This window comes from Aulostomus chinensis, chromosome 11 (genome assembly GCF_037954235.1).
Source record: "Aulostomus chinensis isolate RoL2024-O1b breed Wild chromosome 11, RoL_Achi_v1.0, whole genome shotgun sequence".
NCBI classification, from domain to species: Eukaryota; Metazoa; Chordata; class Actinopteri; order Syngnathiformes; family Aulostomidae; genus Aulostomus; species Aulostomus chinensis.
Genome location: NC_141330.1, coordinates 15,243,263 through 15,362,500, shown reverse-complemented (window position 1 = coordinate 15,362,500; position 119,238 = coordinate 15,243,263). Strand labels below are relative to the sequence as shown.

General features: G+C 42.1%; 6 protein-coding genes, 1 long non-coding RNA gene and 1 other non-coding gene across 14 annotated transcripts in view; 3 read left to right on the top strand and 5 right to left on the bottom strand.

Moving 5' to 3' along the window:
* LOC147253587 (uncharacterized) overlaps positions 1 to 2,453 on the top strand; it is a 20,787-nt gene extending 18,334 nt beyond the window's left edge. Inside the window, exons 2-3 of the long non-coding RNA XR_015118563.1 lie at positions 1,900 to 1,994; positions 2,170 to 2,453. This is a non-coding gene — a long non-coding RNA (uncharacterized LOC147253587). The remainder of the gene's footprint in view (positions 1 to 1,899; positions 1,995 to 2,169) is intronic.
* sntb1 (syntrophin, basic 1) overlaps positions 1 to 22,223 on the bottom strand; it is a 44,519-nt gene extending 22,296 nt beyond the window's left edge. Inside the window, exons 1-2 of the mRNA XM_086218842.1 lie at positions 21,533 to 22,223; positions 7,800 to 8,037 (exon numbers count right to left, since the gene is read on the bottom strand). Of these exons, the coding sequence (XP_086074968.1) occupies positions 7,800 to 8,037; positions 21,533 to 22,049 (755 nt within the window). The 5' untranslated portion in view covers positions 22,050 to 22,223. The remainder of the gene's footprint in view (positions 1 to 7,799; positions 8,038 to 21,532) is intronic.
* A 4,647-nt stretch (positions 22,224 to 26,870) lies between these two features.
* On the top strand, positions 26,871 to 31,239 carry LOC147253585 (E3 ubiquitin-protein ligase TRIM21-like). 6 transcript variants are annotated; one of them, XR_015118562.1, is made up of 3 exons: positions 26,871 to 26,978; positions 27,238 to 27,353; positions 31,096 to 31,239. XR_015118562.1 is itself a non-coding variant. In XM_086218836.1 (3 exons), exon 3 carries the CDS (start codon positions 27,925 to 27,927, stop codon positions 29,761 to 29,763), a length of 1,839 nt encoding a protein of 612 aa, XP_086074962.1. In that variant the 5' UTR covers positions 26,871 to 26,978; positions 27,238 to 27,353; positions 27,923 to 27,924; the 3' UTR covers positions 29,764 to 30,284. The 6 variants fall into 6 exon arrangements, 5 of the variants coding, with proteins under 5 accessions (XP_086074962.1, XP_086074964.1, XP_086074963.1 ...); XM_086218836.1 differs by lacking the exon at positions 31,096 to 31,239 and adding an exon at positions 27,923 to 30,284; XM_086218838.1 differs by lacking the exon at positions 31,096 to 31,239 and adding an exon at positions 27,923 to 30,284 and having other exon boundaries at positions 26,881 to 26,978; positions 27,313 to 27,353.
* Positions 31,240 to 32,678: 1,439 nt separating this feature from the next.
* On the bottom strand, positions 32,679 to 36,163 carry LOC147253584 (CCN family member 3-like). The gene is made up of 5 exons (XM_086218841.1): positions 35,894 to 36,163; positions 35,319 to 35,547; positions 34,862 to 35,116; positions 34,232 to 34,452; positions 32,679 to 34,101 (listed from the first exon to the last, which is right to left on the bottom strand). Exons 1-5 carry the CDS (start codon positions 35,948 to 35,950, stop codon positions 33,808 to 33,810), a joined length of 1,056 nt encoding a protein of 351 aa, XP_086074967.1. The 5' UTR covers positions 35,951 to 36,163; the 3' UTR covers positions 32,679 to 33,807.
* Positions 36,164 to 48,195: 12,032 nt separating this feature from the next.
* LOC147253583 (secretagogin-like) lies at positions 48,196 to 58,588 on the bottom strand. Its single transcript, XM_086217300.1, has 11 exons — positions 58,411 to 58,588; positions 57,996 to 58,066; positions 55,543 to 55,635; positions 53,045 to 53,134; positions 52,670 to 52,726; positions 52,206 to 52,283; positions 51,723 to 51,778; positions 51,338 to 51,383; positions 51,180 to 51,239; positions 49,625 to 49,693; positions 48,196 to 48,944 (listed from the first exon to the last, which is right to left on the bottom strand). Exons 1-11 carry the CDS (start codon positions 58,478 to 58,480, stop codon positions 48,816 to 48,818), a joined length of 819 nt encoding a protein of 272 aa, XP_086073426.1. The 5' UTR covers positions 58,481 to 58,588; the 3' UTR covers positions 48,196 to 48,815.
* A 1,518-nt stretch (positions 58,589 to 60,106) lies between these two features.
* On the bottom strand, positions 60,107 to 92,144 carry deptor (DEP domain containing MTOR-interacting protein). Of its 2 annotated transcripts, none has more exons than XM_086218835.1 (10): positions 91,693 to 91,831; positions 91,516 to 91,605; positions 85,153 to 85,331; positions 83,971 to 84,094; positions 76,580 to 76,758; positions 72,585 to 72,767; positions 71,076 to 71,213; positions 69,223 to 69,293; positions 67,898 to 68,002; positions 60,107 to 63,706 (listed from the first exon to the last, which is right to left on the bottom strand). In XM_086218835.1, exons 2-10 carry the CDS (start codon positions 91,599 to 91,601, stop codon positions 63,584 to 63,586), a joined length of 1,188 nt encoding a protein of 395 aa, XP_086074961.1. In that variant the 5' UTR covers positions 91,602 to 91,605; positions 91,693 to 91,831; the 3' UTR covers positions 60,107 to 63,583. The 2 variants fall into 2 exon arrangements, with proteins under 2 accessions (XP_086074961.1, XP_086074960.1); XM_086218834.1 differs by having other exon boundaries at positions 60,108 to 63,706; positions 91,814 to 92,144.
* Positions 92,145 to 93,379: 1,235 nt separating this feature from the next.
* On the top strand, positions 93,380 to 93,452 carry trnar-acg (transfer RNA arginine (anticodon ACG)). Its single transcript has one exon. It is a non-coding gene; the product is annotated as a tRNA-Arg (tRNA).
* Positions 93,453 to 93,920: 468 nt separating this feature from the next.
* Positions 93,921 to 115,609, bottom strand: limd1a (LIM domains containing 1a). The gene is made up of 8 exons (XM_086218833.1): positions 113,754 to 115,609; positions 105,743 to 105,844; positions 100,779 to 100,846; positions 98,770 to 98,832; positions 97,850 to 97,980; positions 96,938 to 96,989; positions 95,961 to 96,029; positions 93,921 to 95,392 (listed from the first exon to the last, which is right to left on the bottom strand). The coding sequence occupies exons 1-8, from the start codon at positions 114,955 to 114,957 to the stop codon at positions 95,252 to 95,254; spliced, it is 1,830 nt and encodes a 609-aa protein (XP_086074959.1). The 5' UTR covers positions 114,958 to 115,609; the 3' UTR covers positions 93,921 to 95,251.
* Positions 115,610 to 119,238: the final 3,629 nt, after the last annotated feature.

Sequence of the window (119,238 nt, the reverse complement as noted above, 5' to 3'; positions counted from 1 at the left end):
CATGTTTGACTCAATTGAAAATAGGCGCTCGGTAAGAACAATGAAACCAAGCGCATAGAAATCTGGTTGTATTCAAGTCCATTCAGAACATGAGAAAGCGCTGGCCGTGCATTCTCCGAGGGCCATCTGACACAATGCTGTCTCCTGCTAAATTTCCATAACTAATCTCTTCACATCATATGGGAGTATTTCTGGCCTCGATAGAAATGCATCTGTGGGAGGCTTCTTGATCTCTCTGAACAGCTCTTTGATTGTGTGCGTACTGAATGTGAATTTTTTTAGAAAGGTACATGTCATGGGCTGTAGAGTGAGGCGATGTGCTGTTGCATTAATTTGTAGCATCGGTGCAGTCGGAGTTCATCTCCTGTGACAAAGGTGCTCTAAACAGTAGAAACTGAAGGAAAGTTAGTTTACCTCCGATACCCTTTTGGGAGGAAGTTTAAATATCGAAAGTGAAGATATACATTCTAATTATCTGCAATGAAAATGCTGTTAAGGATGTTTTGACTCCGATGTTTAGAGGGCATCTCTCCTTAAATAATTTAAGAAGCAGGCCAACCACAGAATATTGATTGATTATATGAATTTAAATACGGTGTCGTGCGCAGTCGACGCTGACCTGATCGCAGAGAAACAGCCAAATTTGCAAAACTAAAGGTGAATATTGAATCAAATCAATCGAACTTTAACTGTGAAACACCAGAACTAAAACTGTACCATGAGTTTATTGTGCGGTAAATTTAGATTTGCTAAAAAAAACAACAACAACAACCATAGATTATATCTGAAAGCAAACATTATTTAGTTTGGATCCTTTAAATACAAACTTCTTCTAAATATCTTTTTCATGTAAACCTAAGTCTCTAACAAGGAAGAGCACCAGGGTCTGTGATGACACATTGACAGTGCAATGATGGGATGATTTGTCACGTGGCTGTCTGTTGTTACTGTGGCATACGTGTTTGGAACCACAAGCAGCGCACGACACTTAAATAAATACAGTTAATTCATGTCAGGGCTGGTCTACTGCTGAGACTTCTTCATGTTTGAAGAAGGCTTTTGTTCCAGGAGGCTGGAGCGGTGAAAAAGGAGGCTATAAACAGATAACCAGAGTTCCAGGACAGATTATTTTACGTCTGAAACCGACGCAAGTTCCAATCAGTATCTGAGGCAATATGGGTTTACTGGGAGCACAGGTTCAGTTTCAGCCTCCCAGCATGAATGGGACTGGTGTGTTTACCACCAACTGTGTGAAACAGCAGCACTCTTCTATTCAGCTGCTCTTGGTGGTGGTGGTGGTGTGTGTGTGTGTGTGGGGGGGGGGGGGGGGGAACTACCTCAAACTCAGGAAGGTTTCAACTTTCAGCTTTTCCTTTATTCACAGACTCTAGGGACCTAAAAAAAAGGCTAAATAAATGTGATGAATTGGCTCTTCTCTCAAACCCTCAGAGGTGAGAGAGACCATCTAGATTCAGCTGCAGGTGTTATAGTGGCTTAAAAATAGAACGGCTGGTAGAAGGTGAGATGATAAAGGACAGGCCATAGCACAGACCACTCTTATTGGTTATCTTGAAGGATTTTTTTTTTCTTATTCTAGTTTGATTTAAAAGTACTAGAACTCTAGGCAATGGAAATATACATGTTATGTGTTGGAATCAAGATAGTTCCTCACAGGCTCACACTACATAACGCTGATTGAGTCTGTTCCTACGTATAGAGATGGCATTTATTGATATAATTCATAAGAAATATGAGCCCAGTATTGTTTAAATTCTTGTGCCTTCAATTGAGCAAAATCAAATCAGAGGCTTATTTTGAATCATTGGCAAATATTCCTTCTGGTGGCATTACAAAGCTCTCAAACATGGTTAGAACTCATCATATTGTTGCTTGTTTCAGGCCCACCCTGCTTCTGCCTAAATCCAGATGATGACTCAACATGGAATAACTGCCGCTGCAGTGACAAGTTCCAGCTGCTTAAGACTCCAGTTACTGTAAGTTCCCAGTCAAAGCCTTCTGTCGCTGCATTATCTATTAATTCATGTTCTGGGATTTTAGCAGGTCAAAACATTCAAGTGTCTAATAGAGTTTTTAGTAAGATATCACCACATTCCCCAAATTCCTGGGATTGTAACTCCGTGACACTATGTTCTTCTTTCCTTTGAGCAGACATTCATCGGATTGTGAAGAGGTCACTACACACTGAGAAGCAAAAGCAACGCTAACCATCCACAGCTGTATGACCATCGGATTTCCATCTCAAGTTTTATGAGGTTCTGTGGTGTTGGATTGTCTTTATAACGCTGACCCGATTTCATTCATAGGCGCACTGGCAGAGACAATATCTGTTATATCGGGGAATGTTGTTTTAGGAAAGGATGCATCATTCCAGGAGACTCAATTACAACATGTCCTGCACTCAGTGCTCCTGCTGAGGCCTGCAACTCTGCAACAGGCCCTCCTGCTAGGATTTGTGGGGGGGGGGGGGGGGGGGGGGGGGGGGGGGGGGAGTCTGTCTGATTGAGCAGCTCCTTGAAAAGTTGCAAATTCGCCTTCATAGATTTTGTGATTCTTTCACTTCGTATCGAGCTTTTCTTTTGTTTGAATAGAGACTGAACAGAAAAGAAGTGATGAGAGTAAAAGCTGCAGGTGACAAATGGATCCAATTATTTCAGCCTAACAAAGGTAGGACAGTACACACGCTGAATAATACACGTCCTTGTTGCTAAATGTTGATTTTAGTTTTAGCACCAGATTCTGCGACCTGTCCAGGGTGAACCCTGCCTCTCGCCCATAGCCGCTGGGATAGGCTCCAGCCCCCCCCCCCCCCCCCTACCCTTAATAGGAACAAGCGGAAGAAAATGGATGGATGGATGGACCAGATTCTGGAGTGAATTTCAAGACTGTTTCTTGTGTCATTTTGTTTTCTTGCAACACCATCAGCCTTGTAATGGAGCGCGCCCTTTGCCTGTCTATGTCATGATAAATGTACTAAATGTGCAGATGTATAATTAAATCAGTTCATAATAAATGGATGTGACTGCCCTCTAACCACAACTTACAGCTTCTGCAACTACAAAACTACCTTCATTCCAAGTGCTTTAATTCCCTAAATTGTGCGAGGGTACAATAACTAACAGTGACTTCACCATAAAATCATTTGTATTTGTTTCGTGTTATTTGTTATTTAGGCTTTACATAGAAGTCATTGCATGGTCCAATCAACCTGCTTGCAGTCCCAAGCCAAATTTTGGTGGCAACCTGGCAACCTGCCCCAAATGATTCTATTTCATATTTTAGCCTTGATGCTCAAACACAGAGAAAAGGTGAAGAAGGGCATTGTTCCCAAACCACCACTTAACTGTCACCTGCAGTATGAAAAAATAAATAAATAAATGTAGAAATAGGCAGAGCGGGAAGTTAACCTACTATATAAAAAGATTTGCACCCTCACCGTTTTAAAGTGCTCCCTGAGTCACTTCACCCTGGCGCCAGGCCCGTTTCAGGCTTATACAGTACACAGTTTAAACAACAGGAATCCCTTAGAGGAGCGCAGGACAAAAAAACAGACAAACAACAAAACTGTCACGAAACATAAAATCCCTTGAACAGCTCTACAAATATAAGTAGGAGAGAGTAAGATTAGTTTTGCCCTTAACTTCGGCAGATTACACAGGAACTTTTATATCACACTCAGAACAGGAACATTACACTTCATAATCTACAGTGAATGCCAGCAGCCATGTCAGTTGATTCAGAGAAGCAGACCACATTTCTGCTTGCATTTCCTCATTTAAACATTGACTAAATATTTACCGGTGAGTCAAGTCGTGCTGGGGGCGAGCAGCAGGAAGGGCTCCACATAAAAACATGCTGGCAAGTTTGGCGAAGGACTTAATGTTTGTCTATTATTCTGCCCTCCAGCCTTATCAGAACACCAAACACAGAGCTCTCTGTGCAAAGCTCACTTTGGGATATTGACCTCAGGTTCCTGTATAACTGCCCAACCAATAAAGTCACAGTTATGGCCGACAAAGTGAATGTTCAACCCTTTTGTGCTCTTAAACAGCTTAGTGCTTCAACTGAGATTGGTGTAAGAGCAATTAAAGTTTTTCTTCCACTGTCTCTGGACTTTAACGTTCTAATTAAAGTCCAAAACCTGTTTAAAACACTTTTTTTTTTAAATAACTTGTTAAAGTTTGGAAGTTACATAACTGGTATTCACTGTCCAGACCAAATGCTACTTTATCAAAGATTAACTACGTCCATGCCACCCACTATTGTAAAAACATCTAGTTCACGATGAGCACTTTTTCTCCCAATTATCCTTTTTATTTGGATTTTAAAAAACTCTTCCCCCCAGTTACTGTCTGTTCTATAAATATCAGGGGTAAAAAAAATTGATGAGGAATCTTTTAGGTGCTAGATAGGCTAGTTTGGTCACACAGACATTATCAGGAAGCTACTGGATATAACGAAAGGACGTTTTCACTCATTCATCTGCTCTGGCAGGACGAGATGTTGCTGAGTCCACTGATATCAGGTCTGTAGGCTAAGAGTGGTGCGAGGTGTTGGAGTGAGCTGGTTAGCTAGTAAGCTAGCTTATTGCAAAGATACAAGCAGTGGGAAACATTTTGTCTAATTTATGAAAAGTTAAAAAATAATACGTACATACTATACACCTCTAAAGAAGGCTACTATTTTTACAATATTTTTTTAAGCCGTAGAAAAAAAAAGACAGGACGAAAACAAGACAAAATTTCGAGGAATGGCGCAAACTCAAGCTAAGTTCTGCCTACAGACCACAAACCTTGACAACTTCGATAAAAGGGTCATAATTAGCTAGTTTAGTAGGTGTTGCTTGACATTAATACTTTTACTAGCATGATTTGACATTGCTCTGTTTGATTAATGTCATGTCAAAGACGGTAACAGTGAGCCTTCTATGTAAAAGATTGTGTTATACAAGGCTGCAGAGGTCTTGGAAATACCAATAAGTCAGTTCTTTGTTCAATGAATACATACACACACACACACACACACACACACACACACACACACACACATATATATTTCAAAATTCTATTACAATTAATCTTAGGAAATAAATAGACAACAAGACAAAGTAATGAGGCATTTGGATTATATATAACTAATTTAGAGCTGCACAATGGTGCAGTGGTCAGCACTGTCACCTCACAACAAGAATGTTCCAGGTTCCAGCCCCCGCTCCAGCACAGCATTTTTCTGTGTGGAGTCTCCATGTTCTCCCTGTTCCTGTGTGGGTTCTCTCTGGTACTCCAGCTTCCTCCCACAGTCCAAAGACATCAAGAGGGGACGAGGCTGATTGATACTCTAAATTGACCGTAGGTGTGACTGTGAGTGTGAATGGTTGTCTGTCTCTATGTGTTGGTCCTGTGATGGACTGGTGACCGACGTTCCCTCTAACGTCTCATGTGTCTGGGCGCACACTGAGGATCACTGTGAGCAACATGAGTCGAGCAGGCTTAGCACACACCTGTTCAACACCTGGGAGCACAGCAAGGTACATGGCTTATTAAAAGAATCACATTACAGCAGCAATTTCTATTAGTTTACTTTTAATATTTTCGATGGTTTACCTCTCGACCGCTGGGCTACCAGCTCTGGCCCGTCGCCGTCTCTTATCTCCGCCGCACTGTTGTCGGCTAGCTAACCTGCACGATCCACGCCGCGTACGAGCGGGGCACATACGCAGGAACTGCCAATGCTGTGATTGGCTGCGTAGCCTAAGTGAACTGTATCGTATCATTGGCTGGACACCTGTCACTCACTGAGTCGACGCGCTGCAGAGATTTTCTTGTTCGCTGAGAATGTGCGAGCGCTGCGCAAGCGCGCAGTTTAGAGGGAACATTGCTGGTGACCTGTCCAGGGTGAACCCCGCCTCTCGCCTGAAGGCTGCTGGGATAGGCTCCAGCCCCCCCCCCCCCGTGACCCTTAACAGGTGAAGTGGAAGAAAATGGATGGATGGATGGATGGATGGTATTCCTGAACAGCTGATGTATCAGCACTGACTTGCAGGTTCAAATGTAGTCAGTACCTGAGACAAACTTAATGAGACAGATATCAGGGTGCCCAGATCACATTGAGAGATTGAAAATAAAAAAGGAAATTATGATCAACAATATTAATACAAAGAGAATTAAGCACGCATCCTCAGACTGTGATAAAATGTTGAAAACGAAAATTGCTTTCTGCCCCCATGCTGCTTGATTGGACCATTGTCATATTACCAACCAATTAACTCCATGACAGCCCTCACAGACAACCCCCCACTGTTTGAGAATTATCAAAGCGGGTCTTCAAATGTCTGTCTTTAAGAAGAACTGATAAGGGCCTAAAAATGTTGGAAGATGCATGATTGTGACCAACGAGACTAGATTTTTCTATTCTACCCCTGTCATTCGTTGGAGTCAGAGATCGAGACCTTTGGACGGTTCATTTTGGTCTTTTAGCAGTTTTGAAGTTGAATTCGGGAGCATTGGGCATAGAAGTTAAACATGAAAGTTAGTTCAGGAACAGGAAAGCTGCACTGCCATGATTCTTAAGCCTGGTTTATGCTTCTGCGTCGCGTCGACGCTGTACCTACGCTGTCGATGCAGACTCCTACGCGGACCCTACGCCGTAGCCGGATGTGCACCTCCAAAAAATCCTGACAACACATCGCGTTGACGTGTTGTGACATGAACGTCAAGAATTGTGATTGGTCCGCTCAGAGGAGGTCGCCGAATGCATGAAGAGGTGGAAGAACCTCAGTGACAAATATGTGCGTCTCTGGAAGACAATGGCCACAAGAAGTCATGTTTGTCATGCTCAAAGTTTACAGTTTGATTCATGAAAGCAAACAGTAGTTCAGAGAAAAGCACTGGACTTCCTGTTGTAAATAGTTTTATTTTGGAAACCGACAAGAGCCCCCCAAACCATACAAAGACACATCCACACCGCCTTGCGGCTTGGCAGTGAATTGCAGAGCAACGCGTTCGCTCGACACAGAACTTCGATTGCTCAATGACGGCGTAGGGTCGACGCTGTCGCCGCGACGCCGTCGCCGAAGCATAAACCAAGCTTTATACTACTGTAGTCACTTAAACATTCAGCATTGCTGCCCTCTTTTTCTTTCAAATCACAACCAACTATCCTGGTAATATTGTTATATCCAGCACCGGCTTGTGCCAGAGGCATTCAGTTTCAAAGAAATTGAACGCAAAACACACCGCCGCTGAAGGACGGGTGTCAAAATATCCGCACCTATTATTCTCCATGATACCTCCCCTCACCGGCAGCAGCTGCTTGAGGCTGCACCGTGGCCTGGTACTTGACACTTACCACCATTCCATTCACCAGCCTCGCCGTGTCTCTCCTTGCTGTAGCACTCTCCTGACATGTTCTATGGGTGCTATTGGCGTCAATCGAGCCGGTGACTTAAGCACCTAAGAGCCTGCTAGCTATTTCCAGGGTAATTTCACCACCATTTTGTTTCTGCACTTATCTTGGTCATTATGCGGTCCACAATACATGCTGTATCTGTTCATTTGTGCGCGCGCACACACACACACACACATATATATATGTATGTGTGTGTGTGTGTGTGTGTGTGTATAGATAGATAGATAGATCGATATAAGCCTTTATTTTAAGAAAAACAATGCTTCTTGGTGGAACTGTAATAAATATTTCAGAATTTCACAGGATTCAAGGACTACACGTCCACGTGACGATCAAATGATAGACAGCGAGTCGTCTGATGGCGTGACACCCACCTGTTGTCAGGGTCTGGTGTGGTCATGGCTCTGGTTACGTAACACATCTTGAGGGGTATACACCTCCTGTCGCCCTGCAGAGACAGGGAGGGCTGGGGTGGAGGGCTCGCGGGGTCCGAGGAGGAGGTGATGGGAGCGCTGCCGAGCCGGGGGGATTCCGGAGGGGGGGTCTCCCATCCGATCTCTGACACTGGGGAGCCCTTTTTGACGTATGGTGTGGCCTCTCGCATGTACTTGACTAGAAAAGAATATAAAAGAGATTTTCAGTGAAAGCTAAAGGTTCAGACACATGAAAGAAACTCAACCTGAGAATGAGACACTCTTTGTCAACCTTATTTAAACACATCAATGGGGAATCAATACGGATAAAAGCTTCCGGTTGTTTTAGGTAAACAGCGGCAACTTTCGCGAAGTTTTTCTGTGACAGTTTTGGGTCTAATATGTGAAACACACACAGATTACCAACTCGGTCATTTCCTGATGTTTTTTGGGTTACAACACTGGTTTTGTGCGTGTTAAGCGTCTTCTTAATAATGCATCAAAAACTACTACTAACCACCACGAATTATTAAAAAAAAAAAAAAGTTAACCGAAATAGATTCATTACATTAAAAAAAAGCTCAAAATGTACTACATCAAGTTGATCAATAACAATTTTTAACATACTATAATTACAATAAATGGCATTTTATCCGTCTCCTGATTTTAAAATTCCGGTTTTTCATTTCATGCCTTGATTGGTTGAACACAAGAAGTCGCTCTTTCACTCTAAAGTCCATTCTCAGCGTCAAGTTTCCACATCTTTCTTTGCTAAATATTAAAGCAGGACTGACCTTTAACATTTGTGTTATATGTTCTGCTTATAGAGCCGCTTCTTAAAATCAGGCTTTCAATGAGCACGGAGCAAACAAATTTCAACTTCAAGCGATGAATGTGAAAACAGGCTTCCAGTGTCAAACTGTGAACAAACATCTTCCTTCACAGTGAGGCTCAAACATTCTGTCTCTTTGTGACTGCAGAGGGAATCGTTTTACCATTAAACACTGAGCACAATTTGAATCCAAAGCATGTCGTTTCACTTGGGGCAGGGATTTAATATCAGACTAACATTGTGTAGGTCAGAAGGATGTGAAGATACCATAGATGCTGTGATATGCAGTAGAATTAGAAATGTTTTTTTTCCTGCAGTGGTCTGTTCCCAACAAGCATGGCCCTTGACAACTGGAGAATAAGAGCTTTCCAGCTCAGGAAATGCCTCTGATACGAGGTAAACAGGCAAGCTTCTCCACGGATCTCACGTTATCTGGAAGCATCCTGGTCCTCTTTGCTGCTCTAGATCTGTTAACTACTACACAGGAAGTTGTTTCGTGCTTCCACTGGAAGTCCACTGTTATACAGCAATAAAGAATTCCTTTGCAGTGTATAACATTAGTTGGACAGAACTGGCCAAATGTTGAGAGTGTAGCAATATTTTAATATTTCCCCCCCACCAGTATAAACTGATGTGTAGTCTGTCCTACAGAGGCTGACTGTCGAGGTAGACGATTAAACAAAGATCTATGGCTTCCTTTTCTGCATGTATTCGTTCACAAAGGGTTAAAGCCGAGCCAGTTCCTACGACAACTTCTTCTATCTGTGCTATGGGCTATTTACACGACTTACTCACCACTCTCCTGTTTTACTAACTTTATATTATCCCCTTAAGTTACTGATGTCAGTATTTCTTTAAATTGTTCTTCCTTTTCAAAAAATTATATTCTCTTGTTGTTGATTGACAGCTTGTCTCTGAGCCACAGGCTGTGCTGATAACCCTCTGATAAACTCTCGAACCACCCAGTAATTCCTGATTGGACAAATGGACCATCTTTTAAAAACCAGTAAAACAGAATCTTTTCTAAAAATGGGGATCTGGTAGCAAAGCTAAACCGCACGTGTTGGCAGAAGAAAGAAAAAAAAAGACCACGTTTTTTTTTCAGTGGCAAGGCAGATTGGATGCTCGGTTTGCTTTGAATGCTTTGAGTCTTTGGCTTACCCCGAATGCTCAATAGGCATATCCCACTGTACACGCTGTATATAATTGGGATATGGCTGGTGGCCTTTATACTCCAGCGTGTGAACTATCTTCAGTGGAAGCATAGAAGAGCCCTCCATGACTGTTTAACAAGCCTAACTGCCAGCTCACACGCAACGGCGAGGAGGAGATGGGGGTGATGCGAGTCTGTCCTCAATGGCCCTCCAATGACGATGTGATGCAATTGCAAAGAAGAATAACCCACACAGTCACATCTGCTATCAGATTAAAGAGCTGAAAGAGGCTGATGGATTTGTCAAATCACAGCACAATACAAGGGAATTCTGCGGAGTGAAAAAGACCTAATCTGCTGCAGACAGATCAAGACAACCTTGTCTCGTACAAACAGAGTTGGTCTTGCTTGTTAAGGGCCGTACAATCCTGTGGTTTAAATTTAGGCAAGAAACGGCAACACTGTTCTAATAGCTGCACAAACACAAGGATGCAAGAAGCACACTTGTTCGGTTTCATTGCTTGTGTTCTCTTAAAAGAAAAAAAAAAAAAAAAAGGGCGTTAAGCTTTAAAAGTGGAGGTCCAGAAGGTAACAGCTGAGTGTCGCTGCAGCTTCCTGTCTAATGACTCGTCTCATCCAACTTCCAGCACTCGACGTGATTTAATGCGATATGAAATGAGATGAAGGCAATGAATCACGTTTACGGCTGCTCATTACACTTTCTTCCAAATCCATTAATATAGTGATTATTTTCTTAATTATACAGTTTGGTCTATAAAAAGTGAGAAACTGGTAAAAAAAAAAAAAAAAAAAAATTTTAAAAGGTCACTGTTTCCTAACCTCCTGTTTTACCCACGACCCAAAGACGTTTTTAGTTTGTGGTGAAGAAACCAGAAAATTTTTGAGAAGCTGGAGATCAAGAATGAGAATGGTGAGTTTTTGTTTTCGTCAAAAGTCGACCGAGTTCTCGCGTACCAAACGACTGGTGCTAGAGCTCATAGCTGCCGCTCTTACCACAATTCAACCATCACCACTGTTGATGCTGCAGGAAATGCGCTTCACCGATCTTCTCTTTTCAGTTTGTTCATTGAAACGATCACAAACAAGCAGTTGAAAGACACGTTTCTGTGTTGCTCTTCAAAAAGTTTAATCAATACTTCAGTTACGATACTCATATATAAATACTTCATTCAACTTCAAAATAAGACTATACTTTCAGTTTACTTTTTATCCACAGCAAAATTATAACCACACGTACTTTGCTTACACCCAACAGATGTGTTAAACATATATCCTGTTTATTAGTCGTATTTAAAAACAACTACAATTAAGTTTGGCTGTGTAATCAATATAGAGTGGATTGCAATGAATAGGAAGCAGCATGGCGGCGAGGTAGCGTGACCTTCCAGAAACCAAAGGGTCGCTGGTTCGATCCTCGCTTCCATGACCATGTTGAAGTATCCTTGAGCAAGATACTGAACCCCTAATTGCTCCTGATGGAGCTGCGATGGACCAGGGTGAACCCCGCCTCTCATTCAGTGTCAGCTGGGATAGGCTCCAGCCCCCCCCCCCCCCAACCCTGAACAGATAAAGGGTATAGAAAATGGATGGATGGAGAAAGTTTTTCAACTTCAAAGGATAAGACTGTTTAAAAAGGAGGGATTTAGGACTAAATTGCTGGAATGTTGCATTTCTGTAAGAGGAACCGGTTTGTGAAACCATCTGAAGAAAGAAACTAAAGATTCTAAATCAAACAAGACATTTAAAAAAACAGGATCATTAATGACATGAAATGAAATGAGTCAGGTTTGAATAGCATACTAAATGTTATTACAGTTTAAAAAAAAAAACAACATGAACAAAAGGGATGTAAGACGCTGTGTTTACTTTTATATTGTGCTCTTTGTGAAATGATTTCTTGGCATAAAGGGGAAGAGAAAATTAAGTTTTTCTGCTTTCTGCTGCCTTTTCATTCAAGATTTGGAAAAGTTTTGTGCTTACAGTATGTTCTTTGTTCTTTGACAGATGAATGAAATGAACTAAATCTGAAATAAATAAATATTCCTGCCCTTGGCTGCACGGTGCAGTGGTCAGCACTGTGGCCTCACAGCAAGAAGGTTCCAGGTTCGAGTCCCGGCTCCAGCACAGGATCTTTCTGTGTGAGTCTCCATGTTCTCTCTGTTCCTGTGTGGGTTCTCTCTGGTACTCCAGCTTCGTCCCACAGTCCAAAGACATCAAGAGAGGACGAGGCTGATTGATACTCTAAATTGACCGTAGGTGTGATTGTGAGTGTGAATGGTTGTCTGTCTCTATGTGTCGGTCCTGTGATGGACTGGTGACCTGTCCAGGGTGAACCCTGCCTCTCACCCGTAGACGCTGGGATAGGATCCAGCCCCCCCACGACCCTTAACAGGAATAAGCGGAAGACGATGAATGAATGAATGAATTCCTGCCCTCTACAGAAGGTTACGAAGCCTTACTGTACAATACAGAAATGCATGGTAAGGCATACACAGAGAGTCAGTGTGAATGCAGTTACTTCACTGCAACATTGTGCAATCAACTCTTACTATAAAACGTCTGCATTATAATTTTATTATTACCACAATAAAAGTGTGACATTTATTTCTCTTGAACTAGCAGTTCAGAGTAATTCACAGCTGTAGTACAAAATAAAAGATGTTAACTATTTGTGTACGAAGGGATTCTATACTTGTACTGTACTTAAATATAGTACATTGATATTAGTATGCTTCCTACATAAATTACAGTTAGGATACATGTACTTTAACTTCACGGTGTTAATTTTAAGACAGTTAATTGCTACATATATAAAAGACGTAATCATGAGCTGCATGTCTTTAGTGAACTTTAAAAAAACTTGATAAATGGCTCACTCTTGATGTTTTGCGTCATAAATGTACAGCTCACAAACAGAATCAAGCAATTTAGACAAACACAATTACTAGTAGTTGATTTTTTTTTAAAATTCTTTTCTAGTTAGTTGACATTTACAAAGTAATTCCACCAAAACGGAAATGTACACTCACTGCCCGCCGTCACAGTGCCCAGGAATAGAACTGTAAGTGTTTCCAGCGGAGGGGGAAAATAAATGGGGTGGAGTCCGTGTGATCATTACACTGTGTAAATGTGTGGGCATTCCCCAGGGTCCTGTTTCTATTCCATTGCAGGACCAACACAGCCAGCTCCGCATAATTGTCTAACATGCACGGCAAGAATTTGGAAGTTGAGAGGGTTCGTTCTACTTGAGCGTTAGTTTGCTGTTTAAGAAGTTTCCATTTTTCCAACTAGTGTTTGAGAGCAGCTTGCGAGCCTGCAGCTAAATCTTTTTCATTGTGACGAGTCTCAACTCATTTAGAAACAGCGTCTTCCTGTTACGGAGGTCCCAGTGCACGTATGAATGACTGTATCACCAAAGACCAGCTGTCCATCTCCCTATTAAACACCCATTCAGTCAAAACCCACTTCATTATTAAACTCTACTCAACCCCATTCAATTACACTCTTAACAAATGTGAAAGTTTGTTTCCTTCTGATGCGTGACTTCCACACACACACACACACGATGAACAACACACACACACACACACACACACACACACACTCCCACACTCATTATTCTATAACATCAGGTGTAATGACTTTATCTGTCTCATTCTGTCTCTCTTGCTTAATAACATCTAATGAGGTCTGAAGTCAATGAGCTTCTGTCCATACACTCCTAATGGTAATTTATTCGATGAGAGGATGTTCTGCTCTCATTAAACCAGTGAAACAGGAGTTAGAGGGTTTAATGCAAAGAGAACCCAAGACCTCGGATCGTAGAGTGAAGGCTTTCCTTGTAGGCTCTGAGCAGGTAGCTGATGACTACGGCTGCACAAAAGACCCTCACAAGTTTTTGGACCCATATCTCAAATATCACCTTAACAGAACAATGAGCGGTGTGTGAGGGAGGGAATGAGACTGAAAATATTTCAAAGTTGATGTAAGTAAATCTCAGCGGCAGTAGAGCTCCAGCGAGAACAGGGAGAGCGTTTCAATGACCTTCGGGAGAATATTGGACTCAGTTGACGTTTGCTTAAATTTCATGACATTTATGTTTGTCCAGATTAATGAAGACTTTAACGAAACTGATTACAAGATTCAAAAAGGAGTTCTGTGGCGAAATGGAACTGGGCTGGGAATGGGATTTATTATTCACGCAACTTGACTTACATGTCTTTGAATAAAGCCCAGAAAAGTGTTTTTGCATCGATATAGGTCATTTGATTGTAAAATCTAATCGCTTTATTACATTGCTATTTATTCTGCATTCGTGTTTTTCATAATTTGTTTCGATAGAATAGATCGTGTTCATGAGACTGCTAAGGACAGACGGACAAGTAACCTGAACACCAAATACCATAAAAGACATAGAAGTAAAACCTGCATGCAAGCATCCATTCATTTTCTGCTGCTTATCCAGGTGGTGGTGGGGGATTAACACCCCAGCTCCTCCTGTGAGACCCCTAGTTTCCCCAGACGAACCGAGGTACGTAATCCCTCCAGCGTGTTCTGGTTCTACCAAGGCCTCCTTACAGTTATACGTGCCTGGAATACCTCAAAGAGGGGGCCTCCTATTCAGAAACCTAAACCACCTCTAAACCTGAAAGAGCAGCGGTTCTACTCTGAGCTCCCTCTCAAAGTCTGAACCTTCTTTCTATCTCCAAGTCTCAGCCTAACCACCTTATGGAGGAAACTCATTTTGGCAGCTGGAATCTCATGAAGTCAGTTTCTGTCAGTCACTACAAAAAGCTTGTGGCCATGAGGGTTGCCATTACTGCTGGTAATCACATCTACAACTACTACCATGGAGGAGCTTCTGAACTGCCTCAGTCCTCCACCAGGGACTTAGGTGAGGCTTCCCCAAGTCAACCAACTCTGCCTCCATGGAGGGTAGGATGGCTGGGATAGTGGTTCCTCTAAGTCTACCCTTCGCCACCCAGGGATATCCCTACAAAGATCAGCAGTTGTCCTCCTCTGCTGTCCTCAGCCACAGCCAAGCCCTGCTTTCACTTCCGGACCAGCCTGCTGACAGAAGCTTTTCTATGAGGCCATTCAAAAGCCTGACTGACAAAAACTCCTCCACATTGGTGTTTGTGGCTTTGCGACTACCGAAGTCCCCGCTCCTCTGGACTCATGGTATCTATCTGCAATTTCGAGAAACTCTCAACTCACGCAGGCCTGAAAGAACCCTCATGTTTTGCTGCTTGACTGTGGGGGTCCACCAGCGGACTGATGTTGTTGCACATCATCAGTTAAAAGCCTTGCTGCATGATACATGATTATACATGTTGAGAACAAGGACATGCAAGTTCTCTGAGCTGCCTGCTTACTGAGTTGTTCCTGACAGTATACGAAGAAGCTGTTTACTTCTTCTGACAAATGTTCAAAAGGAATTGTGACACAACCCTACTTCTTATGAGTCTTTTTGGTTACCCTATTTTGACTACAGAAGTATTAAACCATTGCTGAATAACTCCCTTTTATTACATCCATTGCAAGAAAACAAAGCATATTGAAGAGAATAAACCATAAGGTCACCTGGGGGGGACAGGAGTTTTTGTCATCTTCAAACAAAGCTAAAAGGAAAAAACAGGTCTTGTGCTTTCATGTCTGCTGTAAAAACATTCACAGAGGACAAGAATGAATGATTCCCTCCATTATCTTCACCACAACAACAGCTACTGAACCACCACCATTGTTAATGTCACCATTATCATCTTCATCCTCTCGTCGTCAGAAAAAGTTAACAACAAAAACAGGCAGCCGATAGTCACATCCTCTCTCTCTCTCTCACACACACGCGGACACACGCACACACACACACACACTGTCTGTGTAGGCTAAACTGCTGATGACTGAACTCGATGACACACAAACACATGACAGCAGCACACACACGCATCCCCGTCCAGGTGCCAGGTGATGAAAGGTATGGATTGTTGGGAGCTCAAGTGGGGGTCTTATCAGACATTGACTCATTTCCTGCTGGCTAAAGCGTGCCAGATGTCATCATTGTGTTTAGCCCTTTTTATTCATCACGTTTCGGGCTCGTCTGATTTTTTTTTACAACTGTGAAATGATGAGTGTGTGTAATGAAATTCATTCATTTTCCCGGAGAGCATAATTGTTTTCTTCCTCTTCTCATTAACTTTTAAAAAAGGGGCTGCATTCCTCAATATGGGGCCTCGAGTTCGATGTTTAAAAAAAAAAAAAAAAATCAGTTGGACCAGTGAAGGGGCTGCAGCTAACGATTGTTTTCATTGTTGATTTTCCCAATTAAATGTTCAATTTCTGAAGAAACGGTTTGGTTCACAGATACCAACAGATAATCACGGTAATAAAGCCTGCCATGGTTTCTAGATTCTACAGGAATCTTTTGGGGTTTTGTTTCTCTCTTTTTGTTTTCAAACTGTAGTGCAAAGCCCAAAGATTCTTAACCATAGATGGGTGAATACATTTACGTTATATTTAGGGGCCTGCCATCGGAAAAAACATTGACATTTGACAAATGTAATAATGAATGAGAACATCTCTGGGTTTCAACAACATCGGTTAAAAAGTACCGACACTGTGAGGAGATTCGGCAGTTGAAATTTGTTTTCTTCCTAAATGGACACCTGAGTTTTAGATACTGGTCAATGCAGAGAACTGATCTATATTTAAAATAAGTTTCAACCAGGCCGGTTAGTTCAAGCACTTAATCTATAACCTAACGATGTAACCTGTGACTTCAATTTCAACGCAGGATTACTTATAAGTCATGGAATCCCTGCAAGTCTACAGCAACATTTATAATTCAGGAAAATCACGAGCACACTGATGTACACGTCAACTGGGTTTATACGACTTTAAACCCCGACGGTGAGAGCTCGACCTCTTCAGACGGACCGACTTACACCATGAGCAAACGTTACTTCACCACTCTGGTCTTTATTGATCAGGTTCCTGATGAATTAGCCCCTTTTTAAATCTTACTTGAACTCTCTTCTGATATGAAAACATACACCGCTAGCAAAAAAATACACCAGTCAGCCAAAACCAACCGCCTGATCAGGTGCAGATCCCCCAAAGCAGCTGGTGCGGCATCCACAAGGCGGTGGCAGCAGATCCGTTTTTTTCCAGCAATTTCTGACATCTGTTGGATCAAACCCCACAAGTCATCCTTCACTCCTACGAGCCCATCGATGAGCCGCTGCAGACCACAAGACCAGCTGTTTGTCCACAATTTGTCCATTGTTACAGTCCCTCAGATCCCCCTTACATTTGATCCTTCCATTTAAAGGACTGACTGTTCACTTACTGCCTCGTGTATCCTTCCTCTTGACAGGTGCCATTGTAACTCGATAATTAACGTTATTCACTTCAATGCGTGATTGATGTCGGTCTACATTACGTTTTCTTTTTATTCTCCTCCGCTTTCTCACCCTGTTGATCTCTGCCCCTCTCTTTCCTTCTGTATACCTGTCTTCCTCCATTATCTGTCTTTCTCTCTGCCCTGCTCTCCTGCTCTCTTTCTCCCCAACCGGTCAAAGCAGAAGGCCGTCCCCATTGAGCCTGGATCTGCTCGACCTTCCTGCCTGTTAAAGGAAGGTTGTCGTCGCCGCTGTTGCCTGATGTGCTCTCTGATGGAGAATTGTTGGGCGTAGGTTCATAGAAGGAGTGTGGTGCTGGACCTGCTCTACCTGTAAAGTGATAACTTTTGTTCTGATGTGGCGCTATACAAATAAAATTGACTTGACTTGACATTATCTGGATCCCATGAACAAGAAAATGGTTTAAATTACTGAGGATTTGCTTTGAGCTCCCTCTATGCATTTAGCTGTCCTTTATGCAAAAATGTTACTTGCTGGTCCACGTGATTCATCATTCATCTCCAAACCACGTCTACAGGCAACAACCAGAACACCTAAAAACAGCACACACGCAAACCCTAACAACCATACTCAAGGAGGGGTGAAACACTGGAACAGAGCCACGTTTTTTCTGCCTTCCTGTCTCTCGTCCAGGACTCTGAACTGCGTGGCCCTTTTTAAAAGTTAATTAAAAACAATCAAGTAACTCAGAAGACTTTGGGACAACTCAGGCATTCATGGCATTGTTCTCATTGACTCAGTCATAAAAATCAATGACAAAGCACGAAAAACAATCCCAATCTTGAGAGAAGTTCCAATCTTCGCTTACTTTCTCACCTCATTACGTTTATATCAACATGTCACAGGAAAGAAACATTCCAAATGACAGGACCCCAAAGCAGACAAACGGAATTTAGCCAATACCCACTTTGATTTAGTCATTTTTCACATCTACCGATACTCAGTACGAATAGGGCCTTTTCTAGTGAAGGTGATAAAACTGACCGTTGGCCAAGCAAACGAAGACCAGTCAATCACAGCACAGCAGAGGTCCATCAAGCGGTCACTGTGGTGCTCCTTTGACTTCCATTATCAAGCTGGATTTGTTGACTTTGGTAAGTTACGTTTAAACTTTTTGCCTGGGGAACTTGTAGCAGTGACACTCGTTCAAACCAAGACCAATTGTCAGCTGTGGATAGAGCTATGTGGGCATCCTCTAATCCAGCTAAAAGATCAACAGGCTCAGCTTTGTCTGCGCCAAAGTAAATCATTACTTTTCTGCAGGACTGGGCTGACACACTGCTGACATTTATACACATCAGTACTCTATCATAGTTACTGTATTTAGCCAATGCTAGCTGACTTACTACTGCATGTATGGTTTCATAGGCCTACTGCTTTTGCTTCTTCATGACTGTACTAGTGAACAGAGGCTTTCCCAGGTCAGTAGGAACAGCGTTGCTCCCTAAGGTCACTGTCCTCTGTCTCACTAGTCTCCGTGAGCCGTAGGCTTCAGCTTCTGTCTTTATTTAACACGATTTTGTTGCACAGTCAGTTTGACATCCTGAAGACCCTTCTGTCTGACATAGATTTTTTGTTTTGTTTTACTGAAACCTATTTCTCAACGGGGTGCTGTTAGTCAGTTAGTTAGTTAGTTACTTTAAGCTAAGCTTGTACTGATAGCTTGACGGACCCAGCAACGGTAACTAAGCGGGGTTGGTGTTGGCTAAGGCTCATATAGGCTGTGGGCCTGGTTAGCTCATCGAACAGTCTTTGTGTGCGAATGTTTAATCACAGTCGAACCAGCCCAACACTCAACCTTCAAAATGGTGTTTCCTGTGGTTGCTATGAGCAACACTGCAGCAGAACCTTGATTGATTGCCACAGGAAAAATTCACATCTCTGTAAAACCGCACGCTGAGCTGCAGAACAGAGTTCAGCAGAGTCAGTCTCTTGCTTAGGGACACCTGAGCAAAGTGGATGCTCTCTGGCATAAGGGCTTGAACTACCACTCTTTGGTTGGAGAGCAGTTGGAACTCCTTCCAGCCTGCATTAGATGGAAGATGGCAGTCGTCTATTTTAGCTGCACTTTCTCCATCTTTGAGTGCTGAGGAACACACAGATGCAGACGCTACACACAGGCATGCACACTCCTCTCCCATGTGACGTGTACATCCTCTCAACAGCTGAATCAGATGTTTCCTCCTGATCATCACGTAACAGCGTCTTTCAGCAGATGGCAACCAGGCAGAAATATAATATCACTGATTACATGATTGTACATGCTTCATTCTATGTTAATGTCCCCAGAGATCCACTGACAAGCACATTCCCCCCCAACTGATCCCGGGACAGTGCTATTTTCATTTACCCTGAAGATAACCGTGATCATTAGGACACGTTCTTGGTGTCCCTCGTTAGCTCTCCTTCTGCCCCCCCCCCCCATCTCTCCATTAAATTCCCATTTCAGCTCCACCCCCCTCCCGTCTCTCTCGGCTGCGCTCCCTCTTTCTTATCTCAGTAAGTTTTGCTTTTCCCTCTGTAGTTAAGTACCCCTGGGAAGGAACATCATCGTGTGTGTGTGTGTGTGTGTGTGTGTGTGTGTGTGTGTGTGTGTGTGTGTGTGTGTGTGTGTGTAAGAGAGATTGCGGGTGGGGGGGCACTTTGCTCAAGAGTCCTCACAGGAGCAGGAGTAAAAACTCAGAAGTGGGCACTTGTATGACATAGTTTCCGGTGTGTGTGTGTGTGTGTGTGTGTGTGTGTGTGTGTGTCAGCCATCAGGCCAATTTCCAATCACACTTCTGGCAGGACACAACTGCACACGTGAATAAAAGCACGTGAGCAACGACGTGAGACACGCCAGGGGACAAGTAGACCTGGATCTGCTCGAGTGGCCTTGAAAAAAAGGGGGAGAAAGGGAAACATTCTGAGTTTGATCTAGCATGTTACTCCCATGGAAACACTAATTGCATAATAAGAAAAACAATAATAATTTTTTAGAAATCTTCCCTGTTTCTCAAGCAGCCAGCCAGTCAGCTGCTTCCCAACTACAGCATAAACCAAGAATGTGCTGATGATAGATTCATTGCATAAACAGATTTGCAGTCTTTTCTTCTCATTCTCCAAATAAACATAAATGTTTATGTATAAGGATACAAATTGACTTCTATTTGTTGTCCTATATTTAAGACTCCCTGAATTGCTTTGTCATTTGATACAGATTTAAATGAACGTGAATTATACAGGCTGCTGCCATACAAATACCAGCCCCCCCCCCCAGCTTTTGCTATTCATCAGAACTTCCTTTATCATATGGAAAATAAAACAAATCCTTTAAAAGAGACTGTCATTCACACACGCACGCGCACACGGGGGCTTGCTGCTTTTCATTCAGTTCATCTAATCAGAGAGTGATTTATAAGCTACGTGGGACGCTAAGTGAATGCAATTAACTGACAGGTAAAAGAGCAGAGCTGCACGTCTTTTTATGCACTGGTCCAGGATTGAGAAACGCAACAACAGTTTAAGAAATGTGTGCTTAAAAATTGAATTCCCTGGAGGCAGGTTCACAAAATAAAGTCCAGAGGTCACATGAAGAGTCATCCATATTAGGCTGAGATTTCCTAAAACTTGGGAGAAGTCCTGCGCATGTCCTGTGTGGTCGGAGTTCAACTTCTAGCTCGCTACTGATGATGTACAATGCATGAAGCACTGATTTATGCTATAATAAAAGCTAGTTTAAATGAATGATCATCCCACATCACTCACACACACACACACACACACACACACACACACACACATCCAACCCAACACTTATCCTAAACTGAACCTAAACCCAACTCTAATCTTAACCCAAAAATCAAGTCTGAACCCCAAAACTGCCCTTTAAACAGGTTAGGGTTAAGATAAGGACTAGGGCTTGGGTTGGGCTTTCCACATGAATGGAAGTGAATATAATGTCCTAATAAGGATAGCTGCACAACTTGTGTGTGTGTGTGTGTGTGTTTTAAACCCACATTTTGGTTGGCGCTCACTTTCTGAGACCAATTAATCCCTCACCTTAACCTGGTACTAACCTCAATTAACTCCAGCCTTCACCAGAGACTCATATACAGGTGCTGCACTAGAGCCGGTCCCTATAAGGTAAGTGTTTATACCAGAAAAGGTCTCCAATAGGCTAAAATGATCAGGTACACAAACACACACACACAGAATTCAACATCAACCACTTGGGAGCACCTGACCCATCACCTCCTCTCCTCCTCCTCCCATCCCAGCCCCGCCCTACCTTCCAGGGTCACCTCTCTTCCGGCCCGTTTCAGCGCCTGCACTGCCTCGTCGTGGGTCGCGTCCCGCAGGTTCATACCGTTCACTGACAGGATGGCGTCCCCGACGTATAGAGCTTGGGTCTGATCTGCTGCAAGCCCCTTGAATATCTTGCTGATGAGTATGGGCATTTTATTCTCCTTGCCCCCCTTGATGCTGATCCCGAGCCCCCCGACCTCCTGCTTGGTCACCTTGACGCACCTCTTTTTGTTAGCGATCGCCTCCGGTACTCGCTCCGGTAGGTCCGTGAAGGCGGTGCGCACAGTTTGGGGGCCGTTGTTGGAGTTGTTGTTGTCCAGGTAGGATCCGTTGGTGACGCCGTTGGAGTTCAAGCTGCTCTCCTCGCAGCTCAACGTGAGCGCCTCCTCGTTCAAGTTGATGAAAACTTTGTGCCACCGCTCCCGCACCAAAACCTCCACACAGCCACTTTTCTGCACTCCGGAGGAGCCCGAAACTTCACTCGCTATTACCACCGCCATCTTTGGAGCATTTCATTAAAATGACATGTGATTTGGTGGCCAGCCAGTACACATCCACTTCCACGAGCTCCCCCCTCACACCGGGATGGACTTTGCCCCCGGCAGCAAAGTTTGTGTGCGGGACCTGTCAAGCGTCCCGTCCAACCAGCCGGAGCCTCCTAGCGCACGCTGCCCTCCGCTCCGCTCCGCCCGCCACTCAACCCCTCTGCTGGGTGGAGTTTGCCCCCCCCCCCCCCCCCCCCCGTCTACCAACCCTACCTCCAGATCCTGCCTCCACTGAAGGTGTTCATATCACACCTCCTGAGCGCTGGAGACTGGAGTGAAATAAATGGCAGAAAGAAATCAAATCTTCCAGGGAGTTGAAAACATTCAGAGCACTGACACAGAAGCCACGAGGGTTGAAGAGTCGCCCTCACAGCTCCTGTAAGTCACTCTGGATGTTTCCCCTCTTCTACGTTGAGGTGAATAGAACAATTTACACAGATATCGGCGAGGTTTGTGTGTTTTATAATGAAATTATTTTATACAATGTTGGGGGTGGGGGGAGATGTCCAGTCGCACTTGACCGCGTTCACGTCAAAACAGTGAGGTCGGTTACGCGCCTTCAGGAATGCGCCTTTGCCGGTTTTGCTTCAAAAGACACAAAGAAGGAGCTCTTGTCATAAAGAGAGCTCCAGCCGAGCCTGTCTCTCTATCATCGGAGTTATGCCACGTCCTCATGCCTCGTCAGCCCGTATGAGGGGCTGACAGGGATGCGGTGGGGGTGCGGACCCCCCGTGGAGCAGACACTTAACAAGAGGCGATGACATCAAACTAAAGACCACCAAGCGGCTGCTGCGACTTCAGCGAAGGCTCGAGTTCCTCCAGAATTAATGCTGCTCAACTCTATAGCGACCGACCAGCATTTTCCTCACTAAATAGTGAATTTGCATTTTCTTTGAGGCTGTTGGATGAGGGACGCTGTCAAGGCATCTTTTGGCGAAGTGAGACACCTACTGGTGATTATTGGAACTGAAGCTCTCCTGTCTGCTTGCCTAGGAATTAAGACGAATAGTTTAAAATGAAGGAACAACTTCATACACTTGATTGAGTGCAATCTCTAGAGTGAAAAAACATTATAAGATAGAAGTTTATATTACAGTAAGAACAATTTTCGTGTTTACAGAGCATTAGTGTTGAACTGTTTTATTCATCCTGATGATTTATTATGCTTATTTTGATTCCACATCCTACTTATTGGTTCTACATATTTTGCTTTGATCTTTAAATATGATCATCAAAATGGATATCTTTATTTTTTGTGAAGGACAGTTAGTTAATATATCCTTACTTTTTCTCTCAGAGCACATTAATATTATTGTAGTCGTTCCTATGATTCTAATGAAGGTGTTCGGGTAAATCAGTCTCACAGAACAGGAGCACTTGAATCAACATGCATGCATGTAAGTACTCTCGGGAAGAATGTTTGAATAATCGCTACTGAAAGTGTAAAGGTTGCAAATTTTGACTTTGAGAAAGCAGCTTAACAGGTTTGTTTTGAATCTATAAAGACTCTGCTTTATATTTATATGAATGTGGTACTTTGACTGTAGAATATCGATGAATAGTAGCTGTCAGCTTTGGATGACGCCGCACATTCGATTCTGTTGTATCAATGGGAAAATTCCTCCTAATCGTCACTGCTGGGGTTGAAATATCACCTGCAAGCTGGCTTGTGTGGCTCAGGGAGGATTTTCTGTGGCAGCTCCCTCAGAGTGACCCTTTTCATATCACACACTTCTGTGGCAGCAGTGGGGCTTAAAAAAAAGAAAAGAAAAGAAAAGTCGGATCAATGCACAGCCCAGGGTTCAACAAGCATATGATCTGCAACTTTTTTTTTGGTTTCATAAGGAAAAAGTTATATCAGATTGTGTGAATGGTGAAATTGCAGCATGCACATACACACACACGCGCACACACACACACACACACACACACAACTTGTCAACTCTTCCTCTGCAGGGAATTGACCATACATGACAGCGAATCTCAATAGCAACAATAATTATTTATTCTACATCTCTACCTTTTTTTGGGGGAATCCCCCCCCCCCACACACACACACATACATACAAAAAACCCCACAAAAAAAACTGCTGTAAAAACCAAACCATGCGCTCACTTAAATGCTGCATCCCTAGAAAGCAGGAGAGTGCAGCCGTGAGGGGCTCTCTCCCATCAGCTGCTCTCCCAAGATGAACGGAGTCACGTTGGGTGTTGCTAGTTTCACCTCCATGTGCTGTTTTCTGTTCTTGACAAGTCAAAATGGCCGCTGTGACGGTAATGACCCACAGGTCCATGTAGCTCACTGTGATTGATTCTGGCCCAGTATCAGCTGGGATTTGGCTCCAGTCCCATATAAACCTACAAAGGATCCGCAGTAAAAGCAACGAATGGATCGGGTGAAATATGAGCAGAAAAAAATGTAATGCAAATTTCATTGTATGTGCGGCCATTAATCAAACAGCACAATAACAAGCTTCCTCACTCAGCCGCCCTCTTAAACCACAATGGTTCATTACTACTGAACTGCGCCAAAGAGCTTTTTTTTTACTTTATTTTGAGACAAGAAATTCTAATAATATTTGGTTTAATGAGGCACGGGAGCTACAATTGATTTTTACTTTTATATGGAAATGAGCAGATTAAACGTACATTCTTTGTTGTGGTAATGACCTTCGAAACCAACAAACAAATGAGGAGAGAATGCAAATCTTATTAAAGGTATTTAAAGGGTGGTAATGAATCTTTTTTTTACTCCCTGTTCAGCCTGCTGCAGAGAACGGAGGATGACACTCAACCACACCTTCGCTCCTCGGTTTATGTACCAACCAGCCTCCTGTGGTCATTAAAGTAGCAGAATGTCACGTTCACTGGCTTTTTAGAAGAAACACTGCAACAGGGGATTCACTGACGTGGAAGGAAATATGAGAGTGGTTAACAGATGACCTCATTTCCTTTTGAGTAAACACTGCAAAACCGTCATATCTCTCTCTCTCTCTCACACACTCTTTTTTTTCCTTTCCCAGCCTTTATAACGTTCTTCTGCCTTTGTAGAAACCAAGAAAGACCGTAGGAGCGTGTCAGTTTTTTGTTTTCTTGTGATAACAGGACAGTATTTTTGATGTAACCAGCTACCCTGCTTTTTTTTTAAACAAGATAAATCAACAAAGCTCGTTATCTTGAGATAATGAGACAATAAACTTGATGACTCAACATATCAGGACAACTAACTCTTTACTACAAGATGATAACTGCCCATGATCACGTTGTGGAGGTATCATTGTTTCAAACTTTTCTTGGGCATACATACATTCCTGCTTTTCTCTCATCAGCCCTTCTTCCCATCCACTCCTCTCCACCTTCCCTCAACGCCCTTTTGTGGACTTTCCATCCTTTCTCCTCATCTTATTATTTCCTTGCTTCTGTTGCTCTCTGCTTTTAATTCCAACTGCATTTACAAGCAAAGAACATAAAGAGAAAAGGAGGATTATCATAAGAGTTTCGATCAGCAGCAACGTGAGTCGAAGCAACGAGAGAGTCTGTGGCTTCTCTCATTACATTTTAAAGAAAAAGACAAGATCGTCATAGTTGCAAGAATTATCTGCTGCTGATGGCGTGCAAAATAGGTCAAACAGGAGAGAGTCCTTTCTTTCAACACGTGAAGCAGCGGAGCTCAGAGGTCTGTGACACAGACGGACAGAACCACTCAGTCACGGCGATCCAGTCGGCCGGCGGGGACTTGAAAACACGACATTTGTTTCAGTGACGCTTCAACATAATCACGGATTCATAGATGCATTTATCATTGCAACACTGAATTATTTTACTTTTACGGAGAAATATCATGGTTGCATATCACGACTACATCAGGTTGTGACGGAGCGAGTCCAAGCGTGTATCTATAATTAGCTTCAGCATCTCCTTGTCAAGATCCCCACGGGTCAGTAAAGCTCACTAAGCAGAGTCCAGCTGGTTGTTGGGGAAAATATGTAGAATATTAAAACGATGGCTGTAAGCAGCACGGTGGTGCAGTGGTCAGCACTGTTGCCTCAAAGCAAGAAGGTTTCGGGTTCGAGTCCCAGGGTTCCAGCGGATATTCCACCCCCGCGACCCTCAACAGAAGGAAGCGTAAGACAATGGAGGGATGGATGGGGTTGACATCAGGGTTAAGAGTACAGCCTCAGGTTCTGGCAGAGAAGGTTATTATTAGTAACTGAGGCATTGACGTGATCCTGAACGAAACATTGGCGACCTCTGCAGGACAAAGCAGACTCAAAACGTGAATACTACGAACAACAACACAGAGGGAAGTGATGGTTATAATGTCGATAGAAAAATCAGTAATGGCTTCAGTAGTTAAAAAATGTTTCCAGTAAAAGAACAGTAATCCTAATAATGCCTCACATTCCATATAAAAGCAGAACACGCACTCATCAAGTAGAATGTTATATTTCTGTCTCTCCTTGCTTGAATAAAAAGGACACAACCCTGAAAATAATATCATCATGGAAGCTTTCCCATTTCAGGAAAGTGAAAATTAACCCTTTATCAGCCCAGCGTTTCCAAACTATCCAGGATTAATGAGGCACTGATCTCAGTGATGGCTCTGGTTTACAAAACAGACCAACTAAAAGTTACTCAAGCTTGGGTTTGCTCAAAAAACACATAGAATTTCAGTATCATTATCATCATTATTATTTGATCAGATTCATCCATTCACGGGTTAATATTGAGCAGAAAAAGAGGAACAGGGGTGGAACCATTGCATCATTTGCAGGGAAATGAAACTGATTGTTGCCATACTGCTGAACTCTTGGCAACTGTAAACAGAAGCTCTGTTTAAAGAGAGGAGAGAGGGACATCTACATCCAAGGCGTTGAAGCGAAGGTAAAACTTTGCTCTTACTGTGTAGAACAGTGTCATCGAACATTCATCCATATGACAAGTAAATAACATGTTCTCGTTCTTGTTCATAACTACAGATGCAGCAGCAACTGGTTGTTATTCATGACTTTGTTTACTTTTCACTAGTTAACCAGTATTTACTCATCACACTCCTGTGTGCTGCTCATGTTTAGGATCATAGTGACATCAGGAAGTATCTAATATAAAATCTGTTTTGTGTGGAATTATTTTTGTCGTGTAGAAATAGAGAAACGCCCTCCGGTAAAGGAACAACACAACTTTTGTGGAACTTCACTCATTTAACCTTCCTCTCCAGAGCCAGAGCCAGAAGATCGATACCCTTCATACATGATACAGGTACAACCAGCAGCGGTGGACTAGCCAACAACAGATGACTTTTACAATATGAAATGAGTTATATCAACGTCCTGAACGTCTTTTGGTTTAACAATCAAAACCTTTACAAACGATTTAACTATCAATGGTCAATGGTTTAACAAATGAATTCATATTTTAAACATGAGTCCAGCTTGACGTAAGCATTTACCATGTTGAGGATGTTGATTCATGCATATCAGCATCTGGTTGTAGCAGGATGAGACTCGTGTTTTTTAATGTCCCTGAACTTCAACCCATCCCCTCTGTACACAGACGTGACTCTTTTCACATGTTTGGTTTTGCACCTGGCCAAAGTTGCATTGACCGAGGCATTAAAAGTCACGATGAATCACGATGGGAGTTACATAAACAGTGTTCAGACTCTTTTTTTTCCCCCATCATTAAATGAACACATCTCCTAAAAAGTTGGCATGTTCCTAAAAGTATTGCATAATATTTCCATTTCAAAATAAGATCACTTAAATCATTTTTGAAATGATGAAAGATCTTAAACCTGTTGAGTACAGCCCTCCTCTTTACCTCTGTAGACATGAGTTCCCTGTCTGAGGATAACTTCCTGTGTGCCATCTGTCTGGATCTCATGAGCGAGCCTGTGTCTCTTCCATGTGGGCACAACTTCTGCAAGGCTTGCATCAACCAACACTGGAAGGACAAAGATCTCTGTCAATGTCCTCTGTGCAACGAGAAGTTCACCAGAGGGCTCAAACTTCATGTGAACACTGCATACAGGGACATTGTGGAGAACTTTAAGAAAAATCAAGTGAAAAATCTGTCACCGGTCAAAGAAGGAGAGGTGCCATGCGACCACTGCCTTGGCACCAAGTTGAAAGCCGTGAAAACCTGTTTGGTCTGTTTGAGCTGTTATTGTGAAATACACTTGGAGCCTCACCAGAGACATACTGCCTTGATGAGTCACAAACTGACTGATCCTGTGAAGAGGCTGTCGAACCAGATATGCAAGAAACATCGACGTCTTTTAAAGTATTTCTGCAGAGATGACCTGACATCCTTTTGTGAGCTGTGTAGACAACACCAGGCACATAATACGGCCCCCTTAGAGGAAGAGTATGAGGAGAAGAGGGCTCAGCTGGAGAGGAACAAGGTAGAAGTGGAGGAGATGATACAAGAGAGAAAAAAGAAGGCTCAGGAACTAGAAGAAGCAGCGCAAATCAAGAGGAGAGATAGTGACGAGGCCATAGCAAATACTGCTCAGACCTTTGCCAACTTAGTTGCCTCGGCTCAGAGGCCGCTGGTTAAGCTGCTTCAGACGATCGAAGCAAAGCAAACAGCAGCCGACAGAAAGACTGACATGTTGGTCAAAGAGCTGAAAGAGGAAATCACTGAGCTCCAGAGGAGAAGAACTAATCTGGACAACATGTCAAACATCAAAGATCACCTCAAGCTCATCAAGAACGTCGCATCCTTTTCCACCCCACGGACCAAGAACTGGTCTGACATCAGCAACCAAACCAGTCAGCACTGTGAGGAGGCAGTGAGGAGAGCTCTGGACCAGCTGGTGGATGCATTCATCAAAGACATGCAGCAGGCTGGTGGGGATTTCAGGGTGTGCTGCAGTAAAGTACTTGCTGATGAATCAGTGGAGGAATCTTTCGAGACAGTCACCGATCTCGAGAGCCTCCCAGATGGCATCAGGCTGGATATCATCCGGCGGCAGTACTCAGTGGACATGACCTTTGACCCCTGCACCTCCAACGACCTGCTCCTCTTTTCAGAGGATGCGAAAAAAGTGCGAACGTCTCACATTTGGTGGTTTGAAAACGTGCGACACAAATTCAACAGATACGCTTACGTCCTGGGGAACAAGGGCTTTTCTAGAGGGAGGTTCTACTACGAAGTTGAGGCCAGATTGAAGACCGGCTGGGATTTAGGGATTGTCAAAGCGTCGGTGCGAGGGATGAAGAAATTCACACCGAACTTCAGGAATGGAAATTGCTGGATCATCAGATTGAGGAATAACACTCAATTCAAGGCTCTGGATTACAACCCCGTCTCCCTCCCCCTGACAAGGAAACCTGAGCGAGTCGGAGTGTTCGTGGATTATGAGAAGAAATCGGTGTCGTTTTATGATGTGGATGCTGCCTCTCTAATCTACTCTTTTACTGGCTGCTCATTTAATCTAGAGGAAATCTTCCCATTCTTTAGCCCCGGTCCTGCTGATGATGGTTTAAACGACACCCCTCTGGTGCTGTCACCCGCCCCCCCAGCCAAGGAGCAGACACAAAAACCCCAAACCCAGAACACAAACGTACAGGAACAGCCTCCATTAAACTATACTATACTCACCATTATTCTCTTTGTGTTCAGCATTTTTATTTCCAAGGTGATGGGTGAGGACAGCTCAGGTTGAGAGGAGCTCCTTCCAATATAATTGCTTTTTGATGTCAAGCTACGTTTGTACATTTTATCTGTTAGTATCTGGGAATTTTTTTTGTACGCAAATACCCTTTAATGTCATGAAGTATAAAATGAATATGCTTACAAAAACTGAAATAGCAGTCATAGTGGTGGATGTACTTGCATGGAGAGACTAAACCAGTTCCTCCGTCCTGTTGCTATCTAATCTGCCAACAGGAAAATACATTACTTCATCAAAATTTGGTCTAAAGAAGCAGTTGCTTCCTATTCCACCTCATGCCTCTTTGCATGTTTGTTTACTTTGAAATCTTATGTTACAGCATTGTTTAATTTTTTTTGCAAATTGGTTGAAACAACATTAAAAAAATGTGTAATTCACAAACAGAAATCCTGAAAATATCAAGAAAATATTTAGTGAAATGACAGTTTTGGAAATGTAACTATGCATTCGAATGTTTCAGTAATTGGGATTGTTTTTGTTTGATGTAAATAAATAAAAGATATATTTTGAAAGTTGCAGCGTAATGTTTTTGTCTTCTTTATTTCAAACTCCATAAACAATCTGTACATTTAGCACATGAAAACGGCTCATAATGACCTGATATGTAGTGACGAATGGTATCGGATAAGGCCATTTTAAAGTTCACCACTAGAGGGAGCAGTCTACACACTCCTCATCAACACAGTTTTTCTCAGTCGCTTTGGTGCATTTCTCACATCACTATTAACATTTGCAAAACATTTAGTGCATTCCTCAGAGCAGTTAGTACAAACTGCAAAACCTGATGGTAACCTGCAAAAGTGAGTCAGCTTAAAATGAATCGTTAATTCCTCAAAAGCAAGTATTCATGTCTGTCATCAAAATAATAATAATTAAAAAAAGAGTCCTGACACTATTGCTTATGAGCAAGACAGTCAAATGGCTTTGCCATGTTTTCATCATGACAGTTTACTCTCTCTGTGTTTTCCAATGCAAAAAAGTCAGATCTTGGTGACACTGCCTGAAAACACTCAGGACAGCACCATTTGAAAACTACAGTCAAGTTACACATTACTGTATTTAGTGAGGTAACTGAGTACAAGACACATATGTATGTTTCACCTATTTACTGCATATGCTCTTTGCAATTCTACAGCACTGTGAAAAAAAAACCCACACACAGTCACTTAATTTAGAACAAACATAAGAAATACCATCACAAATGTAAACAATGTAACAGTACATGTTACTGTAAACTGAACATAAATTATTCCTGGACATCCACACGTTCCTGTCTGGTCACATATTTTCATCAACATCACACCGGATGTCTTCCCTTGCAAGGCATCGAGGAAAGCGTCTCCAAGAGTGGCCAATCCACCCTCTGCTGGACTCCACTGTGATGTCATCACATGCAGCATCCATGGCTGCTAGCAGGGCCATTTGGGCATGTGGACACCGGTCACAAACTTTCCACCAGGCAGGGAAAAAAATCTTCTACTGGATTGAGGAATGGGGAGTAGGGGGGGAGGGGGGGGATTCAACCACCATCCTGCCATTCACTGCAAACCACTCTCTGACCAGATGTGAGTGGTGAAAACTCACATCATCCCACACGACATCATCCTTGATCAGATGGCCTCCAGTAAGACCCCTCTCATTCTCAGGGACTATGGTTCTGTAAAGAGTGTCTAGAAAAGTAAGAAGTAAGAATAAAGACTTTTAAAGGCAGCAAGAAACTTTCTGGAACCTTCATTTTTAAATTCAGAAGTTTACCAAGAATGGGAGAAAATTAGACACGTCATCTATCCTGAAATCCAGTTGGACATTTCATACTTGTCCATCTGATAATTGTTGACATATTTATTTCTCTCCAACAACTATTAAGCTCACAGAGGTAAATAAGGAAAAGTCAAGATACAGTCAATGTTGCTGGTCGTTTTGCAACCATGACTGTTTCTTTGTGCCAAAAAACTGAAATGAAATAGGAATAATTCACTGGTATTTGTTGCTGTTTATCTGAGAACAACCTTCACCTCTTTTAGTTCTATTTCTTAAAGTTTTTACCTCTCAGATGACTCTATTCTCAGCACACAACGTTTAAAGTGAATCAGCACACCCACGCACGCACACACACACACACACACACAAACACACACACACACTCATGCACACAGAAACCACCACCGACCCAAACGACATTGACTCAAACGATACTGTTGAGCTGAGGCTTCCACTGGTGGAGCTGTTTATAGAAGCAGAGCCCTCCAGCAGGTGATATCAGGCATTTCCACTGTGACCTCAGAGGTCAGGGTCAGAGAGAGAGGTCAAAATGTTACCACCCACCATCAGTGGGCTTCCGATGGGTTTGCTGGGTTTGCGATATAAATATCGCTGACTGGGAGACCACTACCTCTGAGGCATGTTAGCTTATTCAGGGTTATAAAACAGTCTCGAATCTTTCATCTGGTTTCTTGTATCACAGCTAAGAGAAGAAGAGACACGTCAGCAGCACTGATGAGCACAGAGCAGTCGTATTGCTAGTAAGATAGCTCTTAACACACCTTTCACAGACCTAAAACCTACATAACACACCCATGAAAGTATAGTTTATAACATGAGGGTGTGATGTAGGTCAACTCATCAGACAGCACAAACCTACTGAACATTCCTCCAGGAGAACTGCTCCACCCCCCCACCCCCCCCCCCACCCTAAGTCTTACCTCCTGCACTTTTTGAGCAGCTTTTGTTTTTATTTGAAGACATCACTCTTGGACTTTATCAAATCAAGTCAGAGTAAAACTACAGGTCCTCATCTCCTGCATCAACCCTCCTGCGGCTTGACAGTATTTCTAGCTTCATCATCAGTGACTCCAAAAAGTGGACACTTCGGTACAAAAAATACATTTATTTTCAAATGTTGAGTATTGCAGTGTTATTCAGACAGACACAAGCACTGAAGAGCAGTTTAAGAAGTAAGAAAAGCAATATGGAATCCATGTCGCTACTGATTAAAACTGTGTATTAGATACACACTCAAAACAAAGACATACAGCAAGTATTTACAAAACTTTTGTCATTCTAAATTAGGGGATTTTCATATTCACTACATTAAACCTTGAAGACCATCCATATCATTTTGTTTATTTATTGATTTTAAAAACATTTCATGAAAAGTAGGACCAAGTCAAGTCATTTTGCAGAGAAGTTTAAGCTTTTTAGGTTTTGCTTGAAAGATTTTAGTGGATATTAACAATTGTAAATGATGTTGCCGGTCTTAAATTAAGGGATTACAGAAAAAACAGAATCATTTTATACATCTGCATTCATGGACACGATACTTTAAGCAATTGGGTTGGGTTTCAGGTAAATGTTAGAAATGACACAACGTCACAATGATGACCTCTACAGCCAAGGTTGAGATTTTTTTATGGACCGGGTCGTTGTAGACAGTCCAGTTATTTCAAAAATGTGTCCCACACTTGGAAAATACCCACTGCTCTAAAAGTAGAAAGTAGAAGCATAAGGTTTGACCCCCATTTTTCTCCTGCTGTCTGCGTATGACTTTTAAAAAGATGCAAAACTGTATTTTTTTTCACAGTTATAACACTGATATTATAACAGTCCTGCATGTCTGCTCTGCTGACTGAACATTCGTCGACCTCTTGAATAAAGTCTGCTTTGATCAGGTACACTTTAAATGATCTCCAGAGGAGGAGAGAATCAATATTTTGAAGGGTTTAAGTGCTTTGATTCAAATAAGTCATAAAAAAGACGGCGCTCATTTGCCCACAGAAGCTTACACGACTAGATCTCAACCAGGAGGGGGCGATAGGGAGTGATTCTCTACTATTTCAGTCCGAAACAAGGACTGTCATGACTACGACTACAAGCGTGACTCAGACGTACTGGACTGGATCGGTTATAGTGTGACATATTCTATTCATCTAAAAATTAGAGTTGATGCAACTCATTGTTTGGAGAATGCTTTCGTCCCACAACCCAAGACACAGTCTCCAGTTTGAATTTATAAGTCACTGTCCCCTATGACATCACCTATGACCTCATACCGCTATACCCCAGCTCTGACGGCTGCCACACAGTGTTGTCCCGTGGGCAGTGGCTGTGGCAAGCACAGGTCAGGATCACCATGACGGGCCTCCTGGTGGTTTTACCGTTGGCACACGTGAACTCCACCAGGGCGGTCTTGGTTCTGTGGGGAGTGCAGCAGCGGCCGTCTGTGCAGGAGCCACAGTAGCGAGGCTTATAGGCCTGGACGCTGGTGCAGTTCTTGTAGGAGAGGTGGATTGCTGTGTTGCTCCTCACCATCCTCTGGCACTTACTGCCCCTCTAGAGAGAGGAAGAGACAGTCAGTTCCTGGGTGAATTCATGGGGACACTTCTTGAGGAAAAACAAAAAATGACAGCATCATTTTATTAAGATAAAACAAATACAGAACCCCACACATCCCAAATCCTACCTTGGGCGTAAGTTGCGTCTGGTCCTGCTGATCGTCACAGGGCCTGATCATGCACAGTCTGCTCTGCTTCACCATCTCACAGCGTCGGTTCATATTGGTGACTCTGGTGGACACCCCCATCCCACAGGTTCGAGAACAGGCGCCCCACTCTGTGGTCTGCTCAATACAATTCAGGCTTGGGTCCCAGCCGTCAAAACTCACAGTTTCCTCCTGACGATAGGCTGCAAGAGCACACGGGAAGCACAGAGGAGAAGAAGTGACCATCTGCATCATCGTCACAGTTTCAAAAATGAAGTGCGTTGTTCATTGAAAACCTGATTAAAAAAACTGAGAGGTTCCTCATTTATTTCTCACTTCTCACCAATCCTCTGCAACCCGTTCAGTTTCATTAGCTTTTTCAGTTTTTTCCTGACATTCCTGACGCGCTTCCTGCCATGTGATCCATCACATCACTGTTTGACATTTCAGATTGAGGTGACAACATGGCCTGTTTCCTCTGCATCCCTTCCTGACAGGTCAGAGGAATGTACTTAACCTTTTAACTTTTTGTCTCACACTGCAGTGGCAGCGACGTCAGACAGGGACGGTTGATTGTGTGTATGTTTCCTAAATCTAATCCCCTCTACTCACCTGCCATGGCAAAGCCGCCCAGCGCTCTGGTTTCAGCCTGCGGCTCACACACCCACTTCTCGCAGCACTCTCCCGGTATCTGGACTCTCCGTGGCCGAGGGCAGTCTGGTCCAGGCAGCATGACGTCGACATTGCAGCGAGGAACACAGGCGATCTGTCCATCTCTGCAGATACACTGATATTTACAGCTGGGGAAGAAGGTCTGGCCGTTCTGGTAGACGGAACCATCCAAAATACAGACATCTCCCTCGTGAGCTGTAGGACAGAGGAGGGAACGGAGACGGAATGATTTGCTTTTTTGCTTAAAAAAGCACTCATTTATTGAAGTAGAATCCTTAAATTTATATCTCTTGGCAGTTTCAATCAGACAGGGAATTCCTGCTTGTGCAAAAAAAACAAAAAAAAGAACAGATGCACGCAAAGTCGTACAAAATATTTTCATCATAAAGCAACTCACCAGCACAGATGCCAGTCCTCTTGTGGACGTCGGCCGTGTAGTCACACTGCAGCCCTTTACGCGTGTCACAGGGGTTCATGTCAGAGCAGACCTGCCCTTTCTGACGAGCACACACCAAACAGCAGGCACAGTCGTCCAGGATCAGGGGCACCCCAGGGAGACACATCGGGGGCTCCTTAGGACACTGGCATCTCTGAGGACACATCTGGGACCAGACTACCGTAAACACCTGATTGGAAAAGAACATGAATATTGGCGCTATATGATTTTTTTTGGGGGGGGGGGGGGGCGGAATCACATGATTTAAAAGTATTCAACATTTTGACCGCAGATGTAAAAAAAATAAATAAATGAATAAAAATTTGAATAGCGGAATATCAAACTATGACTTGACCAAATAGGATTAGCATCAAATTTACAACACATTTATTGGAAAATTAATACAACTTTTAAAAGTGATTTAAACATTCATTTCCGTTCAGGAAAAGAGTTTAAACGATAACGTTTGAAACTCCCGTCGCATTTGAGAAATCAACAAAAAAATGTAAAAAAAATAGTGTTGTTTTAATGCCTACCTGTGCTGTAAAGCAGAGGACAAAAAGAGCTCTCTCACAAAGACCAGCTGTCCTCATTTTGTGTTGATCAGAATCAAAAAATATATGCAGTCTAGAAATTATGCAGTTGTCTTCTCTGGAGCTTCTCTCGGGTTGAATTTTCCCTCCTCTCTTGATGAGCGGTAGCAGAAGGTTGTACTCTCTTTGTCGTTCAGGCTGAGGACTCAGGAGGGGAGGATCTTATATAGCTGAGCTGTCCTGCTGTCTCCATGACGACAAACAAGAAGGAATGTTAGTGAGAACGCCCAGAGAGTTAGAGGAGGACACGTTTGTGACATGCTGTGAAAATGGTTATCACAGAGATCCGCTCGGCCTTTAATCATCACCAAAAAAATGTTTAGGGTGTTCATTTTACAACGGCTTCTTAGGTAAAATAACAATAATGAGAGTAATAAGAATTATGTGTCAGTTATGGATTCTCTTTCTTGAACACATCTACTTTTTGAGGGATTCCTTCTCTGAGTGCAGGATGTTCATGTTGTGACAAGGGGATTCCCTTAAGTCAAAGTGATAGTGGGGGCCGACCTTTTGACCTTTATCCTCGAACCCTTCGTGGGAGGTCACAGTGGAAAACCATGTTATCCCCAGGAGGGGCTTTACTGCTTCCTTAAATAGCTTCACAGTGGAAACTTTGGATCATCTTTAGCTTGTATCAGTGGGGGTCTGACACGGTGGTCGACACATCTGGTTGATGTGTTGCGCTTTGTTCCGTCCAGAGGTATGAGGATGGATTTGGCGATTGAGTCGATGCTGAGAGAAGCCTTTTCGAAATCTTTCATGTCTGGTGAAAAAGGTAGTGTCTGCTTTTCCATAAACACATATAAACCTCATTAAAGCTGCTCTCATTCTAATTTTTACAATAAATCCAAGGCCTAGGGATAAACTACTCATGTTACTATGGAGGTACTTGTACTTTTAAGAGTACAGGGCACTTTTAAAGTCATATTTTCGCATTACAGTTGCATAGAAAATAATCCATCCACTATGGCTGGTGGGTTCATGTTTGAATCGATGGGGGGAAGTGGGGTTCTGTTGGTGCGCTGGTCTGATTAACTAAATCCAGGTTCATCCTCGAGTCCTCGTCTGCTCCTGTAAGGAACTATTCATGACAAAACATGGTGAGAGTGAAAAAATGAGATTGCGCAAACAAGAACGAGATGAAAAGAGAAAACGAGATGGTGACAATCTGCTGCCCTGAATGTTTTGGCTCTAAGTGTTGTTTGTCCCAGCTACAGAAAAAACTAGCTGGTTATCAATTGGATGCCAGCAGCTTGCAATTAACAAGTAGTCAAGCAAAGTCTGTCTAAACTGCTGTTGATGCATAAACTCGCCTTTGGAAGTATTCCTTAGACCTGGAATGTACTGGTACTGCACTGCTGCTAATGACATTTAAACGTATATTTGTTGTCATACGCTGGAAAATAAAAATATCTTTTTTATTCCAGAGTAATGTTTTTAATACCTAGAATAGAAAGTGCCAACAACTAATGTAGGAAGATATTAGTTTTAGATAAGAGATTGATTCATGTCCAAGTTTGATAGCCAACTTAAACATTTTCCAACAGTCTCCTGTCATCAGTGAAAGATCTCACTTACAAACACTTCAAAGAATTCCCGGTCTGGACTTTCTATGAATCCACGGCCTATATAGGGAAGAGAGGGAGAGAAAGGAAGTGAGAATATGTTTTCTTGATGGGCTGCAATTCCAGGGAACGGTGGATGGCAGAGTCCAAACTTTGATTCAGTGCTGATCAAACAGTTTGCCAGTGGAAGTTGAAGAATGTCAAACTTCACAGCCTGGCTGTGTTTGCAGACTGCGGGCTCCTTTACCGCTCCTACTTTGGCCGCCTTTCCGTAAAATCTGAGACAAAGATATTTTCAACCAATTCGATGTGTTGGGTCCGTTGTAATGTCTCCAATAAATAGGCCAGATGCAAGTTGGACAATTTCAAATACACACACACACACACACACACACCAACTTGAGTTAGACTCTGGGCCTCGTTCATGAAAGTTCTTCAGGTTCTTACCCACCAACCCATCCCGCTTAGCACAAACATTTTTAAGCCCTCAATTTAGTCTCACAGACTACAAGCAAATCCTGATGATTTATATCTCATTATATCTGACATCTGTTGTAACATTAAACTAATATGTCACCCAAAAGCTGTGTTATGGACTTCAAGTACTGACCAAGACTTTACTCCCCCAATGAGTTACTTCTTTGTGACTGCAGAATGCAGGAAGAGCCAGCTTTGTATATGGAGCTTGAAGCTAATTGCAACCCTCCCAGCCAACTACTAACAGCAGCACACCTGTCCAGGAATTATGTGTACACATACGTGTACCTTCCAAATCAGTACTTGTTCACAGTACTGCTGAGTATGACCTTCTCCAGCTCAGTTCATAGCAGCGCTGAGCTAGAAGTGTTCGAGTTAGTTTGGTTTTGGCTCAACTCAAAGGGTTTGGGTTTTAGAGCTGGATAAATACTTGGATTAACCTGGACACTGCACGCCAAGGTTTGTAAACTGATGTTTTGCTGTTTTTAGTAATTGGTCACAACATTTGATATTAGCTTCAAGCAAAACAAATGTCAAGGGCTCAAATGCTCCTTTTATTAATCAGTTTATCTGCATTTATCTGTTTATAGCCATCCAGTCTGCTCAGGTGGCACAAAGCCACCACGTGTAAACCTAAACGTGGTCTCACTACTGGCTGTAGTCCAACATACTACCTCAGCATTCCTTATGGAATATCCTAATACACATCTTGGAAGATTAAACATTATTGAAATATTTGCAATGGGATGGGTTGGCACAATGTGGCAAAGTGTTATATCTCCCAGGAATGAAGCGGGACGTCTGTGTACGCACATTCATGGGATCTGTGAAATATTTGAAGTTAAAGTATGCATATGGAGCCTATAGAAGAAAGCACTCAGCCGGATGGAGATGGAATGTAAGATGGTGTGAAGAAGGCGTGCAGGTGGAGATGGAGCAGAGAAGGAAACCAGAAAAAATTACTTACTGTATACTTTAGTCTCTGTGCTCAGAGGTAGTCTATGGCAGCACCTGTTGAAGTTATTACGTCATGCATTATCATCACATTCATTTTCTTGTTTACTCCACAAAATGCTCTTCATCCTGAGGTGGGAGGAAATGTTTCACTACCACTTTAATTTGAGGTTTGACAGTCTTCTTCTCAGGAGAGAGTGATCACACAGTCCAAACAGTCCGTGTGTTGGCCTGGTAGCTGTCGGTGTTTGACTCTGCTGTAGGGCTGCGAGCCGTTGGCCAAGTGGTCAGGCCACACAGTGACTGCCGCCTGTAAGAAGTCCCATGATTCGCTCAGAGTTTACACGGACAGGCCAACATCATTAATGTTTTCGCAACAAAACGCACACCAACGCTGGTGGTCAACAGGCTGTGTGGGGCAGCGGGTAGGGGAACCATTTTGTTCTGTTTACGGCTTATTTATAGTTTGGGATCCAATATTAATTTAGAATAAGAATAACATGAGAGGTGAGGTCATGTCAGCGGCTAACAGAGCTAAGTAAATGGATACAGGCTGTGTGAGCAGCAGGGAACAGCTGTGTGTGGATGTGATCCTACAAGGGGAACAGTTGAGCACCCAAAAAACACATACAAAATCACAAAATGTACATCTAATGTTTACTTAGACCTGTGTTTGAGCTGTCCCAAAACAATACTTGAAATAACCACAAGTTTAATATCTAAAATCCTCATCTCAGGTGGGAGATGGCAGTACTCCTGACCCTGGCAGGTTCCAAAAAAAGGGTCCCACTCACAGTCTAACTTTCCTGCGCCATGTTAAATTTTTAATGGTTTCCTAAAAAGGTCTCTGTGCTTTGACTTTGAATTCACCCAGACTTTATCTGTTCATTAACACAAACATCCTCTCTCTGGATGCGCTGCAGGAACATATGAGAAATAAATGAAGGAACTGAAGCAAGCGCTCTTCCAAAGGCAACACAGATAAATAACTTGAATGATTTCTTGAGGCGTTCGTCAAAATAGTGTTTTATTTACATCATTAAATGTTGGCTTTGAGGCCTGACAGCCACTGTTTCTGGCTTCAGACACACACACACACATGCGCGCGCGCACACACACACACACACACACACACGCGTGAGCACACACACACAAACACACACAGACACACACACCGACAGGACTCTGGATCTCTGTTGATATGTCCTGCTGTTGCTAGACACAAAATAAAAATTTCCTCTCGTTTGGTACGAGTTTGTATTTGAGTTCATCTGAGGCTCTGAGCAGGTTCAGCGGAGTTTATAAATCCTGAATTATTTCTAGATGCTGTGTGTGCTCACATGCCACAATTAAATTCTCTGTTTTATTCTTAACTAGCTCAGCGTCCTCCCTCCGGCAGTGAATGTAAATGTCCATTTATCTCCTCCACAGATCCACATATGACACTGAGTTTTCTTTATGATGTAATTTGCTCGCCAAGCGGTAGTCAGCTGGTGGTTTTGAAAGCTTGGGAGGCCCCCACAAATCTCTCACTCAGGGTTTATTTTCTGTATGCCACTTTACATGAGCTGAGACACTGGGACAGCTGTGTCTTATGGTGGGTGGCAGAGGATGAACGCAAGATGGAGCTTCCAAAAAGATGGTGAACGGTTTTATGTCCCGTTGGAGACCGGAAGGCATCCCGTGAACAGAGAATGAGCTGATTTTTTGAGGTGTTTCTTGTGGTATTGATGTATTTGATAGAAACTTTAAAAAAAAAGGACATTAGCTTTTCTCTCATTTGATGCGGGGCAGCGTAGGTGTAGCATCAGCCCGTTTGTTGGTTAGATGTATGCTCTCAGTTAAAACAGACTTGAAGGTACAAACCATTGCCTGATTAATTGAGGCTGAAGGGTTTTCTAAACCTGTTGAATTTGGATTTTCATCAGATTCTGGAATGATTCCTCGGGAAGATCAGAACATAGCAATCTTAGAGAGTTCAAACTACAACAAGTGCACGAGGCTCTTCTGAGGAAGGGAAACGGTCCAGTTGTTGGGTTTTTGCTATCAGTTCTCGATCTGACACAGCAGATTGAAGCTAACAAGCTCTCCCCAGACAGTGACACTGACAGTTTCTTGGCAGCTGTCAAAAACTGCATGCAAGTACGACAAGGTTTGATCAACATGCTTAGTATTCTGTCAGACAGAACCGTATTTGGGACCGTCTTCCTGTGTTTACCTCCTTGCTCCAGTCCCAGACTCAATGAAGTACTGACCGCAGTAAATTTTGGACTTTATAAAAGAAACCAAACTAAGTGGTTAATGTAACAACTTTACCAGTGTTTACCAAGTTTGATCAATGGCCCACATCTGCTCTTGAATGATATCCATAACTCTGAGCCTGGCTGCCTAAAGTCAGCCACAGGTCCACCTCATACGGCTCACATCTGAACCAAATCAAGTCCATCTCATTATATTTGAGCCATGTCAGGGCCGCACAACACTCGCCGGTGCGCCACGTAGCTGCGAGAGCCAGCAAACTACAGGTCAGGCCAGGTTGGACTACTTCTGCCATGTGGGTCTTGTTTTTGGGCTGTTTGTCAGGAGGATTGACAACCGCTACAGATATTTGCATGAACGAAACATGGGCCAACAACTCAGTAAACGTGGGGCGGATCTGTTTCAATTAATGTGCCATTTTAGTCATTTTAGCTAGTTTAGGTTTACCTAATGACCCTGTTTTGATCCTGTATCAGTCTAATGCACGTGAGCTACCACACTCCAAGACTTAGCGCTCAGGTTTAAGGGCATCGTTACCAGCAACACCTGCAACACTAAATCACATTTTGTAGACTAACATCATGTCTTAGAGCAAGTAATGAGGGAATAGCAATAACAGTAACCTGTTGGAAATAGCTTAAACACTGAGAATGTCTACTTTTGTGCACTTTCCTAAAGTTCACAACATATTTGTCCAATTTAAGATGGTCAGACATTGTACTGCATTGAACAGTGGATGCATTTAGAACAAATCTGCTATGGGATGGGTTGCATCAGCGATGTCTTGCATTCAATCACCATCAAATGTTTTTAGTGAACGCGTTTGTTGATTTATCTGAAAGGGGGGCCGTCATTTGCGGTGTGTCATTCTGAATGGAAAATAAATAAAGGGAAGTATTATTCACATATTCATTAGCTGTTAGTAGCCACGGGCTCAATCTGCAGTCCTGACGCTCAGCAGCACCCAACTTTCTCTTATTGGACGCCCCGTTGAGCAATCAAAGGTCATCGCATTTGCAGCCGAGGACGAACTGTTCCTATGAAGTTTGTTTTCACGTCTGCTCCAAACGTGGACCGAACACATGGCTCCCACTTGGGGGAGGTCTCATATGAAAACAAACAAAAGTATTCAAATTTATGGCCGCATTTTTGCAGGTGTTATTTTTAGCATCGCATGGAGACGACCAAAAACAGAACGAACCCAGGGAGGGTTGTCTGGAACGATGAAAGACAAATATTTCATCCTGGAGGAAGGATCAGACCACAAACTTTTTAGTGTATATGTAGTATAACAATTAACACTCTTATTTTAACTGACACCCTGCAGAGTGTCCAACTGAAACCTATTTTTCTGCAAATCTTGCAAATAAGTAGCTTCAGATGAATCCTGATTTTTTTTTAATGCTTTTTACATGTCAACATTTGACATTTAGGTTCTTATTTGTCACATTCTGTTCCGGTTGAAAGAGATTTTAAACTTCACATCTGTTGCCGCGTTTCTCTGGTGGAAATGGATGTAAATTATGAGTGTTTGTCAAGTGCATGAGAAACTCTAGTTTGTACAGATGGTGACGCAAATTAACAGATCGTCGGGGGAAACAGCGCGGCGGTTCACATTGACACAGCGTTGTAATTACAGCTTTCTTTTCTCTGTTCTCACATTATAGCAGTATTTTAAAGTGCAGTGTGACGTACTTAGGCTTTAACTGTTACAGAAATAGTTACCCTGTTGGGGCTGGAATGTCATATCCTTGCTGTAACCCTCTGTGAGTTGTTGCTATTCAAATTGAGCAGCTTTACTGTTCAGGATTTCGCAAGCCACCAATCAGATATACCAGATATTCCAGATATAGTGTTAATTAATGTTTAAATGACTTTTTTGCTGCCATGATAAAACACCTGGAAAACTTCAGGTGATTCGACAGCCTGATGTCAGAGTCACTGTAACGTTTCATTTCAGCAAAGGTCTAGGTCATTCAGAACATTTAAAAAAAGATAATAGTGATAACTACAGTTTAAGAAAAGATTTGGAAGAAAGTCTGAGGTACAGTAAAAGACCCCTCCTCTATTGATGAGGTTTGATGAATTCTGTTCTCATCCTAAAACATATTTTCCCTTCCATTGACCTTCTGTTGTCAACATCACCACAGTGCTCAGGTGAAACCATGGAAACAAGTGACCTAGCAGATGCATACACCATGAATTATGTTTACAATTGGGCTTATAGGGTCCATTTAGCCTTGGCATTTTGAGAATGGCCATGTTAGGTTTCACCTAGGAGAAGGAGAGAAATGTAAGCTTCAAGAGGAGCAAAGACAGACTTGTAAGGGTTACAATTTACAGCATCTGTCGTATTTGTTGTTTGCTCAGGCGCCAACCTTTGGAGGCAGAAATAAAAGAGACAAAACATATGAAAAAAGATTTCAGGTCCGTCACCTGTGAAGCCACGGCCTTTATTTATTGAACCACTCATTTTTCACTAATAATCTGCAAGCACACTCAAGTATCATGACGTCCTTCGTAATGACCCTAAATGTGGGCTTTGACTGGTTGATAAAATGTTCAGAGAACATTGTTTACAATGTTTCGAGAATTAGAGTATGAAACTGTTGAATCATGAGACAGTGGTCGTGTATTGGCCATTGTTCCTGTTCCAGGACGAGCTTCTTCATATCAAACTGTTCTTTACACAGAGACATGCAGGTCTATCTACTGTTCATGAAACTGTATTAACAGATGCAACGTGCAAAAAATGATGAGAAGATAAATCAGTACTACGCTTCAAATACTGGCCATTTTAGAGAGGTAGTACCATCTTCTGGGGATGAAGGGACTCACTTCACTTTAAAATGGCGAGTGCAAGAAGTATTTCTAACTTTCTATTAAAGTATAAGTTCTTTTCAATGAGTTTTCTTTACATATGCAAAACAGAGAGGCATTTAATCTGCCTTTGTATTGTTGACTGTCCACTCAAACTGTCCACGCAAGTTGCTGCAATACTTCAGTTGGAACTCTAGAGGGCAGCATTCTGTAATATAACACTTAAAAGATGCTCTTCTGCCTCTCCCTTTCTCGCTCTCTCACTCTCTCAAACACACACACGCACAAGCGCGTGCACACACACACGTAGAGATGTTGCCTCGATAGTAAAGAAAACGCACTGCTAATATGACCTATATTTATCCAGCCGCCAGGTGTTTATTGTTGATGGACAAAGAAGTTTGAATATTAACATGAGTGAGGCTTTAGGTGTTAAACGGCATGATTTTCTTTGTCACTTCTGTCTGTGTTTCTGTTGTGCTAGCGGCTCCATCTTCAGCAGCTCACACAAGCTGCACGGCTCCAGGTAATGACCTGTGACAGTTGCCAAACGCCACTCAATAAATGCATAAATGCAATAAATGCATCCATCAGGGTCATTTTCTAAAGATCCAGCCACCCTTAACTGCTTGATAACCTGTTTAGGAGATCTGAGTCACGCTGTTTCAAACCTGAGGCAAACGTTGAGGAGGTCATACCGCACACGTTGCTGAGCCCTAAAAGAATTGGTTTGCACATGTTCTTTTATAAAGGAGTTTTTACATTTATGGAGGCTGCCATATGCGCTTGCCGGCTGAGGCTTTAGAAATGCTGAAGTTCTTTCATGGGAAAAATTTTCAAAGTTAAAGATCCCCTTGATAGGCTGATGAGAAGATTTGACAGCAGATATAATGAGATTGAAATGATATAGTCCAGATGGAATCACTGAGCTTAACTCTTTTCATAGTCCTTCACTGCACTGACAAGGGAGAAACGCAGAAAAAAAAACACTGGAGTTTGTTTGTGTGTCTTTAAGCCAATCGTAATCTTGCTAAGCCCAAATTGTATCAATGGGGAACCTCCAAAATAACACGGGTGTAAACTATTTTGTTTTCAGGACACTTGTTTATATTTTCTGATTTGTTGCGTGTAAATAAATGTCTTGTTTTATGATCCAAATCGCTGTCAAATCTTGATGTTTTCAGTGTGTCGGTTGCTACTGGTTTGCCGGCTCAGTGCGTCATGGAGTGAAGGGGACTTTGAAAAGAGTAGCGCGCAAACAGCCGAGAGGGGGAATGAAGTAAATCCCACAACATTAAAGAGTAGACTTCTGAGCCTTCCTCATTTACTTTTAACCTTAGTCTTCATCAGCAATGAGATTCTGAAAGTCTCTAGATTTGCTTTGGTTTGTTCTCTGTTGAAAGGGGGTTGAGCCCTCAAATGGACATGGGTCAATCTCCAATTTGGGTGAAGGTATTTGAAAATAATAAAACATTACATTAACAACTGCAAAACAAACTTGTTGAGCACTTTCATAGATTTGTTGAAAGTATTTGATACAGTTGACAAGCTCATTCATTAATTTTCTTCATCAAACTGGCGTTTTTGTTTCTTTGGTCTATGATTTTGGTGACAGAGCAGGTGTCATGGCACCAGGTGAGCAACAGCTTGTTGCAGGAGTGCTTGGTGTCTTATGTGCTTAACTTCTCAGTACAGTGCCTGAACCTCCCTCGCCGCCCATCGGCTGTGTCCCTTAAACCGACTAAACTGGCCAACGCACATTTGAAATGAACATAGGTTTACTTAGTACTGTTATTTCATATATTGAAAGGATCTTACATTTATGATTGTGGTCTTCGTGATGGAGTGGCGATAATATGGCTCGGGGGGTCCACTTGACAGCATGGACAACAAGTTAATTATCATTTATGTCACAAAAATTTTCAATGTATTTGCATTTTTCTAATCTTCGCCATCTTGCTGCTGTGACACCAGGAATTAAGAACGTGGGGATTAATAATTAAGGGCTATCATATCTTAGTTGTCCGATAGAACACAGCATATTCAGATCCCAAGACCATCTCCTCTTTTCTGACGGTATTAAAAGGTGTGCCCCAAGGGTCCGTGTTGGGATCCGTGTTTTTCTACAATAGCCTCTATGGTATTGTACCATTTTCATGGTCAGAATACTTTCACTGTTGTTTGCCATCTGCTTAACAGACCTTTGATCTTGACTGCATTTGATGTTGTTCAGTCCCGTCTGCAGATAAACCTAGTTTCATGTTGTTCTTAAGAACAAGCGCTGGCCTACAGCTGTCGCCAGCACGGAGGCATAAAAATAATTTGCCAGGAAGCATGGTCATTTGTCTAAAATATATCTTAATTCAACCAGGAAGTTATTTTTGTTGCTTTTTGGCTGAAGAATAAAACCAGACAGAGCTTCTGGTTTCGTCTTGTTAGTATCCTATCTATCTAACTTTTGATTTTTTTTGCTGGGAAGAAACCTGACAAATGAAACCACATCATTGGTCCTGCGTCCATTAGAGAAAGTAACATTTTGTTTTTACAGTTGCATCACTCTGAAATCCATACTGATGACCATCCGGTGGAAATGAAGCGATGCGAAAGACAAAGCTTTCAGCCTAAATGGGAAACTGTTTGTTCTGCAGCAGCTGAGAGCCAGCTGCTCTTCCCATACACACAATACACACAATCGTAAGCTTAACTGTACAGCACAGAACACAATAACAAACACACACACACACATATATACACAAGCCTGTTTACTGTATATGAAAACACTATGTAAAGTCTCTTGTTAATGTTTGTTATCGTGCCACTCTTGTTTGATGAGCACACAAACAGACAGACAGACACACACACACGCGCATGCAGACGCATGCAATCAGACAATATGACACCACAACAGCTTTTTGGAAACTCAAAGGCTGATTGAGTGGTCTGAGGCATGGTGAAGCTTTTTAGTCTGCACCATTACCTCTCTTTCAGGGGTTTCCATCTACTTAAGGGCTTTTGTTGACTTTTTGTGACTTAACAAAGATCAATCTGTCCAAGGTGTACACGATTGATTAAATACGATTGATTAAATTGGTCAAATATTTGGGCCTAAAACAAAACCTTCTACATTTATCAACCGGTTCGCTCAGAATATGATGTGAAGCTTACAAAATCAGGATGCGCTATTAGTATTAATCTGACCATTTTGACTCATTAGTGGCTGACAAGAATACGTCTGCATGGTTGTGTTTGGGGTTGGATGAGTCAGTGCACAGTACTGAGAGATTGTGTTGTATTCTGCCAAAAATCAAGAGGAACAAAAGCATTCCAAACGCTATTCACAACCATCATTAAACTGTTTTCTGTTTTCATGCACTTGCATAGTTACTGTCGCGATATGAATGACACAGTTTAAAAGGAAAGAAAAACATGGATAACATAGTTAAAGAAAAGCTCATGACAACGGTGCATCGATCATTCGTGAACATCCTCACAGGGGTTTGTACCGTGTACATGACGTGACTGAATCAGAGCTGCTACACAAGGCTGGCTGACAGGGAGGGTCAGCTGTGTGATGGACCGCCATTATTGAACCTTTCAAGGTGAAAAACGTGAAATGTGACGACCTGCTCGCTCCGAACGAACCTACAGGAGAGGTTAATGGTCTGGTTCAGCACGCGACACAAAGCCTGGAGGAGCTGAGCCTCCAACCTCTGATTCCCAGCCAGCAGCTGGTAGTTCCACTCATTTCACGTAGAACAACACCTTTCAAACAAGATTAAAGAAAAAATCCTTTAGCAAGAGAAAATTCTGAGGATTTGTGTACATCTTGACAAAAAGAGATGCCTTTAATGTATTTGCACAAAGATTAATACACCATAGGTGACAGCTCATTGTTTAACAGTGCTGTTTTCATTTTACTGCAATTCTCTGCCTCAGGAAAGAATTCAACACAATTTCAAATTCTGTTTTTGAGATCAAATTTGGAACATTTCTACGTCGAACATGAAATAAAAATTGTGCTTTTATTCACGAGAATTTGCTCCAGCTGGTTACGGTAGTGTTTGGACAAACAACACCCTAATCAAAGAACATTTTAAATACGTTTTTATTTATATTATTAAATGACATAACAAAATCATCCTTTTTTTTTTAGAATTCGTGAATAATTTGAACAATTTTGGCAATTCAAATAATTAAAAAGTCATAATTTAGTGATATATTAGAAATTTTTGAATGACTGATATTGGGTGTCTGTTTTTCTCATATACAGTATTACTTTTTACAGCAGGGACCAAATACACAAAAAACTGAAAAATCCACACCATTCATAATGATTCTTTTATTGTGTCAACAACATGACAATGACCACCAGGCTTTAGTTTTTGTTGTTTTGTTTTGTTTTTTTGAGGCAGAAAATCATGCAAATGGTCCAACATCATCAGCACCACTGTTACTACAGCTTCAAACAAAGCAATGATAACTTTATATTACAATTTAAAAAAAAATAACTTGGCAAATTTGACGGCGACATGTTCACTGAGGAACACATTACTTGGTATACTGTAAATCCAGACCTGTAATTCTAGCAAAACACCAAAAACATTCACATTTCATTCTTTTATTTTGGCTACATGCACAAGAAACACTTTCCCTTTCGAGATGTGCGTCATTGAAGTTTCCCTTAATTGTACAGTATCACATTCTAGCAACGCTTCATGACGACACATCTGTGGATCCAAAGATGTTTTACCAGGATCTCACTCTGACTGCGCCTGTCAGGTACACAACTACTAAGGTTTAGGCTTGACTCCCAGACACAGCGCGAGCTCATTTTTCTGGATCTTTCCATCCTTGTTGACGTCACAGTGGCGCAGCAGAACCACTCGCAGCTTGTCCAGCTCAGGACCCGTGAGACTGGGCTGGAGAGGAGGGCCGTGGAGGGAGAGCAGAAAAAATATTCCGCTTGATAAAAGTGCACATCCCCGTGAGGTCCTTTAGTGGTGCATTAACTTAATTGACTGGGGATTCCGTCATGATATTCACGGCTGTAATCAGACACACATGTACTTGTGTGGTATTTGGCTCTAAATCGCCAATAAAAAAAGATGTTTGGTTGCCTCTCAGGAGGCATAACTGATGGGTTTGAACGTATTCTGTTGGCAAAGCTTATATGAATGACCTTCATAAGCGTGACACATCTCCACACAGTAAATGACAAATTCAGTTTCCCATCATTTTAGTCATTTAATGTTAACACAGATAAAAATGGGGTGCCTATTTCTTAAAACCTCACATGCATGACCATCAACTGACAGCTGATGCTCTTATCCTTTTCTCATCTAATCTCAAACGTGACATCGCGGTGAACCCTTTTATTAACAGTGGAACTGTTGATTAATAGAATGAATCCAAAACGTAATCTGCTTTAAAATCAAGAACAACGTCGTATTGTGCTGCTGCTAACTGATCCTGTGGACTCTCTGAATGTAAAGACTCCCTTGGTAGGAGACTCTTATGTGGTATGTCACACTTTCGGCAGAAACAAAAAAATACACCAAACGAACTGTTGCTCATGCAGGACAGCGGCATGGTGTCTTACCCGGACCAGTTCCATCATGTCTTTGACAAATCCGTCCACCTCAGCACCTTCCAGCGCTCCTGTCTTGCTCTGCACCGGAAGGAAAGGAAAGGGGGGAAAAAAAACAAGGAAGTCTCACAATTAACATCCCACTCACACTATTCTAGCCTCTCATTTATTTTCCTTTCCTGGGTGCAGTCCTCAGAAGTACTGAAATATCTATCACAGGAAACGTCATTCGACAGGGTGCATACAGAGCGGTTTGAAGCAGTTCTGCTGGACTGAAAGCACTTTTAGTTCAAAGGTCAAATGAGAGTTTAGGATCGCACCAGAAGACTAAAATTCAGCTTTGGTCATGAAGTGACGTTCTGCAACTTTCTGCATGTTTTGTTCTTAGTTTTCATCGTCACTACCCTTAACTTCTCCTAAATCAGCAGGTGAGGAGCTGCCTTTAGCCTTAAGAGGATTTGTGAATCATATAGTGACACTCCGCTGTAGACGTAACAGTTGATCATCGAGGTCACGCTCCATCAGACGCTCACTCCCGATGAGACCCTGAGGTACTTGAACTCCATCATGTTGTAGCTTGTAAAGGTAAATTATCCAATAACATTATCGATACATACACAGTTGCAACTGAGGGCAGCTACATCTCTAGCAACGACTCCCATGCTGTGTTTATGTGTATTTGTTCCAGCTGCGACTGCTGATTCAAATAAGTCATAGCAACTCCTGGCCCGGAGTGATGGAACGGAAGGTAGAATTTATTTATCTTGTCACCTTATCCTGGCAGGCAAGTGGTCTTATACAGTGCTTTCACGGGGCATTTTCTCTGTTGAGCTCTGAGACTTAATTTTGTTGCATCCATCTTCCATCATTGTTTTTATCGTTTAATGTCTGTTGGTATGGATGTTCTCCTCTGATTTACTCCAAAACGAATCTATGTACACTCAGAGAGAAGTCATCTGAACCTGAAGCTTAAGCTGTCTGGCCGTAGGTTCCCTGCACTTGCGAATTTGACCAAACTGAAAAGGGAACTCATAGCTCAGTGAATAATGAAGAGTATGTTTCATTTTGTGTGTTACTCTTTTTCTAGCTATTTGAGAAAGTCTTGTTTTGTCTTGATGCAGTCAGGGGTCATAAATATGGTTGTGCCGAATAGAGAAAGCTTATCAGTGACTCCTGATTGGAATAATTGACTCCGATGATGTGCGGTGAATGAGTGGACCTGACAACATAATAGGCAATTTATTTCATTATGTGTAATTACAGAGCAGTAGCAAGTACTCTAATGCATGCCTCCTCACACTATGAAGATTTGGAGTTTTTCTTCCTTGGGAATGACAACCATCAATTGCTTGTGATATCTGGTTTAGCTGCTTGACTGGGAAAAATGACTCCAACTCTCCCTGGATGATAAGAGACTTTAGATTCTTCCGTCAAAGACCTCTGAAAGCATGATTAGTGGGTTTAGCCGTGTGACACCACCTAAACCAAGATATTAAGGGGAAGACTTGCTCCTAATTGCCCTCCTCCAACATAGAGATTCAGTGTTCCTTCTTATTACTCTACTTACCACATCATAATGGTCAAAGATCTTCTCAAAGTCTCTCTTCATCTCCTCTTTACTGCACGCCTGGGGAAGACCAGACATGACATGTTCTATGTCAAGAGGAGAACAATGAAAATTTAATTCATGTTTTATTTGTCCAAATCCTATCAAGAGCAACACACATCCATCTGGAACTGGAGCAGGAAATTCTCCTCCAACGCCAAGATCCTAAAAAAAGAGAGAACACCACGGAGTCACATCCTAATCTGGAAAAGTAGTTACAGGAAATTAGTTTTAAGAAGCAGAAATTGAATTTTATGTTTGAATTTCTGTGGCTCAGAAAGTAGGCTGCTGTGATGGAAGATATGGGTAATCTTTAATGGCTTAGTTCACCACAGATCAATTATTTTGAAAGCTAATGAATGTTAGCATTTGAAAATATCACTCAGCCTCATCTGAGAGCAGAAATGTAGGTCCATTAGATGGTGTAATAGTTTAAAGACAAATGTAAAATGTCATCCAAACACATTTATCTTTAGACTGGCTATGAAATTGTCTTAAAAGTACCTGGCCAAATCATTCAAATCCAAGCGGCCATCCTTGTTTTTGTCAAAGATTTTCATCTGAAAAAAAAAAGAGTATGAATATATTTAGGAACATGAATAACTGCAGGTCACATTTAAGGGTTTTATTCCCTTTACACCAGCAATGATTAAAGCCAGCTCATTCTGTTACGAAGCTTGAGTGAGTCATTCGCTTCCAAAATGAAAAATACGATCAAAAAAAGACAGCATATGAGGATGATAGTCCAGGGATTAGTCAAATTCATTCAAAAAAATGAAACTAGCCGATTTTTTGTGTTTGTAAATGTTGATTTTGTGTTCTTTTTTGTACCGGGAAATAAAAAATATAATTTTCAACTATGTAGTCATTCTGCTAGCCTGTTTACGATAGATTAGTTTGTCGTGTGTGTGTGTGTGTGTGTGTGTGTGTGTGTGTGTGTGTGTGTGTGTGTGTGTGTGTGTGTACGTGCATGCATGGCATTCCTACCATTGCATCAGTGTATTCCTCCAGCTTGTCAGTTGTCACTTCCTTGCTGTGCAGCTGGAACAGGTCTTTAAGAAAAGCCTTAAAAAATAATAACAGAATAACTGAAACCCCACACACACATATGCACATATACAGCTAATTAACTTAACAAAAAAATTCCAACGGTTCAAGTTATAACATGCGTTCATCCCATTAGAATGTACATCAAATACTTTTGTATCTAATCATTTCCTTTTCAAACAAAATAAAACTGCTGTTTTTAAGTTTTGACCAAATGCCCTCAAAACAGGAGAATCATCTGTCTAAAGGAGTGAGACGCAGAGACGGACAAACACCAGAGGGAATGACGGTGGAGGAGATGGTGTCTGAGGTTCCAGTCACTTTCTGCCACTGCTCAGCTGGGCCTCAGACAGAAGTGTTTTATAGCTTCTGTTGTGTGTTTAGTGCACTTTTTGCAGCCTTACCTTGAGCTCCTGAGCTGATATGTAGCCGCTGGAGTCAACATCATACTTTCTCCAAATCTGCAGAGGGCACACCAAGGATCAGTAGAGTTTGTTTTTATATAGTCACGATGAGAAGTGGAGCATCTCAGTAGATACATCAAAAACATGTCGCTACTGGTTAAAAAAAGAGAAGAAGAAGCATTACAAAGCACTACTGTTGTCTCGGTGCTGTTGAATAGTAGCCCAAAAGAAGCAGAACTCATTTAAACTGGTGATGACATGGAAAAAAAAAAGAAAAAAAAAGCTTCTACGCTTCAACAGCAAATAGGGGCTGCAGCCGTATCACATGTTTCAGAACAACTGACCCACCTTTGTTCAATCTATGAGAGAATTCACCTTCATGAAGTCAACACTGTTGTCCAGCGGAGCTTCTCTACGGAAAATCAACAGGAAGTTCTCATCTTCAGGGAGGATCATGTTGGCCAACTGGAGAACAAAGCAGAGGTTTGAGCAGAGTGACAAATCCACACCAGCCATACTGTACACACACACACACACCAATTTATTCTGGTCCCTGCAATGTCTGATTGTGATTAGAAATGTTTTCCAGTGAGGGCATACATCCATTGCAACCCTAGATAAGTAGATAAATGGGAGTGAAAGAGAAGAGATTTCCAAAAACATTCATATGCAGTCCACCTCCATCGGTTGGGCAAAGCCTATAATGTCTCCTCCTGGCTCCTTTCCAGTTCTAGTAGTCCTGCTGTCCTTTAATAATATTAACCTTCCATTAGTAGATTAAACTTGGCTCCATTCATCAATCTAATTAAAATAGCAGACAATAGTGCAGCCTGAAGCTGACATACAGCCCAGCTAGAACAAGCGCAGTGCACCAAGAGAGGTGCCAAATGAAGAAAGCCTGACACAGTTTGATAGACCAGGCTTGTGAGGTGGAGGAAGAACAGCTCTTCGTGCAGCTATCAGTGAGGATGCAGCGGTTTGCTTAATGGTCAGCTGACTTCCTTCCTAATGCATCTGCAGAGCACAAGCTGACAGTTTGTTGGGAACTGGTGTGTAAGTATCACGAGAGACATACTTGGTGATACTTCAGGACAGTAACCCTAACCTGTTGTTGACAACACTTGGGCCATTCAGCTGGATGTGCAGCTTCAGATTGAGCTCCAAAGAACTTTGCCGACTCGAGGCAGGTCCTGCGGCAGCCGCAGTAAATCAGTGTCTCAGAGAAATCAATAAGCATCAGCCAAATACATCACTAAAGACTCTGGGACTCACGCAGTTGGAGTTTCCAGAATGCAGTAATGAACTACTGGTGTTGCGGCTGTAGAGCGTCTAAGTGGAGCCTGGGACCCAGACTCAGCCTGCTTTGTTGTTCGGCACATTTGGCATGGTTAAACGGATTAACTCCACGCACAACTTTATTCAGGAATCTCCTCTGCTCCTGTCATTTTCCTTAATCACTCAGGTTTGGAAAGCGGGAGATGTCAGGTGGAAAGAAGCTGCAAATTGTTTCCTGTCTGTAAGAATAAATGTAGCGTTTCACTTCTGTGAGAACACATTTGTGTATAAGATCGTGTCACGAACTGGGCCCAGCGTCTGTTCTCTAAAAAGACAGCTTTGAAGTCCCGGAAATTTAATGAATAAAAGATGAAGATGAGATGTGTTAAAGGAAGAGTGGAGGTGTAGGAGATGAGCTAGGAAACAGAGGGCAGGGTAAAGCCTGAGGTGGTGTTAAGAGGGTTAAAGGTTTGTAATGAATCGTGAGTTCGTCTGGACAGGAAGTGCAGTTGACAGGGAGAAGAGTGTGCAATGGCAGCTGTAGCGCTTTTATGTGAACCATAAATGTGAAAGAGTCGTATGACAGGATCACGTCACTGGGTGGGAGAAACACACATACAGGCTTCATCATGACTTTAATAGCAAATAGGTTTTACTGTGAAGCAAGTCAGAAATTAGACAGATGATAGATAGACAGACAGACAGACAGACAGACGGACGGTCAGACGGACGGACGGACAGATGGATGGATGGATGGACGGACGGACGGACGGACGGACGGACGGACAGATAGATAGATAGATAGATAGATAGATAGATAGATAGATAGATAGATAGATAGATAGATAGATAGATAGATAGATAGATAGATAGATAGATAGATGGATGGATGGATGGATGGATGGATAGATGGATAGATAGATAGATAGATAGATAGATTGATAGATAGATAGATAGATAGATAGACAGACAGACAGACAGACAGACAGACAGATAGATAGATAGATAGATAGATAGATAGATAGATAGATAGATAGATAGATAGATAGATAGATAGATAGATAGATAGATAGATAGACAGACAGACAGACAGACAGATAGATAGATAGATAGATAGATAGATAGATAGATAGATAGATAGACAGACAGATAGATAGATAGATAGATAGACAGATAGATAGATAGATAGATAGATAGATAGATAGACAGACAGACAGACAGATAGATAGATAGATAGACAGATAGATAGATAGATAGATAGATAGATAGATAGATAGATAGATAGATGATTGATAGATAGATAGATAGATAGATAGATAGATAGACAGATAGATAGATAGATAGATAGATGATAGATAGATAGATAGATGATTGATAGATAGATAGATAGATAGATAGATAGATAGATAGATAGATAGATAGATAGATAGATAGATAGATAGATAGATAGATAGATAGAAAATGTGTAAAATTTCTGACTTTCTCTGAAGTAAAACATTTAATGTTAAATTGTCACATTCCCACCATCTTCATTAAGCGTTAATGATGAAGGAAATTTACAATAAAATGGCCAACATCCCAAGGACGTTGCACAGTACCTCCTGAATCTGTAGTTTTCCATCAGCTGTGACATCGTAGGCAGACATAAACCTCTGCTTCAGTCTCTGAACTCGCTCCTCAGTCACTTTTTCCTGAGGCACATTAGAACAGATTACAGTACAACATTGATTTTCTGCTCTGTGACCTTCATTACAAATCCACTAAATTGTATTAGACTGCATAAAGTATGAGTATATATCAGAGAGACTGCTGAAATGGATAAGTGTACATTGAGACCTGTCAAAGAAAATGTTGAAAATTCTAAAGAATGTTACATGGCCAGTTGAGTCACAGTTATTTTAAGGATTGTCACCATGGAGACTCAGATATTCTTCTCAATGTCAGTATGTGTGTTGTAGTGATGTTTTGCCGGTTCTTTCTAAAATGCAGAGGTGACAACAACAGCAACCACAACCGAAGCTGCAGCCTCAAAACTGTGCAGACAGTCTCAAGGTAAAGTATTAAGACTTAAATAAACCGAGGAGCCATCAAAAGGTAGAATGAATAATGGCAGAGAGTGACCACTGAAGAGTGGCGGCATGGCTCAGAGGCAGAGTGGCCGTCTAGCAACCAAAGGGTCGCTGGTCCGATCCTCACTTCCCCCAGTGACCACGTCCAAGTGTGCTTGAGCAAGATACTGAACCCCTGATTGTTCCCTGTGATGGACTGGTGACCCGTCCAGGGTGAACCCCACCTCTCACCCAATGTCAGCTGGGATTGACTCCACCCCCCCCCCCCCCACCACCACCACCCTTAACAGATAAGCAGTATAGAAAATGGATGGATTGATGGACCACTGAAGCAAAGTCAAAGCCAAGAAAAGAGATTTACAGTCAGTTGCCTTTTGTCTACATAACCAGGTTTTCAACCTTGTTATAATTTATTGTTAAGAATAACCAGACACCCAGTCGTTAATATCCTGTGACGATGTGTCAGTAGAGACACAAGTACAAAGTACCTACTGTAGAGAAATCAAAAAATCAAAATCACACCCTTTGATATGTAGTTGGTTTGATGACTCAAACTAATTGCCTCCATGCCCTGTCACCCAGAAAAAAATAAGATATCATTAATACAGTGAACCATGATCAAACGTGGGCCTCCCTGGGGGAGGGGGAGGCTCCATGACTGGAGATGAAACAAGATCAGTCAGTATTTTACAGTTCTTACAGTTCTACATGCTTCCAAAAAGTCTGAAACTAATAAATTATTCAGGAAAGACAATTTGGTATCCTCTTGAATTCATGGAAAATATCAATATTAGGCTAGCTTGGCTGAATTTTACAATCTATGGGATCAAATTACAATATAAAGATCAAGAAGCAGGGATGTAAGTGGGGGTAAGGGGAGGGGAAGTAATTTTAGAATATATTTAGCTGCTAGCCTCTCTGTGCAACTCCTCATCTACTTTCCTGTAACTATAGTAACCTCTTGGTCTGTGGTTATTAGTTGATGCAGTGCAGAACACAGTCCGCAGATAACAGTGTGTCAGACCCATTAGAGAAACTTTATCATCACTTTGTTGTCAAGCATTAGCAATATTCTGTTGCTAAGCAGAAACGTTAAACGGCACATCCAGTTATCTGAAATAATGTACATCAGAAACAGAATTTTATGCAAACTTGAAGTTATTAACAAAATATACGAAAGAGCGAATGCAAAGACCGTTGTTTATCTGAGGCTATAAAACCACGACGCTTAATCTGTGTGTGTGTGTGTGTGTGTGTGTGTGGAGGGGGGGGGTGATGTTGGGAAGCAAACTACCATGTGGTTGTCTGTTTGTTTAAGTACAGTCCTATTAGTGACGAAGGGAGTCCACGCACACGCGCCCTCACAAAGTCACAGTTGCTCACTCGTGCCATTTTTTATCCTCACTGGCTTGAGAGTTTGCTCAAACAACATACAAAAAAGCAATTCATATTGGCGGGTAAACACGAAGAATCCATAATACAACGCAAGCGGAAGATTCACCTTTGCTTAGCATCTCTGACATTTACCAGAGCTCTTTAATGGTGTTGTCTACCAGCCTAACAGCCGCCACACCCATCCAGTTAACTGCAGAGGCTCAGCTGCACACACAGCACAGATTAGACGTCTGCTTCCAGAGGCCAACATTGAAGCTTATTTCCATGAAAGTGTATTCAACCCTTCATTATGTCTGCAAATCAAGTCACCCACCTGAACATTAGAATAGGAATTACAATTATATGCCATGGCAGATAAAGTTGCGCTCAGGTAAAATGAACAAATGCCCTGATTGTAATGTTTTTTTGAAATGTGAAGAATCAGTATCAGTAATTATTCTTATATTATTTTGAAACGGCAATAAGTAGTTTCCTTTGACGCTGCAAGTGGAAATGATGCGTTATGAGTCAGATGAGAGTGAAAAGGTGTCAACGCTGCATTAAACTGCTGTCATCACTCGTTATGAATTTATATGAATGAGGCTTACCTTTGGACCCAGTCTCTTCATCATGTGACGAAAAAAGTCATCAAGTTCTTTGCCCTCAATGTAGCCATTGTCTGTTAAAAAAATCTGATTAAAATCTAAATACTGGAGAAGTGATTCATATTTTCACATTTGAGCTGTGATTTCCTTGCAGACATGTCATCAAAAGGAATAGTGCATTTGCCTGGACTTTGTCTCGACAGCCTTTGCCATCTTCACGCACAGAAATAAGTAACAGTTGCTCTCAAGGTGGTTTGTGATAAGAACAGAGTTAGAACTTAATATAACCCAAGTTTGCCTTTGCAGATATTTTTCACAGTCCAGTAACAAAGATTAAAAAAAAGATCAAATAAATAATAATAATAATGCACATTTTTAACAAATAAAATATGTTGCACATATCATTCACTGTCCTCACCATCTGCATCAAAGTGTTGCCAAATTTCCAGGAAACCAGCAGCATCCAAGTTGTCGAAGGCACTCTCCATTATAGAGAAATGAATGAAGCTGTCAAGTTTAACAGATCAAAGGAGAGAGACGAAGAAGATGAAAAACTGTTCAGCTGCTTGCTTGGATGACATCTGCTCTTTCTCAGCAGAGACCACACCTTCCGTGTGTGTGTGTGTGTGTGTGTGTGAGACAGAGAGAGGGAGAGAGCAAGAGAGAGACACAGTGTAGTTGCCATCTGGTGGCAGTACAGTTACAAAGTTGTAATTCGGCTTTTATTTTGGTGAAACTGATGAAAACAACAATCAGGAACAGGTTTCACAGACAGTAGTAGAGTTTGTTCGTAGTAGAGAGTTAGTTATTTTTTAAAACTTCTTCATAAGATGGACAGAGGCGGGGACTCAGTCATTGATTTGCGAGACTCCAGTGAATTTTTGACTCGAGTGTCAGAATCAAGAAGGGCAAATCTCAAGCAAGTCTGAAACTGAGTCTAAGTTCAATGCAATTCCTATAATTTTCTTTTCAAATGCAAAGCAACTGAGGGACAGGTAGGAATAAACTCCATGCATTCAATGTTTTATTTTGGCCTGCAGCGGCTCAGGCTCATCCGGTATGAGTGGTATGACCCAGGAGGTAGAGTGGCTGTAAGTTACTGAAGGATCACTGGTTCGATCCAAGTGAGTCAGTGAGTGTGTGTGTGTGTGTGTGTGTGTGTGTGTGTGTGTGTGTGTGTGTGTGTCCATGGAAAAATTACAGAAAGATGCTATATAGCCTTTAAAAAGGTGTATGCTTGTACACTTTCTATGATTTTTAACATTTAACAAGTGACATCATGGAAAAGTGTTTTGAGAAATCTCGGCAGCTGCATCATCCCAGTCTGGGATTTTTAAATAGCAGGTTTGGAGAATCACAGTTTGTTTGTCTCTGTTCATCATTATGCAGCGTGGGAAGGTAATGATCTTTGGAAACATGTTGGCTGTTCCTCTCTGAAATCCTCCTGGGAGGATTGTGTCTGTCTGCCCTGTCAAACACCTCACTTCCTCCTCTGCTGGTGCAGCTTCACTGGAGAAACACTGGCCAAATACTAAATATTGGCGTCACCGTTCTAATGTTTAACATTTTAGACTTTGGGGAGAGAATCAAGTCCAAGTGAAGTCAAAAAAATCCTTGGTGTTGAGTTGCAAGTCTTTTCAGAATTTGTTGTATTTTAATTCAATTATTATTTCTCCTATTGTCTTATCTTAAATACATGAGATGTTTTTTTTTCTGCTCTCAAACACACACGACCAGTGCTTCATCTGGCTTTTCTCTTTTATATGACAAGATGCCGGTGTGTTTTAGCTGTGCAGGTTGGAGCTGCAGCACAAGACCAGAGAACTCGAATTAATTTCCTGAAAAATGCAAAGTTAATCACATAGGCAGCAGATCAGGCCGGAAGATGCCCCCTGATGCTTTCTGAGGCGGAGGCTGATGGCCATCGTCTGGTTTACAGTAGATGCTGCAGAACAGCCACAGAAGAGGAAGCACCTTCCCTCAGTTGATGTCAGTTCGTCAAAGCATGAATGTACAAAATTAAAAATGTCCTTCCTCTCGCTCGTTGTTTCATGCCATGACCTTTATCACAAAACCTAGCCACTTCCAGACAGGATGCAGCAGCGCCCCTTGTGTCTGAAACCAGCCTAACGTTGGTAAATAACACCAAAGAGTAGAGAAGAGAAAGCAAGCGGCACAGAGCAGAATTAGTTTATTCAACACTTAATCAACTTTGTAGACATTAGAATATCTGAGTCAGATGTAGCTGCTTCATCAAAAACAGACTGTGAGCTTATATTGTCTTGAAACCAACATTCAATTTCTGATAGTAGTGGAGGGAAAGAACACACACACACACACACGCACACAGATGCACGCACACACAGATACCTGCTGACATATCTTGGCCTTCACTTCAGCCTCACGAGGTTAAAATATATCAAAGAATCCCTTTAGTGAACCCATCAGTAAAGATGAAGTATGAAGACAACAACATCAACAAAGGTGAGATACATTCAGTCAGGCTTCCGCTTCCGAAACTGTAAAAAGGTCCATAAAACTCTGATTGTCCTCACAGCCGAAGCGAGATCATCTGATACGAGATGAGCTCACAGCAGAAGCAGAGATGAAATGACCAGCAACAATGACCGGCACCGTCAAAAGTGCCGGCGAGAACCCGACTGATCCTGGATCTCGATGCGCCGACGCTGCTCAACTGAAGTTAAACAGAGCGTACAAAACTAAATGATCACAGTTCAGTTTTCACATCGGCACACTTCACCAAACCCACGCAGACGCCAATATATCTGCGAAGAGCAACTATCGGCCGTTAAATGTGGCCAAACGATAAATCGATCGAGCTCTAGTGCAAAAACTGAGACCCCGAAAATAACGCTTGGTTAAACACGTCTGCCTATTTCATCACCTGTCATTAACAGACACCGCCCTCATTTTCCGTCTTATTTTTCCAGACACTTGGTGAAACCTGGAGATAGGCAGTTTTGTAATTAAAGAAACAGACAGAAAAAATGTACGTGGAGTCCAGACATGAACAACGTAAGAATCTTGTTGTTAATACTGGTCAACTGGGATTGTGTGGAAAAATGAAACTGCAAATATGAGAGAACGCTCAATTCCTGCCTCGATACATCTTAACATGCAGCAGCTACATCAAAATATCACAAATGGAATATTACCACTGTCTGAAAAGTCACTTTGATCTAATGTGACGATTACATAGAAACATTTGGCAAAGGTTTGATTTGTATCTCCTGGAAGTGCTATTAGCAAGTTAATAAAGTTAAAAAAAAAAAGTTCAATCTACTTTGGCTCAGAAATGATTTTGTCTCCTAGCTTTGGATTAGAAGCTACAAATTTACAAGAATCATGCGCACGCGTCACGGCAGTCACAACATTTATGTACTGTTACATCAACAAGATGGCCGCTATATAACTACCTTCAGTGACATATTCATTTTACCATTCGGCAAGAAAGACGTTCTGAATTGTTCCACTTGAATACAAAATGTTCACTCTACATTTTCAGCATTTAACTTGGCCCCATTCTCCCGTTCGTTCAGGTCAAAATGATTGACAGGGACTATAGTTACTGGAATAGTTCCACTAAAGAGTGAGAACCCCCCGTGAACAGGTAACTGTCCACATCAGACTCCATCCACCAGAGGTAATTTATCTTTATACCACTGGTAGGCTCAGACAGTGGCTGACATCTTTGAAAGGATCCTTCATTTTGACATCACCTAAACTTCCTGTATCGTGGTTCTAAGTACAGACGAGCTCAAGATGAAACGATGATGATGTTTTTCACCTTCTTCCATGTCTCATTTTTACAAAACCACTGAGAATAGCAAGGGATTTTCTTCCTGTCACTTTCTGGAGACTGTTGCCCTCTGCTGGTTACACGCAGCTCCTGACTCACATCGGGTGTTTGCCACATAGACAAATCAATTATTTGGATGCGGTTCTAACATTCTCACTAACTTTGGGCCCTATCAATTATTTCAACCCAAACACATTCTGAAAAAGGAGGAATTTTCCTTTTTTATTCCAGGATCTGTCCCCTGAACCCATTTAGGTAGGTTTTTGCCTAAAACAAATAAAAAGGTGTTTACTCAGGCCTAAACAGACGCCTTTGAGTACTATTAGGACTTCTATCTATGCTTATTGTACTATTATATCACTTGTTGGTGCTACTATGTCTAAGCAGCACATGTTGTCTGCACATGTACAGTAAACTGTCAACAAGAAGACAACAGTGTGCGTCTTCATCTCTCCACACCTCAAACCTGCTTCAGTCCTCCTTCCATACATGTATTTAGACTTCTTTTTTTGTTCTATATTGGTTTGTTTACTCCATCTCCTGTAGTATATTTGCTTAGAAAGGGCAGTAGATTTCTGCTGCCTGACTAAAAGTACTAAGAGCATTAACAAATTCAATTAAACTCAACCAATTCAATGAGAGTCTCAATGAGACAGTTGAGGTCAAAGTGGCGATAATCCAGAGGCTGTTGGATGTACCTGGAAACCATAGCAACAACAGAGAAGAAATATTCTCTGATGTTCTTTTAAGTAAACTCCTGTCAGCATGCACATTGTCTCTTAACGGGCCTCATTCATGAAGTGTTTTTAACCTATTATTATAAATGTCAAGAGCAATAAGTAGTCATCCAGCGTTAGTTCCTATTTTTGAAACCAAATGGAGGTTTAAAAAAAATTCAAAAATGACCGTGTGTAAAAACTAATTTTGTGCACACGAGCATTTCATGAATGAGGCCTGACAAGGTCAACATCATTTCCAGTTTCAAAGATGATTCAACAGTGTCAGCTTGACTACTGGTGATGATGCAACTTCTTCCACTTTAAACCGCTGCCTTCCTGCAACCACGCGTTAGCACAGCAGGCTGCAGGACTCCATGTTAAATCTGCTCATTTACTATATACACTGTGCCTGTTTATGTCATATAGTTTACCACTTCATCGTTATTATCTACAGTAACAACTTTCAACTGAATGAAAATATACCCTGGGATTCGTTTGTTTCTGACAGTGTGGCTAAATCTTTACATAAGAAGAGCAGAAATCAAGTTTGTTTAGTCTTTTTGCTCTCGTCAGTTCCCAAGAAAAGAAAAGAAAAACATCAAGAAAAACCAAAGACTTCAGATTTTGTTGTGTATGTGTGTGTGTGTTTGTGTGTGTGTGTGTGTGTGTGTGTGCGCGCGCGCGCGTATGAGTGTGTGTGCGTATGTGTGTGTCGGTACGTTCCACCAGGGGGCAGCACAGGAACATCCAGAGAAAATCAGGGCTCTGGATGGTACACTGAAGCTGTTGGATCACTCTTCCGAGGCGGCGGTGCATCCTCCCACTAAGTGCACCTCTAAATACACAAAAAAAATAGAGAACAACCTGTGTGTTTTCTCAACAGGTTGAGTCATTAATCCTATTCCCACACACAGTTTCTCAGTCATACACCTCATCTGAACAGGATGGAGTTTCCACTCATCCATTTTCTCCATCTGCGTGGTTTGGACATCAATTTTTTTGAGTCCTCTTGTCTTTGCTACATCTGTCATGAATGAGGCTCTCCTTAAATATTATATCTCCTCCATCACTTCCATAACGATTGTCCTGGGTCCAGTAAGGATGAGGTTGCTGACAGTCCGATAGTCCTGACAGAGGACGTTCAGCCCATTCACCGACACCACGAACTGGCACACCTGAGAACAGAGATAGAGATGTTCTAGTTAAATATATCGGTCATTCTGGAGTAGATAAGGAGGGAGTGAGAGAGAAATAAAGATAATCAGGGAGTGTGTGAGGTGGAGTTACTGTTGGAATTCATTCCAACATTCTTAAGTAGGCCTACTGTTACTGTTATTAATGGCAGTAAAGATGGAAGAAAGGGAGAGAGAGGAAGGAGCAGAAGTAGAAAGTCATTTAATACAGTGTCCTTTGGACTGAAGAGGGTTGGATGTGCCAGAACTGCTTTTCTTATTTCACTCTAAATATATCGGTCATTCTGGAGCAGATAAGGAGGGAGTGAGAGAGAAATAAAGATGATAAGGGAGTGTGTGAGGTGGAGTTACTGTTGGAATTCATTCCAACATTCTTAAGTACTGTTACTGTTATTAACGGATAGATTACTAACCAGTGAAAGAGAACAACTATTGTACCTTGGACCCCCAAAATTAATTTAAGCTAAGCTACACCAGGAAACAGCAAGCATCCGTGTTTTCTAACATGTTTTCCTGCAAAATTTGCAGTGTAGAAAAAAAAGACCTCATGCCTATTTTCTGTGTGTCAGCTAGCTTGTGCTAAATGAAATTGAAAAGCTTATATTTAATATTTGCTGTTTGGAACCATTCACCATTAACATGAGTCAGTCAACATTTTTAGAAATACTTTTACTCCTGTTTTAACTGAGAGCAAAATGGCTGATACCACTGATATGTGTCCGTTACATATGAAGCTAGAGCTAGCATTGTTAGCTTAGCATGTGGTATCAATAGGAAACAGTTTGGGGATTTTGTGGACATATTTATTATTTAATGATGACTACTGCTGGAACTCCTCTACATCATTCAGATTTTTAAGCAGCAAAATGGTGCGTACTCCTGACAAAACATTTCTTGCAATGTTCGCAACCCTGTTAGCAAACACAGACACGTCCAGATGTTTGAGCAACAGAGCAACATTAGCATGACTGTTTCTATCCATGCTAACTGTCCTTAAGCTATGTTTACGGTCTCTAAACAGCTCCTGAACAATGTATTTAGCAGCTGCTAAGTGACTATGTTCAACAGCTAGTCACCAGCTTCTGCTAAGGAGCAAATTTTCAACGGTAGGTTTTTCTTTATGACGTAAAAAGCTACCATGATCCGAGCGCTGCGAGTGAACTAAAACATGAAAACAGCAGGAAGACAACAGAGCAGATATATCGATTAAAGCAGCTTTTCAGAGTTGTTATAAGAGCGTTATTTCTGTGTGCATATCCCCACCCACAGGAATGTGAACATAGATGATCTGTGGTCACATAATATTGTAGAAGAACCGCACAAAGCGCAGAGGGTTGGATGTTGGATAATAGAAGCCTGCTGGTCCAGTTTCACAACAACATGACAACCTTCCACAGTCAGTCAGCCTTCATACCTGGACGCCAACTTCCTTATCATTGTTAAAACACGGCTCCAACCAGCCAGCTCAGAAAAAAGTAAGTCAGGGAGCTGATGCTCTTGTGTAAAATGCTGCTGCAGTGGTTTGGGTACTTTCAAACTATTACAGGCATGAAATCACATTCTCAACTGCCTCGCTGCTGAAAGTTCTGAAAGTTTCTAAAAAAAATTACACTAGATGCATCCCCCCCAATTCATTTCATAGACAAGCAGCAGAGTTTCTCTCGATATTTCATTGCCTATGAATAAAGTACATATGTTAACAGCTGCTGGTGGACTTTATGTGTATAGCATGTTACCTGATCCAGCTATCATGGGAATACTTCATGCATGCGTGCAGGTTTATGTTAGGCTCTACATGTTTCAACAGCTCTTCACCATTTCTGGTACAGAAAACACAAATCAGAGGATGTGAAGAGACCGACAGGATAGAGTGAAATAAGAAAAGCAGTTCTGGCACATCCAACCCTCTTCAGTCCAAAGGACACTGTATTAAATGACTTTCTACTTCTGCTCCTTCCTCTCTCTCCCTTTCTTCCATCTTTACTGTCGACGTCTCAACTCTCTCCAAACACCTCCCCCTCTCCCCTGTTCCAGGCCTGCTGGTGCTTCTCTGGCTGTGGGCTTGTTAGTCTTGGCTGAGGCCCAGTGAGGCTGAATGGGCCCTGGCTGTGAGAGAGTTAAACTCACTCTCACAAAGAGAAAAGAGAAAGAAAAGGGGGGAAGAAAACGTAAAGAGAATAAACAACACATGTTGAGAGGCCAACCTTCATGCAGCAAGTACAGCTCTATGCAATACAGAGGTTATTCTCTTCAGCTCAGGTGCTCAACGACCTGCCTTGACCCTTGACCTCACCCTCCAGCAGCAGTATTCTTCTCTTTTCCAGAAGAGAAAACTTCCAGATTCAAGTTCTTTAGGCACAACTAAAAGTAAATTGATTCAAACCACTGAATTTCAGGAGGCGGTCCTATCCCTCAAGTTCTTGAAACATGCCATATACATATATATATATACACACATATATATATATATATACATACACACATATATATATACACACATATATATATACATACATACATATATATACACACACACACACACATATACATATATATATATATATATATATATATTCATAAATATATGTAAGAGGCACACACACACCTCCTCTAAGAGTGCATTAGAAGTAAGTGATGTATCACTGCTCACTTATATAAGTGCCAGGATCCATTATGGTAAGATGTGTTTGCATGTGTGGGATGGAGACACGGAGAGAGGGAAGGAGAGAGAGAGAGAGCGAGACAGAGAGAGAGATATTGAGTGTTTAAAAGCATATGTGCTGAGGACTGAGAAATGCCTTGTGATGATTTTCCAACTACCTGCGCTGAGTTTGATAGGTTCCGAAAAGCCTCAGTGTGGACCAGCGGCTGACAGCTCGCCATTCCCTCTCCTGACCTATGTTACATCTATAAAAGTAGCTGTCACACACTGCTCAAATACCAAAGCAAGTTTCCTTTCAACGTAAATAAAAAGGTCACACTTGGGTTGAAATGGCAAGATTTAGACAGCTCATCTCATTAAAACACACTTAATGAGGCTGACAACTTTATGACCCAAGCGTTTCCATGATGATCAAATATGACAGTTTTACAATAACCACAGTAGAAGGGAGATTACTCTACTCTTTCCTCTTTCAGCGTGAATAGTCACTGCCTCTTCTCACACTCTTCAGCTCTCATATCCACCTCTGATCACGTTCTTTCCCCACATCAGGTGGGTTTCATTTTGCTGCCGTTGGGTGAGAATCAGCAGCAGCCGTGTAGCATCGGTTCCCCGGTGAGCTGCCGACTCAGCGTGTGTGTAGCCCTGGAGTTCGCGTGTGTGAAAGTTTCCTTGAAAACTCATCTGAAGGCTAGCGTTCTTTGAGGAAACACACTCCTGCATCAAAGTAACATTTCTCAAACTACACTAGTTTTGACTCTTGCCACTTCCTTCATTCAGTCTTTCCTCCCTCGTGCCTCCTGCCTCTTCATCCTGTGGTTAAAACCGCTATGCTCTGCATTCCCAGGATTCTTTGCTGCCACTCTGCTTACATACTTTCGTGCCAGCTGTGGTAGCGCACACACCATTACCCTGCTTCCTTCCCACCACACTTTTCCTGCTTCCACAGAGCCATTCAGACTTTTTCATTGTTGTTACTCTGGAGTTTCAAATACTGAAACCTTTAAATAAAGCGCAATTAAGTGAATTTTTAGAAGTATTGTTCATGACAGAGCTGTATTGATACAGCGACTGAAAGTCAACATAAGGCATCAAACTAGAGCCGCAAAATTCTGAGAATAACAAAGTTGAAAACAGGAATGTGTGGGCATGCGGTGGAAGAATGCACGGTATTCCAAAATGTCCTGTTCATTCCTATTCATTGCGATTCATTTCTATATCTTCATATAAACTCCCACTGAAAATTTCCAGAAACTTTCCACTCCTTTGCAACGCTACACCATCTAGTCAGCATAAATCCATCTCCCCATCCCACACGCTGATGTGACCAGGCATGAGAAGCTCAGACCGCTGCCTGAGCTAAAGCCTTCATCATTGCAGGGTTGAAGCGTATCCATTATTTATCACATCAGTGCGTCTTTTTTTTTTCCAGGTCAACCACAGAGTATAACATCTAGCTTTCCCTCCTCTTCACCCACTCCAGCAGTAACATCACCCTCACCCTCTCTTACCTTCATCCCGGCAGCAGCTGCAGGGCCCCCGGGGTCCACCGCCTGGATGTGACAGGGTTTGCTGCCACGTACCACAAAGCCCCAGCCTACAGCATCGCCCACGATCTAAGGAACACGTTCAGTACAGTGCTTAGTATATTTATTTTATTGTTACACACGAACTGGACAGCAATAGTCCATTATTAACCCAATAAAGATGATAGTCTCGGTCAATAATCAGACTAAGAGTATCGTGATCTGTACTGCATTGTTGACGGGTGCTGAAGACATGTAGACATCTTAATTTGACTATGAAGTCCTACAAGACTTTCACACCGTTTCAGGACACGTACGTCAGTCAAACTGCTTTATGACTCCAGTTTCAAGTGAGTGTTTCAAACTCTCCAAAATAATAAAAAAAAACCAACGATAAAAATACACCATATGACGTGACAGAAAGGTTCCTTGACAAATCCCAGAAGGAAACTGACATATAGTCAAGAGATGTCGTGTGGGCGGGCATCTTTAGTCATTAGTCAGGCTTTGCTGAAGATGGCGGCGGCGGCGGATGCAGCGGCACGTTGCTCTGTACACAAATGCTTTTCCATGTGTTTGTATTTAGTTTTTCAGTCTACAAAATTTTATTGCATAGTGCTGGCATTCTGCAATGACAATAAAGGCTTATTCTATTCTATTCGCTGTGTAGTATGGAAACAGCAGCATGAGTGAAATATTCTATAAGAACCTCATGGAAACACCTGAATCCCAACTGTTGCCTGGTTTAGACTGAGGTCAATAGTTGAATCGTTGCCGTCCATGTAAACGGGGACTGCAATTTGTGGCGACAGCAATGTTTCAGTCTGGGGGGGTAAGAATTAGTCTTAGGTTTAGGATTTAGGACTGAGTTAAGACGTGCATTAAAGATGCACTTCAGAACGTTACACCATAGGCTGCACTGTAGGCTACTCCCTCATCACTGACTCTAACAGTGGATGTGGGTTGGGTGTCACACATCCCCTGCAAAATGTTTTTCATGACTGAGCATTTATATGGAATTATGATGGACAACGGCGTTAATTGTCCTCACAAAGGTTGAAGTCCAAATATTCTGACTCGTGTGTGTCTGTTTTGATTTAACTGGTGTGTGTGTGTTGGGGACAAAGAGCAAATCATCGTAATGTAAATCATTACAATTAAAGGGTGAAGACCTGGTTTCAAGTTAAGGGCGGGGCTTCCTGGACTGTGAGGTTTACTGGACTGTGAGGGTTACTGGACTGTGGCAAGTAGTTGTCATTCTTACTCTGTGTGTGTGTGTGTGTGTGTGTGTGTGTGTGTGTGTCCCCTACAGTGAACGTCTTTTTCAGGAACGGTCCTCCGGGTGTCTGGAGCTCCTCTGGACTAACTTGTCGCTTCAGAACTGTTAAAACAAACAACAACAAAAAACACATACAAGGGAACACATATGAACACAAACACACACAAAATATATCATTTTAGAGTGTTTACATAGACTTACATTCATGTCTTTTTTCCTTATCACCACACACTCAACCCTAACCACTGATTTTTGTGCCCAATAACTCAGCCATAAGCCTGATTACAGTTCCTGAATGTGTCTCTATTCATACACACATAAACACACACAATGCACTGGACATACAAACTCAAAAAAAAATAAATTACATGACATAATTATTATTTTCGAGAGTGAGTGTGTGTGTAGCAACTGCTAATGTCAGTCACATGCTAACCTGCATGGAAGCTCCCAGCTTCCTGCCCATCCCCCCCCTCCAACTTCCCCCTGCGATTACTCATTGAAACAGGAAACTAAACTGGCTTTAACTTGAATTTCTCAAATGATTTTAACTAAAAGAAAAACACGTATACTGCAAATTAAGGGCACAAACCTGCACCTATACATCATATACCAATCAGTAGCACATAATAAATTTAAGTACGTCATTATTTTGTATTTGATCCTTTTAATCTTTTTCTTCAAAGTGAAAAAAATCATTACTTATGACCACTGAATGACACTATAGTTACAAGTAAGCAAGTGCGTATAAATAGTTGTTCATTTTCTGTAAGGGTGAATAAGGTGCACATGTATGACCATAAATGTCTGAATGTGGGAGAGACAAACGTCCCATTCCACAATAATTGTGCAATATTAAGGTTTATGAGTCACAACCAAGAATATGCAGGTCTTTATGAGTCTGAAACAAATGAATATGCTGCTTTACGCATCGCGGCAAACACATCCTGTACTTAATATTTATAGTTATTACATTTGAATTTTTATATTGTACTTGTTTCTAATTTGATGAGAAAGAGGAAGTCAAGCAGTCACCAATCTGCTGGATCTGCACGTTTCTTACTTGGTCTGATCAGATTTCAGCAAACTACCAGGGACCGACATCTTTTTATGAATGTGCTCTAGAAAAAACCTCATACACTTGATCATCATTCATTTTCTTTTATTTGTGTGATGTCAACTACTGACAGTAATGTGTAGCAGAGGGGAATAACCCTGTGTGTGTGTGTGTGTGTGTGTGTGTGTGTGTGTGCGTGCGTGCGTGCGTGCGTGCGTCTTCCTTTTCCTGCTTATTGTGTTTTGTGTGTGGTGAGGGTGGGGGGGCTCTGCTGCTACAAAGAGACTTTTGTCAAGGACTTGAAACATCAAAGCAGTAAAGATGAAGAAGATAGTAAATACACACACACACACACACACACACACACACACACACACACACAGCTCAAAAATCTAACCGCTCATATCTGGGATGTTGATGCGGTCCGTCTTCCCAAGTTGCATTTTTAGCTTTTACTAGTTAAATGAATGTCTGGGCCATACGAGAGTCAGACAATAATCTGACAGTGATTAATGTGTTTCACCCAATCTCCAGTTTTCTTTTCATTTGCATTCAGATGAACTGTAAGGAGGTCAGATGGGTGGCCGTTCCCTAACTTTACTAATTAAGAAGAAGATAAAGATGTTTGTAGAAAAAGCCAGAGGCATTCCTGACTCAAGGAGGGTTGTTTTTTTCACCGGATGATCTGGTAGTGTGAGTGAAGGGGTTTCAGATTCAGAACTGACACCTCTTGATCCGCTGGCAGATTCATCAAGAATATGTTTAGTGCGTGTGTGTGTGTGTGTGTGTGTGCGTGTGTGTGTGTGTGTGTGTGTGTGTTTTCTCACCAGACTTGGGGTTGCAGAGGACAGGTGGGCTGCTGCTGAGTGTGGGACTGCTGCTGTAATATCCACTGCTGCCACAGCTGCTGCTCATGCTGCTGCGACGCACTCCCACCGCCACCTTGATCTCCTTGGTGGGACTCACTGTGGAAAGCAGACAGGAGAGAGAGAGAAAGAGACAGTAGCAATAAATTTAGATTACTTTTTACTTTTCATAATCTGTCAGTTAATGTAAATATGTTCTTTAGATTATATTTCCCATAAATCATTACAAATTAGTCTAAATTCGCACTTTAGGTGTTTGCTGTATTTCTGAGAGGAGCTCTCTTTAAATTAGGAGGTGTTGTCAATTTTTGAAGAGATAAGGTGTCTCAGATGGAACTCTAGCATGATTCATTTATGCGTGGGGATGCGCTGGTATTAAGGTGTAAAAAAGAGCTAAATGGAATCAGACTGAATGAAATAGCTGGAGGGGACCCATACAGACATTCATGCAGCTCTCCTGTATCTCCCCCTTATTTCCCTAAAAGTTGACAGGGAAGAAATTAATGCTGCACCTTCAAATTTAAAATGTGAACATATACTGGTGGCCAGAAAAATGTAAAATGTGCCAAACATTAGTGAATTTATCGATTCTATGAATGCTGTATAGTTTTTAATCGTTCCGTATGGGCCATATTCTTGTATTTATTCATGCTGACATGTTGCAACATGTGGTATAGAGTGGTGCAGGAATGACTGATAGAAATAAGGCCTGTAGCTCACAGGAGTTTCAGACATTTCACCATCGTGTTGTACTGTATCAAATGCATCAGTAAATATCACACTCGATCATTTCAAAGCTTTTTATGCATCTTAAACATGGCAGCTGACAATAAAGGAGGAAGCGTGAAGCTAGTTGAGGTGATACCAAAGACACGCGTTCATACTGTAGCGCAATGTCAGCTTTGCACGTCTAACTATTTCCTTTAAGCCTCAAAAATCATAAAGGATGGTGTTCATTTGCGGTGATTATCTTTCTGATTTTCTGCAATAATTGAGAAACCACTGTAAAAAAACAAACAAACAAAAAAAAAACCTCATTGGCTCTTAGTGGGGGGGACCAATGGTGTCGCTAAGCTCAAGTTTAGCCAACAACAAAACACCCTGCAGGGTTGAATCGTATCTTAACACAGTTGTTTGATTTTTTTTTTTAAGTGTATCGAGTCATTCAAAGTATATCAAGGTTCATATCAAGTCAGTCTTAGTTCACAGGAAATGTCCACCATGATAACACCCCCAATCAGATGCATGTACACGTCAGGTAATCAAAGTACCTACTGACACAATTATCCTTATATATGGATGTGTGCAATGGGTCATACATCAAATAACAGAGGAAAAATGACCACGAATATGTCACCATGATACATTTTGAGCCTCGATTTTCATTTATTCATCGATGTTCAATATGAGATGATGTCACGGTGTTGTATAAGTGTACACTTGCTCTCCACGGGGTTAAGCGTCGTCTACCTGAGAGGAAGCTGGTGTTTCCTCCGTCTGAGTTCTGTTTGCGGAGACAGAAAGGACTGTCATGACTCTCGGGGATGCTGCGGCTGTTTTCATTGAGAAGCTCAATCAACCGCCGCCGTCTCCGAAAGTTCATCCTGAACTGGTAGAGGAGGGGCCCATCAACAAAGTGGTGCTTGTTTGTGACTGGTAACCAAGAGAAACAGAGATATCAGGAGTAAATGTATATTATTAAAGGGAGAGCCAGGAGAGAGTTCTCATTACAGATTCAATAAGAGAAAACCCTTCAGTCACAGAAAACAACAGACGACAGAGCACCAAATGTGTTTGTTTCTGTTTTAGGGTGAATCATGCTGAAGGTAGAGAGACGAGAAGCAGGAGGAGACGAACACGCTGAGCTGAGAACGTCTATGCTGAATAAATACTAACTGTTATTAAAGAACATTGACGTCTGCTGGGCTGACGAGACCAGCTGAACCCAGCAGCTGCCAGAGTCTGGTGCAATGAACGAAGCTGGTCAAAGTGAAACAATATTTTTCACTTTGGCTTTCCTTGATTCTTAAGATATTCCTCCCAGGTATGAAACGACTGCAAAGATACATTTGAGAAAGATGAGTGCAGAGATGTTGAACTGTTATGGCGACCAGAGAGTAAACGTGTATTTTTATGGTTGTAATCTGTCACCTTTCTTCTTTTAACTACTGCATCTGCTGCTGTTAACGTCCCTCTTTAGGGATTTTCCCCTGTTTTATGTTCTGCTAGGAGTCTCACAGTCAAAGCAATGACAAAACCACAGATCCAAGTGTTTTTAATGTTCACTTAGGCAAGAAACAATGATGCAACATTTTTATTTTGACTTTTGCGTCTTTATGATAGCCACGTTCTAATATAAAACATAATAGGGGGCACTGGCTGGGCTTGGGGTCAGTTCACATGGCCCCTTACCAGGCGTGAGGCTATTGTTCATTTCAACAAATCCTTTTATTACATGAGACAAAAGAAGACAAAGCAGTAGGGGAGAGCTTGTGTTGTGTTTTTACACTGCTGGCCATAAAAAAAATCAAACTGTAATGCTGCTGTCTCATGTTCAGTGTTAAACTGACCTGCAAGGACTTTGTGGTCTGAACAGTGTCAGTGTGAGATTTATAAACTTGGACCAAGGAATGATCACAACCGCCCGCTGGCCAAGAGCCTCTGGCACAGTTACAGCAGCTCTCTCCTTACTTATTATTAGGTGATTTTCAGTCTTCAGTACTGCCTGCACCTTTAGCTGTTTTAAAACTGCCACACAGAGAAGGGCCTCTAATCTCAGCTGATCAATTGCGCAGTATAACGCAGAAAAAATGTAGCTGTCATGCGCAGATAAGCCCCAAATATATCCGAATGAGTTCATGACCTACTCAGGAACACATTAGCTATAAACTTCATTCAGGTTCTATGACATTATTTATGATACAAAGTCCACTTTCTATATATACAACATGGTAATTCACATAGAGGAAGACACTACGAAGTCTCTGTGAGGCCAGTAGGAAACAGATTAGCCTGTGTATCACATTAACAAAGTGACAGCACACACAGAGCTGCAGTGTGTGTGTGTGTGTGTGTGTGTGTGTGTGTGTGTGTGTGTGTGTGTGTGTGTGTGTGTGTGTGTGTGTGTGTGCATCCACACATGTGTAGAACACACCGCATTCCAAGGCCCTGGAGATGCTCAGCTCTATTACTGCTCTTGAGACATGGGAGGCAGGGGGAAGAAGTGAAAGAGAGCAGATGGACCTAAACTGTGTGCCGAGGAGCAATCAGGCAGAAAAGAAGCAGGAAAGAAATGTTCTTTACCATCCCTCCAATATTCACCATGTCTGCCTCCGATATGGCATCTACTTGGAATTATCTCCAATCTTTTAAAAACTATCTAGAAGAAAAATAACGCTCTCATTAACAAGCATGGGTGTTTTTATGATGCATTGCTCCTCATGGCTCTCGGTATCCAGCTCTTATATGTTCAATTTGAAATGCGCCTGAAAAAAAGAAAGTAAAAACACAGCCACGTGTATCCTGAAATAACATTAACAGACTAGACAAACGTGTAAAAGCGTGAAGACAGCAACTTTATCGACTGGTTCAACGAAAGAGCAACTGCCGATGACTCATCTGTATTGACACGGGAGGGACGCATCACCATCACCACATACATCATGTCAAATGTACTTTCCTGTTATGTGATAATTTGACAGAAACGCAAGCAGGTTGAAAATACCAAGAATAGATGCTGGTTAAGTCTCAGTTTTCCTGGACCTGCTTTTGACACATTTGATCAGAATTGAAAACCACCTTGGTGTCTCTGACACGGTTCGACACTTGTTTAACTCTAAGCAGCAAGAATATTTTTTTGCACCAACTGTCCATGTATATGTGTGGTGTCCCTCAAGGCTAGATTTTCAGACCTCTGCTATTTAATCTGTACATGCTCCTGTTTACTTCTGCTCCTGTTATATCATAAGACAATTCTAGTTCAACTGACTTCAAGGGACAACGCATTAAATATGTCATTCCTCAAATTTTTCAAAATACAGAACAAGAATAAAACTGAAATTGTGGTTTTGGTCCCAAATAAAACCAACAATTTTGGTTTAGATAATCACATTAGATAATAGCAAATGCTCACAGGGTTTGGGATGAATCGGACTGAAACTCACATAAACTGTTGCATTACACGGCAAACAATGAAGCGCTACTCCTCCTCACCACATTTTCAGTCCCTCAGTGTGAAGAGAGAAGTATAAATGAAGAAATGAAGAGTTGCTAATACATGTTGGAGAAACTATTTCTGAAAACAATGAAGAATGTGTCAAAGGCATTAATAAGTAGAAATATGTCTTATAATCTCTGCAATGAAACAGCTTTTGTACAACGTCTCTTCACTTTCATAGTGGAAACTAAGACTAGAGGTTAAACAAATAGCATAAAACAAGCGTGGAGATAACGCATCCAAATTCTCAGCCTCAGACACACAAGAACTCGCTGATCCCCTAATGTCAGTAACTTTACTGAGTGTAAATCATCGCCCCCAAGTCAGGTCAGGTCAGGAATAAGAGAAACTGAGAACTGAAATACAATCTCAAGCAGTTCAGACCATCTGGGAGTCTAAAATGAGCTGCAATGAGGAGGGGGAAGGGTGTGGGTTCTGATCTTCCAAAGCCCCCAACAATCTCATTTGAGAAAATAAAAAAAAAAGTCATTTATATGAGAAGGGAGGCAAGATCTTTCTAGAAATAAATAACCTGGATGTCATGTCTGCTATCTCACCAGCTGAATCTCCATGTGGAAAAACAGCAGCAGCACAGAAAAACATTTATCTGACAAGAAACAACAACAGCAACAGCATGTTTTAAGAGGAAGACGGGGCTTGTAGGCGCACCAGGACAGACCTGAACAAGTTAAGCAAAGTGTGGCACAGAACTATAAATGGTAAGGTTTCCAGGTTAAGGAGGAGCTATGACAGGGTGTAATTATATTCTGAATTAAACATTGAAGTCAGTCGCCTTGATATTACAGCAGAGCTATTTAACAGGACCATCAAGAGGTGAGATGGTCCTCCTGACAGAGTTACTGGCTCTGTTAGTGGGGTTCATTCACAGGCCATCAATCTGTCAACATTTGTGCCCTTTTAGTTTAAAGCAGGGGTCTTCAACACTTAACGCCAAGGCCCCTTTAGAAAATAGCAAGACGGAGCGGGGGGGGGGGGGGGGGTTACATAATGCTTTTATTAAGCCTGCAGGATATGATGTGCGGACAGGAAATCACTGCAGAACCACAACATTTAATTTAAAATGGTTATTTTGACACAATTAGCCTTTTAACAAATATCGAACCTCGTACGATTTAAAAATTGCTGCAAGTCAGATTGGGATCACGTAATTAATCTTAATAGTCCATATTGGGATCACGTAATTAATCTTAATGACTCGTGCAGCCTTCATCCACACCCTTTTCCTCACCATGCTGGATGATGCCGTGTTCAAGAAGTCGCCTTCCCAGCTGCTCCGCCTCCTCCCGGGTTGCCATCTCTCCTTCCTGGAGGAGCCAGTCAATAAACTCAGAGGCCACCAAAGTCCGCTCGAAAGTCCCGCCCTCCTCCTCCCTGGCCTGTAAAAGGCTGTTCTCTGTGTTCATCAACCTTCAGAAAGAAAAGCGAAAGGAGATCAGTATAAAAACATGGCTCCAGGTCGATTCCATAATTCCAGTTGTTCCTCAACCTAAGTTCTATCATCTGACCAAATCCTAACAAAATCCACTTGCAACATTTGGAGATATCTTGCTAAAAAAAACAACAGTACTGATGATCACATGACCTCCTTGGCAGAAGTGATAAAATCTTGTAGACATCCTAGCATTGTGAAGTCTTTTGAAAGTTTGAGTTTTAAGAATCAGCAGGAACCCTGCAATCTAAAGTCTCATCTAAACAAGCTGCAAAAAAAAAGCCAAGAAGCTGAAACAAAAGTCAGTGGTGATAAATTGGTGAAGTCAATAGGTTTTTAAGCGCCTCAAAAAAGGTCTGTGATTAACACCAGTTTAAGATTTTTTTTCTAAAGCATAAAATATATTCTCTCTCAAATATTTTCACTCTTTGTGTCTATGTGTCTTTAAAATGGCGGTTGCTAACAGACGATTAAACAAGACTGCAGGGGATACGGTCATGTTATCCCCGTATTCATGTCATTAACACGGACATTAATTGTCATCACACCCCAGCGTGAAGCTTAGCTGTGACTGAAGTCATGTGTCTGTGCTGTTTGTTTACAACACTTCTTGTAGCAACTGAATCTGTATTGGTGATGCTAACCCCTGGGTTGGCCACCCCATTTAATATAAATCATCACCATGAATCCATTTGGTTTGGATCAATCAACCATCTTTAGTCCAGTTTTTGGTTCAAGACAGAAATATGAACTTGCATTGATTTTGCAGCTCTGGCTTGTGTAACCATAGTAACAGCTGCTGGGGCTGCGTTGTATAGAGCACACACCTAGTTGATGGAAAAATGAGTTTCCACAAATGCTGCAACATTTATAACCGGGGGCCATTACGTAGCCCTGCAGCTCAGCAAGAGACGCGCTCCGTGTTCTTCAGTGAAAAATAAAATGCATTCTTGAGATGGAACATCCAAGAAGGAAAATCTTCCAAAACCGTAGTTCTGCCCAATCCTCCACTCTGTAATCTGCAGAGCCAACATGCATAAATACATAACTCTCTGGAATTAGATCTTGAGACACCCGACTGGAGGAATTGAGAATGCCTCCTGAAACTGAATTCAAGTTATTCCTAAAACCTCATTCATCTTATAAATTGCCGGTGATTATAAGCAGCTTTTCCCTCAAACTACAAATTAGGGAGGTGATGACAGTAGAGTGATTACATCAAAAACCACATCAGGGAGACTTGACTAAACACAGTCAAACAGGAGGAGCAGTTGAGATTTTCGTTATATTTCACCTTCAGTAGAAAACCATGAATGTCATAACTGAATTTAGATTTTTCTGTTGGAATTTAAAGATGTGTGCAAATTTGTATTGCCCTGAGCAAAGTGTATATATTGGATGCGGATGGTGTGATCCCTTCTGGATGACACCAGATGAGGCACACAAACACTCAAATGTGCAAAAACTGACAAGCAAACACATGCAAAGAGCAGAAATGCTGACTCGTTCTCTACACTGCACTCTTAATAACACAAACACACCCAATCACTGTGACAAACCCACTAAAACAATAGAGAAAACAGGTTGTGCCCCTCGGGGAGGACTCTCTTTCTTTACAACATGTCAAAACATGTCTCACATGTCAGCTGAGAGAATAACACTTCACTCTCTTTTTTGGCATAAATTCTATTCCCACGTTCCGCCTTTATGTCGATCAGTCATCTGGAGAAGCTACAGGATGTGTCAGTAGATGCAGAACCATCGAACAGATCATATATATTACTAACATAAAAAACATTTTTCATGTCAGATAAATCAGTCCATCCATCCATCCATTGTCTTCCGCTCTTTCCTATTATTAAGGGTCGCGGGGGGGCTGGAGCCTATCCCAGCGTCAATGGGCGAGAGGCAGGGTTCACCCTGGACAGGTCACCAGTCCATCACAGGACCAACACATAGAGACAGACAACCATTCACACTCACACTCACACCTACGGTCAATTTAGAGTATCAATCAGCCTCGTCCCCTCTTGATGTCTTTGGACTGTGGGAGGAAGCTGGAGAACCAGAGAGAACCCACACAGGAACAGGGAGAACATGGAGACTCACACAGAAAGATCCTGTGCTGGAGCCGGGACTCGAACCCGGAAGCTTCTTGCTGTGAGGCCACAGTGCTGACCACTGCACCAATCAATCAAAATTTAAAATCTGTACTTGAACACTTGGTCGTAATCGTAAGAACAAAGTCGACTTTTTAATTCGTACAAAGAGGAGATAGCATTAACTGATGATGACCTGTCTCTGGTTGCATGTTTTCAATTCATCCCATTCTCTCATGAGAAAAGGATGCAAAGCGCTACAGCCGCTGGAGAGAGCGGCGGCAGCTTTAACTCAGTTAAAAGGCATCTGTACCGGTGTGAATGAAGTCACGCGGCTGTCCGTCTGCATCGTCCTCTCAGTTCCACTCATTCAAGTATCCTTCAAATTTCAACCTAGTTGAATTTAGGGTTGAAATTTTTGGAAGATCTGAGGAGACTGTCGTCATGTTGGTTCAACACCGTTCAGAGTACGTGACTTTAGGGACAGATTATGACCTTCAGTGGAACGACAGGTGTGTCCTATTTTAGCATCAAGCAAATATTGAAATAACTGTAGATAATCTCCCTTGATATGTGGCTGAGTACGCAACTCTGTTTAAACTTGTTTCTTTAGCCAACAAATCTTGTTGGCTCAATGATTCTGAATCCACTGAAGAACAAAGGTTTTGATCATAGCATTTAAGTAAGGAACACGGCATATGATGCACGAGGTGTGGCTGTATATACAGTAAACAAATGGATCCCGATAATGGGAACTGGGACAAGGTGAGCTGCCGTGACCTGGATAGGTAAGTATAGCTTGAGCATAGTATTCCCTCCTGAGTGGCTTGACCTGGCTAGCTGGGACACTGGTCAATCTGGGCCATTCAGGGGCTTTAAAAATAATTTCAAAAAAACATGAATAAAATGTTATTCTAAGGGTTATTTAAGCCAGAAACTGTATGGTACATTATACACAGGTGCTTAAATGATTTGAAGATCAAATAAAACTTAAAAAGTCTAACTAAAAGATTAAAAAACATCCAACCTGCTGGATGTGTACATGGAGCAAAAGGGGAGTTTCTTAGCTTTCAACTTTAATTATTGAACACTGCAACTAAGTTATTTCTATGTATAGCTGATTTCCTAAGACATCTGTAGGTTGCACTGTTGGGGCTTGTACCCCAGTTAATTTTTCAAAATAAGAGAAGGACGCAACAGCCTTATCTAAGTGGTGTCAGGAGATGATGAGGAGGATCTTTTATTTGGGTTCATTTGAGATCAGTCAGGAAGACCATATTTCTTAAAGCAGCAGCGAATCGTATTTCCATGTAAATTAACGTGCCAAAAATTCAAACTTTCACCAAAGGAGTTCACACAATACTTGTTAAGCTCATCACATACACACTGGCGATGCAGCATCAGCTGATACCGCTACTCCCCGTTAGCCTCCTGCTAAATTGTCACCACCAGAAGACAACAATCACTTATTCTTACTTTTTATTTTTGTGGTCTCTCTGTGCGTGTACAGTTACAGAGTAACATCTTCATTCCTTCCTTTTAAAGTCAATCAAGTCAAACATTCACTCTCAGCTCTGTTTCCGTGTTCATCAATCGCTGCAGGAAATAAGTGGATCTTTAGTTAATGCTACACTGCACTGCTGCACATGTTTGGCCCTGATTGAGAACACTGAATCTGAAGAATCCCCCCCCCCCCCTCAAAATCATTTCTTAAGTGAGACGCTGTGCGAGCTGACAAAGCTGAAAAGTTACAGCAAACAATTGTAGTACAACCCCATTAAAGGGCAGACAACATGTTTTATTTGCACAGCCATTTATAACCTGCAACAGTTTATAAACCGGATACAAAACGAGAAATGAGTCAGAACATTACCCACTTTACTTTTCAGGATTTGCTGTACGGATTAGTATTGCTTTCAGACTTGTTGAAACACGAAAGGTTTCAATACTTCATAATAAACTTTTACAGTTATAATAACGTGCCAGTAATCATGAGGTAGTCATGCTGAGACGTTAGAGTCTTCTCTAGGGTGGAGAAGGCATCTTTTGTGAAGTGATAAGGAAGATATTATCAGTTGTAAATTAATGTGTGGAACACAGGTGATACATCGGTGATAAAATGATTGAGCAACATGTGTTGCCGACTGATTTATTTCTGGTTTGTTGAAAATAATCCCCAAAAAAGCCTTGTAAAACAATTTGCTGTCTAGTTCAGACCACCAGAATGGTGCTCCAAGAATTGTGGTGTCATGGCTCACAATAGCATAGAGTGAAAGCTGTGAGGAACAAATGTCCGTCAGAGTCTTTGTTGGTTTAAAATGAGGTGTTTGCCAGCACTGTAAAGAGAAATGAAGCTGATAAGCAACATTATTGTCCGGCTCTTTTATTCTCACAGCCTCAGAAGCACACAGTGATGGAGCAATTCTTGCTATACAACACGGACGGACAGGCGTTAGTTGCCAGCAGAGAATCACACACGTACGTTAAAGTGATATTTCACCCAAAAACTGAACTTTACCCTTCACAAAAAGGGACCTTGAGCTGACATTGTTTCATCGCGGCATCATTTTATTTACCTTTTTTATGATTTCAGATTGCAGAGGGAGCCAACAACCTTTAGCTTCAAGCTAACTAAACAAGGCTAGCTTTTTCTGCATTCTGGAGTCACAAAGAAGCAACGCAGCGGTGAAAAAAAAATACCTTGGTGAACTCAACACGCCTCTTTTTGAGTATTTGGTGTCAACATTTCATCCACAAGAAGAACTAAACGTATGCTTTTAACTCTACACATTCTTCCTGTTTGGTATCAAGCAGACACAAGTTGCATACAGATTTCTGGTAAACGTACATTTTCAACTTCTCACACACCAAATTTTCATATTTCTTGCTGTTTCAAACAAAGACCCAAATGCAATATTGAATCAGATTCTGCTTAGCTGTCATCTCCAACACTTTATTCAACTTTAGTCACACACGCACACTCCTCCGATCAGCAAAGGCTCGAGTTTATGGCTCCTGTGGTGTCAATTTGGAAGGGTGCTACCCACAGCTTCCTCAGTAGAGCTAAGACAAGAGCACAGTATTCATCTCTGGAAAAAGAAAGAGTCCAGCGTGTGAGACATTTTCAGAGTTTATTTCAAAACTTGTGTAAAATATGTGGTTTGAACATTGTGCTTGTTTCTAGTGTAAAGACTTCCTATGCTAACAGTCATGACCTCAAAGAAGTGACACACTGAGGTTTTACTGGTAACCTGATACACCAAATGGCTTGTTAGGAAGAACCAACGTGGAAAAAGTGCTTTCAAAAAATATTTGGCAGGTGATTGGATGAACCATCTGTCCATCACAGGCGAACTTCATCCAATCAGATCAACCAACTGACGGAGAAGTCAAAACCAATGAGTGCTATAGTTTACGTTTCTGTTGAAGAAGATATACTCTCTTGTTTCTGACATAACCGATGCTACAGCAGCGTCACGTCTTCAGGAGCAGCCATTGTTGCCTTGAACCGGCAGTCTAACCGTCGTCACTCCTAAACCACGCCAGCATAAAACCACTGACACCAACGCGTTGCGTGAAGTCTGACAAGACGCCATCTCCCTTGATCTCTCACGCTTCAGCAGTTCTTACTGGTACCAACCCAAAACAGCCGGACCATTGCTTCACTGCCTGTACCATCACTGTCATATGGGTAGTACATATAACTAGTGATAAATAAAGGTACATTTTTGAATTAAATGATGGAAGAAAAACAAGATCGGATTTTGTCAACTAGCCACGAATTTACAAGAGAATTGGAAACAACACAGTTCTACCGTCAAAGGATTCAGAAAGTTTTCGCCTGTCAATCTCTCAACTCTGTAATCCAGAATCTATAAAAAAAAAAAAAAATGTCTTTCAGGTTTTCTGAAACATATTTACATTTAAGTGTACAACCACTGGAAGTTAATGGGCTCCTCACTGCTGACCTAAGTCCTTAAACCTGGAATGCTGATGTCAGCAGCAGTTTAAATATTTGTATGTTTCAATAAAATATATTGTTGTTCTACTGGAATATTGTTCCTGTGAACATTCAAGCACTAATGTGAAAACAAGCAGAAAAACCAAGAGCACTGTTTTAGTTCTATGTTGCAGGACTGTTAATGAAGCAACTCTAGTCAGCTAAAAAAGAAACCACCCGAGCAAGTCTGCAGGGTGTGTGTGTGTGTGTGTGTGTGTGCGCGTGTGCGTGTTTGTGCATCTGTGCATGTGTGTGTCTTGGTCTTCACTATGGTGATTACATAAACACATAGCTTTGGAAGCTGAAACGACAGATGTCTCAGCTTGGACTATATTTTTCTCTTATGCAACTGCTTTGTGTGTGTGTGTGTGTGTGTGTGTGTGTGTGTGTGTGTGTGTGTGTGTGTGTGTGTGTGTGTGTGTGTGTTGTCGAGGAAAACAGGACTGTTTTTAAGAGTAGCAATGTCAGTGTGCTGTAAGTGCGTGTGTCAAAGAGGTGGCAGGATGTGTGAGACGAGGAAGGGGAGTCAAGCTGCGTGTTGACAAAAATACATCGGGTGTGTGTCCGCATGTATTTGGTTTATAACACAAAAAAGCCTAAAGTGTGTGTCGAAAGCTACCATGATCCACCAGCAGAAAGAGAACTGGAGACTCAGAGTCTTTGGTGTTTCCATAGAAACAATGTCTGGTATTCTCACCGTTTCTGGAAAAACAGCATCATGGGCGCAAAGCTGATGACAAACAAAACGTCGCCACATTAGCAGCCCCCCGCCCCCCCTATCAAACACTTGTCCACTCTTGTTAAAATGTTTCCAATATCATTTGATTTCCCTCATCCTACAAGCATTAGCATAAAAGCAGTTAAATAACATCTACATTGAAAGACAGTTCTTTTTTTCAAAATAAAAGTTGCTGTTATTGTTGATGCAACCGTTCCTCAGGGAGACAACAAAAAAAGACAGGAAGTGTGTTGCAATTTGCCGTGAGGCCAATGACATGAAGAGAGGAGAAGCAACTAGAGTGTGTGTGTGTGTGTGTGTGTGTGTGTGTGTGCGCATGCGTGTGTGTGCATGTGTATATGTGTGCCCATACTTGTCATAGATCCTTTGCCCTCTCATGAAGACCTTGGCTTCACTGTCCAATGGAAAGGTGCCATCGTCCTTTCGGAAACGATAAAACAATTTCATGTCTTTGAACTCCCGGTGCTCGTCACACACTGCAAACATACACACACACGCAAGGACAAGGTTTTAAAATAAAATATTGTCAGCAGGAATTACACACACCGAGGAGATTATCTGTGACAAAGAGCGAAACCAGGAACATTCTGTTAGAGAAAGAACAAGAGCCTCTTGAGACACAGGCAGATGTGCAAACAGCCATCCAGCATTCTTTGATTGTTTACTGACATTTTTACGGAGCCCTGGAGTCGAGAGATTTCTACTTCTTAAGAAGGCATAGAGAGAAAAAAAATATTTGGAGGCCACAGGACATAACTTGTTCCCTCAATTTAATTATCTGGAAGCCAAAACAAAGGTATAGGTATACCACTTTCTCTGAATGTACTTAAATCATAGACACAAGATAGAGCTTGTTGAAAAATATACAAACGTCTCAACTGAGGAAACAAGTTATATCTTATATGTCATTTATATATATTTAAACATATACATATATACACACATATATATCTTTATATAGATATATATGTGTATATACAGATATAGATATAGATCCCGTGAACTGAAATAAACTAAATCGAAGGAACAAGATATATCGCGTGGCCCTTAAAATGCATATATGCATATATGATCTCTATACTCTCTATATTAATGGGTTTTTAAATTACGAGGGAAGAAATAACCATCTTTTCATGCACGCTGCAGTTGATGAGGAACAAGCTCTTATTTTCACAAATACAGAACCCAGTCAGTCTTGCTTCTAATCCGTGATGGTTGAGATTAGCATACACAGAGGTTTCACTCGTTAGGGCCCGACATCGCGAGAACCCTCTTGTTCTGGGTTTTTTCCCACCTACAGGCAAAGAGATGCAGTCCCTGTCCTGCATGTCTGGTCAAATGTGAAGCAGGTAGTGAGAAGTTAGTTGGAGCCAAATTGGCCAGGAGACGCTGGGAATTATCTCCACAGCACTGATCATTCCCAGAAGATGTCAGGGAAGAAAGAGAGAGAGAGAGAGAGAGACAGACAGACAGAGAGTATGAAAGGGAAGAGAAGAGATGTTTGCCAGTAGAGAGGCACAGGGCCCGGCCTCACCGTGGTGGATGATGCTGTGGTCTAAAAGTTTCTGCATCAGCTTGACAGCCGTGTCTCGATCTGAAGCCTCCTTGTGATCCATCAGCCAATCGATAAGCTCCTTGGCCACGAAACAGTTGGGATACGTTCGTAGATGATGGCGCCGATCCTTGATGACCTTCCCATCGTGGAGCTGCAACCTGGAGCAGCAAAAGAAGAAGAAAAAGAAGAGGACTGCATGAGTTCAACGTGTAGCCCGCAATCATGCATATGACATGAAAAAAGAGCAGAAAAACACACATGCATAAAATAGGTTTTAAAAATGTAAACTGACATATCATAAGCATGTTAAAAGTTGTTTTTGTAGGACCCCTTCTGAGTTTATACAATACAAAATGGCAACATCAACAGAACTTAATACTACTAATAATAATCATCATAATGATAATAATAACCCATGTATCACAAATATTATACAATTTGACCAAATCTTCAGGCGACATCAGCCCTCCGTTTACATTACAGCCAGCTTCACTCCTGGAAAGTGAAGCACTTTTGGAAAGAAAACAGAGCCAAACTACATTTCAACGCCATCTGGACTGTTTTTCCGTGTGTGGTCGTCAGCTGCACTGAAGAGCAGTAGATCCTTGTTCTGATCTACAGTGAATAAACTGTTTGGCCTGTTCGCGGAATGTTGACTTTCCTCCACCAAATTCCTCCAGTCCACCTTTCAGTGTAACATCACCAACACAGAGCGGGAACTCCTTGAAAAGCTTCTCTGGAGATTTGACTCTACTGTTATAAGACACTGACTATAAAGTTTATTGAATAAAAACCCAGGTGATATTGCAGAATATATGACAGATAAGATGTTAAAGGTGATTTATCAACAGTGTCATTCCTAAAACATGATGCTGATTATTTACACATTATTATCTAATCATTTGTATCAATTACATTTATGTATTATGCCCAAAAACTATACTCCATTATACTGTTTTTGCCCCCTTAATTTGGAGTTTATCTGGAAAACCTGAAACTGAACTGAAACCTTTAAATTTTCAATAAGGCTGACATTAGAGCTCTCCTGTTTCGGTCACTTCCTGTGGAAGCCATAATTGGATTGTGGATATTAATCGTGTGCCTTGATGGATTTTAGTCAACTTTTAATCGGGATTAAGGTGACTCGTTTGAGGAATGTACGATGTGAATTATTAGCGTCTCGTTGCAGTCATATTACTGTAGATTGGAGTTACAGTTTGGAATGTGTGGTTGAATGAAACCCACGTCACCGGGACCCACCAGGCTCCCCAGTTCAGAACGACTTGTTTGTTTGCAACACAGAAACCTCTTCATCTGCTGACGCTGAACTATTTACTAGGAATTCTGATGTTATATTATGGAGCAAAAAAGGGACAGACAGGAGCTAGCATGCTAACTTCAGCAGACATTTATGGACTGCACTTAAGAGTTCAGAGTGATAATGCTTCAAAAGCTGTGAAGAACTTAAGCTTATTTTAAAAACTTTAAGAACCACAATTAAAAATAAGGTACAAGTATGATTTTTTTTTTCTTTCCTTGCAACAAATACTATTTGGCTTCCCAAGCCTGTCTGTCTCTCCCAGCCTTCTCTCAACAGTTAACATGTTTCAGGGACTATTTCCAGCTGTGACTTAATGTGCACTTGGTGCCAAAGTGAGCGTTGCACACAGCAGGAAGGAGGAAGAGGGAATGAGTCAAATTAAACTACAATGCCCACGTTCATTGTAATGAAGGAAGGTGTGTCAGCGAAGCAGCAGCTCACTCATGTGATTCTAATCACACAACAACAACAACGGAGCTCTGTGGCACGAAGAATACACTGACCTCAGCTTTGCTGTTTGGATGTTATCATGGAATTTGTTGGCAAATATAACATATTAACCTAAAACAGAGACGGATAGCTCCGGGTGTATGGTTTCGGAGCAGCACAAGGTATGAGGTGTTCCAGTTAGAGAACAGGCAGCATGACTTCCCAGGTTTGGTCTTTATTGCAGGATTTGGGTAGGAACAACAGCAGACGTCTTAAAGGCGGTAACATGCTTACTCTAGTTAGCTGGTAGATAGCTGTGACAGATAGCTGTGGTTGTGAAATATTACAAACAGTAATAATAATAATTAGTAATGAATGTAACTTAAGCACAACCACTATTAACAGCACTTCTACTGAAGAAAAATAACATAAATAACATACAGTAACAGGACGTGTAAATAATTAGCAACTGGAGGGGCTAACGGCTAAAGCTAATGTCCGTCCCATAGGTACTTAGCGATAGCATGCCTCAACAATGACCCGTGAATAATCACACTCTACACGGAGTGAACACAAAACCACTCAACTTCGGTCATTTACACGCAGCAATGAGAGGAAATTACAGCTTAGCACGGCTTTCGAAGCAAATATAAGTCATGTCTACACATGAACGCGGGAGAAACTAAGACGCAGAGCCTGTGCAACACCACGCAGAGAAACGGCACACGAGGTGCGTTCATGACATTATGGAAAAAACTGTAACATTGAATTTACTCTGCAAATGGAAATAAACATTCTGAATGAACTGAACAAGATTCCACTCAAACTATGAGGGCATACATAACCATCTTCTCTTATTATATTAAAATTGGTGCTGAGTTTAAATGAAACGGTGGAACTGAGCTGTGGGCTGCAGTTTTTTGAAGAGCTTGAAATCCCTTTCTTGGATGAAACAAATTGACACAATGTTAATTCTTGATGGTGAAGCTGAACTTTTGGTTTCTTGATTCAAAAGTCAATAAGAAGGAAAGAAAAATCACTGTACATTGAATAAGACTAAGACTACAGGCAAATATTTAAGCTTATTCGGGTAGAGTCATTCGCATAAGCTGCACATGAATTATTCTCTAAATAACCTGTCATCTAGTTGCTCTTCAAGATAATTGTTTCATTAAACTGGAGTCACAAGGTCAAAGGACTTAGAAGCTTCTTTTTTTTTTAAATGGAGAATTTTTTTTTAATACAAAACAGAGATATCAGTCAAAAGCAATAAAAACAGGAGTTTCTAATTTGTCTAGTATATAATATTAATATCTGGTATTGACTTTGAGTCACTGGGTCACATGCCAGATGTTATTGAAAAGAATTAGCATTTTTCATTAAAATACTGGTATAAAGTAGACATAGCATTAAAATAGTACAAAAGTGTCTAATTTGTCAAATACGACAAATGCAGGTATTCTTTTGGAGCCAGAATCAGTCGTCAAGACTGGCTTGTGTCAGTCAAACATCATCGTAGTCGTCACTCGACTGCATGAGGACATAACAAAAGCCTCAGCGCTGCTTCCACATCATCAAGGTGACCTGGTCGTGAACTTGCGAGAGAAGCAGCCGGTGTGCCAGCCTGCTCCAGTCCCTGCTGAGTGTGTGCAGCTGGAGCGAGAAACAACACAATTCTGCTCAGCAAGACCAGAAAACAACCTGAAGCTGAACAAGTCCACTTCCACTTCTCTGAGCGGGTCATTGTACTGTTATTATCTGAAGAGAGGAGGAGGGCAACCATTGAGGGATGCTCAGGTGTAAGTCCCTGTAACAGCTTTGAGGAGGACTGCTGGATCACATCAGAATGAGTCCAACCATGAATCCCACACTGGAAACACTCTCCTCTATCCATGGTGATGAGGACAAGTTTATTTTCTGACAAAAACGAAAATCTCTACCGGCTATGAACTTGACCGGCCTTTTGTTACAATATGAACTGCTGACATGAAGGAACACAAATATTGCTAAGATACAATCAGCACCAGGAAGTCCGTCACTAATATTCCATGAACCAGACACATGACCACATGAACAAATAAAGATGTGGATGGAGTACACTCACCCAGCTGTACAGAGTGGAGCAGGGACGAGTCCTAAAACCTGGACATAAGTTAGCATGGTTGAATGGCAACTACCTTCAACTGGAGATCTATCGAGACCACAGCGGTTGCTGCAGACATTAAAATATCACGTGAAAAACAGGAATGTCCGCAGTGTAGCTGTTAATGACATAACGTTAGCTTTGCGCTTCTAACAATTTCATTTACTCTTAGAAAAGCATAAAAGTGGTGCGAATATGAGAAGATTATCTTGAAATGTGTAAATCTTACAAACTTTTGTTAGTAACAGAGCAACAATCCAAAATACAGTACAGAATTCCAATTAGTTGTGGTGGTGGAAAACTGTGCTAATGCTAACTTCTGTGTTAGCCTACAAAAGTACATCACATAATACATTCAATAGTAACGCTGCTGTCAAGGGAATTAACTCAATTTCTCAAGTTATAATTAGGTCTAAACCATTAAAGCTAAAACACGGAGCGTGTATTATTAGAGTGTTGCATGTTTTTCAACTGCAAAACGCCAGAGAGAACTTGAGGGGACAGAAGTGTCTGTCCCTGAGGGTGCAGAGCAGAACCAAGACAGGGGGGAAGCCCTGTATGTCACAACCTAGAGTCCTTTAACCCAGAACAGCAGAGAACTCTAGGACAGCCACCCCGTCCACCCTCCGTTCACTGACATAAGCCACACTGCCAGCTGGCAGCCTTAACTACATCTGTGCCAGGCCACACACACACACACACACACACACACACACACACACACACACACACACACACACACACAGTTCAGAAACCAGGAAGCAGTCACTGGTGCAAAGGGAGAGTACACTGAAGAGTATGTGCAGACACTATTATACTCTTGTGGCTGTCTAAATTCTATGTATCACACACCCAGCTGGGAAAGACAATTGAGTTTCGTCATCGTTCAGCAGGGGGCTGGAATTCCAGGCATTGGTGCCATGCTTTGCCTACTGAGCCTCTATTCATTGCTGGGAGTGTCAGCCAACCACTGCCACTGGGGTTATGGGGCCTTTCTTAACATACAGAAGGTCAAAGGGTGTAGCGTGTCAACAACACTGCCAGTCCCCTGATAGCACGGCCAGGCCATGATAGAGCCTCATGTCTGCTTTATCAGATCAAAGGGCAGCGTCTCCCTGGAGCAACAAGTGTGTTCTGTCCTCAAACTGGCAAATCAGGCTTCAGAGTTGGAACATATCAGCGGGCAGCAGCGGCGCACATGGCGAGGGTTGCTGAGCATGTAAGGATGTCTTTGTTTCGCCACACTGCCGTGGAGCTGCCCACCTCCTGTCTCGTGTCATGTGTCCAACACGTCTGTAGCTAAAACAGGCATGAAAATAAGAAGTCCCAAATTGGTGGAATGAGGCTCAGATTGACTTTGTGAAGGCTGACCATGAAGTACATGAAGCTCATGACCTGGACGTCATGGATTGTTACTGGTCTCCTCCCTTACTGCGTGCGGGGCCAGCTTTGGGATCTTGCTGGACCCAAACAATCTAGTTTTTGCCCCCGCACCCCACAGAACACAACAGCCAAATCAAACACTAGGAACTAGGAAGGAAATTTCATATAACCTGGCATTCGAGGGCTGTGGTAATTAAATGTATTTCTGTGAGTCCTTGGAGCAACCACCGTGTGGCCCCTCCTAGGAGTCGAGGCCCTAAACACCAGTGTCGTGTTCATGCCAGGGGCCGGCCCTGACTGTGTGTCTGGTGCGCAGCCAGTACTTCCCTCACAATATTCAGCATCCAAATATTTAGTAAAAAGAATGTCACTGCCATATTTCCATCCGCTATTGGTTCATGGATGTAATCAGTCTACTGCTAGTAAAGGAAGAAGAAGAAGAAGAGTGCAGAAGAAGATGCAGAGATGATGTCATTATTAGAACGCGTCAGATATGGATACCGACAAAGAAATTAACATCAGAAAGGATATAAAACTAGTCAAAGAAGGAAAATGGGGACTTTGATGATCATTTCATATGATTCCTCATTTATTCACTCAATCTTTTTTCATCACATGTATTTGTATTTATTTTGTATCCAACTTTTCCACCTCCCTCAAGTGTGAAAAACTGTCTTGAAATTAAAATGTAGCAAATTTTCTTTTTTTTCCTGTTTTATTTTGTTGTTGCACAGATTGACAGTAAAAGGAGCTGATGGAAACTCACCTAATAACAACCTGATGATATTTGAAGTAGGACTTGAACTGCATTTGATTCTTAGCACAACAGTTTGTGATGAACTGAAAGATTCCACGCAGCCGCGTATTTTCTCAGGCAAAGCGGTGGAATATCTGCTCCATTCCTGCTCTCAACTATCCGCCGTTTTAAATCTACCATCGGTCGAACAGCGAAACTTCACATAACGGGAGGATCTGCTGAGTGTAAGCAGCATGCAAGTGGAAGCGCAGGTGACGTTTATCTGATGAGGACAGCGAGGTTCAGGAACATCAGGACCGAAGGACCCACCTCAGCTGCTCACCGGTGACGAGCACCTCGGCCAACCGCTCCAGCTCTGCAGCCTTCTTCTGCATGGTGTTCCCGATGCCGTCCATGTCTCTGCGAACACAGGAAGGCAGAGCCGGGGCTAGTCTTGCTACGAGTCACCAGGAATGAAAAAATTACATAAACAAATATATAAATAACCTGCAGAAAGCGAAGACCCGGAGATGTTCCAGCTGACGCAAAACAAAGGGGTGCAAGCATCCACGCGGTGCTACATCCAGAAAATAAGCAAGGTGCCGAGCTCACCTCGGGGTTTGCTTACCCTTCTAGAACCATGGAGAGACGAGGACTGGTCCACTCGGTGACGAGGAGGATTAATCCTGCGGTGGCTGACCAGACGTTTTAGTCCATTGCAGAAGTAAATACAGGAATGAAACAGTGCACTGAGAAGTGGCAGCCGTCAGTGTGTCAGCAGCTCTATCAGCTGCAGTACACGTCTAATTCCTCGAAAGCCTCCGCCACCTCCTCGAATCTACACGCGCACACACACGCACGCACACAAGTATGCAGCCCGCTCAGTGTGTGCGTTTGTGTGTCCCGCGATGCACTTAACATGCCGCGTGCTGGGCTGCTCGGTCTGTCACTACCACATAGAATGGTGCACACGCAGAACGCAGGCAGAGCCATGCACTCAGCCTCCGCATTGGAAGGACTATGCTGACGTCACAGGGGGAGGCAACCCGGAGGGGCGGAGTCACAAAAGCGCGGCGATATGCTCGTTTCTTTTTCCTGCTTGTCAAGAAAACTCCATAATAAAGATGGGATCCATATGAAGTATAATTAGGCACCTCAACAAAATGTCTGCTAATGTCTGTCATTTTTGATAACATTTCACTGCAAAATGTATGGTTTTTTTAATTGCTTTAATGTCATGTGACTGAAATACTTCTGAAATACCATATATTACTACCACACCACAAATGAGTCCACATTACTCTGACTACACAGTTGTACTTCTAACCAAGAACTATTTTGCAATACATTTTCATTTATAATAAATGGCCATTTGATTATAAAGGGATGGTAAAATTATCTGGCATTAATTTGGATTCACATGATAAATACACAAGAATTTGGGGATCACACTGTTGGTCCTGTGTCTTTCTTTTTGTTGATTTCTTCAAGCAATTTTTAAAAATAAATTAATGATATTTACATTTTTTAAAACACTTGTAAAGTGTTATTTTGAAAAAAAATATGGTTTGTCTTTATCGACAAAACATTTGAAAAAGCACATAAATCATATATTTACTTGCTCATCATCTGCTGAGATGAAGAGCAATGAGGAAGAGACCTGTACCAATAGAGTCCAGAGAGACCAGAGACCAATATCAGCTAATAATAATGATAGGAAGAGATAATAATGATATCTCTTTCAAATGTTTGGCCATCCCATCCATTCCACACAAACGCTGAGGAGGTAAAACGACCGAACATTCTAAACAGTCCCTTATGTTAAGGTTCGACCGCGACATCTGCTGGCAGATGTGGGTATTGCTGGTAGGCTTGATATCGATCAACGTTCGCTCCTATTCAAAAGATTGCGTGTTTGATTCCTGACAGGCTCGACGTCTGTCAGCGGGAGTGCAGCATGTTGTCTGTCCTCGTCAACACTGGAACACGTCTGATTACCGTCTCACTTTCAGCGCCCAGTGTTTGACAGAGCCTGACTCTGGATGAGGCTCCCCTACTTGTGACTGATTATTAGCAGCGTCGTTGTTGAACCGGGAAAACGAACACAGGAATACTGCATGTTAAGAAATTCTCAACAGATGAATTTATATTTTATGGTATAAATTCAATGTATATCACTTGAAATGTCATCATCGGGCCAGTGGCGCAATGGATAACGCGTCTGACTACGGATCAGAAGATTCTAGGTTCGACTCCTGGCTGGCTCGGTTCATTTTTGAGGCAGAGATTTATTGTTTTGCTTTGCGATTTACACAACGACGAATAGAACTTTCCCAGTGTCTGTTGGAACCACCATGGAACCGTGTCAGGCGTTAACCGAATAAACGCGTTTACAGGTTCATTAAATTACTATGTATCTGAAAGCGTTGCAGATGTTGGTCCCCCAACCGTATGCATCCGGGTCTTCACCACACCCGTGAGATTAAATGTGCGCAATATTGTGTCTTAGTTCTGTTTGCTCGCAGTGATGCTCTAAACTTGTGTCACGGTGATGGCGGCAGTAGTACTAACGTTAGCTTAGCAAGCCAACACACGGATACAAGCAGCGGCCAGGCTTTCACAGTAGACGTAGAGAATCCTAAAACATCCCTGTGCAAAACGATATTCGTGATCGTCACCATCTGTTTTATGACACACATCTAAAACACAAAAGAATTAAAACTTCCTTTGAAAGTTTGTGGATGCATTTATTAAATAGCAACAATCTTACAACAGGTTTGCTCTTCATCTCAAATCTACAGCTGGCTATGAAACTAGGTGCTAAAAGGACAAGCAATATTAAGTTAGTTAACTCAAGAAAAGATTAACTTTTGGATGGCAAATGCAAGTGATCGATATTGTCCTTCCCTCTGCAAATCCATCAGTGTTGGAGGGATTTAGCACAAAAGTCAAAATTAAACAACAACAAATGAATATAGGCCTACAATAAACACCTTTGGAAAAAAAAACACTACTTTTGCAAATGTAACAAAATACATTAAAAACTGTCCTAATACTAGCCTCTTCATAGGTGCATAGGTGCACATTAGTGCTTGGAACAGATTGCGTGTGACAAGCTGGCAGTTTACGTACTGCAGATCATGATAACATGGCACTTCTGGGTCACAGGTCACACAAGTTATACGTCCTAAACAGGTTTTGGATTACTATTACAATTTATGCCTGCCAGAAGCACACAAAGGCACACTGAGCAGAACATGACGTCGTTTAATGAGAGTTCTTACACTGGATAATTTATTGCAAAGGTACTTGCATGTGGAAGACGACCACTTTTGGTTGTGTGTTCAGATCAATGCATGGAGGCGTCTCCCAGAGAGATCTTCGTGCAAACAAACATGTCTCTGTCATCAGCCCTGGTAACCCCTTTGACAGGGTGATACCAAGTGTGTTTGTCTGGTGATTTTAATAGGAGATGCATGACTGTTAATCTGTGCCTTTTATAATATTATTCAAAATTCATATCAGTGTCTTCATTTAGGATTGTTGAGTATCCAGATTGAACCTTTTTTTTTTAAGACACTAGAAATATGACATACGTGCGATGTAAGCATGTGCGCTGTGTATTTTCTGTCTGTTCTCGAAGGAACTCCATGGCCACGGGAATCTCTAGAGAGAGTGTGTTATCAAATAGCTTTGAGTTGTAAGTGTATTCTGACAACCTGAAGGCACGTAGTATTGAGAAGGAGATATTTACAATATTTACAAATGAATAACTTGGCAGCGCGTCTACAAAGTCTGTATGCAGCGAGAATGACACAATGCTTAACTGCATTCAAATAGGGCTTTTTGAGTATTGGGGAACTTCATTATTTGGTCATAACCTTTTTTAGGTGTTATGGTACATGTAGTAAGAACTTCATTAACATTCTCCTCAAAATCATTGTATGATTTGATGAATTAAATCAATCAATCCTCTACAACAAGAATTGTTCATGCATGTCCTCCTTTTCCTCTTTGGTAGTTTCTCCAAAGCTCCAGCAGGGGTCTCCCTCCTCCTGCAGGAGCATTAGTAGGAGGCAGCAGTAGAGGAGGAGGAGGAGGATGAGCCTGGCTCTATGTGCTTCAGGTGGCAGGAGTGGCAGAGGAGGTGGCTGTTCAGGGGGTAGCAGCGGTGACCCTCCTCATCATTCAGCTCCATCTTACAGTCCTGAAGGATGCAAGAGAGACATACAACTTGTTCCTTCAATTAAGTTACGTTACAAAATATGTAAAGAAATTAAGTGTCTTGTGCATCTTGTGGCCTCAAATATTCAAATTATGGAGAAAATGTTTTATTTCATGGCCAAAAAATATGTTGATGGAATAAGTTACATCTTCTTGCCACAAAATCTTTACAGAGAATAAACTTTATGACACAACACAACTAATAAATGAAACAAGGGATACTTGTTACGTGCCAAAGTTGTACCCTCAAAGACCCAAACTGAGGTAATAAAGCTATGTCTGACAGCCACAGAATACATGAAATGTGGGAATAAGTCATATCCTAAAGCATAAAGGCAACAAATGATTATTTTCTCTATATGACCACTCAGATAAAGACAGCAGTGGGAGAGTAAAAGATGCTGAAGTGTCACAGGTCTGATCTCATGTAATTTCCCGTCGAGCCTTTAAGGAGAGCTCTATTCATTACCATTATTATTCATCGGAGCCACAACACATCCGTGCACACATACATGGTTTCAGACTGAGTAATGTGATGTGTTTGTACTCACCTCACAGTGATAGCATTCCACGTGATAGTCCTTGTCCATGGACACAACTCGAACCGTTTCATCAGACCCCTGGAGAGAGAGCCGCACAAACAAACCAATGACGCCAATCACATTCTAATATTCGCTTCAAGAGACCAATAAAAGAGTGAAAGTATAGATGGATGCACTGAAGACTTCTCGTTCGATGTAATGATGATGAGGAAAAGGGCAAATAAACTGTTTGATTACGGCGAGACTCAAATGCAGCTGTGTTTTTTTGGTCTGTGATGTCACCGACTTCTAGGCTACACAGCTAAACAGAATGAAGGCCCTCCAATCAGGACCACCAGGATACACAAAACATGTTTAAAGACACACAAGTATGGAAGTGGCCTGCAGTCCCCCTCAGAGCTTCTGCAGTAATCCTTCTTTGGTTACAACATCACCTCCCTGAACATCCATCCATACCCCGGCTTACACTAACGCACATGACTAAGCCCCCCAGCCCCCCACCCCCAACACACACACAACCTCTCCTCTAAATACCGGCCTCACCGCTCACTGACAGGGGGAGGGGGGCAGAGGACAGGGGACATTCCAGCAAAGTCAGCTCTAATTTTGGACATTTCTTTTGTTTTGCCAGCATGTAGTGTGTGTGTGTGTGTGTGTGTGTGTGTGTGTGTGTGCGTGCGTGTGTGTGTCCTGTATGTCTTCCTCATCTCTCTTAACACCTCCCAGATATGAGGCCTCATACTATTATAACATGGAGCCTACGGGGAAATATGGCTATCCTGACCTGGCTGCTATTTGCACAACAGTGTGATGTGTTTGGGTCAAAGCTGAGCAGCACCAGCACATTTATAAGCAAACATCCCGTCAGGTTGAACATCAGCAGGTAAAGGTGAGAAAGGTGCGTCCCTCCATCCTGATGCGCTGATATCAGAAGAGCGTACAACACAATATGAGCTGGTCCTCCATGCAGCCTGATGCAAGCTTACCTCTGAGGGGAGGATGGGCTGGTTACAGGCGGCACATTTAGGCGCCAGGACCCTGGTAGGGTGAGATCGAAGAAAAACATTTTTAGTAGACTTGTTTGAAATGAGTGAATTCAGCCCCAACTATACGGCTTGAAGTCGATATTCTATGTCTCTGTCAACCCTCAAAAGGTTAACCTGTTTTCTCCAGATTAGTTTCACGACTGTGATTCGACCAAGCAGACGGCGGGTTTGCAGATGTGTTGGCTGCCCCTCAAACACGTGATTGCAAAAAAACCAAAAACGAGAGGAAAAGTCCACAAGCAAAATGAATTCATTATGTTAACACACGGGCACCTGAGTCTGAAGGAATAACAACAAAGGGCGTTGACAGTGCTGACAGGCAAGACTGTGGCTCCGTGTAGAGAACATGTGGTAGCTGTCAGACGTAGCTCGGCCACGTGTTCACTTACAGTGTACACGCTGTCCCAGCAGCCAGGAGAACAGCTGGAAGTGCAGCGCCAACTGTTGATAATTCACTCCTGATGAAGGTTCTTCAAGTTCAAGGTTCCTTACCCACACTGAACTCAGAAGTTCGTTGCTCAGTTTGTACCGAGGCATCACAGAGCCTGTTGAGTCTGGAAGAGAGGAGCTGTGGCCTGACGCCATCCTTCACACCTCTAACAGGACAGAGATCTCTCCACAGCCTTTCCTTCATCTCTGACTGCACTTCTCATGTGTCCACCACACATGGAAGGAAGAAGCTTGCAGTCTACACCGGCCGATCATTTCTTTCTGATCCTGCAGTTTAGCACATGTGCCTGGATAACCTAGAATATAAAACCCGAGACTTCTCTTCTCCCAGACTCACACCAAGCTAAGTGAACTGATAAACCCAGCTCCTGCTCCTGTGCTCCCTGGACTGGAGTGGCTCACCTGTGGTAGTCTTTGACACAGTAGATCTTATTTTCAGTGTCCACAGTGAAGGGCACTCCGTCAAGGCTCTCATTACAGATAACGCAGCGGAAACAGCCAGGGTGGTATGACTTCCCCAGAGCTTGCAGGATCTATACAGAGAATAATATAGGACATCAATAATCGTTATTCTCTCTCTTCACAGAGAGAAAATGGTCTTTCTGACGCATGTGGGGTTCCTGGCTCATCACAGCGGCCCAAAATAGGGCAAAACACTGATTAAGCTGGTGGACAGGATCTGCTCATCACATCTGCCGCCATTTAAGGCGAGGGATTTTTTTTATGTATGTTAAGCAAGTACGTTGAGCGATCATGACAGGACTTAACTCATGCTCCAAATTAGCAGAAGAAAAGTGAGATAAACAATCGGTAAAGAAATTACTGTACATTTTGAGATTTATATTTCTCAACACATACAAACTTAATTAGCTATCATACATTCTTTTAAACAAATAAAGTCATTTCTGTCGTGTGTGCAGTACTATTCAAATTAACAGTGTTTTGTTTTTCTTCCTGTGGTGACGTAATTGCACAGGCTGACATTGCAATTGGGAGTTGATGAGTTGTGCAGCACCAATAAACACAAATATCTGTTGTATATATCTGTGTGTGCGTGTGTGTGTGTGTGTGAGAGAGAGAGGGAGAGAGAGAGAGAGGGAGAGAGAGAAAGAAAGAGGGAAATTCAGACTGCAGTGTTAGAATAAGCACATGCAGAGCTAATGCTTCTTAAGTCTGTATCCAGATGTTCCCACAGAAAGCTCATAAAGGTTTATGCTATGATCACCACCCCAACACACACACACACACACACACACACACACACACACACACACACACACACACACACACACACACACACACACACACACACACACACTTACCATATCCATGATCAGATGTCCACATGCGTTGCACTTGTCTGCAGATTGCTGGAAACCTGAGTACTTTACCAGAGAGAAAGCCAGTGATGTCATTCTTTTTTTCTGTTTCAGACTTAACAACATCCGTCTGTCTCTAAAGCAACCGCTGTGTCACGTTTGTGTGAGCAAGCCACCAAGATGTAGGACCCAAAAGAAGACAGGTACAGTGACAGAATCATATTAATCCATACAAAGACAGTAAAAGTTGGGCTAAAATTAAATATACCAAAGAATCTTGCAAAAAAAACAGCATTAATGGACAACTGGGAAACTGGAGAGCCAAGTGGAAGAAGGGAAGAGCGAGGCTATAAATACACAGAAATAACTCATCAATAAGAAAAAACACCAGAAGACACGAGGCCAAACTAGCCAATCGTAAAGAGTTTGACAAAGAAACTACGATTAAACCTTACAACACACAAGAGGACAGAAATAAAACAGGACAGAATGAGAAGTCCAGCATACAAACATAGAAGTCCACACAGGAGGCATGACACGCTGTGGTTTAGCACTGTAGTAGCATAATCCCGTTATAGAACCTACATGAGCGCAGTCCTTTCCTGTCTGAGAACATCATCTTAATTTGCCACTAATGAGAGTGAACCCATTTTTCATAAATTGGCATCTAACTGACAGAATCTGAGTTATCTGAGCGTTATTTGTCACTATGTATGTACAGTATGAACGATGGCATCACTAACAGGCCTGACAGGAGGACAGATGAACTTACATAAGATGAATGTTCAGTGTACATTTTATTTTAGCAACCAGAGCCTGAGAGAGACGGAGAGTTAGATGAGGTTTTACTACAGTATCAAGAACTACTGACTATCAACAAATAGAAAAATGCTGGATTACACACAAAAACACGCCAATACCGGTAACCCTAACCCTAATCCTAACCCTACTAATGTGTGATACTGCTAACAACATTTCCAATCGGTTTTCAGCCGAAGCAAAATATGCATCTGCTGATTCGTAAAGTTGCCTGTTTTAGTAAAGAGCATACAGTCCCACTGCACTGGTGTGAACAGCCAGACCTCCCTACACCCCATAAACCATCGCAAAGCAGATTCTCCAATTACTGACCTTCTTCCAGCCCCACCAGGGGAGGAAACTGATATTTATCAGCTGTAAGAGATGCTGCAAAGTGGGCCAAAAGGTCAAAGTCGCTAACCTAAATTTCTGTTGTAGTTCAAATCTGACAGGTTGGGTTAAAACTAAAGGAAAAGAACAATTTTGGGTGGAAATACAATTAATTACAATCCTCCCAGGAGCATGATAAGAAGATTGATGCCATTCTTTCCTCTGTGTTTACTTTATGGAGTCGTGACCAGCTGACTGCTAGTTAGCTTAGCACAATGAATAGTCTTGGAAGGGAAGTGTTAACATACCTCCGTCAAAAGTGATCAAATATTCTTTTCTCCAAAACAGCCTTTACTTGCATTAACAGAAATAGAGTTTTGCATATCATTCATAACAAAAAAGCATTTTCACATTACTAGATATTTGAATTTTAGAATCAGAAACATAGCCAGAACTACTTTCCTGCCTGGGTGCTGTGATTTGATGATGCAAAAGGTTTATTGTACCTAGAAAAGCACCTGCTGCTGCTAATCATGGTTGACTTTGTACGAGGAGGAGTTCTGGATTTCCGAAGCTAAGCAGGCAGGACAGAGGTATGCTAACCCGCCCATCCAGTACAATACTCTGTGCTAAGCTAACTAGCGGTCAACTGGTCCCTGAGAGGCTCAGCTCCCGAATGCACCCAGAGTGAGGAAGGCAAATGAGCGTAACTCCCAAAAAGCTGGCATGTTCCTTCATGTTCTCGTTACAATACAGATAAGGACTGGTGAACTGAGAAAACTACTGTGTGATGTCTGTAATATTCAACTTGTCACATTTTAGTGTCATAACTAAGTCAACAAAACCACATAAAGATAAATATCTAGTGAGTATCAGCCACTCACCAGGAAGTCTTCTTCACAGAAAACCCTTCCTCCAACGTAGTAGAAAGCCTTCCCCCTCAGTCTCCGACCTGCAAACAAAAATGCTCATATGAAGCACATCTGTGAGGCAGGACACCGAGTGACCAGCAGCTCTCAACAACAACCTCTCTCGAAGGGGAAAAAAGTCTTCATTACTGTATTAAGATAAAACGATGTCAGCCGACAACAAAAGTTATGTCAGTGATTTCAAAGTCTTCGTGGAATACCTTGCAGAGGCACCAGCTCAGTCTCAGAAAATAGTTACAGCACCCAAGCATGAAAATGCAGTAATGAAATCCAGGCATTAATCTTGCAATATTAATTATATCCTGCTGCAGCTCAAGCAAATAAACAATCTATGGTGTCTTAATATAACATTGGTGGAGCCCAGCAGGCTGCAGTCAAGACAGTCATCACATCTGGACCAAACACATGTGGAGAAAATAATGATTGAATCCAATTACTGGACAGGTGAAACAGATTAAAGCATCCGTTCCACTGGATTGCATTACAACAACAGTGCAAGACCTAAAACGACCCACTACTCTCCTTCTTTGTTCCCTTCTGGAGTCTCTCTGCATGCTGGGTAGACTTCCTGTCTGTCTGTCTGTGTGCTTTAACAGTTGAACGGTCTGGATCTAGCTTCTCAAAAGCTCTATGCTCCCTTAAGGTTGCTATTCTTACCCAGGTCCCACAGGAAGAGGGAACATTCCTCACATTTTCTGAGAAGGGAGGTGAGGGAGGGGGCAACAGGGGAGAGGAGGGGTTCATCTTGGTGAACAGGAGCTGTATTTATCTCCCAGGCTCCATCTCTTGCTGCTTACCTGATGACTGTGTGTTCAGATAAATCCAGATACAGGGCGCTTCTCTGTGTTAAACTCAAGACATTTTTAAATACCAATTAGAATGACAACTTCAAGGCCAAAGTGCCAAAACTACATTACAGACATTGTGATGTCTTCAGCCTTGCTGCAGGGCCTTTCTACATGCTGCCACTCATAAATGGCTATATGCACACAGAACGGTGCAGCGGACACCTGCTGCTCACTGGCAAGAACACCAACGTTGTGTTTTCCCTCTCTTGATACTGGAGCCCCATTGAGCCCTTAAATCCAGAAGTCAGTTAATATTCTGCTTCATTTGTCTCACAGATTTTCATTGAAATGCCTGGAATAAGGTCTGCAGTTAACACGCTAAAGATACTTGCAGGTTTTGTCCTACTTGTATAAAATACATCAATAAATAACACAATTGTGAATTTCAAAGTGTTTTTGTGTATTAGGGATGGGCACAATTTATTAATGATCGATAACTGATGGTTAAGAATTTTGTCAATCACATTTGTAATAATAGATAAACAGCAAGGCAATTCATGCTCAATTCATCTCTGTAAACACACCCATAAAAGGCAAAAAGCAGGAAGAATGTGTTGATTCATGGAACTGTGGTGTGACTTTCACACAATCAAAATGGTGAGTTTACAATAGCAGGTTTTGATTTGTTTTAAAAGGATATTTAGCAGCAGTAGAACAATAACAAAAAGGGAAGTATAGTGACACGCGGCAGTGATAATATTTCTTGTTAGCCCTTAATTAACTAAATGTTTAAATGCTGAAGATTAGTAGCTGATTTTTTTACCAAGTGTACAAAGTCAGTATTCATTCATATTACAAGAAAACAACGTATGTTGTGATACAGAACATTACACACCCCAGCCACAGACAGAACATAGATTTGAAATTCATTTGCAAGGTGAAAAAAATCAATTTTAGTCTCCAAAAGTCAAATGAAAAGTTTGGGTTCTTCCCTTTACTGTCTTTAAATAACTTAGCAATTCTAGGAAACTCAAGGGCTGACTACGTGGATGACAGCGAAGACAAGCGCTTGTTCATGAACACTCTAGGATTATACAGAGGGAAGTAAATGGTAAAAACAGCACAAGCCAAATTAAACCTCACGGCTCATCATTTTAAATTGAAGGCACAGGGACAACTCTAAACCAGTTATTCACAATTGCATTATCTTGCTACTTTAACAGAATAATCATGGTCACGCAGCAAGTCAAGTCTGACCACTGCTCACGCAATGACTACCTCAAGAGGAGACATGTCTTTTTGATCAGGCTAAGGTGTGGAAATGGTCTTAAGTAATTACAGAACTGTGTCCCTAAGGACCAAGGAAACAATTAGGTGGGTGAAAGAAAGATATGGCCCATTCCACTTCACATTCCTTTTTTTCCCAGTAAGTCAGTGAGGAAAGGTTTGGAGCTTTGCGGTAAGATAAGAGATTTATTAAAGTCAGGAGTCAGGGCTGAGTGTTTGAAAAGCATCAGGATGAACAGTAACTGCTGCACCTTCATAAAAATGTAAAATACCTGTGGGAGGGAACAAAACACCAGGCAGTTTTCTAATTAAAAGGGACAAATTCCCTTATGTAATCCCATTGTGAAAATAAGCAAGTCACAGGGACCCCTGCCATCACATCTGGCTGGAGCCTCAACCCCATGCTGTGCTGTGAGATATACACAACTCTTTTACACTCAAGATTCAATCTCACCTTCCCATCATTTTCTGTCCTGCTACAGATATGCATGTTGAATTATCCTAGAAAAACACCTCCCTGCACTCACAGGAATTCTCTGCTCATCTGTGCACATTTCTCTGACTGAGTGCAGCACCTGGAACATTTGGTCAAGGCCCTGACAATCTACCCACCAGATGTTAACATACCACTGGATTCAGAACCAATCAGATTCTCGCATGTGCTCTCCAAAGTCAGTGGATACGCGCTTGATGTTATGAAAGCAAATCGGGGGTGGGAGAGATAGGGGGGAGGCTGTGTATAACCACTGTTCCAAACTCAAGTCACACTGCTGCTGTGTGTGGCCTAAAATGTATGAAAGAATCTCAAATAGGGAGAGGACATTGTTTTCTTTTTCCTTTAACATCTGTCTTTTTTGAGGTTCCCTGTTAATTTGGTTGGTTCCTCTCGGGCTTTGCTGGGTTATTCCTTAAGCTGCTTGTACACAGTTGCCTCCCTGCAAAACAGTGCTGAATCCCAGACAAACAGCTTGAACTCTCCCCTGCCTCACACTGGGGAACACGAGGGAGGGCATGACAAGTTCACGGTTATCATAAAGACTTGTTGCAACCCAGCAGGCGTGAAAGTTGTTTTGGAGGGAGAAAAGAGGGAACGTCAAATAAAAGTCCCTGAATAACTGCATCTGTGTGCTGCTGGAGGTTTACTGTGTTAATACAAGTATGAATACATGTGTATGTCCATGCATGTGTGTGCCCCCGCAGGCTGGCTGCGTGTGGCGTGCTCCCCTTGAATGGTCTCACTGTCTTACACTGTACTCTGTTGCACCCAGCTGACATAACAGCCCCCAGTGTCCTCCTGGAACCCAGCCTTCTGAGGGCCCCTATATCTGCATTCCTCCCCAGCTGAGATGCTCTTTCCTGGGGCGGCTCACAGCAGGAGCAATCTTTATTCCTTAACATGAAGCCAGCTATGAGAGGTATGTGGTATGTAAACTCCTACCCCCCCTCAACTTGAGCCATCAGCCTCACTCTGTCTCCTCTTTTTCATCTCACACACAGGCACACGCGCCCACACGGACGCCCACGCCTGCACACACACACACACACACACACACACACACACACACACACACACACACACACAGAGGAGGGAGGGAGGGTTTAAGAGGTGATGTTAATCATACATTTGGGGGCCTATCCAGCAAGGTCAAAGGTGGTGGTGAATAATAGGCTGGAGCAGGGGTCACCACAATGCCACAAATACTCCACATACCTGCCATCTGACAATTAGTACAAAGATTTTAACTGGCAGCAGCAGGAGGCCTGGTTACACTGACAATGGTGCTGCACTGCTATTGATATTTAGACAAGACACAGTAGGTCAGCCATATTTTGGACAGCACAGCCACAGTGGTGGACCTCAACTGATGTCAGCCTTTGCATTACTGGTTGAGTAAAATATCCAAACTTACAAAGTAGAAACACAAACAAAGTCATTACAAGTAAAATAAGTGGGGGTACTGCTGTCAAAATCATTTTTTGATGACTCATCTTGACACTGCAGCAGTTATCTATAGTCAAATGTAATATGGGGTGAGAAGTTAACGGACCCATCAAAAGTCCCACCTGACCATTGCTTGGCTCATTTCCTGTCGACCAATTGGCCCTGATGACTAAGCTGTTCCATAAATTAATGTTCCCTTGGCCCATTCTACCCCCCTCCACCATGTCTGGTGATACTTGGCCTCATAGTTTTTGAGTGATGCTGCTGACAGACAAATACCACCAAAAAACATGAGCTCCTTGGCGGAGGTCGTGATGTGGTTGAGGTTTCAATGACTCATTTCACCAACACAGATGAGGTGGAGACCAACTGTCCATCTCCATCTCCCTCTCTACAGATTCACATCTTTCTCTATTTAACAAATGCTCAACATGGACTAAGTCACACTCTGATCACATCTTTGAATGTGATTTATGTCTCCACTGTAAATCTATCAAGATATTTCACTTCGCTCTGAAATGCATTCACAAAGCTAAAGAGGCCCTGATTGCCATTTGACTTAAAACACCCACCATACACAAGCATGATTTGTGGTTTTAAAGGACCGTGTCAATTTTCTACTCTGCACCTGGACAACTAACTACTAATTACTTCACGGACCAGTGGATGTCTCTGGTTCAGGAAACAAAGCTTGCTCTGCTTTGTGTGGGCAGCAGGAGTGACTGACACACCCAGAAACCAAACACCAGTAGTACACCACAACCATACCCAAATAGTTGTTTAGTATTGCTAGGGGCACTAAAAAACTGAGGACTACAGAGAACAGGGTCAACAGCAACCTATTATTGAGGGGGTGGCACCACCGTAGAGAGAGAGTGAAAGTGTTTCAAGTATGTACTTACTGCAGGCGCTGCAGGTGAAGCAGCCGTCATGGTAGAGGCTTCCCATAGCCTGGCAGGCCTGGTTGGCTCCATACACCGCCTTGCTACACTTGACGCAGACTCCTGAGACACAACACAGAAAGACACATATTTCAACTGGATGTAACCACACAGTAAAGCTGTTTGTACCTAATAAACTCGAGTGGTGCAAGGATGTGTCCTTAAACCTGGAAATAATCAGTTGAAATGTCCCCTCGTCCCAGAGGCTTTTCAGTTAAAAGCAACGAACAACACAAGCTTGAGATATTTTATTACTTTGTTCAACAGCACAAAATATTTCAATAAATTAGCCACAATTATGGATATGTGTCTCAAAAACAGTGGACGCTAACAAGAAGCTGAGAGACCGAGACTGCAGAGGTTGTTGGAGACATTTAATGCCGTCATGCTGCAAATGGAAGAAGCGCTAAGCTAGTTGTGGTGACAAAGTCCTATATCTGCGGTATAGCATAACATTGTCTCTGTACTTTGAAAAATTATATTTAAAAAATCATATAAAAAGGTGATCAAATGTGAAGATTCTTTTTTTTCTGAATGTAATGTGTAAGTCTCATCAAATTTTGTTAGCCACAGAGCTGATATTCAAATATCAATGTCAAAATCCCATTAGAATTGAACTTCCATGCCAACAAGCATCCTGCAGCACTCTAGCCTGAGATACAAATCACATAATCATTTCAAGTAGCAGGATAAATACAAATTAAGTACGGAGGAGGCTTCAATCCAGAGGAGCCAAGCAAAACCAATGTAGACAAAGAGAAAAAAAGATCCCATAGTCAGGAAGCCAAGTTATCAGTCTGTATCACTGCAACAGGAAGCATATTTGACTTGGTTCAGAGACTGAGAAGTCTGTTAATAAAGACTGATACAAATCAAAGTGCCTGCTCTCACAACAGTCAGCCAGCAGCTAGGCTGAAAATACATTTGATTCCGATATGCAACAAAAATGAAATATGTCAAAGCAAGTTCATGATGCATGAAAACAAGAGATTTATTTTCTCCAGAGTGTTGGGTGAGGTACAACAGTTCATTGCAGGGGGGGAAAAAACAGATCACATGAGAGCATGACGGGCAAACTACATAATCACTTTAGACTTCAGACTTTGGTTTCTGTGTGATCAATATAAAGGGTGTACACAGCTTTTCAGCCTGAAATTCGGTTCACAGTCCACATTTCTGCAGAAATCAATGTCTACCAGGTGTTTCTAAGAACTTTCCTCTGATCTTTATTATGGCGTTACCATTTCATCACAATGTTGGTGTAGTTTCATTTAGAACGTTGAGATTTTAAGTTGACACGAGTGATTGTTTGGATGAACCACCAGCACGTTGTCATGATAATAATAAAGCATACTCCGAACCTTGAAACCTGAGCATTTCTCAGACTTTTAACACTTTCTGTAAACCCTGAATATACATTTGGAATCCATAGCTGCTTTAGGATGCGACGCGACTCTCCTGAGACCTGACCTGAACATATTAACTTGCTCTGCTTCACAGTCACTTCTCATCTCTCCTGCTCACCCTGCTTTGTATGACATAGCGTGATATGACAACTGACATCTGGGCCAGTGTCAGCCCCAATCAGCAGTGACCCTAAAGGGAAGTCAGTGAGCTGCTAAATTAATCAGATATGGTATAATAGGACCATCCAATTGTGAACGTATTAAGTTAGAAATGGTGGAGGGAAGAAATTTCTCTGAGTGTAAGGCTGTGTGTGTGTGTGTGTGTGTGTGTGTGTGTGTGTGTGTGTGTGTGTGTGTGTGTGTGTGTGTGTGAGGTTATTTATGAGTGTGTATTTTTATAGAAAAACTCCCTGGTGACAGAGAAAAAGAGCTGAGCAGCCCTGCCCAGCTCAGCCCTGGTCCTTCTCAAACACTGACAAAGAAACCTCTGTTTCCACTGTAACCGACACACATCATGTGGCTGCCTCCACCAAAAACACACACTTCCATTTAATAGCCTCCTTCAAATGTTTCTCCTGACAGACATGCAGTGATAAAACTGGGGCTATATATATATACATCAACTAAGCCTCTTCTAATGCCATGACTGAGGACACATCAGTAGGGGCCCTGACGGCAGGACAGAAGATTTGGAGATAACAGAGGGATATTATTAGAGAGCAAAAGAATGTTGTTGTTATGTAAGCCATTTTGTTTACATGAAAACAGAATAAAGTAGCCATGGCCTCAAAACTACTCAAATGAATGAATGGGGGGACAGTAAATTCTACTTTTAGCTATTCGTGATAATAGATATTGTGTCAAGAACAAACAAGAACAATTTCCAGATTTGACAGTGGGCCAGCTTTGACATTCATCTTTAAATGTCTTATAGCTTGGATTCGTAGGCCCCCTGAGAACAGCAATGCAATAAATGCCATTTTCTACTTCACTTCTAGTCATTGCCAGTTGGGCCACTACAAATATGCTGTTGGCCAGAGTCCCATATTCCAAAACAGTGAGATTATTTAGGGGACTTGCTCCTTGGTCTGAATGGGGGGGAGGGGAACCAAAACAGTACCCCTCCTTCCCACGCTTACCTTTCCCAGCTGTCAAAACTCCCAGTGGATGGCTGCTCACTGACCAGTATGCCAGTGGCTGCAAAGTAAAGGCCCATTTTCCACACACTGGGTGGCAAACCAGCTGTTGTCCACTCATTCTTAAGTATTTGCTAATTAGTCTGTAGCTTTTACAACTGAACAATTAATGCGTGAAAATATCCTAAAAATGTGTGGTTGAGTTCTATCTGTAGCAGCTGCATCGCAAGATAAAACTACAGTTAGGTATGTTGAACAGTTATGGATAGAGCTTTACAACCTATGGCGTCATGTTCGTACTCGTGCTAACTGTGAACACCACACCCAGAAGTGACACAACATATTAAATTCAGACTAATAAAAACACATTTGTAGACAAACAGACACAGTGACGAGCGTGGGGTGGGGGGTGGGGGGGTGTCACATCCACACACATAAAAATGTGCTTCCAAACGCTCCACCGAGCAGAAGCCAAGAATCCATGGGAAGAGTTAAGACAAAGCTTTCCACTCAACAGCCAGATGGGATAAATTAATCCTCCAACTTCAACACCAAACAGTGAACTAAAATGTCTGTGTGTGTGTGTGTGTGCGTGTGTGTGTGTGTGTGCGTGCGTGCATGCAAAATTTCTGTCAGCGTATTGCAAGCCTGGAGGCCCACTTAGCCTGAGCATCTGGAATTATATATTTTTCTGATATTTTTCAAGTGCTGTACAAGTTTGCCAAATCATTTTAGGGGCAACCTAAGAGTGGGGCTGTGCACATCATAAGAGAGTGTGTGTGTATTGACTAGTAAATTTGCGGTAATGTAGTGCAGCGTGTTTGCAGCAGTGTTGGGCAGTAACAGCTTTTCAACATAATGTTAGCTTTGTTACGACGATGTAACTTCACTGTTTTGTTTTTTTTTAACGAATACCTTTTCGCTAGCAAACTTCTGTCGTAGCATTCACACAAGCTGCACTTCAACAAGGATTTCCGGAGCTCAAACTCTGCAAACTTTTCTGCAATCATCCAACATTATACTGCTACTGATCAAGTTTATTGCAAATTCTTATCCCCTAGGGGTACTCTGTCAAGGGGCCAGCAGTTAATAAGTATGGTCGCCTAAAAACAAACAAAGAATTACATAATCCCATTCAGATTTGTAGCAGGGATGATTCAGTTTTCAACGCTGCTGGTCCTGAAACTAGGCATGGTGTCAACTTGTACTCACTGAACAGGGGGTGACTATGGTCAACCCTGATTGACTGGGCCCACTCTGTGGCTCTGACTCAATAAGAGACACCACCATCATCCCAGTTTAGTTTATCTGTGGGTGAATCAATGCAATAACTCCTCAAAAATATCTGTGGATACTCTCAGTCATCCAGGTCATGGTAAGTCTCAAAAAAGCATAAAAAAATGGCAACTGGACTAATCGCGTGTGATTAGTCCAGTTGCCATTTTTTTATGCTTTTTTGAGACTCCTCAAAAATAAGCTTCCAAATTTTGCTTGCCCTCCTGTTAAGGTGAACTGAAGGAAATCAGGTCCAAAGCTAGCGACAGTCTCTCTTAAGTTGGCTGACCTTCTGTGGGAAGAGCAACACCCCCACCCAACTGAAGTCAGAAAAAGAGGTCAGGGGGAACAATGAGAATGTCGTACCACTTATTTCCCTTTTGGATGAACTTGTCAGTGAATCTCATATCCTCAGAGGCTCTTTTAGCCGATGGCAGAGACGCATCCACATACTTGTCCCCGTTTGTCTAGTTGTCCATTCAGCCGCTCCCCAGGAACGCCTCAACCCCCTTTTTTTCTTTGTATCTATAGACCTCATTTCTAAAATTCCTAGCTCTCATTCTGCACACATTCCTCAGTGTTCCTTCAGTGCAGCCGTTTGGCACCGGACTCATTTTCCCAGAACTTCCAGCTGCGGCCAAACAGCACTCTGTGTACAGTTGGGAACGGGGTTGGTTCCCAGCCTTACTGGGTCAGCTCAATACCAGCATGACACTGGCAGAAAACTCTACCATCAAATGTACTGTAGGTAGTTCTGATGCACACAAAGAAGCATCATCTTTCAGTAACAGAATATTCAAACTCTAGATGAAATCTCTGAAGGGTGCATACCTCCGACAAGGCCAATGAACTGCAGTTTTTACTGTGTGATATCGATATGTTTACACTGTAATTCATACTACTAGGAGTCTTTCTATCCAATCAAAAACAAAGTAGGAGCACACTCCCAAAGGTTGCCGGGAGATTTAAACTTCCAGTTACATTTTATCTCTCTGAAAATGTCCTTATCATGCGTGACCCACTGTTTGACTGGCATATTGTGACAGAGCACCATCACCACGGTTGATTATGCACTCCGGCTGCCAAGAGACTGACTCTTTGGAGTTGCGGTCAGTTAGCCTGTTTGGTAACCTGTTGACCCGGATTCCTTCTAAAGCTTCAAGCACCTCAAAATTCTGTCACTATCTTGGAATGAAGGCAAAAGAAAATATTTCCGTATCCAACCAGTGATTCAGATCCATATCAAAACCTAATGGGTTCTTCCTTGGCCCATTGGACTCCACTGTAACAAGTTTTGTGAAATTCAGGCAGGTAGTTTTTGTGTAAAGAAGAAAAAGGGATGAGTTCAGACCTCCCAACATGCAAAGAATATAACAAACTCAAAGTTATTCTCTTTGTTCAACAAATCTGCCACAAAGTTATTGTGTTATTTTTGGCCCGTGCTACACTCTTCCAGCCATTTTTGTAAAAACTGGTAATTGCTGACAGAGATAAACAGACAGTCAGACAAACAACCAAAAGACTCGGGGCAGGAGAATATTACCTACCTGGCAAATGAGAGTAACAATTGCAAACACATTTCAAGTACTGAAAACCACTTTTCTGTTTTTCACATTTCTCTTTCAATGGAACAGTAGGGTGACAGTTTTGAGTAGAAAACTAGCCTCCACAAGTTTCTAATGGCATGAAAGCATGACTCAAAGGATGAGCCACAGTCTGGTGGGAAAGTCTGCACCAGGAATGTGTGTGGGCAATGTGGGAATGAGTGTGTGTGTAAAAAAAGACATATACTGTGTTACTTTAAAACCTACATTTTGGTTCAGTGCACTGTGCTCTCCCACACATCCGTAATATTCACTGTGCTATTTATGAGCGTCATCCTGACAGTGACGTACGCCAGAGCATCTTCCCTTACACACCATTAAACGTACACTGAGGTGGGGGGGCTGAAAGGGCAGTGGGCTGTAATCGTGACATACCAGCAGCAGCAGGAAATTCCTCCTCCGAGGAGGCGAGGGTGGGTTATGTACTGTATATGTGTGTAATAAGGGGGCTTTGTGGTGTCCTACACAGTATCGCCCATCTCATCCTCTCTCCACAAACACCGGCTTTCTTTTCATACAAGGAAAATCCCGTTTTCATGAATGGCCTTGACTCCAAACATCTGGCTAGTATGAGTAAAATCTCCCACATGATGGTCAGCCCTTCAAAGTGACTTGTCATTACATTAGTCCATGCACTGATTACAATCACAAGGCTTAAGTTCTCCTAACCAAATATAAAATGGAATGTAGGCTCAAATGTGAGGACAGATCAAAACAACTGAAGTAAGACGATGGCCAACAAAAATGTGGGTATTCGTGGCCTAAAGGTTAGAAGGGGGAGCTTGCTGTTCAGCCCCCAGACCAGCAAGATAAATATGGTTGGGGGGAGAGAAGAAGTAGCACTCAGACCACTGAGGCCACCTTGACCCAACAGCTCTGCAGTGAGCAGACTGTATTTATAAAGAACAGCTTCCATTTGTGAACATGAGCTGTTATATTAACTCTCCCTGAATTTAAACCACTCAAGAAAGCTCCAACCTCCTCTGCCAAGGCGAACGTCTGCGCTCGGGCCCTAATTAAACAAGCAAGCAGCCATGAGCAAGCCCTTGCACCTTTCACCCAAAGCAGTGTGTGTGTGTGTGTGTGTGTGTGTGTGTGTGTGTGTGTGTGTGTGTTCGTCTGCTCTGCAGAGGAGAGGGTGAAACCTGATAATATTTACATTTTGCATAGTGGAGCAGAGTAATGTGTGTCCTTTGGTGCGAATTTCACAGCCAGTGTCCATTAGGTGGTGCTAGAGAACAAAAACTATCTTATTATGAATACAACACTCAGTCATCTTGTCATACATCAAATGATGATTGTTACATCGGGTTTACTTCCTGCAACCCCTAGGTGGCACTATAACCGTGACTTCATTTCCATTCGTAGATGCTTTCACGCTGGGACTCTCATCTCAAGTGCGAAGTCTGGAAAAGATCTGACCATGTGGTGACCGTTTACACACCAGTTTCCTCTTCTATGGCAAATTGGTCTTGTCGCAACAATAACACAATTTAAATAAAACTAACTTTACACAGTAACTCATTACCAAGTTCTTAAAGTGTTTGACTAAATATCAAATGTATCTTGATGACTCACATCAAAGTGTGAAAAAAGGAATTTCCTGTTTCTACCAGGTGGCGCTACGACTACCGGTAATCTGGCACAAAATGTATTGAGTGCTTCCTTAACTCATCCTACACACTTCAAACAAATCTGGTGAAAATGCACTCTGTAGTTTTTGCATAATCGTGCTGAAAATCAGACACGGAGTCCCTGACCGAGTTAATAAGTAACTAAAACAAACTTCAGTTAGCCTTGCCTCGTTTGGCCTCCAAAGGACCAATCGCATGTGTTACTGTCATGCATTATGTTTTTGTGCATCTCCTGCAGAAGCGTGCATTCAACGCACGCAAAATGTAAAATTATGCAAGTGCAGTTCTGCAGCAGTGAGGTCACTGGAAAAGTAGTAAACAAGAGCGCTGCCGGTCTAACTAAGCAGGATGGAGCTTTTCTAACAGACCGAGTTGAGTGCAGACATGATGACACTCTAATGACTTTAGTTATTGATGTTGCCTGAGTAATAATCCATTAAACCATTGAAAGTTGAGGGCAACATTCTTCTTTCTGGCCGTGGCCCCACCTTTTACTGCTTAAGAGTTTGTTGTTTCTTACAAGAGAGCAGACATTGACTCATTATATAAAAACATGAAACAAATTAGAGAATGATTCTGTCCGCATACCAGTAAGGACTTCAGATGGTGTAAAGAGAGGGCCTCTCCATGGTGTCTGCCTAATAGATTCAGCGATTTAATGGCTGCCATGAATGCCATCAAACAAAGACAAATGACAACTGAGATGTCACAGAAACAAAAGTGTGAGTGTGTGTGTGAGTGAGTGAGTGAGTGAGTGAGTGAGTGAGTGAGTGAGAGAGAGAGAGAAAAAGAGAGAGAGAGCGGAAAAGCCAGTGGAAACGATATGGGTGACAGTGTGTGCATGTTTTATTAAAAAGCTAGATTTTATCTTTGAAAAGAACAGTGATCTTGGTGGTGTTTTTAGTCTGAACTCTTACCAAAGTAGTCCGCCTTTGGTTGGGCATCCATCTCTTTTTCCAGTCGCTTAGTAAGGGCTTCTAATTTTATTTCAGCTGCTGAAGGTTCGGTCTGCTGTGTGAGGAGGGGCTGGCAGGCTAGTTGGACAGACTTGGACGAAGATGATGCTTCTGCTTCGGCAGCCACCGCCTGTCCAAAGCTGGGTATTTGGCTCTGATCTTGACCCTGGCTGAAACTTTTGGATACATTGGCAGCGGATGTGATCTGGACTTTGGGTTGAGCTGTTTCAGTAAGAGCAGGTACTGCAGAGACTGCCACCACAGGCCCATTCTGGCTGGCGGAGGGTCTTGAGGTTGGAGAGGGTGGTGCATAATGAGCTGCAGGCTGTGTGGAGGGTTGTTGCACATGAAAATCAGCTCCTCCAGTGAAGGCACTGAGAGGCAATGCAGGGATGGGGTCTGTTCTCTCTGAGCCTGGGGGCTCTCCAGCCATGCCCTTCACTGACCCAGCAGAGGAGGTTGGACTCTGGTTTCCAGAAAGGGTACCAGCCTGAGACGGTAGACTGCTGGCAGTGGGAGATGCTGCAGACTGTTGCTGGGATGCCCTGCTGCTTCCTGACCCAGACACAGATGGGGAAAGCTGGCTCTCTCTGGATGGGGCCCAGGCAGCAGCTTGGTTAGCCGGGTGACGAGCATGTAGGGGTGCGCTATGAAACGCGTTTCCTAGGGTGGGGGCAGCAGGGGGGCTGTTCTGGTATGAATGTAGCTCTAATCGCTCTTTATTGTCGTAATTGTTTCCGTAGCCATATGCCCTGGTGGCTGGAGGTTCAGGATGAATGCCTGCATGGTACTTGTTACCGTCAAACTGCGGATGGTGGTTCCCCGCCGTGCTGCCCGGCACTGGGCCAGAGAGTATCGGGGGCTTCGCTGCAGCTTCACCCGGCTGTCTGTAACTGTTAATGGGTGGCCTGTCTTTGGTGTAATACCCGCTACTGTGACCCCCATTCATTTTTAAAGCTTGGTTGTTTTTTGCCATTTCTTCTTGGTGTTTCTGCAAGTGTATTTTAGTCATTTTAGAAGCAAAAACTCTCCTGGTCTCTTCAAAGTCAGGATTGTTTCCTGCATCCCTCCTCATCCGAAATAAACCATCTCTAGATGCTTCGTACATGTTCAAATCCTCGATAAACTTACTTGCCTCCAGTCCTAAATCCTCGTATTTATCCATTTTGGAGATGTTTGTGTCAGTAAAGTTCGTAACTAGTTCTCAAAGACCGAGGTCCAGACAAGTTGTACAGAGTGATACTTCCAGGGTGAATTGCTAGCTTACAGTCCAGCAGCTCTCGGTCCTGAGGGATCCGAACACGGTCTCAAACTTTCCCCGGTCTCCCCGGCGCTGTCGTCTTTTTAATTAATCCGTGAGAAAAAAGCAGTAACCCGTCCTCCTCCTCCGTGTATCTCTCCGTACGTCCCGTTCAGCTCTGACCCGGACAAACAGCCGTCTGTCTGGTTATAAATGAGAGCAGCAGATCCCAGATCCGATAGCCCGGACGACCCCACTAGCTGCTGCCCCCTCCTTCCCTCCACCTCCTCCTCCCGCGTCCAGTCCCAGCGGGCAGTCCTCATTCAAAACTTTATCTTCCGCATAAAGTCAACAAAAGTACTTTAAAGTTGCCGGAATATCGTTAATTTAGCGACAGATGAGTGATGAATTGATACGAAGGCAGGAGCTCGAGCGGTACGTGGCCACCGGTCGGTCGACGGTTGGGACTGAAAACGGCGAACGGATCGTTTTTAAAGGCGCAGTGTTTGAATCAAGTGGTCATGCCGCCACTTCGTATTTATAACTGTCTTATTTTAAATCAGCGTGACTCGGGGCAGATTTGTGTGTGTGTGTGTGTGTGTGTGTGTGTGTGTGTGTGTGTGTGTGCGTGTGTGTGTGTTGGCCCTTGTGACAACCTACATCTTTAAAATGCTTCGCTAAGTGAAATGACAGAATTGACCAGGGACGAGTGGGTGTGTTCCAGAACAATGCAATAACCCCAATGGAATTAGGAGGAAGTCCACTCTCTTTATATTTGACATCATCTCGCTATCACCTGTGGAAAAAGTTTTTTGTTTTTTTTTAACTCAAGTATTGTACTCGAGTTGAGTATTTGTATTTAAGGAGACTTTTAATCCAATACATCTAAGAGGGAATATTCTTTGACTCTTCTGCTCCCCCCATCAGTTATAACTTGGTACTTTGAAGAGGATTTTGTAGTGAAAAAAGTGAAAACTTAGGAGGATTATATATTTGCTCTAGAGCATTCAAGTACACCATAATGTATAATATGTACTTTTATTTTAGACATTTGGACAATACTCCTCTCATTTTACATAGAGAATTTCAAATGGAGACTCTTACTTTTACCAGTAGAACAATTTGATCTGGGTATTTCCAGTTTTACTTATAAGTTAAGAAACTGACAGACAGACAGACAGACTACTTTATTAATCCCTTTTGGACGTTCCGCCAGGGAAATTGCACTCTCCTCAACATTCATTCACAGCACTGTTACCGTAGAATAGACTATAAATATATAAAACTGTACACTCATTCCACCACTATTACTTTATTTAGACTCCAGGCTACATTTGACATATACATTTCAAAATTAATTTCGTTTATTTGCCCAGAAAGCAGAATTTTCCATTTGATAGCGCAGTCGCAGGGGTGATGGGAGCACATTTGGGTGAAATATCTATCACGGATTTGGTGTTCAACAATATAAATTCTTCTTTTCTCCTTATATACTGAGAAAATTTGGAATCTATCTAACGGAAAACGGCAGCTTTTTGGGATGTTATTTAGAATCCTACCCAGACTAGTAGACTGATAAAATTCTCTCTCCTGTGCTGCATAAGAGAGCTGAGACCATCAGGAACCAGCTGAGCGCTAGTTAGCTTAGCACAATGAATGGTAGTGGATGGGCAGATTAGCATACCTATGTATCTCATTCCAGAGGTAAAGGGACAAGGAGTTACAAATAACCTTCAGACTTTGCTTCCTGTCACTAAGCCTAAATTCAGGTCTAAAAAAATGGGCATCAAAACAAATCTGTCTGTAAAAACATTCTGAATAATGTGAGAATGTTTTAAGTCAGCATTCAATTTATAAGATATGCTTGTTTAAACTTGCAACGTAAGGAAAACACACCCATATAAATAGGATTTACAAGCAAAAATAAGCTGAGTAATTAAAATGTTATTTTTGGCTTGCTGATAGAAGTTTTTCAGATTCTTATGAATCATCTTGGCTCCATAAAACCCCCAGTTATAACTATTCCTTAACCACTGTGTATGGGTGTGTTTTATTTGTGGTCGAGGGGGGGCCACTTAGAGTCCCCTCTTGGTTGAGTGATGTCACACATCCCGGTTTATGAAACACTCACACTGACCCTCCCCCCCACCCCCACCCACTTCATCATGACCCTGGCTGGAATATATGTGGCTGAGGTGGGATAGAGGGTGAATTCTTGGGGGGGTGTGTGTGTGTGTGTGTGTGTGTGTGTGTGTGTGTGTGTGTGTGTGTGTGTGTGTGTGTGTGTGTGTGTGTGTTGGGTATGAAAAGATTTAATCTCCCAGAAAACACATTTTAGTTATGTCATTCACATTCTCTGTCTGTGTGTTTATTTTCTCACAACCATGAGAGGAAGTAAAGGGCCTCTCACCACACTGCGGTTGGAATTCCAACTTTAGCATGATCAGCTGTATGTTAAGGAAACATTATTCATAATAAAACCATCCCTTCAAGGACAAAACTTAATCTTTGTATGTTTTATTGGCTCACACATATTCACTAAAACACTGGGTGCTGTTCTCCCCTCCAGGAACATGCAAGCACAAAGTTGCTTTTGAGTTAAATGTTACATTTCTAGGTTTAATCTCCAAAGTGGATTCTCAGTGCAATTATGTCTCCAGGTCAAGTAAACTAAACAAGAGCTTTTGGAGAACTTAATTTAAGTGCTCCAGTTTTGTTAATTGGCCCAAATGTGTATTTAGCATCTCAGAAATAAAGAGAATGATGGGTTTTTAATCTCTCCGTGGATCTTCAGGGGAAAACAAGATCAGGCTCACAGTTTTTTCAATTATGTGAATGAGAATTTACAATATTTTAATCAGAGCATGGGGCCTTTTTTCAAAGTCAGGCACAGACAGTGAATCAATCCCACAAAAGCAAACGCACGCTGGTTTATATGTACATCTGCAGCTGTTATTGAAGAGGAAACAAACGAGTCTTTTGTGTATTATAAAATAAGGCATCTGCATATTTCAAGACTGAGTAAAATTCTCTTGGGGATAAGACATGGAAAGAGCGCAATTTGGTTCTGATGGACGTAAAATAAAATGCAATAAACCTGTGACAGCAGGTAACATCAAACAGCTTTCAGCATTAAACATTTCAAGCACCACTTTGAGAAGAGTTAATAAGTCGTAACTAATGTCTTTAATAACCATCACTCAATAATTTACTATTGCTTTAAAGGCCAGGTCAGTTACAAGCCATTAATACGAACGATCTTTCGTTGCCAGGCTGAGAGAGATTCCTGGGTCAGTACCAGTACGGGTGGCTTATAAATAGCTATAAGCGGGTGGTAATAAATAATCAGGGCGAGAGTTTAAACACCTTCTCAGACAACCGAGTGATCTGTTGGAACAATCTCCAGGATGAATCACAGGAATGAAAAGAACTCACCTGGAGGTTGATGTACTAAACACAACCTGGCAAAATAAGAGTCGTGTCCATCACCTCAGCTGACTCCCTGACCGTTAGCAGGACGACACCAAAATTAGACAGGGCAAATTTTCAGGAAACCTGATGGAAGGGAGGAGTATGAGTGAAAAAAGGAACAGGGGTGATACACCAAATATTAAAACAAGTTACCAAGAGCTTTCTAGAGAATACAGGTAAATAAAACCAAGAACACACAATACAATCAATACAAATAGATACAACAGATACAATACAAAAAAATACAATCAAGAACAAGAATATACAACAATAATGAAAAAGACAGACCGCACAAGTGAGTTTTAAGATTTAAAAGTTATAGGATACCAAGTTTGCCTTTGGCGTTCCAAAGGTGGTGGTGGGTGGGGGTGGGGTTTGGGGGGTGAACTGCATCGGCCCAGTCACCTTTAGACAAATATTAAACAAGTTAAACTTGCAGTATCTCCCATAACGGTGGCCCAGCAGTGGTTACCACTGTTGACTGGGTTCCAGCCAGTTCCTCACCCTGGTCCTTACTGTGTGGAGCCGATATCTAAGGGCTTTCCTCAGGTGCTCCAGGTCCCGCCACCACCAGAGACATACACATAGACACTGGCAGACAGACCTGGAGTTGGTCCCAAGGTGCTGAACCTGGTCACTCAGTGCTCCATCGTGAATGGAGTTTCATTGTACAGTTGAAGAATGACAAAAAAAACAAAAGCAAAAAAACATCAAATAAATAACTTCCATCATGTT

Bases quoted from the DNA above. Each gene is read 5' to 3' on its own strand.
- LOC147253585 (XM_086218836.1), top strand. From the start codon at position 27,925: ATGAGTTCCCTGTCTGAGGATAACTTCCTGTGTGCCATCTGTCTGGAT.
- LOC147253584 (XM_086218841.1), bottom strand. From the start codon at position 35,950: ATGAGGACAGCTGGTCTTTGTGAGAGAGCTCTTTTTGTCCTCTGCTTT. The intron at 35,548-35,893 runs GTAGGCATTAAA...TTTTCCAATCAG, and splicing joins TCCTCTGCTTTACAGCACAG to GTGTTTACGGTAGTCTGGTC. The intron at 34,453-34,861 runs GTGAGTAGAGGG...GTGCTCTTGCAG, and splicing joins GGGCGGCTTTGCCATGGCAG to CCTATCGTCAGGAGGAAACT.
- LOC147253583 (XM_086217300.1), bottom strand. From the start codon at position 58,480: ATGGAGAGTGCCTTCGACAACTTGGATGCTGCTGGTTTCCTGGAAATT. The intron at 52,284-52,669 runs GTAAGGCTGCAA...TTATTTTTTAAG, and splicing joins TATCAGCTCAGGAGCTCAAG to GCTTTTCTTAAAGACCTGTT. The intron at 51,384-51,722 runs GTACTTTTAAGA...CTCTTTTTTTAG, and splicing joins GATTTGAATGATTTGGCCAG to GATCTTGGCGTTGGAGGAGA.
- deptor (XM_086218834.1), bottom strand. The intron at 72,768-76,579 runs GTGAGGAAAAGG...CTTGGTTACCAG, and splicing joins ACACGGCATCATCCAGCATG to TCACAAACAAGCACCACTTT. The intron at 69,294-71,075 runs GTGAGAAAACAC...TTGTTTTAACAG, and splicing joins CCTCTGCAACCCCAAGTCTG to TTCTGAAGCGACAAGTTAGT.
- limd1a (XM_086218833.1), bottom strand. From the start codon at position 114,957: ATGGATAAATACGAGGATTTAGGACTGGAGGCAAGTAAGTTTATCGAG. The intron at 97,981-98,769 runs GTAAGTGTGTGT...TTCTCTGTATAG, and splicing joins GACATCTGATCATGGATATG to ATCCTGCAAGCTCTGGGGAA. The intron at 96,990-97,849 runs GTGAGCCACTCC...TCACCCTACCAG, and splicing joins TGTGTCAAAGACTACCACAG to GGTCCTGGCGCCTAAATGTG.